General features: G+C 38.6%; 1 protein-coding gene across 1 annotated transcript; it reads left to right on the top strand.

The window, feature by feature from the left end:
* Positions 1-37,329: 37,329 nt before the first annotated feature.
* Positions 37,330-138,844, top strand: ST8SIA4 (ST8 alpha-N-acetyl-neuraminide alpha-2,8-sialyltransferase 4). Its single transcript, XM_068980791.1, has 5 exons — positions 37,330-37,457; positions 44,406-44,537; positions 54,990-55,247; positions 78,911-79,204; positions 138,562-138,844. Exons 1-5 carry the CDS (start codon positions 37,345-37,347, stop codon positions 138,842-138,844), a joined length of 1,080 nt encoding a protein of 359 aa, XP_068836892.1. The 5' UTR covers positions 37,330-37,344.
* Positions 138,845-144,179: the final 5,335 nt, after the last annotated feature.

The following is a 144,179-nucleotide window of genomic DNA, read 5'->3' as shown; positions in this document are numbered from 1 at the left end:
CGTAGAAGCCTGCGGGCGGGACAGGGAGCCGCCATGTTGGCCCCCTGAGAGGAGGTTGGCTGCTGTCTCACAGTGAGTACTTTCACAGGACATTCTACTGCTTCCTTGCCGGGTTTTGTCTGTAAATGGATAAGTACAGCAGGTTTAGTAGGAGAATATCATTGCCTCAGGCGCCTGAGGGCTGAAGGTCTGATCAGGCAGATCTAGCTGAATTGCTGGATGAGAATGGTGGTATAGTCGCTAAGATGTGTCTGACTCTTGCGACTCCATGGACTGCAGCCTGCCAGGCTCCTCTGTCCATGGGATTCTCCAGGCAAGCATACTGGAGTGGGTTGCCATTTCCTTCTCCAGGGGATCTCCTTGACCCAGGAAACGAAGCCAGGTCTCCTGCATTACTGGCAGATTCTTTCCCGACTGAGCTACAAGGGAAGCCTTAGATAAGAATGAGAGGAGTCAGATTGTGTTCAGTTTAGTTCAGTCACTAAGTCATGTCCAACTCTTTGTGATTCCCATGAATCGCAGCACGCCAGGCCTCCCTGTCCATCACCTACTCCTGGAGTTCACTCAAACTCATGTCCATTGAGGCGGTGATGCCATCCAGCCATCTCATCCTCTGTTGTCCCCTTCTCCTCCTGCCCCCAATCCCTCCCAGCATCAGGGTCTTTTCCAATGAGTCAGCGCTTCACATGAGGTTGCCAAAGTGTTGGAGTTTCAGCTTCAACATCAGTCCCTCCAGTGAATACCCAGGACTGATCTCCTTTAGAATGGACTGGTTGGATCTCCTTGCAGTCCAAGGGACTCTCAAGAGTCTTCTCCAACACCACACTTCAAAAGCATCAATTCTTCGGTGCTCAGCTTTCTTCACAGTCCAACTCTCACATCCATACATGACCACTGGAAAAACCGTAGCTTTGACTAGATGGACCTTTGTTGGCAAAGTAATATCTCTGCTTTTCAATATGCTATCTATGTTGGTCATAACTTTCCTTCCAAGGAGTAAGCGTCTTTTAATTTCATGGCTGCAATCACCATCTGCAGGTAATGTCAAATTGCGTAAGATGCTGCAACAGTTGTTCTTAGATAGGGAAACTTTTTAAAAAAAGTAAAAACTTAAAAGATAACTAAAACTATTTTCAAGGAAAAGCTGGAGCATCAAGATGTAGCCTGCAATATTTTTGAATAAACACGAATATTAAACTAAAATATAGAGATAATTAATAATATCCAGATACTTTCTCAATACATCCTGGGATGCCATACAGGTAATAAGAATGAATATAAATAGGCAAATTGCCCAGTCTAGCAAATATATTTGAAGCAACACTGAGGGATTAAGAACAGTTTTATAAATGATATGTTAGTGAATAAAGAAAACACCATTACCCATGGAGGGCAAAACACACATACACAAAAAAGCTCTTTTTTGGTAATATTCCCAGGAAAATCCATTGGTAACAATCAGAGAAAAATTTTATAGGGTTTTCCTGTGTCACAATTTACTGGCATCAGTCTAACTAAAGAGAATGATTAAAACAAGCTAAGACAAATTATCTTTCATTTTCTTGGCCAACATTTCTATAACATGTTACTCTTTCAATTATTTATCAGTGGGGGAAAAAGTAGTATGCAAGCTTTCCATACTAAAATTCAAAACTTTTCTGAAGCTTTGTGTAGAAGTATTAGTGAAATAATTTATCACTGTAAATCATATTTACAATTCGCATACAGGAAGATAATTTTTTTTAAATTAAGGATTGTTTTGGAATTTTAAAAAATCTGAGTCAGATGATCAGCTATGGTCATTATTCAGTGATCTATTTATAAAGCAAAATATGCTATTTTATATCAAATTTAAAGTTTAACCTTGAAAATTGATCCTGCAGTCCTAGTCTCACTTTGTCAGAAGAAATGATGTATGTCATTGATTAGACTTTCTTCATAAAACTATAAATGTAAGTTGTTTAGTCACTAGGTCACATCTGACTCTTGTGACCCATGGACTGCAGCCTGCCAGCTCCTCTGTGTATGGAATTTTCCAGGCAAAAATACTGGAGTGTCTTGCCATTTCCGTCTCCAGGGGATCTTCCCAATCCTAGGGTCTATCCCATATATCCTGCATTGACAGGAGCCACCAGGGAAACCCCAAAATATAAGTTGTAGTATGGATAAAAATAGAATAATGTTATACTAAGAGCACAGACTACAGAACCCAGTTGCCTCAGGTTGAGCCCTGAAGGCTGGTGTTATGGGTACAAGAGTTTCTTTCTTTGGTGGAGGAGGATAAAGTAAAAAAAAAAAAAAAACAAAGGTTAAAGGAAAACAACTTTGTACTAAGAACCAAGGAAGATAAATAATAACGTTTCTCCACTAGCATGTTTGAAATTTTTTTTATTAATGTTTTTTCTCCCCATAATTTTAATGTATTTTTTAATTTATTTATTTTAATTGGAGGCTAATTACTTTACAATATTGTATTGGTTTTGCCATATATTGACATGAATCCACAACGGGTGTACATGTGTCCCCCAGCCTGAACCCCTCTCCGAACCTGGACTGGCGATTCATTTCACATATGTTAATATAAAAGCTGCAGTCTGTTGACACCAATACCACTCTTGAGCCTGAACCAAAGTAATTGCAGCTTTTCCGTCTGAGTTAGACACACTCAGGGCATAGATACCAAGAGAGACAGGGAGAAGATAAATATAGTGTACAGTACAGAACATATATGTAATACAATGTATATTGAGTCCATGTCATTCCTATTAAATATATTCAAAGCTAGAAAATAAAGGAACCTAATAAAAAGCATTTTTTATAATAGAGAAAAAGTTAAAAACAACAGATTTTCACATCTCTTCTCATTTTCTCCAACTATTCTCTCTTTCAATGTACCCAGTGTTTGTTTGAAAATTAATAGATTAAGTTCCTTCTTTGTAGGGAAAATAAAGCCGTAATAGTTATACAACCATTATTTCCATTGTACAGAATTGAAGACGATAGCATTTTTGTCCCCCCTGAGTTAGTACCACTGTAATTCATTATGAGATATAGACTTTGTCATTTAAAGGGAATTCAGTACGTTTCAAATGAATTACTATGCAAAGCACAGCTTCACAGAACACAACAAAGTGAAACAAAACAAAAAATGTGTACGCATAGAGACGTGTCTTGGTGATGCGAGTCTCTATCTGAAAGTCTCAATAGATAATAAAACAATGTCTTAGTAAGGAAGAAATACTAATTCTAATTAAAAAAAAAATTCAGGTTGTAAATTTGATGATTTGGGGCAAATTTGAGGAGACAGTACTTCGAGGAAACAGCAAGACTGAGGGAGAAAACCCCATGGCCATGCACTGACAATCAGGCTGACTTGGAGCCTCAGAGCCAGAAACTGTGGACCCACATGGAGTCCACGGGAGCAGAGCCCTAGCTGATACTCACAGCACTCTCAGATGGATGACTCAGCTCAAAAATTATTTTCTGCTAAAGATCAGAGCCTGAGGGTGAATTTATGGCAATGTGAGGTCATTTTTCCAAGCCCGAAAGAGACGAGAGCTTGCTATGCTGAGGTGAGGCAGAAGATTGAGACTCAAGGTGGATGTTCATCCATAAAGCCGACTGTGTCTCCCTCTGTCCTTTGGGGTGTTTAGGAAAGTTGGTGTCAGGAGATAAACCCATGTAATTTTTAAGGATTCTGGATGAAGATTTTTAAGGATAAGGATGAAGAAAAGGGCTGTCTGTATACCATGTACAACTCGAGGAGATATATAAAAAGCAAATAAAGCAAAACAAAGACATTTTAAAAATTCACTCTCTACACAACACCACCACCTTTTCCTTTTCAATCTGAAATAACATGGAAGAATATTTCCAAGTAGTTTGCATCCACCGGACCGGGGTGGAAGCAGAAAAGTAGGCGTGAAGATGCCCGTCTAATGGGTAAAGGTGGCCGCAGTCACACTGACATGGTGACTGGAGAACAAAGGTGAGACAGTTTAACTGCTGGTATGTATGTTCCCTGCCCACCTCATCAGCTTCCAAGCTAGGAAGAGAGGAGAAAAAGTGAAGGAGGGTGGAAAATACTGAATTGACTGAGTGTCTAACCACTAGACTAGAGTGGGGAGCAGGAAGAGGAAGGCGGAGACAGAGACACAGACAACCTGCTTTTACCTTAAGTGAGCACCAGTGTTTTTCAAAAAAAGTAGAAATGAGGATGAAATACCTACGGGCATTTATGAGAAACAAGTCCTTACTTTGGCAGTTCCTGTTTGCAAACGACAAACTTTGGGCCTGCTCTGCCAGTGAAAACACCTTGATCCAATAATGGTACATTATTGCATATCTTATAGAATATAATGAAATATCTTAGATAATATAAAGTTAGTAGCATTATATCACAGCAGTACTAACAAGTTGTTCCTCATGTTTTAATGTTTGGACAAAATAAACTACTCAGCTGCTGCTGCTGCTAAGTTGCTTCAGTCGTGTCCGACTCTGTGCGACCCCATAGATGGCAGCCCACCAGGCTCCTCTGTCCCTGGGATTCTCCAGGCAAGAACCCTGGAGTGGGTTGCCATTTCCTTCTCCAATGCATGAAAGTGAAAAGTGAAAGTGAAGTCGCTCAGTCATGTCCAACCCTCAGCGACCCCATGGACTGCAGCCTTCCAGGCTCTTCTCTCCACGGGATTTTCCAGGCAAGAGTACTGGAGCGGGGTGCCAGCAAGTATGCCTAAAAGAAGGAGAAGGAGACAAAATTGAAAGTAGTTCGTCAGTATTTAAATATTGGGATAGGGTAACTTAAGAGATGGTGGAAATGGCATCCATGTCAGCTTGAGTAAAAGGAAAAGAAAAAACAAAAAATGTATAGGATAGACCTACCTAGACCTCAGTTGTTAACCTTTTAGAGGGAGAGGGATTAAACCCGGTGATTTTTCAAAGTACAATGTAGGACTGTCATTCTACGGTTCTTTGATGTCAGAATGCAATTCGGAGCTTTTGAAATACATTAGAAAACCCAGTATAACTTGCTGTCTCCTGGGCCACAAGCCGACATGAGTCTTATGAAAGAAAGTATCAAGGATGGCATTCACTAAGGATGCAAAACTCACCCAAAGAAACAGATGAAAGAGGGAATAAGATAGTGAAGGACGTATTAGGAAGTAAACGGTAGAGACATAAGAAGCTCAGGCAGAAACAACCTGAATTAAGACAGTGTATATATAAAGGAGTAGTGCTTATCTGGTTTTATCCAGTTTAGATACCTGAATTTGAATTCATTGACAAGTAGGTTTCAGATATAGAACAGGAAACTATCAAACTGGTCTCTAGAGGAATTTCTTACCAGAGTACTACAAAGAAAGAAGGTTTATTGAGAATATCTGAAATCCTAGAAATAAATTATGTGTATGATAAAATACATCTGGGGACACTGGTATCATTAATCCTTCAGATAAATATTTATGAACACCTGCTGTGAACTAGGCACAAGGCCATATTCTGAAAATAAATTAGTAAACAAGGAAAATACAGTCTTTCTCCTCTCGAGACATACAGTCATTGCCCATCTTATGGATCCCCCTCCTTCCCCGTGCTCTGTGTGCCCCAGTGGGGCTGATGGTCACAGAAAGCATCTCCCCGGCTCTCACATCACCGGGCTCCAGTCCTGGTCCCGCCACAGAGCAGTGCTGGTGGGAGGTGGGAGGGACAGAGCGGCCAGGATAGCCTTTGTGCTCTTTCTGTTACATCTCTTCACTGGTTCCCACTTCTTCCGGGTGGCCACTCTCAACAGGGTCCCATAGGAGACCATGGATTCATGAGCGCTCCTTTCCATGTTTGCAGGTCCCATCTCGTCTTCCTGGATTCTGGGCTCTCAGAGCACTGCGTTGTCCTTTTGTTCATCCACGTTCCAGTTGCTGCTAGTTATCTTGGTTAGCTCTATGTGTCTTCTTAGCTCTCCCCAAATTTCTATAAATTATGTCATGGAGATTGTTTTCCTGACTTGACCCTAACTAATCCACTGCCTAATAGAATAATTAAGATTACAGAAGACCCAGGCTGCTAAGGACACATTTGTCCATGGGGACTGCCATAGTCTTAGGTCTAGGAAATGTCTCTCAAGGCAACTGACATGAATGCTGGGACCTGAAGATCAGTGGGCTTCACGCCACTGAAAGAAAAGGAAGATTTCAGGCCTTGCAGTAATAGCGCCCTCAGAATTACCATTTGTGACTGTGTGTATATGGTGAGAACATATAAATCTACTCGCTGCAAATTTCAGATATATGGTCGATTACTAGCTGTAATTTCCATACTGCACATTAGATTACTAGAACTTACTCCTCTTAAAAGTAAAAATTTGTTTGTTATGGCCCTATTTCCACCAGCCCCTCCCCGCCCCCCGCTGCCCTTGGAAACCGACATTCTTCTCTCTGTTCTTTAAGTTCAGCTTTCTCAGATTCCACATATAAGTAACATCATGTAATATTTGTGAGTTTGGTTTATTTCACTTAGCATCGTGTCCCCCAAGTTCATCCGCATTGTCAGAACTGGCAGTATTTTCTTCTTTTTTAAGGGTGAATAATACTTAAATATGGAATCCCCGGGTGGCTCAGCGGTAAAGAATCTCCCTGCAATGCAGAAGACTTGGGTTCAATTCCTTGGTCCAGAAGATCCCCTGAAAAAGGGAATGGCAACGCACTCCAGTATTCTTGTGTGGAGAATCCCATGGACAGAGGAGCCTGACAGGCTACAGTGCATGGGGTCACAAAAGAGTCAGACATGAACTGAGTGACTAAACCACCACCACCAATGTTTAAATTTAGCTCTCAGGCTTCAGGAATTGTGGGCGTGTAAGACAGGACTGGATGAGTGCTTGATACTATGCAGGTTAAGCAAGGGAAGGGTTTGAACGATGAGAAGTGGGTGAGGAACGGACGGGCAGGGAGCTCTGCGTTTCATCTCACTGTGGAAGTAAAGAGATGTTAACCCACGTTGGTGGTCGTGGTGCTCAGTTGTGACTCTTTGTGACTCTATGCACTGTAGCCCACCAGGCTCCTGTGTCCATGGAATTTTCCAGGCAACAATACTAGAGAGGGTTGCCATCTCCTACTCCAGAGGATCTTTCCAACTTCTCCCCATAAAATATTACATTCTTTTCAAAAATTCATTTTTTCATTTTCTTTCCCCCAGATAACCAGATGCTTTACTCTGTCAACTCGTTCAGGTGTTAACTCAAATATCACCTACTCCTTCCTCCTTCATCTCATTTAAATCCCCAACGCCACCTAGAACTACCTATTTCTTTCCCTGGTTTTGTTTTTCCCCTGCATGTTTAGCATTAGTAATGAAGCAGATTTTTATTTTACTCTATGTGCATTGCTTCTCTGTTCCCAGCATCAGAACAGTGCCAAAAACATGTAGGAAGAGTAAGAATTTGATAAGTACTTCTTTAATTGAATCCAATTAAATTATCTCAACTCTGCTGATCCTTTTCCTTCTGACAATGATTTTATGAGCCATTATCACTAAGTATTTAGCCTTTGAAACAATAAAAGACCAGAGTTCACTTTAAGTAGAATCTGCATCAGTTGATTTCTACAGAGACTTTGCTTCCTTCTGAGATGTTCTGCAATATGCTGACTGACAGTCTGACTTGTTTTCCACAGGAGCAGCGTCTGTCTGGCAGCTTTGGCTGCAGCTCTGTCTGTTCCGAAATTCTCTGCCTACTTCAGGGTTATTTGCTATGTTAAGTGTGAGGGCAAAAGAAAGACACTTCTCTCATGAGGGATTTGAACTGAAAGTGAGTTGTCCTTCTTATATAGGGCCTTACATTTTCCGATAAATATTCCCTGGAAGCAATTTTGTATCATCAAGTTTGCAGACATTGTTTGCAGACAATGTATGCAGACATTGTATTGAGCCATGTTCTAAAGGACAGAATTTGTGAGGGAATGCATGAGGCAGTACTCCTGCCTGGGAAATCCCATAGGCGGAGGAGCCTGGTGGGCTGCAGTCCATGGGGTCACTAAGAGTCGGACACGACTGAGCGACTTCACTTTCACTTTTCACTTTCATGCATTGGAGAAGGAAATGGCAACCCACTCCAGTGTTCTTGCCTGGAGAATCCCAGGGACGGTGGAGCGTGGTGGGCTGCCGTCTATGGAGTCGCACAGAGTCAGACACGACTGAAGTGACTTAGCAGCAGCAGCAGCATGAGACAGAGTTGGGAGGAGAGAAGGGAGGAATTGGATGCAGCTGTTCAGAAGATCCCAGAGGAGATCTGAGATGACAGTGGCCCCTGAGAGAAGCTGGGCATCAAGGCCCAGGGGCCAGCCAAACCCAGCCCCACAGTAGCCATCGCTGGACTCTGCCACTCCAGGAGTCCAGTTCAGTTCAGTTGCTCAGTCCTGTCTGACTCTTTGCGACCCCATGAATCACACCATGCCAGGCCTCCCTGTCCATCACCTACTCCCAGAGTTCACTCAGACTCACGTCCACTGCGTTGGTGATGCCATCCAGCCATCTCGTCCTCTGTCGTCCCTTTCTCCTTCTGCCCCCAATCCCTCCCAGCATCAAGGTCTTTTCCAATGAGTCAACTCTTCACATGAGGTGGCCAAAGTATTGGAGTTTCAGCTTCAACATCAGTCCTTCCAATGAACACCCAGGACTGATCTCCTTTAGGATGGACTGGTTGGATCTCCTTGCAGTCCAAGGGACTCTCAAGAGTCTTATCCAACACCACAGTTCAAAAGCACCCATTCTTTGGCACTCAGCTTTCTTTATAGTCCAACTCTCACATCCATACATGACTACTGGAAAAAACCATAGCTTTAACTAGATGGACCTTTGTTAGCAAGGTAATGTCTCTGCTTTTTAATATGCTGTCCAGGTTGGTCATAACTTTCCTTCCAAGGAGTAAGCGTCTTCTAATTTCATGGCTGCAATCACCATCTGCAGTGATTTTGGAGCCCAAAGAAATAAAGTCTGATACTGTTTCCACTGTTTCCCCATCTATTTCCCATGAAGTGATGGGACTGGATGCCATCCATGATCTTAGTTTTCTGAATGTTGAGCTTTAAGCCAACTTTTTCACTCTCCTCTTTCACTTTCATCAAGAGGCTCTTTAGTTCCTCTTCACTTTCTGCCACTCCAGGAGAGGAATTGTCAAATTTCAGTGCCTCACCTCCCTTCAAAGGCATTTCAGAGGGAACTACTCTGTTGCTGGTCTCCACCATGCAACACTCCTGGATTCTGATGGAATGAGTCTCCTGAGGTGCACCCAACATCCCCTGCAAACTTCATGTGCATTTATGGGAATAACCAGAAAAGATAAGTTAAAAGAAATTAGAGATGCAAGAATGAACAGGATTCTTTCCTTGAAGGTAAACAAAAGAATGAGTATACAATGAATAAGATGGTTCTAGGTGTTATCATAATCATAAGACATAATAGTATCTTATTGCTAGATAGGAGATAAAAATAATTGGTTAATACTTGTGTCTCAGCAAAAACAAAGTCTTTTTTCTGCTGAAATAGGCAGTTATTAGGATAGCATGTATTAATTAATAACTATTTTTACAATCATTAATTGTAATATTTCTCTTGTAGTTATTACTGTCTTACTGTACTGGTCTTATGCATTCACAATGAAAGTTTTAAAAACATTTTAAAAGCTCACAAAGGCAAATAAGAACACAAAACCCCACTACTCAGATGATGCTTGTTGCCATTCAGTTACAATTCTTTCAAGATGTAAGCTAGCAATCTTTTCTCAGTTTCTACACACATTGTTTATATACATATATGCATGCATACAACATTTACCCATGCTATTTTTAACATAAGATACATGTTGTTTTATATCAACTGTATTTTATTTAATAACTTCAGATTTGCTTATACTGTTCTACTGATTGCACATTATTCTTTTACACAGATGCATCTTTATTTCTATATTTCACAGTTACTATAATTCATTTCACTGATGAACTACTGCTTTTGATGTAGACAAATAACACTTTAAACTCTTTCATTTTTCCTTAAGCCTTGGGCAGGTTTTTCTAAAAGCCAGTTACTGCAGAATATGTGACAACATATTTTACACGACATATTTATAATTCTTCAATATGTTCCTCGGCATGCAAGGAGGCTTTGAGGCAGAATATATCTTTGAAGGTAATTAACACTAAACTGTTGAACCACTAAAATACATGATTATTTGTATTGTTTAAATTTTGTTGAATCCAATTTTTCATTATTAAAGTAATTCAGCAGTTGCTATCAAGTTCCCTGAGAGAGAATACACACTGCTTTAATCTTTAATCACATAAGTGAGGCTTATTAGACATAAAGTTACTTTTGCTTAATTTAAATACTTCCTTTAATAAAAATGCACAATATCATTTAAATATTTAATTCTAGTAGCTTCTCTGAACTGTGTATTGCTATTGAAGGTGCATTAACAGGCGGAAATTAAAGACTTGGTAATGCACTAGATAGAAATTTTTAACATTCTTTTACAGTAAACTCATTTTGTATAGTAATAAGCTTTGTCATTGCAAATGAAATGCACCACCTGCCACAATTAGTGTTATGCCTCTTATTTTTTAGTACATCTCAGAGCTCTAGTACAGCGGTATAATTTGCATTGTTATAGCTCAGACAAAATGCTAGAACTTGATTCAGAATATGTCTTCCATACCTGGGTCTGAGGTCATTTAATATATTAGTTACCAGTTAGGTACCATGAAATTTTAAAAGAAAGCACAGGGTTGGTAAAATCAGGGCAAAATTAATATATAAGTAGCTAAATCTTTCAGGAAAGAGTACTTGACTCATGTAATCTAGTGAAAATTGTTGTTGCTTAGTCGTTGAGTCCTGTCCAACTCTTTGCGACCCCATGGACTATAGCCCACCAGGCTCCTCTGTCCATGGGATTTCCCAGACAAGAATACTGGAGTGGATTGCCATTTCCTTCTCCAGAGAATCTTCTTGGCCCAGCAACTGGACCCACAACTCATGCATTGAAAGGCGGATTCTTAACCACTGAGCCACCAGAGAAACCCAGTGAAAATTAGAACCTCATATTAAAATATAAATGTAATACAACTTATCAAGTAAGTGTATTAAACTATATAAAGCTAAAGGTGTAGCAATAATAATATTCAGCCGAAGCATACAAATTACCTTTCCAACATTCTGTGGGAAAATGTCAGGAAACCTAAAAGAAATGTTCTATTGAATGGACCTGATTTTATTAATTATACCTGAGAACAGTTCTTAGTAGGTTGAATATTGCACCATAACCATTAAATTTAAGACAATGATGAGGCCGATAAAACAACTATCAAAAACATAGTAAATTATCTCTCTCGATTTTGAGGAAGGTTATTAACAGTATTTCATTCTCTATCTTGCAAATTCCATTTAAAAATCACTGTGGAACATATATGTAAATGAGAATTAAAAATCACAAAATCTCTAACTTCTAATGATAGAAATAGGAAACATAAGATATATAGATAAATAGAGGTAGAGACAGAGATGTGTGCCGAATTAGAGAAGCCCAACTCTTGGATAGAGCTTTCAAAGTGTGCAGATGGACCCCTTTCAGGAAAAGACGGGGAGATAGGCGATTTTAACTGTTCCCTCTACATTGAGCCCTGGGTAGAGTAGGAAAGGCACTGGAATGGGAGTGCCTTTGCCTTCATTAACAATTGTTCCCTTGTTCACTGTGATCTTGTAGGTTTCATGGACACAAACCTCAGTGAAGGTGGGAGGTGGGAGTTGGGGGTTCCTTCCCAGTTGTATGAGGCTGTACTAGAGGTGGCGTTTATAGCAAGAGTACTTGTTTTTCTTACGAGTACCTGGCAATTATTCTTTCCTCTGATTTTTTTTTTTCTTTGCTGTCATGGAGTTTCACTGTACACATGCAGATTGGTATTCCACCTAAGACCACGAGAGACACATCTATAGATTTCCAGAGCACTTTCTCTATGTAATTCCCTCTTTCTTCCTTTTCCATTTTTTATTGCTGGTTTTGAGGATTTCAGATATTCAATAAATGGCTTTAATTGTCAGTTTCTTGGGAGAGATCACTAGTGTACAGTCATGAACCTGCCCTGGCTATGCAATTAGTGATGCAATCTCTCCATTAAGCAAGCTCTGCTATCTAAGCAGACAGTGTTTAAGAGTCTATTTATACTCAGAGAGAGGTGACATTGTAATCACAGTTAAATTTTTGAAGTATACTTTTACCTAAGTTTGAACGTCCAAGTTTCATATGATACCTGTATTCAGTTCAGTTCAGTTGCTCAGTCATGTCTGACTCTTTGCGACCCAATGAATCACAGCACGCCAGGCCTCCCTGTCCATCACCAACTCCCAGAGTTCACTCAAACTCATGTCCATCGAGTCAGTGATGCCATTCAGCCATCTCATCCTCTGTCGTCCCCTTCTCCTCCTGCCCCCAATCCCTCCCAGTATCAGAGTCTTTTCCAATGAGTCAGCTCTTTGCATGAGGTGGCCAACTTATTGGAGTTTCAGCTTCAGTATCAGTCCTTCCAATGGACACCCAGGACTGATCTCCTTTAGGATGGACTGATTAGATCTCCTTGCAGTCCAAGGGACTCTCAAGAGTCTTCTCCAACACCACAGTTCAAAAGCATCAATTCTTCAGCGCTCAGCTTTCTTCACAGTCCGACTCTCACATCCATACATGACCAGTGGAAAAACCATAGCCTTCACTAGATGGACCTTTGTTGGCAAAGTAATGTCTCTGCTTTTCAACATGCTATCTAGGTTGGTCATAATTTTCCTTCCAAGGAGTAAGTGTCTTTTAATTTCATGGTTGCGATCACCATCTGCAGTCATTTTGGAGCCCCCAAAAATAAACTCAGCCACTGTTTCCACTGTTTCCCCATATATTCCCAATGAAGTCATGGGACCAGATGCCATGATCTTAGTTTTCTGAATGTTGAGCTTTAAGCCAACTTTTTCACTCTCCTCTTTCACTTTTATCAAGAGGCTTTTTAGTTCCTCTTCACTTTCTGCCATAAGGGTGGTGTCATCTGCATATCTGAGGTTATTGATATTTCTCCCAGCAATCTTGATTCTAGCTTGTGCTTCTTCCAGCCCAGCATTTCTCATGATGTACTCTGCATATAAATTAAATAAGCAGGGTGATACCTGTATTAGTCCAGGGTTTTCCAGAAAAACAAAACCAATGAGATATGTTTAGAGCGAGATAGAGGTTATTTAGCTATAAGGAATTGGCTCACACAATTACAGAGGCTGGTGAGTCAAAACTCTGTAGTATGGACCAGCAGGTTCAAGACACAGTAAAGCCAGTGGTGCAGGTGAAGTCCAAAAGTGGTCTGCTAAAGCTTCATTCAGGTCTTCAACTAATTTGAAGGCAATGGCACCCCACTCCAGTACTCCTGCCTTGGAAAATCCCATGGGCAGAGGAACCTGGTAGGCTGCAGTCCATGAGGTCGCTAAGAGTCAGACACGACTGAGCGACTTCACTTTCACTTTTCACTTTCATGCATTGGAGAAGGAAATGGCAACCCACTCCAGTGTTCTTGCCTAGAGAATCCTAGGGACAGAGGAGCCTGGTAGGAGGCCATCTATGGGATCGCACAGAGTCGGTCAGGACTGAAGTGACTTAGCAGTAGCAGCAGCAGGTTATCAAGGGCTATCTGATTCACCCAAAGTTTACTAATTTAAATTCTAATTTCATCCAAAACCCTCCAAGTTGACACATAAAAGCAGCCATCACAATAACATTTAATGTTAATCCCTTAGGCTTATGAAAACACTGAGAAATAGACAACTTACTGTAAAAAATGTTGGATAAGTTAACAAAGACATGCTCATTTTATAGGATGAAATGGCAAGAGTTATTGTGAGGAGAAGCTGTGGGTTAAATAAAATAGAATGGGAAATATTCAAGAGGTTGAGATAAAGGGGGAAATGGTGCATTTGTCATATTCTGTTGTTGAATCTCGATCGAGTACCTACTGTCTGAAAGCCTTACTTGCCAGTGGCACAGAACTGTGAAGCCTTGTGAGCACTAATGACTGCAGATACTGAGTCACATGTGAAAACCCTACAGTTACTGTCTGTGATAATTAATTAGCAGTTTAAGTCACACAAGGGCTAAGAGACTTTTTTAGCCTTAGCTTTTGGTGTAAACATTGCTAAAGAGAAAGCCATATTACGCACAGTGAGAATTAAATAATTAAACTTTGTTAAAGGAGTTCCTAATCTGCCTACTGCTTCCCTGCTGGCTCCGATGATAAAGAATCCTCCAGCCAATGCAGGAGACCCAGGTTTGATCCCTGGGTCAGAAAGATCCCCTGGAGAAGGCGATGGCAGTCCACTCCAGTATTTGTGCCCGGGAAATACCATGGACAGAGGAGCCTGGTGGGCCACAGTCCATGGAGTCGAATAAAGAGTTGGACATGGCCCAGCAACTAAACAATGACAATTCTGCCTCCCAATCCATAGCAATCAGATTTTTTTTTTTTTTGCCTTTTTTTTTTTTTTAATTTCCCTTATCGGTCTTGAGGCAGGAGCCAAAAAATGAATGCATTCCTGACTAATTTGTGAGGAAATTTCCCTGGCTACCTTATTTTCTTTTTTCTCCCAGGATACTTGACTATGTAAAATTTCTGTGCTACTTTGATTCTTATCCTCCACCCTCAAAAATAAGTGCCCTATCTGGTGATTAGGAACATTTCAGTCCAACTCTGCAGTCACACTGTCTGAAATGAGGGATAGAGAACAGGAACTTGTGCCTTTTGTGTCTGCCAGATGCAGTACTCTCCCAGGGAGTCAAGGGTTACTGAGCCACCTCTGTAATCACAAGGTTCTAAACACTCATTCAAACATTCTCTTTAATCTCTGAACATATCATAAAATGGCCCCTAATTCATTTGTCATTTTATTCCTTCATTTTGCATAATAACATGCAGGCTATTCTTATAGCTCTCCTAACACAGTTTTATTTCGATGTTTGGAAACAACACAAAGACATGCGTAAACATTGGAGTGAGTAGATGATGCTACAAAAAATATCAACGAGGTCTATTGTCATTAATCACCCATTCAAATGTGCACTTTCAGGCTTTCTAGATGAAGCTATCTCCCACAATATGAAAACATTTAGGTAAGTGTTGGTGAACGTTATGTGCAGCCGTGTGATAACTCATGAACATTTATATGAATCTTTCATTGCCCATCCAAATAAATGCCACATTGAGCATTCAATATGTTTGAATGTGCAATCTCATACAAAAAGTATCCTCTTTCTTCAAACCATAATGTTACATATTGCCTTACCATCGGGCTTTTAATATCATACTAGAATGTGATTCTGCACATATCATCTTTTGGATTTTGTGCTATGAGCCATGGGATGCTCCTATACACTGCTGTCTGGATCAGTGGACCTGCGCTCTGTTATCCCACTACAAACAGAAGGAAGAACAGAGGTGCTTGTCACTTACATCCGTGGCTCTTACTTTGATTCTTTCAGTTAGTAAATCTCAGTGTCATTAAGGGTGATTTGAAAATTAAACACTGCAAAGCATTTCCAAAATTAACAGTTGGCTGCTTCACACAGCAAGATGAAGAAAATCCACTTCAAACTACACGTGGTGTTTTTTTTTTTTCTTCCCTTCTTTTTATTTTCCTTTAAACCTCCAAGAATTAATTAAACAGCCTATTTTTCTAAAGCCTACCAGAGATACTGGGCTTGCTGAAGTTAGCCATTGTAAGAAGTGTCAGACATAATCTGCCTTTTTTTATTATTAAATCTTGGGTTTCTTGAAAGGAATATATTGTCTTACTCAGAAAAATGTTAAGTAACAAAACTCCAACATTCGTAAGATAATATGGCTATCATGTGTGTCAACATTCATGACAGTACAGAATAAACCTAATGAAACTTGAATCAACTTCATACCCTCAGAAACTACAGTTAAAAACAGGGAAAAATAAAGGTCCTAAAATTCTTATGAATGCAAAATCAAGGAATGACCAAACAGTGCAATGCCATTTTCTATCACTTTCTATAGTAGATGATACAGTGTGCCACCCAGACTCCCCCTGCAAGACTCTGCTGGAGAGGGTGTGAAGAAAAGGGAACCCTCTTACACTGTTGGGGGGAATGCAAACTAGTACAGCCACTATGGAGAACAGTGTGGAGATTCCTTAAAAAACTGGAAATAGAACTGCCTTATGACCCAGCAATTCCACTGCTGTGCATACACACCGAGGAAATCAGAATTGAAAGAGACACGTGTACCCCAAAGTTCATCGCAGCACAGTTTATAATAGCCAGGACATGGAAGCAACCTAGATGTCCATCAGCAGATGCAAGGATAAGAAAGCTGTGGTACATAGACACAATGGAGTATTACTCATCCATTAAAAAGGATACATTTGAATCAGTTCTGACGAGGTGGATGAAACTGGAGCCGATTATACAGAGAGAAGTAAGCCAGAAAGAAAAACACCAATACAGCATACTAACACATATATATGGAATTTAGAAAGATGGTAATGATAAACCTGTATGCACGACAGCAAAAGAGACACAGATGTATAGAACAGTCTTTTGGACTCTGTTGGGGGGGGGGGGAGGAGGGCAGGATGATATAGGAGAATGGCATTGAAACATGTAAATTATCATTTGTGAAACAAATCGCCAGTCCAGTTTCGATGCATGATACAGGATGCTCGGGGCTGGTGCACTGGGATGACCCAGAGGGATAGTATGGGGAGGGAGGTGGGAGGCAGGTTCAGGATGGGGAACACATGTACACCGTGGCGGATTCATGTTGATGTATGGCAAAACCAATACAATATTGTAAAGTGAAAAAATAAATAAAACTGAAAAAAAAAAAAAGACTTGAGACTCTCATTCCTGTACCTTTGGGGAACACCAACAGCTGTGTCCCTCTCCAGAAATTTCCTTCAGCTTAAGTAAGCATCTAAACTCAGGTCGGCCGCCATCCCCAAATGGTCTCAAGGCAATGCCACTCTAAATGACCACCCCAAGTCCAGTGATTCCCATGAAACTATGAGTTTATCTTTGTAACTCACTGAAGTTCAGGTTCTCTCTTTGTCCAGTTCTAGAGTGTTTATATCTAAATATTGGTATTGAGGGCACTGCCCAAGACACCTTTTTTGTTGCTGCTTTTTGCCCCAAACATGTTCCACTTGAAAATCTCCCACTCATGGTCTGTTTTCCAGAGTTCTGACTTAAAACAATGTGTTAGCAGTGGTCCAGGTTAATAGTTCTTAAGATGAGTTGTTGAAGCTGGATGCTCTGGCAGCAAGCTGGCAAGGAAGACTGTCACTGGTTGTAGGCACAGTCCTACAATTATAGCAGTGCATTTGTTAAAACCCTCACCTTTGGTGAACTGGTATACACTCACAGGTACAGTATCTCAGGCTTTTGCGTGGCTGAGGAAAGTTAGAAGGAAATCACACCAGGTGTCTTATATTGCATGACTTTGATGCACCCGAGAAAACCAATAAAAGGCCATGGGGGATTAATCACCAATTGAAGGTGAAGTATAAAATTCAGAGGGCCTCCTTGGCAGATTATAAAGGGACTTTTATCTCCTGCAGCTAGAGACAGGGAAAAAAACTGAGTATTCTGCCCAGGAATTAATTACAATAATAGCAGAGAGCCTTCCAGAGAAGATTGAATTGTCAGTCTTTCCTGCAAAATTTGTGCCAGTGATAGATCCCTGGTTGGAAAGACTGAGATCCTGAGGCTCGAGTTGGGGACATTTGGGTTGATGAACTCTTTATATTAACTCCAGATCCCTTAAATCATTTTGACTTGAAGAAGAGGCCTGCTCCTTCCTAATAAGGGCCTGCGTGCCTCCACTGCTTAAAAATTATTCAGTGATCACGGCCTCACAAGGAAACATAAACACCCCTCAGCACCTGGCTGTTAGCTCTGCTTTTAGATTCCAAGCTGGGGAAGTGCTGGGCAGGTGAAAGGAGGCAGGGAATTATGACCCCCAGGGCACCTCCCAGCAGGCTCCTAGTGGGTCTGCAGGACTTAGTCAGTATACAAGGAAGGGAGCTGGGAGAATCTTACTGAGACTGCATCCTGATGGCCCTATATCAAAACCATTAGAACATGAGATTGGACAACAGTTCCTTAATTTATTAAGAAGGGGAGAACTGTCTTGTGATAAAGGTTTGGCAGCTTGACAAGATCTCCAAGAACAGTGTCGAATCAATGTTAAGATAGGTCTTGGAAGCTTGGAGACAGTGAAAGCCCATAATAAGTAGAGTAGAAACGTCAAAACAGCCATGGCAGACGTGGGCAAAAGGGAATTTTAAAAATTAATAAAAATGGCCAAGCTCCTAGATTATATATATGGCCTGAAAACCCACCAGTTAATCATGTCCTGAGGGAGAGCCTGGGATACTCCTCAGTTACAGAAGCAACAGTGAAGCTCTGGTGCTGAAACACCATTGTCCTTGAGAAGCTCAAGGACAGCTATTGTCTGTTGGCAGGACTCAGGGCAATAAAATACTGTCATAGAACCGTGTTCTCTGCAGATAAGAAGGACGATGGAATCTTGAAAATGCAGAGGTCAAAGGTAGCATCTAACCGTCAGAAGCAGCGTGGGTGCAGCTGCCACGATGAGTAGTGAAACAGGTATGGCTGCCACAGGTGTTGCCTCTCAGAGTGTGTTCCTTCCGACAGCGTGAAATAATGTTAATACTACTGGTATGAGTCTCCCCCAAGCACGTGCTAAGACTGAGACTTGGGACTGGCTCCGTCACTACCCAGCAAGCAGAGGAAATGCAATCCTGAACAGCAAGTGGGACATTGACCTGAGACGTGGCCCAGCCCCTCATATTCACACAGGTAGTGATCTGTGAAAGCAGCCCTGGGGAAGAGAACACCTTTGCAGATGTGATGGGGGCAGAGAGGCGTCAACATGGAATTCGAGTGACCCACTTGGATGCTCCTGTTGCAACTTTCCTCTGAAGTAATTGTGAAGAGACACAAGCAGGAAACCTGTCCTGGGAAGATGATGATCACCAAGAGGTTAGAACCATCATGAATGGAGGTCTGAATGAAACCACTAGGGAAGCCACTGAGACTTTCAAAGGTGCCTGCCGAGGGTGAAACAGGGAGGCGACAGTGAGTACAGGGTACAGCCCCATGACCAACAGCAATAACAGATGCTATTTGTTCAACCATCCACTGCCACAATTCCCCTGCCACCGTCCTGCCAGGACCCCACTTCCTATGAGCTGATCCCAGCCAACGAATGATTATGGCAGAAACACCAATGCCTTCCAGTGGGCTCCTTTGTCTTCAGGATTCTCCATAGCCATGACTGAAACTCTCATAGACTTGTACTGAGGCTGACATTTATTTTCCTACCCAGCCCTCCTTCCTCCCCTCTTTCTTCTAGGGGTAAGCGTTGCATACCAGTCTGATGGAGCCCCCTGCCTCCTGGTATTCCGGTCCCATCCTCCAGTACATCTTTTGTCTAATCCTGTCTTAGCTTCTGCCTCTCAGAGGAAATGGGCTAACACATCTGTGATCCCTAAGAGAAGGGAAATGCTTGAGGTGAGCCTCATGTTCGCACTAGGTGCTGAGTGCATGCCACTTTCTGAATTAAAGTGTAAGGGATTAGAAGTCAAACAGAACACAGTTTGCTGTGACACCAAGTTGAAAAATCTCAAGACCAAGCTAGGAAAGAATATTACTGCATAAGTCCATCCCTAGGGAGCTCAAGCACAAGATAAACAAATGGATAGTGAGATAAATAACAAAGATTCACTGTATATGGTAGATGGAGATTGACTGGAAAGGGGAACAAAAGGCATTTCCAGGATGATGGAAATGTTCTATGCTCTCATCAGAGTGCCAGCTATTGCTTAATTCATCAAATTGTACCCTTCATAATAGTACATTTCACCAAATGTCAAGTATTTTGATATATTTATTGATTCATTGATAATGAAATAAAAATGACCCTTGCCAAAGTCCACAATGGACCATGAGAGTGAATAGCTAACTCATTGTTATGCTTTTATGAATACCTCAATTCTCACATCTAATTGCTCCTTTAAGTAAGTCTTTCTGCCTTGATCAGATAATTACTTAGGGTTGTTGGTTTGATGTTTGAGAGTGTTGAAGTCTATCTTCAAAAGATATAAACATATTAATTTATATTATTATATTTGAAGTGAAGTGAAAGTCTTTCAGTCATGTCTGACTGTTTAGGACCCACTGGAATTCTCCATGGACTTCTCCAGGCCGAAATACTGGAGTGGGTAGCCGTTCCCTTCTCCAGGGGATCTTCCCAATTCCGGGATTGAACCCTGGTGTCCTGCATTACAGGTGGATTCTTTACCAGCTGGGCCACAAGGGAAACCCATTCCTATATATAAATGTTATTAATTTAATGAGGCCATATAGTTAAGGGAAAACTCTCCAAGTTTAAGATTCAGGAAGACATGTATATTATGTGAATTCTCTAGAATTACAGGATAGCTATATAGCTGTGAATTCATTAATGTAACTTAAATGGGATAAGCCTGCTAACTAAGAAATGTGCCAATCAGAAAGGGTCAAGATTACACCAGAAATACTACATAGAAGAAACTTGTAGATAATAGTTTGGTCAGCCAAGGAATAGACTTACAGAAAGAGAGCTTTGGTCATCAGCCTTCAAATACGTTAGCCCACATCCCTATGCTGAGACAAAAGGGAAAAAAAAGCTTTGCTCTTTGACCCATAGAGCTTTTGTGTAGTGATGACAAAATTAATATGTCAGAATCACTAAATTTGGTGGCTAGATGTTGGATCACGAATAATTTACAGTGGAAGAGTTGCCACTTTGTGAAGGATTTAAGGCATGGACTGACAAAACTTTCTTTTCAAATGGTATTATTCCCATTGCTTAACCTGTTTTTATTTTCTGTGATTTTTATAGAAAAAAATATTGCTAACATTTATTCTGTCTTTAAATCTCGTATCCCTTCAGACTCTACAGACTTTGTCAGCTTGGATCTCTATCCATGATAGATGCAACTCTACCTGCCCAGTGTGGATTTATCTCCTGAGTAGTCATCTCTTAATGATTTATTATTAAATCTTATCTTTTGAGTCAGGTATTAGATCAACCGGCGGTAGGTCTTATTTTTCTGCCAAATTTTCACTTTCTTCCTAGTAAGGGTTTTACCCATCCTCATTATGGACACATAGCATGCAGGTAGGCCCCTACAGTACTAACTCATTGATTTGGGTCTTGGCTACAGGAATGTGAAAGAACATAGTGTACAGAAATATCTGAGGGGAAGCTTAGGAGACATCAAGAGTTCCTGCCAGCTGCCTTTCTGAATGTTCCAAATAAGGCCAGCTCCCTGAGACTGGAATCTAGAATGAAAAAACTTGTGGATCAGAACCACAGAACTTGAGCCAGGCCAATGACATCTACCATGAGCAAGACCTAAATATATGTTGTTGTGAGTCACTGTGATTTGGGCGAGGTCACTTGTTTGTAACAAAGCTTACTAATAAAATTCATATGCTGAATTAGGGAATAATCAAACTGAACTCTTGTGGCAGCAAATTGGAACCCATTTTAGCTGAAATATCACATAAGAGTGAAGAACAGGACTTCCCAGGTGCCTCAGTCGGTAAAGAATCCTCCTGCAATGTGGGAAACCTGGGTTCAACCCCTGTGTTGGGAAGATCCCCTGGAGAAGGTAATGGCAAACCACTCCAGTATTCTTGCCTGGAAAATTCCATGGACAGGGGAGCCTGGGGCCTGGCAGGCTACAGTCTGTGGGTTGCAAAGAGTCGGACATGACTGAGCAACTAACATGCACACAAACAAAAATAATAAAGCAATTTAAAATTCACATTGATACAAATAAGAAAAATCTTAACTATGGCAGCAACTACAATCCAAGATTGCTAAAAAATGATTTATTTGTCTTTTGGTTATAATTATTTTAGATTAAGTAACTAGCGTTCTCATCGCTTAATGAACACCTCCAAGCATTTGAAGAGAGGTCTCTCTTTCTCCAACAAGTCCTCACAAATGAAAGCTGTTCTTCCTTGACATGTCATATAAATCATGGACAGTAACAGAAGAAATATCCTTTTTGGTTCCCCATTACATATGCAAAACATCTCTTCATATCCTTTGAGGCTTATGCCATCAATAGTATCCATGTCTACCAACTCTGATGCTGTCATTTACAGAACACAGACTCAATGGACACGAGGCTGAGTAAACTCCAGGAGTTGGTGATGGACAGGAAGGCCTGGTTGCTGCAGTCCATGGGGTCGCAAAGAGTCAACATGGCTGAGCTACTGAACTGACTGAACTGAACAGAACAGCTACTCACTCCCAGTAATTAAAGGCCTGCTCAGCTCACACAGTCCACACTCACTCCTCTTGTCCTCCTCGGTGACTTCAAATAGTCATCTAAGTGATCCATCTGAAACCCTCGCCTTTGCCTTTTGTCTCACCTCTAGCAAAATTTGGTTTCACCTCAATTTAGTCTCCCATCCCATCGATATTCTGTATCTTACACTGCCATTAGCTCATTTTCCCCTGAAATCCATATTGTTAGTATATCACTCTTTGAGTACTGACTCTCACCTTTTGAACTTTCTCCTGTAGCCCTTTAAAATTATTTCAGTTCAGTTCAGTTGCTCAGTCGTGTCCGACTCTTTGCGACCCCATGAATCGCAGTACGCCAGACCTCCCTGTCCATCGCCAACTCCCGGAGTTTACTCAAACTCATGTCCATTGAGTCGGTGATGCCATCCAGCCATCTCATCCTCTGTCGTCCCCTTCTCTTCCCACCCTCAATCTTTCCCAGCATCAAGGTCTTTTCCCATGAGTCAGCTCTTCACATCAGGTGGCCAAAGTATTGGAGTTTCAGCTTCAACATCAGTCCTTCCAGTGAACACCCAGGACTGATCTCCTTTAGGATGGACTGGTTGGATCTCCTTGCAGTCCAAGGAACTCTCAATCTTCTCCAACACCACAGTTCAAAAGCATCCATTTCTAGGCACTCAGCTTTCTTTATAGTCCCAACTCTCATATCCATACATGACCACTAGAAAAGCCATAGCCTTGACTAGACAGACCAGTGTCTTGAAAATACATCCTCTTGGGTAGACTTCACATATCTGTACCTCTTTTTAAAAAATGTTTGGAAATATAGTTGATTGACAGTAGTGTGTGGTACTATTCTGCTTTGATTCCCTTTCTTCCCATATTAGGTTTGGTGGCCCTTTCAACCCTTGTTAATCACTGTCAACTCTCTCCCTTTGCCACTCTTGTCTGGCAAACCTCAACCCTGGGTGAACAAAAGTATATACATATTCTGTGTTTGAAACCTGTATAACTGAGCTCGACTAGAAGTAGGAAGTAGTCATATAAACATACAGACATGTCTTTCCTTAAATTCATGAGCTAAAGCCTCAAATAGATAAGGAGGATTGCCTAAAAATAATACTACATGTCCTAAATAAGTTGGCTTTCACAGGCTTTGAGATATATATATATATATATATATATATATATCTCAGAAATTTGTTTTCCTCAAATACCTTCTTATATGATATCTTCTATTTCACTTAATTTATTGTGCACTGTATAATGACTTCTGGCTGGCCCAACTTCCCTTGCCTTTAGGGGCTTCCCTGGTGGCTCAGACTATAAAGAATCTGCCAGCAATGCAGGAGACCCAGGTTTGATCCCTGGGTTGGGATGATCCCCTGGAGAAGAGAATGGCTACCCACTCCAGTATTCTCACCTAGAGGATTCCCTGGACAGAGGTGGGCTACAGTCCATGGGGTCGCAAAGAGTCAGACATGATTGAGCAACTAACATCTTTACTTCATTTTCATATAATGGCTGCCATTGTATTTGTTATTTATGACATATCTGCCTAGCCATTTTCTGCTTCCTGGCCATTGTATTTGCTATTCTCTTAGCCTATTTTTCTCTTACTGAGTTCTGTGGATTCCTATATCCCTCTCATTCGGCAAGTTCATTTCAACCATTATGTCCTCGGAGAGCCCTTGCCTGACCGTCTTACTCAAAGAAAAACACCTTTATTGCCCTCCGTTCTATTGCCCTGTTGACTGATTCACACACTAATCACAATATGAAATTATCCAATAAATATTTTGGCTAATGAATAAGTGAATTAACACCATCTACAAATCACTTGATAATAGTTTAATTCACTTTACAATCTATGAAATGAAGATGTAATAGTCATTTTTAAAACTTGAAAAGTGAGGGTGTATTAGTACACATAATAGTGTATGGTTTACAAGGTCTCCTGTAGGATTCTAGCCATTTCTTTAATTAATACCTTAACTGTAAGTTGTGAATAACTATCACAGGATTAAGTGGATAGTTGAATGCTAGTTGTACTGGCAGTTTGACATGTCTTTTTATGCTTGTTCTACCAGCTGTTGTCAGAGAGCTATATAAGACTGGTTTTAATGCTTACTATAGGTGACTTCATCTTCAAAGGGATCACAACATCCATGGACAGGAATCAACTGCCCAAATATCTCTGTTCACCTTAACAGACCTATGACAGATATCTCTAATATCAAGGACACACGTTCAAAATCTTCATAGGTCCTAGGTTAGTCTCCCCAGGAATTCTATACATCATAAATGTTATAGTCATAGTCCACTCACGTCAGAGAACTCCCTGTAAGCATACTACTCTGTCGGAAAGACTGTGAGTGGACAAATCCAATCAGTGTTCTTCTTCCTCTCTCTTTCTAAGACATGCAGTGAAAAGGTAAAGAGTTTCACATTTAGGTCACGCAGAAGGGATAAAATCCCCAGATATTTTTGATCTTCCCAGTAGAATTCTAAAACGCATGTGTTTATTTTTCTAAGGATAGGATCACAATTGTAACTAACAAGCTACCACAGTTTGATAAGGTGTGTATTTGTGAGTATGTGGTTAGCCACAATGCCTCCATTATCCACAGCTATTTACACAGAGTTTTCGGGTGTAATGCAGGGATATACGAGAGTGGTGACGCAGTGTGTGTGTGTTCAGTCATGTCTGACTCTTTGTGACCCTATGGACTGTGGTAGCTGGCCAGGCTTCTGTGTCCATGGGATTTTTCAGGCAAGAATACTTGGAGTGGGTTGCCATTTCCTCCTCCAGGGAATCTTTCCAACCAAGGGATCAAACTTGTGTCTCCTGTGTCTCCTGCACTGTCAGGCAGATTATTTACCAATGAGCCGCCTGGGAAGCCTCTAGTAGTAATGTAGAAGACAGATCAATTATTATATTATGAGGCACAGGTCATATGTTACTTAGACTCATTATTTTTCCTTTATTCCCACAGGTGCCCTCTAGGGAATATCTATTGATTCATTCTCCCAGAGCAACTTTCTCTTCTGACAGACATTTATAGACTTGGCATTTAAATTTTGGTTATTAAGAGCTTTATTTTGTTACTTAAAAAAAAGCTGATATTGTCTAAAGTTCAATACTTTAGACAGGTTAGTCATGAAGTATATATCTTTTAAAGGAATCATTTACTTGAAGGACTGCAACTCAAATACCTGCAGGGGCCAAGAAGTTAAAGTATAAATGAATTTTTAAATTGTGGAATAAACACAAACAAGAGAGAGATGAAACAGCTGCTGCTTAACTTCACCTAATTACTATCAGAGTAGATGAATCTGATATTAACAAGTCTTATGATATTTTTAAAAAGAAATTTGAAGTACTGACAACTAATTTTCTGTGTGTGTGTGTGTGTATGTCTGTGTATCTTATTTCAGTCATTTCCCTATTTTGTGGGAAAACAAAATGCCTTTTACAGGCTATGTTGGTCACTAGTTTGCCAGTTAATAATTACCTCAATATTATTTTTCTTTAAAATCTTCAAATGACAAATTAAAAATAATTTGAAATGTCTGTTTCACAAAATTCAATTTACATAGAACTGTTCTGTGTTGTAATATATACATCAAAACAATATTTTCCAGAGATACTTGCTGAATACTATTTTAACTATAAAAGCAATTACTTGAATATAGATATCTGGAAAGAGATAGACTTACACAAATGATTTTTTAGCCTTGAACAATTTTTATTACTATTTCTCTTTTGCTTTTATTGTGATGAATGGAAAGTCATATACAAAGAAGGTGGGCTCCATAAAAGAAGATATTAAGTGGGTGATTAGATTGGGCAATTTTAGGAAATATAGATAATGGAAGAAAAGATAAATTGGGTGAATCAGATACAAGACAAGACTTTTAGAAGGTACAAAAAGATTAAAGAAATCACAACCCCAAACAGTAAATTCCCTAGGTGGTGACACACAAAATTGCCTTTGAAGTGACCACTATTCAATAGCTGAGCAGTTTGAAGTAATATTGAGCCTTATGGTTATTCTTGTCCTGGTAGATAGCTTCTCCCATCACCATTAAGCACAGAAAAACAGCAAACTGAGAACACAAAATGTATCACTAGGTAATAAGGTAGGGCACCTGGAACTTGCCAGAACAGGTATGGGGTGTGTGTCTGTTTATTTTAACATTCCAGAGGGGTGTGCAGTAGGAAATAAAACACCAGGAACTATGTCTAAAGAAATAGCAGTTTGTAAACAATTAAAATGTGAACTGTGAGCAAAAGAAGTGCTTATTTCCAACTGAGATACGTTTGACAAACAGAAGTTAAAAGATGTCAGAGAATATTTCAAATGGATATTACAACTTAAAGAATATTTGACTAATAGTACATAAGAACTGTCTCTTCTAAGGACGTTCATGTTTTGAGATTAAGTATTAAAAGCAAATGATGATGTAAGTGACATGCATCACTTAAATAATGCGTTAAATGATGGGGAAGAACTGAGAATGGCAATGATGGAATTTTTCCTGTTGTTCCAGTTATACTAGATTTATGCTTGAAATGGTACTTAAAGTCAAAACCACCCTTGTGCTATAAGGCTAGAAAATTGGTTACTGTGAATGAAAATAGTAACAAACAGTGAATCTACATATAAAAAATATGTGAAGATTTTATGAATTTTTACATGGGCAAAATGAATTAATATAGAATGAAATTTAAAGACTAGATATTTTGTCCAGAAACAAAGAGGTTGAGTTGCCTATTGGTGAACATCTGAATTTTCTCATTAGTATGCTTCTTGTTCTTATTGACAATTGATTCATGGGTAAAAGGATTTGTTTGAATAATTCTTACTATATTGCTAGGTCATAAATAAGACCTTCAATTAGCTCGTCTGTGAATTTTACAGTTGATTAGGCCGCAACACCCAGATATTTGATCCCAGCACCAGCCTAGATATTGCTGAGATGTGTCCTTTAAATAAGGTCATGGTGGTAGTTGTTCACTTGCTTAGTTGTGTCTAATTCTTTGCAACCACATGGGCTGTAGCCCACCAGGCTCCTCTGTCCATGGAATTCTCCAGGCAAGAATACAGCGGGTTGCCATCTCCTTCTCCAGGGGATCTTCTGACCCAAGTATCGAACCCTTGTCTCTTGTGTCTCCTGCTTGGCAGGCAGATTCTATACCACTGAGCCACCTGGGAAGCCCGTCTTTTAGATGAGAGTAACATTTATACTGGGCATCCCAGGTGGCTCAGTGGTAAAGAATCCACCCGCCAATGCAAGAAGAGGCAAGAGTCGGGAAGATCCCCTTGAGAAAGAAATGGTAACCCCCTCCAGTGTTCTTGCCTGGTACCTTTCATGGGCAGAGGAACCTGGTGGCTATGGTCCACTACTGGCACTACAGCCCACGGGGCCTCAAAGAGTCAGACATGCCTTAACCACTAAATAGCAACAACGTTTAAATCAATAAACTATGAGTAAAGCAAATTACCCTCCATACTGTGGACCTTAGCCAGTAAACTGAAGACTTTAAGGGAAAAACAGACCAAGGTTCCCCCAGAGGGACACCTGCCCCCAGATGATCTGAGAGTTGAGCTGCAATATCAGTTCTTTCCTCTTTCCTGTCTCCAGCCTGGCAGCATGTCCTGCAAAGTTAGAAACTGCCAGCTTCCACAATCGTGTGATCTAGTCCTTAAAATCAATCTCTTTATTTCTGTACATACACACTTTCTATTGTTTCTTTTCCTCTGGAGATTCCTGACTACTACAGCAACATTCTCACTATTAAAATGTCACTGGTACTAGCAAGGAACACTTGGAATTTGAAATGGAAAAAAGGAATATTTATATGAGCATTCAAAAAAAATGAAATACTTGAGTATAAATTTAAATATGTACAAAAGGTATATGGGGAAAACTACTAAATTCTGATGAATCACGAAAGAACTAAATTAAGGAAGAAATGATCCATATTTATGGATAGGAAGACTCAGTATTGCCAAGATGACAGTTCTTCTCTGCTTTCAACAGAATCAACACGATTCCAATCAAAATCCCAGCAAGGTATTTTGAGGATATTGACAAACCAGTTACAAAGTTTATAGTGGAACGAAAAAACCCAGAATAGCCAACACAATATCGAAGAAGAACAAAGTTGGAGAAGTGAAGTTACCAGACTCCAAGGCTCACTGTGAGGCTTTAGTAGTCAAGACAATGTGACACTGGTAAAAGAAGAGACAAAGAGCTCAATGGAACAAATAAAGCACCCACACAAGTGCATTCAACTGATCTTTGATAAAGGAGTAAAGCAGCAACATTCAGAAAAAACAGTCATTTCAAAACAAATAATGCTGAAACACCAGACATCAGCATGCAAGTATACCTTCTGTATGCTTGTCACAAAAATTAACTTAAAATAGACAATAGACCTATGTGTAATTTGGGAAACTATAAAACTTCTAGAAAGTGACACATGAAAAAATCAAGATGAGCTTGGATGTGACTATGATTTTTAGATACAGCATCAATGACATGAGTAAGAAATAGTTGATAAGCTGGCCTTCATCAAAATTAAAAATTTCTACTCTGTGAAAGTCAAGAGAATGAACTGGAAGAAAATATTGCAAAAGACATGTGATGAAGGACTGTTATCTAAAATATACAGGAACTCTTGAACCCAGCAATTAGAAAATGAGCAATGTAATTTTAAAATGGACCAAAGATCTGAACAGCTCTCATCACAGGAGATAAACATGTGGCAAATAGATGTACTGTGTGTTACTGGAGAAATGAAATTTAAATCAACAGTGATACCACTACATACCTAATACATGGCCAAAACCCAAAATGTCAAATGCTGATAAGGATGTGGGCAACACAATCACATTCTTTGCTGATGGAATGGATAATAATCCAGCCACTTGGAAGTCTTATACTTCAGGTTTCTTACAAAGCTAATCATGGTCTTGTTGTCATGTCCAACTCTTTTGCAACCCCATGGACTACAGCCCCCCAGGCTCCTCTGTCCATAGAATTTTCCAGGCAAGAATACTGGAGTGGGTTGCCATTTCCTTCTCCAGGGCATCTTCCTAACCTAGGGACTGAATCTCCATCTCCCGCTTGGCAGGCAGATTCTTTACCCCTGAGCCACCATCAGTCTTACCAGCAACAGCACTCCGTGGTATTTACACAAACGTTTAAAGCATGCCTACACACAAATATAAAAGCTTGTACATGTTTGTAGTAGCTTTATGAGTGCCCAGACTTGGAAGCAACCAAATGCTCTTCACAGGCATTTGGATAAATAAACTGTGGTACATGCAGATAATGGAATGTGTGTGTCTGCTAAGTTGCTTCGGTTGTATCTGACTCTTTGAGACCTATGGACTGTAGCCTGCCAGGCTCCTCTGTCCATGGGATTCTCCAGGCAAGAATACTGGAGTGGATTCCCATGCCCTCCTCCAGGGGCTCTTTCCCAACCCAGGGATCGAACCCTCATCTCTTATGTCTCCTGCATTAGCAAGTGAGTTTTTACCACTAGCACCACCGGGGAAGCCCAGATAATGAAATATTCAGTGTTAAAAATATGAGCTTTCAGGCCATGAAAAAATATGGCAGAATCTTTAAAGCATATTACTAAGTGAAAGAAGCAAAGGGCTGCATGCTTTATCATTCTAACTATATGACTTCTGGGAAAGGCAAACCCATAGATACAATAAAAAGAACAGTGGTTGCCTGGGGAGGGGGCCATGAATGGCCAGAACACAGAGGACTTTTAGAGCAGGGAGTCTACCTGTATGACATTAGAATCGTAGATATTATCCCGTCATTATATTGGTGGATATCATTGTACATTTGTCAAAGCAATTAGATATATAAGCCATAGAATGTACAATTCCAAGAGTCAACTACAGACTATGGGTGACAATGATGGGAACGTGTGCTTTCATTGACTTTAACAAATGTGCTGTGGGATGTTGATAGTCAGTGAGGCTGTGCGTGTTTGGAGGTAAAGGTGTGTGTGGCTGACCCACCTGGACTCCATTGGTCAGCTCCATGTTAGGCCCACAGTCCAAGCCACCCCCGTTTCCTTATGACCGAACATTTGTCTACTCATAAGGAATGCACCTAAGCCAAACGGGTTCCCCATCAGCCTTTACCCTTGCCTTCACCAGATGCAGAAACTGGAAGGATGTCTTTTGCTAATGCAGATGGTTAACAGTCATGACACCTCCAGGGGGAGGGAAAACCCCTGGTTCCAGTCCCTGTTTATATGCGTCTCACTGGGTAGTCAGGTCTGGTTTGTAGAGTTTGTCCCTTTGAACCCCCCGGTACCCCTTTTGTTGGATGGAATGCAGCGGCAAATGTCTCAGGACCCTCTGTTTGTACGTTACCCACAATAAACTTCATAGTTTGCACTCTCTGGAGTTGCCTGCTTTGTGTTTTTGTCTCCAAAGTTCCTTCTCAGTTTGGACGATATTCAGTATCATCTCCACCTCTCAACTGCATATGTGGGCAGTCTATAACTTGCTACTCAATATCTCTGTAAACCTAAAACTGCTCTAAAAAATAGCCTATTAAAAATGTCATGGGCTATTTAAAAACCCCACTATGAGATTCCATGTGTCTATTCATTTCTTTCCAGCTGAAGTTGAGGGCGCAACCAGTAATTAAAACATGATTTACATTAAGTTAAAGGATAAAGTTGCAGTTTGAAACCAACTGCCATTACTTGTATTATTTATTCATAGGGTACTGTGTAATTGCAGATTTGTGCTGAATAAAGACAAATGTGTTCTCTTTATTGAAGAACTTACAGTCCAAAGATAGAAGGGAAATTTAGCAGCAACTTTAATTCTTCAGGATCATCAAAACCAGCATTCTAATGGAGGGCTGTAAGTTCAATAGACACTTGTGTGGATAAGAGTTTTTACCCAACTTACGTATTTATGGCTCTTGTCCCTAATAGCACATTGAGAAGAATCAGACTGTCCTCAATTTGGCCATACTGTTGGTCTCTATGTATTTCTAAACTTGGCAAATGAATGTGGATGCATATTTCATAAATCTAATAAGCTGAAATAATTGACATTAAATTATACTCTCAACACTTAATTGTTCAAATATGGAAAGGAGGAATCTCTTGAATTTCACTGAACCATTATCAACCATTCAGAAGTGTTCACCTCTAAGTAAAAGGTGCTCTGCTTAACAAATTCAGAAACAGCAGCATTATACAATTGGAGAGTTCTTTTTTTCCCCCTGACGTTTGAATTTGTCTTACGTGTTCCCATAACTCGTTGCGGTTTGCTTTAGTTTTGCTGTTGATGGATTTGTTTTGTTTTGTTTGGGTCATGTGAACATTTTCACCAAACTTGAAGCTTAATTCGTGAAATAAACTTACAGTCCTCTTGAAGATTTTCATGTTGTAACTTGCCTGTTAGAGAAAACGGTTTGACATTGTGGAGGTTCAGATTAGTATGATCACACTGAGGACTATATCCCACTGTTTTCCTTTTCCATTTCTTGTTCCAACAGTACTGATCTATTCCAAAGCTCCAGCAATGTATTCCTCCCTGTGTACACATATCTTTCCTGTGCTTGTTGAACCCTCTGGCTGACTTACCTCGTAGCTTTGCAAATTCCATTTATGTGTGCCCTTTCCTAGAAAGCTTACCTTCCTTGCTGCCAAAAACTAAAGCACTCTATGTGCTTCCATCCAGTAGCTTACCTACATATGAGAGACATACTGCAAACCTACTGTTAATTCATGGTGCCTAAATGTAACTTGGGCTTCCCTGGTAGCTCAGCTGATAAGGAATCTGCCTGCAATGCAGGAGACCCTGGTTTCATTCCTGGATCAGGATTACCCCTGAAGAAGGGACAGGCTACCCACTACAGTATTCTTGGGCTTCCCTGGTGGCTCAGCTGGTAAAGAATCCCCCTGTGGTGCAGGAGAACTTGGTTCAATTGTTGGGTTGGGAAGATCCCCAGGAGAAGGGAAAGCTGACCCAATCCAGTATTCTGGCCTGGAGAATTCCACGGACTGTATAGTCCATGGGGTCACAAAAAGTCGGACGCAACTTTCACATTGCAACTTATTTTGATTTCTTTTTCTCAATCTTTCCCCCTCTGAGTGAGTGCTCTTCCTATCTGCTTAGATGCTATATTTTATTCACTACTGTATTTCCAGGTACCTACGCATTATAGGGGACTGGAATGGAAAAGTAGGAAGTCAAGAAACACCTGGAGTAACAGGCAAATTTGGCCTTGGAGTACAGAATGAAGCAGGGCAAAGGCTAATAGAGTGTTGCCAAGAGAACACACTGGTCATAGCAAACACCTTCTTCCAACAACATAAGAGAAGACTCTATACATGGACATCACCAGATGGTCACTATTGAAATCAGATTGATTATATTCTTTGCAGCCAAAGATGGAGAAGCTCTATAGAGTCAGCAAAAACAAGACTGGGAGCTGACTGTGGCTCAGATCATGAACTCCTTATTGCCAAATTCAGACTTAAATTGAAGAAAGTAGGGAAGACCACTAGACCATTCAGGTATGACCTAAATCAAATCCCTTATGATTATACAGTGGAAGTGAGAAATAGATTTAAGGGACTAGATCTGATAGAGTCCCTGATGAACTATGGACAGAGGTTCGTGACATTGTACAGGAGACAGGGAACAAGACCATCCCCATGGAAAAGAAAGGCAGAGAAGCAAAATAGCTGTCTGAGAAGGCCATATAAATACCTGCGAAAAGAAGAGAAGTGAAGAGCAAATGAGAAAAAGAAATATATAACCATCTGAATGTTCCAAATAGCAAGCAGAGATAAGAAAGTCTTCCTCAGTGACCAGTGCAAGGAAATAGACGAAAACAACAGAATGGGCAAGACTAGAGATCTCTTCAAGAAAAGTAGAGATACCAAGGGAATTATTCATGCGAAGATGGACTCGATAAAGGACAGAAATGGTATGGACCTAACAGAGGCAGAAGATATTAAGAAGAGGTGGCAAGAATACACAGAAGAACTGTACAATAAAGATCTTGATAACCCAGATAATCACGATGGTGTGCTCACTAGAACCAGATATCCTGGAATGTGAAGTCAAGTGAGACTTAGAAAACATCACTACGAACAAAGCTAGTGGAGGTGATGGCATTCCAGTTGAGCTATTTCAAATCCTGAAAGATGATGCTGTGAAAGTGCCAGCAAATTTGGAAAACTCAGCAGTGGCCACAGGACTGGAAAAGGTCAGTTTTCATTCCAATTCCAAAGAATGGCAATGCCAAAGAATGCTCAAACTACCACACAATTGCACTCATCTCACACACTAGTAAAGTAATGCTCAAAATTCTCCAAGCCAGGCTTCAGCAATACATGAACCCTTAACTTCCAGATGTTCAAGCTGGTTTTAGAAAAGGCATAGGAACCAGAGATCAAATTGCCAACATCCACTGGATCATGGAAAAAGCAAGAGAGTTCCAGAAAAACATCTATTTCTGCTTTATTGACTATGCCAAAGCCTTTGACTGTGTGGATCACAATAAACTGTGGAAAATTCTGAAAGAGATGGGAATACCAGACCATCTGACCTGCCTCTTGAGAAACCTATATGCAGGCCAGGAAGCAACAGTTAGAACTGGACGTAGAGCAACAGACTGGTTCCAAATAGGAAAAGGAGTACGTCAAGGCTGTATATCGTCACCCTGCTTATTTAACTTCTATGCAGAGTACATCATGAGAAGCGCTGGGCTGGAAGAAGCACAAGCTGGAATCAAGATTGCCTGGAGAAATATCAATAACCTCAGATATGCAGATGACAGCACCCTTATGGCAGAAAGTGAAGAGGAACTAAAAAGCTTCTTGATGAAAGTGAAAGAGGAGAGTGAAAAAGTTGGCTTAAAGTTTAACATTCAGAAGACTAAGATCATGGCATCTGGTCCCATCACTTCATGGAAAATAGATGGGGAAACAGTGGAAACAGTGTCAGACTTTATTTTTTTGGGCTCCAAAATCACTGCAGATGGTGACTGCAGCCATGAAATTAAAAGACGCTTACTTCTTGGAAGGAAAGTTATGACCAACCTAGATAGCATATTGAAAAGCAGAGACGTTACTTTGCCAACAAAGGCCTGTCTAGACAAGGCTATGGTTTTTCCATTGGTCATGTATGGATGTGAGAGTTGGACTGTGAAGAAAGTGGAGCACCGAGGAATGGATGCTTTGGAAGTGTGATGTTGGAGAAGACTCTTGAAAGTCTTGGACTGCAAGGAGATCCAACCAGTCCATCGTAAAGGATATCAGTCCTGGGTGTTCATTGGAAGGAGTGGCGCTGAAGTTGAAACTGCAGTACTTTGGCCATCTCATGCAAAGAGCTGACTAATTGGAAAAGACCTTTATTCTGGGAGGGATTGGGGGCAGGAGGAGAAGGGGTCGACAGAGAATGAGATGGCTGGATGGCATCACCAACTCGATGGACATGAGTTTGGGTAAACTCCAGGTGTTGGCGATGTACAAGGAGGCCTGGTTTGCTGCAATTCATGGGGTTGCAATGAGTTGGACACCACTGAGCTACTGAACTGAACTGAACTGAACTGAACTGAAGGCATTTTCTGGTCCATAGGAATTGCTTAAGAAATGTTGGATGAATTTAATTAAATTATGTATATTACACTGTCAGCAGCAGCAAATAGTGTTTTATTTGGAATTCAGAATATGTTTGTTTACTGCTTAAACATCAAAAGTTAACTTGGCTAGCATCCTAACCATGCATTGCCCAGTTCCTCTGCATCCAGGCACCCTTCTCACTTAAATAAGAAGCTGTTTATTCTTGGAGTTTCTGCTAGTTGAGAAGGAACTGTGATCAAGCTGCATTAATGCAAGCGGGATTTCCCGAGACATCAATAAACTCGAAAGGTTCCCAGTGGGCCACTTGTAGTGTCAATAAAGGTTCATAATTACTTGCTCCTTTGAGCTTTTTAGACCCAACTTCCTTTCACTCTGCTGTGAATAGGAGGCTGGAGATCTGAGTGGTTCTTAACTTTCTACATCTTAGGTGAAGAATGGCAAACATCGCCAGGGATCCCAAGTTTTTAAGCAAAGGTGGTGGCTGTTATCCTTGTTATTTTACGCTGTCAAGGGACTAGAAGTTTTTGTCAGTATTGCTCGCCTCCAGCAGAGGACTGGCAGTGAACCTCACCATTTCTAAGTTCAGGGGGATGGAAGGCCTAGCGGCCAAGGGCAGATGACAGCTGGAGCCATTGCTCAACCTGAAGGAAGAGAAATGGAATTGAGAGAGGCTCAGGGGGAAGGACGAAAAGCAGGGGGTCTGGGTCCTGCTCAGACAGACGGGGGAAGTTCTGGCTTCCAGGCACTGTCTCACTGTAGGACTGACTCCCTCACGCACCTCCACCGTACCCACACCACGCAAAAACCAAACCAAGGCTAACTAAGTTGCAAGCTTCTCTCTGGCTGAGGCTAGGGGACCCAAGACTTGGAGAGGGACTCTAACTAAGACTAGAATCTAGGAAGGAAAAAGTGGTCCCGCCACACAATACAGTAGAAGTCAAACAAACAAACAGGGTGAAAATTAGGCTAAATACAATTTACTAAGACTTTTAGAGAAAAGCTTGCTGTTTTTCCTTTTCCCCCTTCTTCCTCCCTCCCTTCCTTCATTTCTTCTCTCCTCCCTTCTTTCTTCTGGGTGTGTGCATGTGTGCATGCGTGTATAGGTGTGTGTGTGTGTGTAAGTCTACCTGCGTTTTAAAAAGGAGATTCTGCTTTTCTCAGACTCTGATCTCTCCGCAGGAAAGTTAAAGTGGGATTGGAGTTTCCTTGACTTCTGCGTGAGGAGTTTTCAAATGGCAGCGATCGACCCTCCTAAATATCCATCAAGTCCCCGATGACACCTCGGCCATCTCACTGGTTCCTTGCCAGATTCTGAGCTGGGCTGGCCATCCACCACCCAGCCGGAGTGGCAGATCCGCTCTTGCGCGCGTGTTTTTCCTTTCGGGATGGAGCGGCGCCCAGCACATCAAACGTCCTCCCGCCCCCCATTCACTCCCCTCTGGAGGCCCTGCGTTTGGCTTGTGTGCGCGCGCGAGGGTGTATATTTAGCAAAGACGCCTGGAAGCGGCTACCCCTCCTGCTAGCCACCCTCAGCTCTCAGATCGCGTCTCCGATCTGTGTCCCCAGCCGCGGGGTCCTCTCCACGCGGAAGCGGACAAGACTATCTAGGTGCGCCCTGGTCCCCAGATCGAGCTCAAGCTTTACTGTCCCGAGAGGACGAGCTGACTTTTTCCTCGGGCGCCGCTCTCTTCCCACGGTGTGCGAGCACTGGTGCGTGCGTGTGAGTGTGTGTGTCTGTATGTGTGAGCGCGATTGTGTATGTACACGACTGAGCTCGCGAGCTTCCTCTCTACGCACCGCGCAGGCAATGCCGGCGACGTTACTCTGCAAGCAGCAGCCGGAGACCGAAGGCAACAGCAGCCTCCGCCCCCTCGGCGCCGTGATTGGCTGGCTTTGCTCATCATTTCCATGCTAGCAAAAAGGGAAGGGCCAGTGACGCCCCCGAACCCCGCTGCAGAAGCGGCCGCCACCTCCAATGCACAAGGTGTCTCTCCTGCAAAGGAACCGAAGCCCCAGGGAGGAGGCGCTGGACCGACCGGGGCAGAGCTGGAGGGAACCGCGAGAGAGAGCGCCCCGCGCAGCGCTCGGGTACCAGCCGGAGCTCGGCCGCAGAGGACCCTCGAGACCAGCTGGGGAGATTCCGGCTCCACGGTCTCCTCGGCTTTTTCAGATCTTGCCCCCCCCGCCCCGCGACTACCTCTCCCCCGAACGGAATCTTTCTATGAAGAGGAGGTGAGGGAGCTGGGGCCACCAGGAGTTTCCCGGGCACCCAAGATGCGCTCCATCAGGAAGAGGTGGACGATCTGCACGATCAGTCTGCTCCTGATCTTTTATAAGACAAAAGAGATGGCACGGACCGAGGAGCACCAGGAGACGCAACTCATCGGGTAAATGCAAAGCTTCATTCTAGGATCTGACAAAAAGTCCAGCCGCGAATGAGCTGTGAATAGAAGCGGTCGAGTGAGCGTTGGGGTCGTGTTAGCGGTGGGGTCCGCCTGTGAGCGCTTAGTCTCGTGAAGTAAATAACAAAGGATGTTGTTGAGGTGTGTGATTTCTCCACGGCGGGTTCTCAGTAGGAGTTCAACTTGCCCTGCGCGGTGATAGTGACAGTTGCCTTGGTGCCGGGGCTCGCAAGCCAAAGAAGTCCCCGCGGAGTGTCAACAAAGAACGGGCACCCTTGCCCTTTTTAGTCCCAGGGCAGAACTCGGTCCAAATGTCTTTATTGCCCTTCCTTCTTTCTCGGTGCTAGCTCTAAAGGGAGGTACCAGCAGAAACTGGCTTCCTGAAAGGCTGAAGTTAAAGCCCAGAAAGTAGGAAATGCGTCTCCTCTTTACAATTGTGTTGGGTTTTGTTGTTGTTGTTGTTGTTTGGCGTCGAGTAGATCTGTGTATCATCATTTGAGTTAGAAACTCCAGGTCAACCAGTGATACTTGCTTCTTTGCTGTCCGTGGGTCAAATGCATGGGCGTCATGGTTACAGTTTTGGAAACTGGGTTCTACTTCACACAGACTAGATTTCTGCTTTTTCTTTAGTTTGTCTAGATGAGTTCAGAATCTTCCTCCACCCTAGTCAGTTCTCTAAATATCACACTTCCTTCCTCCCTCTCCCCAGCCTCTGTGACTTTGAAGTTTACCCAGGAGGTGGTTGCAACTTTGTGTTGCTTACATAGCTTGGAAACGTTCTTTTTTTTTCTGAGGATGTGACCCCTGGTTGTCAACTCTGCTCGAAGTCCTGTTTCGGAAATCCTGCCTCATCCGGAGGTGTCTGCTGTCGCTATCGGAAACTCCACACTGGCAGAGATGCCAGCCTGGTTTTTCTTTTCCCTAAAGATGAGGACGAAGATAGAACCCTTGCACGCTGGGGCGGGGAGGCGGGGGCACAGGACAGCTAAAACGTGTGTACAGGCGCGCGCGCGCGCACTCACACACACACACACACACACACACACACACACACACACTAAACTTAACGCACTCCATTTCTTAATATTCCTGCTCTTCCCTAAGTAATGAGAATTGAAGTGAACAAAAAGCCGGCTTATCTGTACAGAAGACGCTGTTCTTTGATAGAAAATTAACACAGAAGTACAGTCGAAGGGGACTGGAAGAGAAAGAAAAAGCCAAAGAGGCCTGTGCGGGATGGTTGTTATGCCTCCATAAATCTCCAAATGGGCTATTCGGGGAGGGGGGTCCCCGAACTGTGTGAGGTCCTTAACACTGGGAAGGGGTGGCTTGCACCTTCAGCCTGGCTCGATTGTCAGAGAAGGACTCGGGCGAGAGGGGGCGGGGGTGAATGGGTGGGCATCCCTGGGTAGACCTGGGGCTTTGCTGACGGACAAAGGGGTCTTTCGGGAGGTGGTGAACCGGCGCCCGAGGGGGAGAGGCTGAGGCTGGGCTTGGGGGTGGGGGGTCGAGGCTCTCGGTGATCTTCCGGGTTCGGTGGGCTTCGCAGACGCGCCTTGAGCCCAGACAAAGCGGCCGCGTCCTCGGCCAGGACTCCGAGGGTCGGGGCCTCGGCTGCGGGCCACCCTGCGGGGCGCGAGCGGGAGGAACGGGTGGGGGGCACCCCGGGGGGCCCCCTCCCCAGGCCTCCGTAACCCGCCGACAGGAAGGCGGGGCGCACCCCGAGTCTTGGGATGCTCCCCCTTTCCTGGGCGACATGCCTCCTGTGGCCTCTGCCGGCCGGTGGGCGCAGCCCAGGGCGCCCGGGAGGAGGAGGAAGGGGAGGGGAGTGAAGGCGGGGGGCGAGCAGGCGTCGACCTGGGCTAGAGGGTCGGGCCAGCCCCGCGGGGCTTCTCTCGCACCTTCTCCGGGCCGAGCCCGTCCCTCCGAGGATGCGCGGGGCCGGCGCATCCGGCAGGAAGAGGGGTGTGCGCGGAACGGGGGTTCTCCGGGCCCCCCTCCACGAGAGAGCTGCCCGCCCGGGTGGAGGAACCAGCCTCTATTGCAAGAATCAGGCCCCCTTTACAAATAAAACAATAACTTTTACTGCTCCAGTCGGCCCCCGCGCGCCTCCTCCCTAATTAAAACCCGCAATCACGGCCACGCGGGGCGGCGCGCGCCGCGCATCGCTGAAACCTGGGAGTCGGCGCTGCTCGGGGTTCGGGGTGGGGGGGGCCCACCGGGAGGACAGCTGGTCCCCCCCAGCCCACCCTCGCCCCAGCGCTTTCCCCTCGGCTGAAACGTGCCCCTGAAAAGCTGGGGATAGCAGCTGATTATTTCAACTCCCCCGAGTAGTGCTCCTGGTGGCGGGGTTGACTCATCCCAAACAACGGTTCTTCTCATTGACTCTCTTTCTACCCAAGCCACGTGGAGGGGCTGGTTTCTTTGGAGATGAGTAACCCAGCGCGGCGGTTTGGCCGCCTGAACCCAAGCCAGTTCATCGCCCGAGAGGTAAACAGGAGTCTGACCTTTGGGGGCGCCGCTGCGTACCTTGTGAGCGGGCCGTAGATTCGGTGAAGGGCAATTCCATAGTCCTTGGATCTTAGAACATCCTTCTGGATTCGGATTTAGCGTCCCTGCTTCCATCTGGCAGCAGACAGGTAGTTACTTTCTTTATTCCACCTGCCTGCCTTTTAACACTGGAGGTCCTACCTAGAGTCGATGTGACCTGGTTCTTCTTATATCCAGGATCAAGCAGTCATTCCACACAGAAGGAAAAGCAGGAAGCAGCCGCTCAGCTTCCCACACCAAGCAACCGCATTCACACATCTCCAGAGGAATTCCAGCAGCATGGAATCATTCCATAAGCAAGGATTGAAGGATAGGTCGAGTAATTATTGGATGTTCAGAATTGTTTCTTTCAAAGCTAGCCTATTAATTGCCTGATCTGTTGGCTAGTTAATAAAGTTTAACTGAAAGGGCACTTAGGGATATAAAGGGCTCTGTTCTTAACTGATATTTTTACTTAATGAGGGAAAATGGCATTTGCTCTCAGTTGGCATATTCTTTTACTGACTGTGTTCTTTGGATATAACTAGAAATATGCTAACTTAAAGATCCTACAGATAAAATTATGTGGGTGTACTCATTTAAAGAAATAATGCATTTGGGAAAGTAACAAACTTTAATACCAAATAGACATTTGCTTTGTTACTCCTTAAAACTTGCCACATACTTTTTTAATGGTGGACTTTAAATGGCAGTTTAACTTACTTTTCTTATTATCTAGAGATCTCTTTTTCACTTGACTGTGCACTTTAGATTATCTCCAGTATTAGTTCTGAAATTTAGGATTGACAATGGAGATAAGCATTCATACTTGAGTGTTTTAGCGTTGTCAGCAGTGTTCATTCCAGTTTGTTCTAGAGTAGAATACGCTCTGGTAACTCAGGAAACCAGAATCTGCATGTTACTTCATATGTTATATTTGGAATTCTACTAAAAGCCATATGCTGTAAGTTAAGTTAGCACATTTCATTGTTTTTTAGTTGTTTTACACTTAGGTTATGAAAACACAAAACTGCCTGCTATTTCTGTTGAGGCTTAGTTTGATGCAAGTTCTTTTTGCGTAAATAACTTACATTTTCATTTTAAATAGGAAGTTTAACCTAAGAAAACAGATCCCAAAGCCAAATCAAGAAGAGTTTACAATGAGGTGAATACAGGGCTTTTGGGTACCTAATTTCATGAAACTGAATTAAACCTATGTATTAGGTACTGCAGAATTAATAGAATAAATTATAGCGATGCCTGGCAACTCATATTTCAAAGAGAAAAACATTTATAAAGTCTAGTAACATAACTACTAACTTTATCCCTGGTATTACACGGATGGCCATCTAAGTGGGTGTTTTAGCTGCGTATAAGCAGGAATACTTTATATGTTGCTTCGTTTCTTTTATATGGTGTGTAATTAGCCCTGTAGAAGTACATGTTGAACCTTCCTGTATATAGCCCATGCAAGAAATGTTTTCAGTGCAGCTGTTTGGAAAAGGGATGAGAAGCTAGGAGGGGGTGGCAACATCCTTCATGCCTTGCATTCACAGGAAGGAAAAGGCTTGTCCAAGACCAAGTACTACCAAGGTCACAAGTGAAGAACCCCCTGGGACTCATTTAACTTTATACAAAGAACTTTGCTCCAGAGCCTCAGATTGCTGGAAGCCTGGCCTTCTCACACATGAGCTCCACTGACTTCAAGGAGAAGTGTGACTGGTTGTAGATACTTTCATTCAAAATACTTTCCAGTAATAAAAGTCTGAAGTTTGGCTGATCACCAGTTTACTGAAAAAACAATTCAAAGGGCAGAGTAATGTGGCAGCATTTCGTTAATATATTAATCAAACTGATTTAAACTTTTAAAGCACTTCTTTAAATCTTTGCAGTTCTGAAAAGGCTGCATACCATACTGTGGCAATCATTCTGCTTTATAAAAATGTATCTTTATCTACCTGTCAGGAAAGCAATCTTCCACAGGTATTTAAAACGCCAGCTTACTTCTTCTATAAAAGTTTATTGGTGGCAAAAAGTTATTTTAATTAGAATAGGCAAAAGGAGTCCAAAATGGCGGTGCTAAAAGACAAGGAAGGGAAAAGCCCGCAAAAATAGAACAGAGGAAGGTCAAAGGAAGGTCCGAGGACCGGAGTGAGGACTTCAAGTAGAATAGCATTCCTGACTAAGCCAAATCTGCATACGGCAGGCCCAGGGGGAAGAAAAATAATACTAAAAAGAGGAGCCAAAGGGCTCTCTGTCTCCTGCCCCTGCGCACTGGGGCACTCTTCTCTTCGCATCTTTGGACCGAAGTGCCCTCACGCCTCGAAGATGGATTTTCCTGCTATCTTCTAAATAAAATAGAGCTGTAACACTGAACTGTAACACTGATTTGTCTAAGAGCTATAACACGGTCCGTTCGCGACCTGAGAGCTATAACACGGCCTGTCCAAGACCCCAGAACTGTAACTCACAGAGGGGGCTTTAATGTCCGTCACTCCAAATCTTCGTCGTGAGACAGAAACCGAGGAGCCATACCCTCGCCTGACAGTAGCAATCTGTGTTTAGAAAAAGATGAATTGACAGGCCAAGTATTAACAAGATGAAGACTGGAAAGATACTGACCCCTAGAAATATTTGTGTCCATACCCTTGGAAGTACATCTCCAAAAGTATGAAGGTTAACTCTCTACATCCACATTTTCATTCATATATAGTTATCATGATTAGACACGTAATACAAAAATTGACTCTGGGCCACTGAATAGTAATTGCACCCTGTTTCCTTACATCCTAAATGACCTCTATAAAATGACTATTATTAGCCATGCTTAGGCATGCGAGTGTATCGTTTTCATCAGTAGAACAGTTTAAAATATTAATTTTTATAGACTTCTAAATTTTACAGGGAGTAGTTGCATTTGATGCTTTGAGTTGCTTCAAATTGGAACTACATGTTTCAAAAAGAATGCAAACCAAAATACCAAACTATAAGCCTCCAATTACAGAATTCATCTAGCAGCTGTTGCACAGGCAGTGTTTCCATTGATAGTAGGGGAGGATTGCCTACATAATAAACACAGATTTAGACTTTGTGACTGAGCAAATAGCCATGCTGCTTTTTAACTATGTTCTTGAGATTCTAAAAAAAAAAAAAAAAAAAATTAAGAGGTGACATGTAAAGAAATACAGATTTGAAAGGGCTAGGCCATAGACAGGAGGCTTTTTTTTATTCTCTGAGTCTGGATTTACATCAATAAAACGCCAAGAAATAGTGTACTGAACAATGAACAGTTTCAAGTATAAAGGCCCTAAGGGCCTAAATGCCATCATAGGTATCTGTCACTTACAGTCAGTACCCCTGCTGTTAGTATGCCTCATGATATACTTGCCTCATGCTGTTGATTGGTGGGGGCAGCACAGTTGATTTTTTGATGTAACCGAAAATACCAGTAATAATGGCTACTGAATGAGTATTCCCCCAATTGCAATCTCTTATCTCCCCACCTCAAACAACTATCAGAAAGCACTTCATTGTTGAGATTTTTTGAGACCAATGTTATTTCAGAATTAGCACTTCAGTTGTTTTATAAATTACTTTCATGTGCAGAGTCCCATTTAATCCTCACAAAGTCGAAGCATATTAGTTAATATTTTTGCAGTTTTCAAGGTAAGGTTCAAGCCACCTCATCACAGAGGATGAGATGGCTGGATGGCATCACTGACTGGATGGACATGAGTCTGAGTGAACTCTGGGAGATAGTGATGGACAGGGAGGCCTGGCGTGCTGCGATTCATGGGGTCACAAAGAGTCGGACACGACTGAGCAACTGAACTGAACTGAACTGAACTGAACTGAACTGAACTGAAAGCCACCGTGGCCTGGAAAGAGAATAGGGTCAAAGGATGTAGGCGCTAGCAAGCAACAGAGTCACAAACATGCCTAGATCACTTGATAGCCAGCGTCTTCTTACTCCAAAACAAAAGCTCTTTCCGTTATGTCTCATGGCTCCTGTGGAAATAAAATTACTCTCTTAGGAGTCACAGTTACCCAGATGCAGGGGAACTGGCCAAACATCCTGTCTCTATTGTTAAGCACAGCAGGGAGGGAGGGATTAAAGGGGAGCAGAACTTTGATGAGAATTTTTTCCTTTAAGTACCGCAAAGGTCTTTTCTTTACATGAAACCAGTTTTATTTAAAAAGAGTAAGTGAAATGATAAATGTAGATAATTACCTGATAAAGTCACATTTACCTAATCTTCGTAATACCTTTCCTCTTGCTCATACGTCTTCTAACATATAGAAAATGTTGTATCTGTAAGCTGTCACCATAATCTAAATCAGGTATTATGATATTACACAAAGTGTTTCTTATTTTTACAAAGCTTTTATTGTGTTCTGTTCCAGAGAAGGTGAGCTGTGTTTGAGTCGATCCCTTGTCAATAGTTCGGATAAAATCATTCGGAAGGCTGGTTCTTCAATCTTCCAGCATTCTGTAGAAGGTTGGAAAATCAATTCCTCTTTGGTCCTAGAAATAAGGTGAGTTTCTTTAATAAGGCATAATGAATTTCACATCATGTTCGAGAATACACTGGACTTGGCAAACTTACCTTGAATGCTTGATTTATAATTTAAGTGTGAATACTTCAGTAAGAGTGGACCAGTGCTTAATGTTGCTCACTGAAAGATGTGAAGTCATAAGACTGAAATCACTATACAGTCAGAAATATAAGGATGAATATGAGAGTTTTTAACATACTGTCTTTATACTAATGAAATAAAACATTCAGCAGAACCCTGATATTTAACATAACTTCTGTCTGGATGGACATATATTTTGAGAATTATCTTTAATTTCTCTAAAGTCTTTAATAATCTTGTGTTTTCTCATACTGGATACAAGTAGAGCCTATTCAACTGCTATTTTTGCCAACAGTTATAAATAAACTTTACTTACTCCATGAGTACTTATTCAATAATTATATCCTAAACAGGTAAAAATTAGCAAATAAGGTTTCTAGAATAGAGGTTTATTCTTTGTAAGATTCTGGTATTTTCATGTAGATAAGCTCTTGAAATCAAATACAGCACCTATCTATATTCATTATATCTTGTTTTATTCAGTTATAATTCTATAACTAAGAAGAAAGTTAGGGCCTTCCTATTTATAGAGGAAACAAGATCATTTTCACTATAGTTACTTTGCTGTGTTGGTTGGCATGTTTAAATCAGAGCATTTCAGTAAATCAGAACTCTTAAAAGTTCAAGAGAACAACCATCCTTTACATAATAACACGTTGCATTTTCTAGCATTGGTAAAATGCTAATTACTCAATGACTGAATATTAACATATAGATTTTGTAAGAGTGGTTTAGTGGTTAAGAGGGTAAGCTGGCTGATCTCTTTGGGTTTCTATGTCCTCACTTCTTGCCTCACATCTATATATAATGCAGAATAAGCCACTTGAAGGAAGAATCTACTACCCTCATCTTCACTGTATGCATAGCAATTCATAGAATGCATTGCATCGAAGGCACTCACTACATGTTAAAATATAATTGAAAGAGTGGCTGCAAATTAAAAAGAGATGGGTGCCATGGAAATGCAGGAATTGGTAGACCTCTTTGTTTTAAAACTTTCAGTCTGACTGGAGTGGAAACAGGAATCAAATCTGACACTTGGCAATGTCAAGTGGTGTATGTTTGGTTGTTTCCAGTTGAGGGTGAACTTTGTATATTTGAGGGCAGAGTACAAGAACAGGGAGATGAGTAGCATCTGACTGATGTAGGACAACTCTGACAGTTTATAAATCAATGTCTTCCGGGTAGAATATGTGCAGCAATCAGTGGATAAAAGGAAACTTCAAACAGTTCTAATACATTAGCAGATTCCTTATAAAAGTACAGATTTTCATATTCTCTTGAGAGATTGAAAAATGTATAACTCTGGGCCTGTACTCCTCCTGAGGCTTCCTTGGTTGAAACCAACACTAATCATGGTATCTCCAGTTGGACGGTTTTATACCTTGGCTCCGTTTTCTCATGATACCCACCTAGTGTCATCCTTACTATCTCATACTCCTATGCCCACATTGACATTTAGAAACCCTTTAAGAGATGAGATAATTATGAAGGAAAAGCTACCAGATGTGGAACTAGAAGGGGCCATGAGTACAGTGTGTTTGAGTTTAGAATGGAGTAAGGATTTAATATTTCTTAGAAGTAGATCAGAGAGAGAGACATATGGGTGATTAAAAAGAAAATATATGACCTACAAGAATGGCTAGAAAGAAAACATTTAATTGTGAACGATTTGATGAGAAAGGTGTCAATTATGTAAGGTTCTGTTGGTCAAGTAAAGGAAAGTAATGAAAGAAAATAAAGTAAAATCAGAAATTGAAATACTTTAATATAATTATTATATCTAATAATTAATGTAATGAATGTATCTAACCATGCTGAATAATAAATCAGGTAAAGTCTAATAAATAAAAATACATAATTAACAATAGTTTAATCAATAAATCTGGCCATGTCTTCTTAGTATCTGTGAAAAAATGAATACTACCTAGGGGCATGAGGCTCCATCTATTGCTGTTTTTAAGGTATTCAAGCTAAAAGTATTTAATATAAGTTGACCCAAGCAATTTATTATTACAACTTTACAAATTAATGAGAGTTGCATTCATATCTTTAAGGGTGATTTATTTTCAATTATAATAGCTCATAATGTGAATGAAATGTAAATACTCTTTTCATATGGTTCTCCTTAGCAGGTAAAGAAGTAAACAATTAAACAGTGAGCAAATATTGAATAAGACATACAAAGTTATCACTTCCTTTCAAGGAAATAATAATTTATAAAACCATTACTGCTCAATATACAGTTTATAAAAATTATATAATTGCCTATCACAGTAGTGACTAGTAAGTATCAATTTGACACCTAATATACAAAAATGTAGAATATAAAATAGCTAGTTAGTGGCTTAACTTTCTTTTTAAGTCCAACCTAAAACTAATTTTGGTTATTTTCCTTTGTTTTTCCCCACATCTATAGCATTTATGAAGAACCACATTAAATTTGTGTCAGTGAGTGGGTGTGGGCCTATTTTACAAGTGTTTTCAAAATTCTACTTTGAAGTTTTTGATTAAGACATTACAACTAGTCAATTTTGATCTTACATGATTGAACAGTGCTTACAAATCTTTCTCATTTTTGAAATCTCATTAAACTTATTATGCTCTTGTGACATTCCTAATAAATTATTTATCTATTTACATTAAAATGTGAAACAGTCACTGAAGATAAATTGTTTTCCCCTACTTTTGGAGACATGATTTTCTTTCTTATTACTAATTCTTCCAGCCCTATATACACTCTGCTGCTTGCATATGCACATCAAGAAAGGATTCATATATATTCATCAAACAACTGTACCTCTGGGGAGTTATATGAGAGAGATGATTTCGTATATTTGTTCATTGTACTTTGAAAACTCATCGAGATTGAGGGAAGTTTACGCATCCCACAGCTAACTTCACAATTAAACTAATTAGCTTGGTTAAAGGCTTGATTTTATTGTTAGTAGCTTGTTCTTTCTCTTGCCTGGAGAACCCCAGGGACGGGGGAGCCTGGTGGGCTGCCGTCTAGGGGATCGCACAGAGTCGGACACGACTGAAGCGGCTTAGCAGCAGCAGCAGCAGCAGCAGCTTGTTCTTTATATTGTAAGCTAAGAAATGACACGTTTAAGATGCATCAGATGTTGTCAGTCTATTTGTGAACAATGTACTGAGAAATTGTACTAGTCATGTCCAACATTTGTGACTTGACTTTTTTTTCATCTTTGGGTTGTTTCTTTTTGTTCCCTCATTTTTCATATGTTGAATAGGAATCTAAAGAATTACAATACCAGATATAAATGTGCGGAATTGTATGAGCTCAGCTACTGCTCATCAGGATCAGAATAAGCACATCGTGATTAGTCAGCAAATGTATCTTCAACTGGTAGTGGCATTATATATCAAAGTTCTTCAATGGATGCAGTTTGTAGGTTGACTAACCATAGCAGCAGATTTGCACGTGCTTCAGCTGTCAACAATAACTTGCTGTTGCCGCATTGACTTACTATAGAAAAAGGTCCCCGTACAGTTCCTCTTGTCCAGTAAGTGACCATTTGGGGTCTCACAGTGCATTAGTTCCCTGGTCATCCTTCAAAGCCAGGCCTCTCTGACTGTGCAACCAGAGCCTCTTACTAAGAGATAAATATTTTAGAAGGCTCAAGTTCAATACTAAAAGTGCATACTATTACAATGCATCTTTATGTAAAGTTCACAAGGTGGAGTATTTTTGCTCTAACATAATAAAATATAACAGTATCCATCCAGTATTGCCAAATGCTGAACCAAAAATCAAATGGCTACCTGAGGCATAAATTAAACTAAAACAGGCTTTTCTTCAAGCTTTTTTAAGACAGTTTTGCCTTTTCATTTAGTTGTGTTCAGAATTTTTTTTTTTTTTAATTTTAAACTAACTAGAATATCTTTCCTATAACAGCTAGAACCCTAAGCTCAGAAGCCCTAACAAGCCAGGCTCCTCTGTCCATGGGATTTTCCAGACAATAGTACTGGAGTGGATTGCCATGTCCTTCTCCAACAAGCTATAGGTTATGTTTTTGTTTGTTTGTTTGTTTCAGAGCTTTAAGTCACGTTACCTTACAGAATTAATCTTTTGAGACAAAAAATTGTCTGCTTTTTCTAGGCGTAATGAAATACTTGGCATTTCTTAAACTTTTTTTTTTTTCAGTGAAAACAATTGAATTGATTCAGTGATTTTTGTCTAGAGTCAAAAGTTTGCAAAAACTGATTCCTAATATATGTGTATCACTACCTAATTCGTTTCTCAACGTGTGATGCCTTCCAGCTGTAAGATTCGCCTCACAATACTTACTGATGAAGTCAACAATGTCATTTAGATTAAATTTTAGCTGCCACAGCACGTGTGCTTGCTGTTGACAGGAAACCTACAGAGAAGAAAGAGTGGCACCTGGTGATAGGTTAGCTATATTTAACATTTCACAAGTGAAAACAATGTTTAGTAAATTAATTCCCCAGGACTCTGCAGCTGCTATTTCAAGTGGTGGGTGACGTTGAAAGGGAAGTTGTAGTTGAAAATTCAGTTGAAAAGTTTCTGTATAGCATCTATTCCTGTCAGTTTCACAGTCTAAACCAGTCTTTCAGTTTAAGCCAACATTGCCTAACAAAATAGTATCTTTATGACTAACTTTCTAGTCTTACCCAAAGTGAAAAATATTTTCTGATTCTGTCAGTTAATCTTTATCTTTAAGACAGTTGCTGAATTTAGGTGTTTGCTTTTCGAATAAGGTTTCAGAGGTTACATTATGCTTACAAAGTAACAGTTAAAGACCTGTAAGGTCTTCCCGGCTTCCTCGGTGGCTCAGATGAAACCCTTCCGTTGTGTTGTTTTTTGAAGTCACACACAGACAACACAATTCTCTGCTTTAAAAAGCTGGTAATAACTTGACCACATACTAAGAAAGCTTACACTGGTACAGCCTGCATATTCAGTGTTAGCTTCTGTTGATTCATGCTTCCACGTCCAGAAATTGGAGTTTTCTATCTCTTTCCAAAGTAGGTTTGTTTTGTTTTGTTTTTTTTTAAACGAGCTGCTTTCATTCATGTCGATTTTATCTTTTAAACAAAGCATGTATGTTCCCCTTGGTAATGCTTAACATGTTGTTTCAGTTCAACATAAGTACACGAGCTTTTCAGGCTCCCAATGACGTTCAGTTAATTATATTTAAGCACTAGTTTTCTTCTTTCTGGGGCTTCCCCAGCAGCTCAGCAGTAAGCAATCTCCCTGAAATGCAGGAGACTTGGGTGTGATCCCTGGGTTAGGAAGATCCCCTGGTTCTTGCCTGGAAAATCCCATGGACAGAGGAGGTTCATGGGCTACAGTCCTTGTGGTCACAAAGAGTTGGACACGACTAAGCACCCCCTCAATTTATTTGTTCTGGTTTTTTCTTCAATAGATTTACAGTCTGAACAACAATTAGACTTAGCAAATCCATATAATTTTTATATTACATTAAACCTATAATCTAAAAAATACAACCTACTGGGGAGGAAAAAACAACAACAACCAAATTTTCTTTACTGTTTCCAAACAAATATCAAGCATTTTCATCAATATTTTCACTCGTTGTAATTATTTTGTCTTTATTTCACCCTACACCAAGAATTTTAGCTCAGATAATACTCAAAGCATAGGTTTAAACCCATAGAAATGAAAAGTTTGGTTCAATGTAGGAAAAAGAATAAGCTGGAGGCATTTAAGGTCCACCTCCCCTTTTCAGCTTAAGAAAGCAAATTCTATGGCAACAATTGTTCTGAGTTTTATCTAAGAAGATTACATTTTTATATTTCAATTAGTCTGTGTGAATTGGTGTTTTGTATTCTGTTTTGTAAAGTACTTTTACTATTGTTACTGCTTCCATTAAAAAAAAAAAAAAGCAACACTGTTGAGCCTGTAAGCACTGGAATAATACATACAATAATATCATCTGTACTTAATACTTATTTATCACATTAAGCATTATTTTTTCCTGAACTCTTAGAGTCCACTTTTTAAATACCAATTTTCCCTAAGAATGAACTTATATAAACTCAGAGATTTAGAGACCTGTGTTGGAAAATATTTTTGCTGCTAACTTTTTATAACACAGCAAAGATACTGTGATTGGAAAGTCCCTCTTGCTATCCGTTGACAAGCATTTAAGTGTATGAGTAAGGGGATTTTCCCTTTTGGATTTCCAAGCTAAAGAGTCCTTTTTCAAAGCCGGACCTGTAATCCATTCACCTTTGGCTTGCAAACATACCACAACTCCTGTGTTAAATCTTCAAATACCTACAGCAACTCCTTTAAATTATGTTGAAAGGAAAATGATAATCATCATCTAGTTTGTCAATTCGACCACATCCGTGCAGTCTTTAAAGTCAAGCTTGTCATTTTCACAGGAAATGAAAAAAAAATTTGTTAAAATACAGGTATCAGGCATTAGTTAATTTTTTCACTAGAGAAGTAAGTGGGAGTTAATATGTACAAAAGTTGATTGCTGCTCTTGGCGCTAGTTAACTTTTATGAAGAATCACATGTGCTTAACATAATGAAAGGCTTCTTAATTTTCTGCAGTTCATATGCTCCATAGTTGCTGATTTCAACAGCGATTCTCTTCTGATGTAGTCTGTACTTTGTTAAGATGACTGCCTTATAAGGTTTGTTAATTTTAAATTTTCATTTGTAGGGCATTTATATACATTTTCCTGTATAAATTTTACTCCTTATAAGCCTGATAATCCAAATATTTGATAAAAATTCAAAAAATGTTCTTTTTTTTTTCAGAGCTAATGGGCATATTCCTTGTGTATCAAATCTAGGCAAATAAAATATTCAGTGATCTGGTTTCCTAATTAGATCACACGTTAAAGTGGGATGTGTTTAAAGCAAACCAAAGTAAAACCAAAGGATTACGGTTTTCTCAGGGTATATGCCCAGTAGTGGGACTGCTGAGTCATATTATGGTTTTATTTTAGTTGTTTAAGGAACCTCCAGAGTGGTTGTATCAATTTACATTCTCACCAATAGTGCAAGAGGGTTTCCTTTTCTCCACACCCTCTCCAGCATTTACTGTTTTTGATGGTTTTTTGATGATGACTATTCTGACCAGTGTGAGGGCCATTTGTAGCGATATGGACAATCCTAGATTCTGTCATACAGATTGAAGTAAGTCAGAAAGAGAAAAAGCAAGTACCACGTATTAACACATGCGTATGGACTCTAGAAGAACGGTACTGATGCACCTATTTGCAGGGCAGGAATAGAGAGACAGGCGTGGAGGACATACTTGTGGAGATGGTGGGGGAAGGAGAGAGTGGGACGAATTGAGAGGGTAGCATTGACATTTGCAATGTCAATTACACCTTGACTACCATGTGCAAAAGAGATAGCTGGTGGGAAGCTCTTTTGTACAAGGAGCTCAGCTTGTTGCTCTGTGATGGTCTAGGCAGGTGGGATGGGGGAGGTTGGAGGAAGGCTCAAGACGGAAGGAATATGTGTATATGTATAACTCATTCGTCTTGTAGAGCAGACACTAAAAAATTTGCAAAGCAATTATATTCCAATTAAGAAATGAAAAGGAAAGATTGTTGTTGTTCAGTAGCTGTTATGTCCGATTCTTTGTGACCCCATGCAACTGTAGCATAGTCTCCTCTGTCCTCCACTAACTCTCAGAGTTTGCTCAAATTTATAACCATTGAGTTGGTGATACTATCTAACCATCTCATCCTCTGCTGCCCTCTTCTCCTTCTGTCTTCAATCTTTCTGAGCTTGAGGGTATTTTCAAATGAGCCAGCTCTTCGCATCAGGTGGCCAAAGTGTTGGAGCTTCAGCTTCACCAGCAGTCCTTCCAATGAATATTCAGGGTTGATTTCTTTAGGACTGACAGCTTTGATCTCCTTGCTGTCTCAGGACTCTCAGGAGTCTTCTCTGGTATCACAGTTCTAAAGTGTCAATTCTTCAGCACTCAAGCTTCTTTTTGGTCCAACTCTAACATCTGTACATGACTGCTGGAAAAGGCATAGTTTCGCTCTCTAGATTTGTCATAGTTTTCCTTCCAAGGAGCAAGTGTCTTTAAATTTCATGGCTGCAGTCACCATCCTCAGTGATTTTGGAGCCCAAGAAAATAAAATCTGTCACTGCTTCCACTTTTCCCCTTTCTATTCGCCATGAAGGAAGAGACTAGATGCTATGATCTTAGTTTTTTGAATGTTCACTTTTAAGCCAGCCTTTTCACTCTCCTCTTTCACCTTCATCAAGAGGTTCTTTAGTTCCTCTTTACTTTCTGTCATTAGAGTGGTGATAAGCAAAGATATGAGTTGTTTTACATCCCTCTTTGCTAGTCATGCTTCTGGCTTATAAGTAGGATTTGGGGAATTTCCCTTTTGTTGGAGTGTTAAGAAGAGATCATATTTTTTGCTCAATAATAAAATTTACAAATAGTGATGAAGCTTAAACAGTAGTATCATTAGAGGAAAGTGTATCTATCATATCACGAATATTATAATGATGACATTGTTTTGTGCTTTCTGAAAATTCAAGCTTGAAGTTAAGAGCACGTCAGTAAATAATATCCAACGTCCAACTCAGAAGACTGATTTCTCAGATTTCTTCTAGTGGGTCTCTGTTTGGTAACTTGAGGATCAAGCAGTCTAAGACTTTTGTAAGCTAGGTTCATAGATATTTCTTTGTTAATATATAGTGAAAGTCACTCAGTTGTGTCTGACTCTTGTGACCTCATGAACTGGGGCCTGCCAGGCTCCTCTGTCCATGAGTTACTGGAGACATTTGGGAGGTCCCAATTACTGAACTTTCACACAGTTTAAATTGTAAGCCATTGCTAGACTTACTTCTGTCTATCTCAGCTTGCAACTTGGCTGTTTCGTGTCTGACTTAACCTCTTTTAGTGCCTTGCTGAAAGGGGTAACCAACATAGTTATCCAAGAGCAACAAGCTATTATATGTAGAATATGACTCTCAGGTTATTACAGACCACAGTTTTAGCAGATGCTATCCTGTATCATGCCAGGAGTCACCAGCTTTCCAGGCAGCTGTATCTATTTTCTCATTTTCCATCATTTAACTTAGCATAAATGCATATATTTTTATGTAGCTTCTCACATCTGTTAACCAATTTCTTTAGTAGAGAGGGGATAGGCTAAGCTTCCACAGAAGGGAAACTTTAAAATACAGTGGGTCACAGGGAGCTCACCTTGGTGCTGTGATGACCCAGAGGTGTGGAATGGGTGGACGGGTGCAAGGCAGGTTCAAGAGGGAGGAGATATGCGTGTACTTACAGCTGATTCACGTTGTTGTATAGCAGAAACTACCGCAACATTGTAAAGCAAGTATCCTCTGATTAAAACTTTTAAAAAATTCAGTGGGCTGGTCAAACAAGTTGGAAGCTTATTTCTTTCTCCTATAGGAATATACTTGATCCACTCATATCCTGTTTAAGAAAACTAACTCAGATGACCAAATCCAGCTATACTTGGGTTTGGAAACTTGGACATGTTCTAGTTGAGCATCCATGTCCCCAAGTAAAACCTGGAAGATTCGATTAGGAAAAGAGAGAAGGGAAGAAAGAACACAGAGACAGTGAGTTGTCTCTGCTGTACAAGGTCCAGTATTCTATCTGTCCATGTTTTCCTCTAGGATAGCCATCCTGTTTCCAGGGTTCTTGAGCTTGGAGGGAAACTTTCATAAGTACATATTGCTGTAGCTTTAACATTACTTCAAATAATTATAATATACACATGATTTGGTAAGTGTCAATAATTTTATTGGAACAATCAGTCCTTTAATAGAGCTAACTAAAGTATAATTCCAAACAATTTCAAGTTTCTTCTGTGCACCTTAACTAGACAATACTGAACAAAATAGATGATTATGGATAATTAATGAAGGTTGGCAGAATACTATCAGGCTCGGGAAAGTCAACTCATTTCAATAGTATTTCATTTAATAAACTAATTTTCTGTTTGCTAGATAGGGGGCCTTTTTCACTCCACATATAGGTGTATATAGTGTATATCTACTTACAGAATCATTGAAAAACTATGTGTAAATGACTTTTTAAAAATATATTTTATTTCCTATAGTATCAACTTAATTGGTGGGTTTAATTACCAAATGCGTTTCTTTATAAATGATATTACCTCATTATTGACCAGAGACGCATACATGCATCTTTTGTTTCCTGAACATTATTGCCCAGAGATGTTTCAGTTTCACTTACATAACAAATTGCTTGCCACCGGCATTAATTTCTGTGAAAATCCCCCAGTCAATAACGTGTCACCAGTCCTTGGATGCGTTGTCGTTAATGGGAAACTTTGCTTGTATCTCAAATGCAGGAAGAACATTCTTCGTTTCTTAGATGCCGAACGAGACGTCTCCGTGGTCAAGAGCAGCTTTAAGCCTGGTGACGTCATACACTACGTGCTGGACAGGCGTCGGACACTAAACATTTCTCAGGACCTGCACAGCCTCCTGCCTGAAGTTTCGCCAATGAAAAACCGCAGGTTTAAGACTTGCGCTGTTGTTGGAAACTCGGGCATTCTGCTGGACAGTGAGTGTGGAAAAGAGATCGACAGTCACAATTTTGTAATAAGGTGAGTTTTCTTCTGTTGCTAAAATGTGTAATTTCTTCAAAGACCGTTTACTTAGGACTAGAACGCTGGCAGAAATATGTAAATCTAATATTAATAAAGAATTACTGAAAGCTAAACCTAGCATTCATCGACAGGATCTTTATCTGTGTAGTATCCAAATTTACTTACCCTGAAATGTCAAATTAAAATTATCATATCATTGACAGAAAAGGTGATCTTGTAGCAATAATTCACACCAGCTTGGTTTTTTTATTTTTTTGGCCAAATGATAATTATATTACATATAATACATAGAAAAACTATTTGCTAATAGATGTAATTACTTGTTATAATTTATTTGTTTATTTTTATTACTGAATAGTTCTTCCGTGTATAATTTATAATATATTTATAATTATTCTTTTCTATTAGTGAATGAATTAATTCACTTAATTGCATTTATAAGCCATTTATATTCAATAAATTATTTTACTTATTCACAAAATTATGAACATTACTCTGCAATGATATAACAGATGTAACTTAATTTTACTGTTTTAATAATGATTACTTAGCATATTCTAGGAATAAACTGTAGCAAATTTATATTTGATACCTTGGGCCAAATTGATTTCATCGCTTTTTATATGTAGTATTTGTGAACGTTAGTATATTTTGATTTTTTAGTTTTCTCATGGAATTAAACATAGCTATTTGTTTTTCATTCATGTTCAACAGATATTTGATGAATCATGTGTTTGGTTAGCTTTTGATTAACTGAAAGAAAGACAACCATAGACTTAGGATTATAATAATGACATAGATATTAATTAGCATTTTTTAATTCTGTTATTATTTTTGAATAGAGTTGTTGGTTTTTTATTTCTTCATAAATACTTGCTAAATAAATGAAACATGTATATTGAAATATGAAATACGGCAATATAAAGATAGATAGGAAAGTATGCTGATTTGCCATGTTGACAAATAGCTTGAAGTCTTGAAGCTATGCAGGAATCCTGCTTGTGGTAGTATAGATCTTGAAAAAAAATTTTTTTTGAACTATGGTATTAAAAATAAATGTAATAAATATTAATATAAAGTAGGCCACAGGTTTTTTATAAAGAAATAATAGCCATGAAAAATCATAAGAGAACACTCAGGGAATACAATTTATAACAATGAATATTGCTACGAACATTTTGTATAACTATCTTACTTTGCTCAGTCGCATGAAGTGTTAGTGATTGATTTGACATCAGTTGACCCTTTAAAACCCTGAGCTTTTAAATCAATTGAACTGAGAGCGAAAAACCCTGTGAAAATGTAGGTATACAAACAAAAATGTGTCCAAAGAGGAGACAAATTGTTTGATGAGGGAATGATGGTGGAAATGGAAGCAATGAGCTTAAGACATTGAAGTCTGTATGAAGTATGGTTGGGAAGAAACAGTAAGGCTTCTAGAATTTCTGAAGAGATAAAAATCAGAGCTCAAATAAAATGAGGAAGAAAAGATTTTAGAGTATAGTAGACATTTCAGAAAGTAGATAATTTGTAAAGATGATTAATACTGGAGGGATACAGGATTCGAATGTGTCCTGTATCCTTATTAATAAGGACTGACTCTTTATTCCTACATCTCTTTAAACTTCAGCATTGAGACCTACATAATGCACTGGGTTCAACCTCACCTCTAACTCTGGAATTAAGATTGTAATGTCAGCTAACACCTCAACCAGAGCACATAATTGTCTCTTCTTTTTTGTGGTGAGAATAATTAAGATCTTGTATTTTAGCCACTTTGAAGTGGGTAGTGCGGTGTGGTGACTATAGTCACTGGGCTGAATTAGATCTCTTGAACGTACATGTTTGTTGCAGGTCGCTCACTAACGTTTGAGGGTTCCCCAGGTGCCACTAATGGTAAAGAACCTGCCTGTCAATGCAGGAGACATAAGAGACGTGGGTTCAATCCCTAGGTCGGAAAGATCCCCTAAGGGAAAAAATGGCAACGCACTCCATTCTTCTTGCCTGGAGAGTCCCTTGGACAGAGAAGCCTGGTGGGCTACAGTCCATGGGCACGCAAAGAGTTGGACGTGACTGAGCGGCTTAAGACACCGATGTTTGAGCATTTGCAATTGTAGAGTGTCTTTAGGAACTGAACTTCAGAAGTTCTTTATACTTTCCTCAGCTATGATTATTTTAAAAGCTTATTAACAAGAACACTATATAGTGGTCAATCCTTAGTGTCCCTAAGTGTGTTATGGTCTTACCAAGAAGTATAAAACACTGAGGATAAGCATTTCAATGAAGGCATAAAATTATTGCCATAATTACTTTTTTTTTTCTTTTTGCTCCTATTTTACTAGTTTCTGAAACTAGAAGCTGGAATGTTCTACATTAAAATATGTACTAGGAAAGTGTAGCCTACAGATGGGTTTCTGATTTTCCAAGAAAAATTTCGGCAAGAATACATTTAACATTAGAAACAGGTAATCCCTGCAGCGAAACCTGTTTTTTTGGTCGTAATATCTAGTTTGGAAACCCATTCCTTTGAGTCTCTTGGGCACAAAAGACTTCAATGACACGTTGTTATACCAGACCTCCACCCTTCCTAAAACTGTAATCTTCCCCCTGGCATGTGGCTCGTCATCTGTGTGCATCTTCCTTCCCCAGGTGTATGTGACCTTTTGTTAGTGTACAAGTGTCTGTTCTACTCTAAAACAGCAGAAAGGGTTTTTGCTTTAAAACTCAATCGAAACACCATTCCTTGAAACATTAATAGTTTGCCATCCAGGTCAAACTGGTTAAAGTCACAAATTTTAGTAACAATTTTTAAAAATCTTCCAAATTTCCCATCTTCCCAGAGCTATATGGTGTGTACGTGCATTTGCTTAGGTATATAGTTTTAATTGGTTGTTTGCCTGTATCGCCTATTGCTCCCAGTTTGTTTGTTTCTCTTTTCTTCTTGTTAGATAATAAGTTGGTTATGGGAGAGACAACTTATGTCTGAGCTCTTACCAAGGACACTGTTAGTTCAGTGACCCCTCAAGGATCAGATTCACCCTGGTATTATGTTCAATTTGACCTCTGACATGAAGCAAAGCATTCTTTTTAGATAAAATATTCATTCAACATTAGATTTCAAACTTTATCTGTATTTTTTTGAAGGTGCTTTAGAGAAATGCTGTCTTCTTTGTTTAATGATGTACAGAATGCATTATTACATGCAAACAGGAATCTCTTGCTCCAAGCAGTTGTCCTGTTGAGAAGGAGAGCAAGGTGCATGGCATAACTGGTCTATGAAGTGTATTGGTATTTTGGGAGAATGTTATTTTTAATGTCCCACAATATTTTTAAATAAGCTGCTGAAAACTGCTCATGTTAAGTGCCTGCACGTGTAGTGATAGCTGTGCACAAGAATTGACACACACACACACACATTGTCGTGCATTTCTTCTCTTAGAAGAGATACTCCCTCAGGGGCTATTTGTATTAGAAGTTAATCAATTAAATTAAATGCTGGGTTTGCAGGGATGTTACACAAAATGGGAGTTCGATCAATATCAGGATGCTTAAAGGGGAAAAAATGAGGGTCAGAAAAATCAAAACCTTACTCTGATTCTCTAATTACTAAATATTGAACTGATTTGTAAAATCCAGGTTTTACATGTATCTAAAAAACAGAAAAATGGGCATAAGAGAAATATTTTTATTTCTTAATAAAAATGCCTAAAATCATAATTCAAATATTAGCATTATGTCCACGTGTGCTACCCTTAAGACCCCTAATCTGTAATTCCTCAGTCGGTGAGTACCGTGCTGCAAGAAGGAGGCCAGGACAGAGCACAGGTGGGCAGTCACTCACTCAAATTGAAAATACCTCGCTTTTCTGGACTTGAAATCCTGTCTGAAAGGGAAAGTTCATTAAGGATGACTAAGTTCTTGTGATGTTAAAGATCTTGAAATATAGCTCCAGATAAGCAAAAATTCAATTTAATCTGGCACCAGTGTGTCAGATATAAACCTTTTCTCACCTCGTAAGCATTAGAAATATTGTCCCATTGATATTAAATTCTGTATTTTATATCTGGATGGCCTGACATGCTAAATATTGGAAAGAAAGAGAGAGAAAATCAATGCTTCAAAGGAAGACTATTACCCAACATAGAGTCCAGGATTTCAAGCAGAATTCATTGTCTATGATACTGGATAAAGTTGCATACCTTTCTATACTTTAGTTTTCTAATTTAGAAACTGATATTATTATATGAACTGTTTCTCTGTTCCTGGAGTGTTACACCTAGAGTGATGAATTGTCACTGCACAATGTCAGTGCTAAATTTACCCTATATACTCATCTAAAGGTATGCTGTAAAATTTCAAGAATTTAGAGTTTGGAAGACATGCATCATTTATGTATCAGATTAAGTAAAAGAAAACAGAAGTTCCCTTCATGCAGTCTGTTTAAAAGAATCTTTAAATCCTTTCCTGGGTCTTTTTTTTTTTTTTTTTTTGCTTTGCTTTGTGTTAGGTATAAAGTTATTTCAACAGTTCATATCTTAGACTAAAGAATATACCTCTTTAGTGGTCAAAGTTGGATTTTGCAAAATGATATTTAAACTGCTTTTCAATTGTCCTGCAGTTTTTGAATGTTTTCTCATTTTTTGGATGCTTTAGTCCCATGTATATTTACAAAAAAAAAAGTACATTATAATATTTGTATTGTCTATACTCAAGAATTTCATAGACTTAACAAGAGTAGTTTTCTTCTCTTTTTTTCTGCCACTTTATTCTTTTAACTGAAGGATAATTGCTTTACAGAATTGTGTGGTTTTCTGTCATACATCAGCAAGAATCAGCCATAGGTAGGCCCATATCCCCTTCCTCCCGAACCTTCCTCCCATCTCTCTCCCCATACCACCACCAAGAATGTTTTTTCTAATGAGAACCAGAAAAGTAAGGTATTTCCTAAAACTAACCCTGAAAGGTGCTGAAAGACCATCTTCCCTGGTTCTTCTCTACCCCCATCGTGGTGTGGAAGCGGTCGTGCATTCTTTCCATTTTCTGGGCGTGTGCGGATGGTAGGAAATGGCAAGCATCTGCCAGGGCAGGTTCTTCATAGAAGGACAGCGTCCAGCCTCATCTAAAGTAAACTGAGCCCGCAGTATGCTCTTTGATGCCATATGGGGGACACTGAAGTGAAGTCAAGTGAAAGTTGCTCAGTCGTGTCTGACTCTTTGCGACCCCACGGACTATACAGTCCATGGAATTCTCCAGGCCAGGATACTGGAGTGGGTAGTCTTCCAGGGGATCTTCCCAACCCAGGGATCGAACCCAGGTCTCCCACATTGCAGGTGGATTCTTTACCGGCTGAGCCACAGGGAAGCCCGGAGGACACTGAGGGAGGAGTTAGTAACAGTCATAGTTCGCAGCTGACACGTTTTGACCATCAGCTGCCACTCCTGTCTCCACGCTGTGCTTACACAGAGATGCTAGAAGCAGTGAGTAAGACTTAAGTGATTCGGACATGGTTAGCTAAGAGCCGCAAAACAGTTTGTGGTGTTGTTCTGGCTGCTTGGGATTTCAGTTCATTTTGTTTATTGATTGCTCTCTTTCCACCTTTCATTTACCCATTCTGTCTTGTCCCTGTCTTCCTCTCGGATAGACAACTTTTCTCATTTTTCCTTTGTTAATCATTATTCTCAACTCCTGCCATGTTTGACCAGTTCCTTTCTAATTTCCTTTTCATTGATGTTTTTGTTTCCTAAAAGCACAGGAACAGCAAGGAAAGATCACTTAAAATATCCCTTTAAATGTATACATATTTATATAAAGAAATCTTTGTCATTCAGATTGAGATTCTGAACTAGCAGCCTTGACATCACTTGGAAGCTTGTTGGGAATATAGAATGTCAAAACTTGCAAAAGACCTGCTAAGCCAGAATGTGCATTTGATCACTGTGCCTTGGTGCTTCTTCTGTACATTAAGGTTTGCCATGTACTAGAATTCTCAATATGGCTAAACAGCATGCTCTACAGAAGCTGGCACTACCCAGTAGTCTGGTTTATGTAGCCTGTTATCTTCAAGAACCTAGCACCAAATTTGATACATTGAGGCATGTGCTGTTTATTGAATGAAAGAATTAAGGTAGGATTTGAGAAACTTTTGGTTTGTATTCACATTTTATTGTATTAAATTTATATACTACTGAATTTCAAAGTTAATATGTAAGAAGAGTCATATATAAGGTTATTTATGGTCATTTAAACCTTTACAATTAAAAAGAAAATATAGAAATATGAGTAGTATAATGAAATGTACTAGATGTTGGGAATCAGAAAAGCTGGACTTCTGACAATTACTAGATTCATTATGTTGTACACCTGAAACTAATATAATATTGTATATCAACTATAATTTAATAAAAAATAAAATGGAAAAATAAAGCCAGAAAATTAATATTGCACAAAATATCTTAATTTCTAAACATTATTATTTCCAGTGTCCAGTGGTGATGATAATAATAGACCTATAATTTCAAAGTGATTTTCCAAGTATCAGATGGGAAATATAATAAAGACATGTATAAACTGTAAATCTAAACTGATGATGAATGATATTAAAGCACACCTTGCTTGAGTTAGATGTCATAGTTGAAAGTTAAATTTGTTACTGCATTTTCTAATAGCCATGACCATTGGCTGGAAGTGCAGGTTATCTCTGTCTTTCATAAACAAGAAGTCAGACCTTCCCCAAATTTGTCAGCTTTATCAACCATGTCTACAGTTGATACTGAATGACATATGAGATAATATGAAGACACAGGAACACTACTCAAGAGTGTCTGTAAAATTTGAGTGTATACAATTAGAAATAATTGTAGTGAAGAGATATATTTCTTCAGGAAACCAAATTATAAGGTAAAAATGTTTTACTTTATGATGATCTAGCTTCCTAAGAGAAGGGATGAGATGTTTCACAAAATGAAAAGATGGAAGAACTGACTTACGTTGACTGATCCTAATGTATTTTTATAACTCAATCAGTGTTTCTTTCTCCATTGGTAGATAATTTATGGGGAACTTTAAATCATTCTCTTTGACCTTCTATAAATGCTAACTCTTTTATAGCAAAATAGAATCTTTTCTGAGATGAAAAATTATGCTTGCTTTTCCATGTGTTCACAAAAATGGCCTTATTTTTTTTTCCTTCCACTTTCACTGAGAATGTTTGTCATTAACTCAAGTGTGTTTTAACTGCAAACAACTAATTTCTGGTAGTGAATCTGATACAGGCATTAGAAAGATTTTTTTTTAAATTCTTATTGATTAAGATAACCACATTATATTTTAGAAATAATGTTGATTATTCAGTATGTCATTCATATTTTTGATCTATGAAATTTTATAGTTTTCAAGAAACTACCATTGTTATTTCTATTGATTTAACCATAAAATTCAAATTCTAGGTAGAAATCAGAATTTCTATTTAATTCTAATTAGTTATGGTTTTTAAAATTAACTTAAAACTAAATATGGAATTTTTGTGGATTGTGATGTGAGTTGGGCTTCACTGGTGGCGCAGTCGGTAAAGAATCTGTCTGCAATGCAGGAGACCTGGGTTCGATCCCTGAGTTGGAAAGATCCCCTGGAGGAGGGCATTGTGACCCATTCCAGTATTCTTGCCTGGAGAGTCCCCATGGACAGAGGAGCCTGGTGGACTATAGTCCATGGGATCACAAAGAGTCAGATATGACTAAGTGATTAATAAGCACACGTGATGTGAGATAAGACTCTTTTTTCTTTATAATCATGTGACTGCTTGGATGAAAAGATTTAATCCAGAAGAAAAAAAAAATTAATGGAAGTAACAATGAATTGACAAGCTATTTTTAAGTATTAAAATGCTTATCTCATTTTCTAAAAATGCAGTATTAAATACAGTTTCTTGTCTATCAATCCAACAAGGATATTTAAAATTCTTAATATTCAGCACGAAGTTATGTTGATATTGGGACTCGTATGAAATGCTTTTAAAAATGAAAACTGATACAACTTTTCCAAAACTCAGGTTGACAATGTCCTCCAAGCCTTAAAAATAGTAGATTGCTTTATTTACCATTTCCAGTTCTAGGAATCTACCCAAATGTGGACACCTATTTAAGTATAAATGCATTTTATAACACAGAGCAAGAAAAGGGTGAGTAAACCATAGTACATGTGGATGATACGTCATTCAGCACATGAAAAAGGAATCTCAGGCAGAGATGAGTAAGCACGAAGACAATTGCTTTCAGTGGTCTTAGGAGAAGGCGGTGTTTGGTACTCCTCTGCTCTTAGGTTCTTAATGAGACACGCTGTGGAAGGGGAAATGGCAAGGAATGCTGGCCTTAAATCATCAAGGATTGTTTCACATGAAGGTTTCACATGATATCCTATAGTCCAAAAGACGGCCTTGCCGTTTGTTGGTTTATTTATTTGTTCTTGTTGGGGTTTTGCTCTTCCTATTGTAAGCAGGAGAGGAATATAGAGGTAAAGAAGCATCAGCATATTTGCAAATGAAAAGACCGTGATAATGAATAAATCAAAGATAAGAAAGAAAAAGAGCACTCAGTAAGATACTAGAGGAGGCAGATGTGATGAATTACAAATCACAGGACAGAGTAAGATGATAGACTTTGATGGTAAGAGTCATACTAACGTAAAATATGGTGGGGATCGTCCTTCCCAGACGCCAGAGAAGCATTAGCAAATGGGCAGTTCACAATTTGATAGATTTTCAAAATATAGCTTCAGTTTGGGGGTTAAAGCATTTGCTACTTACCTACCAGCGTTCCAAAAACTGAGATCATAGCATCTGGTCCCATCACTTCATGACAAATAGATGGAGGAAAAAGTAGAAGCAGTGATAGATTTTATTTCTTGGACTCCAAAACCACTGCAGATGGTGCCTGCAGCCGTGAAATTAAAAGATGTTTGCCCCTTGGAAGAAAAGCTATGTCCAACTTGACAGCATATTAAAAAGCAAAGACATCACTTTGCCAACAAAGGTCCACATAGTCCAAGCTATAGTTTTCCCACTAGTCATGTACAGATGTGAGAGTTGAACCATAAAGAAGGGCTAAGTGCCAAAGAACTGTGGGGTGTGTGCTTTGAACTGTGGTGTTGGAGAAGGCTGTTGAGAGTCCCTTGGACCGCAAGGAGATCGAAACAGTCAGTCCTAAAGGAAATCAACCCTGATTACTCATTTGAAGGACTGATGTTGAGCTGAAGCTCCAATACTTTGGCCGCCTGATGCAAAGAACCAACTCATTCGAAAAGACCCTGATGCTGGGAAAGATCGAAGGCAAAAGGAGAAGATGGCAACAGAGGATGAGAAAATACTGAAAATAGTCTAAATATGGAGATAATGAGAGGTAAAGTAGGAGAATGATAGTGGGGATACATGGTAGAAGGCAGTTTAAGAAAACCAAAGAATATATGAATTGTATAATTTATGACTCAATGGACGTGAATTTGAGCAAACTCTGGGAGACAGTCAAGGACAGAAGCCTGGCCTGTGGCTTAGGGTCTGTTACATGGGGTTACATGGGGCCACAAAGAGTCCAATATGACTTAGAGAATGGATAACAACAAATAATTCATGGAAAGGGCAAGTAATAGTGAGCATGAATATGCCATGTTTTAAAACGTAACATATTTTTGGATGGCAGAAAATGGATCTTGAATAATCCAAATTGGTTTCCATTGGTTCCTCTGAGAAAGTTAGGCTTAGGTTCAGTTCAATTCTCTGGCTCAGTCGTGTCCGACTTTTTACCACCCCATGGACCACAGCACAGCAGGCTTCCCTGTTCATCACGGACTCCCGGAGCTTGTACAAACTCATGTCCATGGAGTCGGTGATGCCATGCAACCATCTCATCCTCTGTCGTCCCCTTCTCCTCCCGCCCTCAGTCTTTCCCAACATCAAGGTCTTTTCTAATGAGACTTAGGTTAATATACCACATTTTCTCATAGATCAGAGAGTCTAAATGACTTTCCTGAGTGTACACAGTAAGTTGAAGAAGGAAACAGTAGAACTTTTTCCTCTAATACTCAGAGTCTAATACTTTATTTTTAAATGAAGATTGGAAATGCTTGTCTTTTTGCATATTTGTTTATTTGCTGGCTGCACAAGCCTTAGTTGTGGCACATGGGGTCTTCAGTCTTCGCTGCAGCGTGCAGGTCTTTAGATTACAGCATGCAGACGTTTGGTTGTGGCATGTGGGATTTAGTTTGCTGACCAAGGTTTGACCCCAGACCCCCCTGCACTGGGAGTGCAGTCTTAGCCACTGGACCCCCAGTAAGTCCCTGAAAACATTTATCTTTTTAAATTAGAAATAATCGTGTTGCACTAGAGTGTGAAGTTTTTGGTTGCATGTTTATTCTGAAATGTGGAGACCAGTGAGAAATTATCTTAATGAGGGTATATTTCAAATTTTGATGACTTAACATGAAAAGCAGAAGAGGGAAGGCCATTTTTAATGTCTGACATTTCCTCGAGGCACCAGCAATTCTTCAAAGGCTGGGCTAACAAAGCAAATTGAACAACAAATAAAATCACACACGCAAAAGCTGTGTGGATGGTAGCTATATATGGCGATCATTTTGAAATATGTACAAGTATAAAGTAACCATGTGTGCCTTAAACATATACAATGCTATATGTCAATTATATCTCACTTCCCTGGTGGCTCAGCTGGTAAAGCATCTGCCTACAATGCGGGAGACCCGGGTTCAGTCCCTGAGTTGGGAGGATCCTCTGGAGAAGGAAATGGCAACCCACTCCAGTACTCTTGCCTGGAAAATCCCATGGACGGAGAAGCGTGGTAGGCTACAGTCCATGAGGTCGCAAAGTGTCAGACACGACTGAGAGAGACACTTCACTTCAGTGCTACAAAAAAAAGCAAAAAAGCTTAAATAAACACCAAAGCAACCTTATAATGTTTAGCGTTTTCTCCAGTTGTGGTCTGTGGATCATCCAGTGAGAATTCTTTTCTTTTACTAAGCACTTGCTGTGTGCCAAAAAAAATGTCAAAATATTCTAGAGACAGATCATAGAGGAGGAGACTCATGACCCTTTCTCTCAGATAATCAGATGTGATAAGCCCTTAAATAAGATAAATCTGGTTTCAAGCTCCATCTTTTCCATCCAATTTATTTTCAGTTTTCTAAACCCCAGTTTCTTTATACGTAATATGATGAAAATAATCTCTTTCTTCCCTTTTTCTGTGGGTATAGATAATATGTGTGAAATTGTCTAGAATAAATCCAAATACACATCAGCTATTCAATAGATGTAGATCTTCCTTCCTTTTGATGGTATTAGCATTAACATATTGGTGGGATACTCATGGTGGTAAAATTACATCTGTGACCCAGGTACACAGAAAAGGTAAATATTTGTGCTTAAATGGTTGTTGTAGCTCAGCAGTACATATTCTCTCATGAAGTGCAGTTAAAATAATACTCGTCAGAGAGTTCAGAAACTTGGATCCCCTGGCTGGCATTGCCTCTAAATATAGCCGTGTGACTTTGAACAAATACTGTAAACCATTTGGGGCTTCAGTTTCCTAATATGCCAAATCTAGCCATTGAACTAGATGGACTCATAAATTCCTTTCTGGCTCTAAAAGTCTGTGACTATCTTCTTATGATTCAGTAGACAACTTTGGAACAGAGCCTGTCAACTTGCATTGGGGTTTGAATTTTTTCCCTTCTGGTTGTCATGTTCTGTGAATAAATTTCCTTCTTATCAATCAACTTGTATAAATAGCATTCTCTGCTTAATACTGTGTATCCTCTAATCTGGTTTTCTGTTTCCTCTGGGCCAGGAGTATTGCCTTGTCTCTTGATGTATGCGAGCCAATGTTAAGACCTAAAATCAGGGGAAGGGTTTTACTTCTCAGACAAAGAAAAATAAGACTAAGTTTTTGTTTGTTTCTTTTAAATTTTGATTGAAATAGAGTTGATTTACAGTGCTGTGTTAATTTCAGGTGTATAGCGAAGTGGTTCAACTTTACATACATAACCTTTCCCTGTTGATAACTAGGTACTGTGCTTAGTCGCTCACTCGTGTCTGACACTTTGCTGTCCCATGGACTGCAGCCCTCCGTAAGTTTGTTATTTATGGATCAAGACTAAGTTTTAATGATTTATACAGATTATTCTAAGTGTGATGAGGTCGGGGCCTTGGGAAGTCACCATATGTACAAAATACATGAGGAACTGGTGAATAAAAGCACTATCAAAAGAGAGAGAAATTGTTTCACAGCAGTATCACTTAGTACAGTTTTGGGAAAGGACCCTGACATTTTTCTAGGAGATAGGACCTCCCACTTCTCATATATACTTCACTCAGTTCAGTTTAGTCGCTCAGTCGTGTCCAGCTCCTAACCACCCCATGGACTGCCGGGCCTCCCTGTCCGTCACCAACTCCTGGAATCACTCAAACTCACATCCATGGAGTCGGTGATGCCATCCAACCACCTCATCCTCTGTCATCCCCTTCTCCTCCCACCTTCAGTCTTTCCCAACATTAGGGTCTTTACAAATGAGTCCGTTTTTTGCATCAGGTGGCCAAAAGTATTAGAGTTTCAGCTTCAACATCAGTCCTTCTAATGAACACCCAGGACTGATCTCCTTTAGGATGGACTGATTGCATCTCCTTGCAGTCCAAGGGACTCTCAAGAGTCTTCAACACCACAGTTCAAAAGCATCAATTCTTTGGCGCTCAGCTTTCTTTATAGTCCAACTCTCACATCCATACATGACCACTGGAAAAACCATAGTTTTGACTAGGTGGACCTTTGATGGCAAAGTAATGTCTCTGCCTTTTCATATGCTGCCCAGGTTGGTCGTAACTTGTTTTCCAAGGATCAAGCGTCTTTTAATTTCATGGCTGCAGTCACCATCTGCAGTGATTTTGGAGCCCAGAAAAATAAAGTCAGCCACTGTTTCCACTGTTTCCTCATCTATTTGCCACGAAGTGATGGGACCAGATGTCATGATTTTAGTTTTCTGAATGTTGAGCTTTAAGCCATTTTTTTCACTCTCCTCTTTCACTTTCATCAAGAAGCTTTTTAGTTCCTCTTCACTTTCTGCCATAAGGATAGTGTCATCTGCATATCTGAGGTTATTGATATTTCTCCCAGCAATCTTGATTCCAGCTTGTGCTTCCTCCAGCCCAGCGTTTCTCATGATGTACTCTGCATAGAAGTTAAATAAGCAGGGTGACAATATACAGCCTTGACGTACTCCTTTCCCTGTTTGGAACCAGTGTGTTGTTCCATGTCTAGTTCTATGTGTTGTTTCTTTACCTGCACACAGATTTCTCAGGAGGCAGGTCAGGTGGTATGGTATTCCCATCTCTTTCAGAATTTCCCATCTATTTCACTGGCATCCACCAAGATTCTTGGAACTACAGCTTGATTTATGCCATTAATGGAATCTTTTTTCAGAATATTAGAATTCAATTTGGTACCAAATGTTTATAGTGATGGTCTTGTGGGAAGATTTGCAAGTGTCCTATATTTGAAAAGTAATTTGGCTTCTGTTCTTGTTAGTGTTTGTGTGTGTGCATGTTTTTCCATGTAGTGAATACCAATACTATTTTTAAATTGGAAATGAGAACAATTTTAACTTTGAAAATTATCTTAAAAACCTGAGTTATAGATAAGATGAGTGATAAACAGGGACTGAGGACATTTGGGGTCATGTTATAGCTCTATCACTACCTGAGAAATCTGGAAATGTTTCTTTAAACAAATACATAAAACTGCAACTTATAGATTTTGTAGCCTGTTGCTTTTAGTATGCTGTCTTTAGTGCCAAGTGTAGTGTGTGGGGGCGGGGAGAAAATGAATATGTATTTTAGACAATGACAATCATTTGCATGCAGTATTGTGCAGTAAGTTTTGGATTCATAATGTTTTAGATACAAAATTGGATTTAAATCCCAACTCTGAAGGTTCATAAACTGAAACGATTTTCTTCATTTGTAGAATATGATTACTTACTTGTACTTAATTATTTGGATGTTCTGTAAGTTTGAATAACAGATATGTATAGTATCTGGCATAAGGTAGAATATGATAGCTCTTATTATGTTTAATGAATTATATAAATGATCAGACTGAACAATGTCAGGAGCATGGTGATCCTATAAAGAGGTGAGAGGGACTTTTCTATTGTGATTAATAATTGTTTAGAAAATAAGTCCAGAGTTAGGGTCCACAATTATTTTGTAAGTACGGAAATCACATTTGGCACAAATATATGTCTCCTAAATAACAAGAAGCATTTAGTTGAAGTTTTAAATGGAAGCAGTGACTCCATTAATTTGTAGTCATATCAGCAAGTATTTCTTCATTCAACTAATAATTATCAAGCAGCCACTAGATGACAAGATCTGAGGGGTTTCAGTCGGCATTTGGGATATAGGGATAAATTACATGGTCTATTCTGTTTGAAGTTCACAGTCTGATGGAGGAGACAGTCTGATGGAGAGATGAATAACAAAACAGGACAGTAACAGTAATAATAACAGTACAAATGAAACTAAGAACATAGCATTGCTGCCAGGTAGACAAAAGGAATTAATTATAAAAATGAGTGAAACTGAGTTTTAAGGCTGTTCAACCTGGGACAGGAAAATAGCCCCCCTTTCCAGGAATGTTGTGTTTGTATGAATATTCTTGCCCCTACTATGAATATTCTTGCCCCTACTCTTGGCATACACCATCTTATCAAAGGATTGCATGAATATGCTTTTCATGCTTTTTAACTTCAGCGATGGAGATCGTTAATAAAAACTCTACTTACCTTGTAAACATATAGATACACATGCCTTATCCCTCAGTTTATCTTTTCAACTTTCCCAGGCATGATCTTCTGTGTGTAACTTAAGAAAGCTATTAACATTTGGAATGTATTGTCTGATTCCTTTAATACAAAGATGTTTCCAGTCCATTCTTTAATTATCTGCTGAGATTTCAGAATCTTGGGTAATTTTAATGTATAATAGACTTTTAGGCATATCTCAACATTTTATCTGATGTTTAACAAAGAAACAGAACACTGTCTTGGTTAAAGGATAACTCAAAGTATCAGTTATACAAACCACGGACTGAAACTGTGAGACTTTAATAAAAGGGAGAGGGGACCCCACCAGTCAGTGAATGCTAAGCAGCATAGTTTCTTTTCTCCACCTATCATCCCTGTGTATTCTCTTATGGGTACATTTTGACTTGTGAGTGTTTTTAAATATCAGACTGAAAAATTATTATCGGCCTTTAGAACTCCTCTAGCCTTACCTTGCTTGTTTTGAATAATGATGGCTTGGTACATAGAAAACACACGTCACCTAGAATAGGTGCATGAGTGAAACAGATTGCATTTCTTATTGTAATGTAAATAATTCCAGCTAAAAAGGATGATTGTTTTCCAATTTTTGTGTACTTTAGTTAGCATACCTTCTGACGGTTAAACATTTTATCAGCTTCAGAGTTTTCAGCTTAACACCTGTTTATTAGTATGTTTGGTGTTCCTTAATTCACTTTCCCAAACACACACTGTATCGGCTTTCTAATGAAATGCCTTTAACGTATTTAACAGACCAAACATGTTAAAAGTGAAAATTGAACTGGTTGTACAGAGAATCAGAAGATTTAGTGCAGAGCTCACGAACTGACACCCTTGGGGCACAAACCAAGTGGTAGTTTTGTTTTCTTCGGCATTTATCATCATCAGCCCACGAGAGCCTGTCCCTTTTAAATGGGGAAATAGCCCCGCAAAATTGCCCGTTTTTCAGAGTTATGTTAACCTGTGACCCAGAGGCCTGTGAATTTTCAGGACTTGGTTGAGAGCCTCAGCAGCACTCCTAGAAGACTAAGAGATCAAGTAACCACTGTAAATTAAACAGGTTCTCAATTCACATACACAGAGTAACCGACATTATTATTATTCTTGGCTTAACTAATTGCATTAAAGAAATAGCAGCCCTACACAAGCAACTAAATGTAATGGAGTTCCATACGTGATAGAATAAAGATAAGGTAAATGTTTTAGAGCAGTGCGACAGAAGCAGTCGGTTCTGCCAAAGAAAACATGTAAAGCATTGCAACGGATATTAACCTTTGGGTTTTAGGAAAAGATAGGACGTTTTGAGGTTGGAGGCTAGAGTGTCTTAGAGAGGGAATAATTACAGTCAGAGATGTTCATCATAGATAAAGAGACACAGACAGAGAACTACATGGAGTAGTCTGATGCCATTGGGATACAAGACAGGCAAGCATGTAGAGAGAAAATTCTGGAAAGTAAGGGTAGGGGCAAGTTATGAAAACCCTTGGACTGATGTCACTGAAGGTTTTTGGTTGGGATAGTATTGTGATCAAATATGCTTATTAATCGGAGAAGGTGATGGCATCCCACTCCAGTACTCTTGCCTGGAAAATCCCATGGACGGAGGAGCCTGGTAGGCTGCAGTCCATGGGGTCACAAAGAGTCGGATGCCACTGAATGACTTCACTTTCACTTTTCACTTTCACGCATTGGAGAAGGAAATGGCAACCCACTCCAGTGTTCTGTCCTGGAGAATCCCAGGGATGGCGGAGCCTGGTGAACTGCCATCTATGGGGTCACACAGAGCCAGACACGACTGAAGCGACTTAGCAGCAGCAGCAGCATGCTTATTAATAAGATGATACCATCCTTAAAACAGACAGATCAAGATGGAGTCCGGGTTTTATAGAACTGGTTAGAGCAGTGTTTTTCAGTACTGCTTAATAAATATTACAGCAAGAAATACAACTTACATCATGATATCCTCCTCCTGTTGCTTCCCCAGCTACTGTCATTAATGCTACACACATGCAAACCTGAAATAAATTTCCGTAAGATGGTGTGCATGGAACACTGTCATGTTCTGTTATAATCCATTTTATTTTCCTTCATCTTTAAAAGTAAAAATTGCAGATCAATTCATGATTCATCAGTTGTTATAGCTAAGTAATAATCAATTTGAAAATTATTCCAGTGATAGTTCAAATGCACATGGTGGTGCCTAAGCTTTGAAAATACCGATAAGAATGAAGAAGAGAGAACATACTAAGGAGAGATTTTCTGACATGGATTTTTAGGGCTTTGTGATGAACCAGATACGGAGGATAAAAGAATTGTGGAGATCAAGTCCTTTTAGTCAGTCAGAATGTGACTTTCTGCTAAATGGAGATAAAGACCCACTTAGAATAAATATGATGCAATTAATGTGAGATGGCCTTGGCCTGCCTTGTGATATTAGCAAATGAAACATTCATTTTTATCCATGCATGGTATGATACTTTTCTGAATGCTTGGTGAGCATCAGAATACCTGACTCTTCTGAACATTATATCAACCATCTTTCCAGGACCATGTGTCAAATAGATTATATATACTAAGTAAGAAATCATCTTTTAATCTTGGATTGTACTTTCAAAACAAACGAAAAGAAAAGTACATTTGTAGTTTAGAATGATATTTGTAGTTTAGAATGACAAGTTTTTGTCTTCTTAAACAAGAAAGTTGTGTCAGCATGATATTACTGTGACGAGTTTGCTGGTATCATCACTAAATGTTAGAAAATTCGTGTGTGTTTCCCGCCACCAACGTAACGGTCACGTGGTACTTAGTTTATTAACACTATGAATTGCAAAGATAAAATGTTATTGTTTTTCTGCCTTGGTTTTCTGGCGTGGGTGATTAAAGTATCAGCTATAATATTTCATGAATGCTGTTTCTTTCCTTTTAATGTACAGCATAATTTTTAAGAACATAAATTCCATGCTAAATCAGTTTTTCCCTCTGTAGAAAAAATAGTAACTGCTCAGCAACCACTGATAAATGGAGTAGTTCAGTTCCCTGACTAGGACAAGAGGGCTGAAAAATACATCCTAAGAATCTTGCTTGGTTTTCCTTGTCTTAAATATTTCTAGTAATGAATTTTTACCAGAGAAAAGGAATTCCTCAACAGGAATTTTTTTTTGCCAGAATTTTTCCTTTATACCCCTTTCAGAAAAGTTAAAATGATCCTTCACTTTTAATTGCAAAGGAAGTGTTTAGAATGCCATATGCATTTTCAAGAAACTTACATGTATAATTCAAATAAATATTAGTCTTGCAACTATATACACTTTGTGAAAAAGAAAACAATCACATGCATGGAAATTCATTTGATTTAAGCACAATATGTTCATTCTTTGGCATCCCTTTCCTTCTCCCCACCAGAAAAAAAACTAAGTTTTATTGAATAATATCTGTGCAGTTGTAACAAATTTGCCAAATGGGTGATGCTATTTTGATTTTGACTGAAGTATTGGAATGACGTAATCTAAGATATTTCTTTGTTACGTGGATCGTTGTCTTCTAGAATGAGTTTGATTTTTTTTTTTCAATTCTGTGATTTCCCTAGAAATACTATGACACTGTTTTCCCACCCTTGCCAGTAATAGAAACAAATCTGGGTTTGTGAAAAGAAACCTCTTTTCTACTTAGTCACTTAGTCATTTTCATGATATGTGTCATTTGCATTTATTTCTGTCAACTTGAGGATTTTATTCATTGTTATCAGCAAGCATAGCGCACGATGTGTGTTTTTGTGTTCATCTACCATACTGAAAACTCAAATCTGCAACATGATGCTTCACCTCCAACTCTTACGCTTTGTCTGCTACATAATATTATACCCCGTATACGTCATCTGTTAACCCTAGGCTTCATATTTCAAAAAGTGACATCAGTTAGCTATTTAATCCTTTTACTGGCATTTTAAAAAATCCTTTCTTTCAAGAGACCTGAAGTGTAACTATTGTTTCGCTGTGTTAGATATTTAAAACCCCTTTGTTCAATAACTGCTCAATGTTTGGGGAATGTTGTGACTAAGTGGCCTTGTAGAATATGCTTGAGACCAAATGGTAAGGCATTCTCTTCCTTACAGGAGGGTTGGGGGAAAGATGAACATATAGAGATTTTCACTGATTCTGAAAGAAATCAGTGTGTAAATAGTGTCAATTAAAACTCCTGTCCTGGAGCAATTTTTAAATAGTTATGCTTTTATTTTCTATACACTCTGTCCTTAGACTTGTTTCTTAATCGGCTTTGACCTAGTTCCTCACCCCTAAGTGGAGATAATACCCCTCCTGACCTCAAAGTATTGCAAAAAGTATTGGCTTCAGTTCTACTGACTTCACCTCAGGAAAAGCCAGAGAGGCTGAGAGGTTGCATGCTTCGGCTTCCCCTAGCAGTTTTGAGAGGGTAACCACAAAGCCTAGAACAAAGCCAGGTATTAGAGAGTCACTGTTCTCTTGACTCTTCAAGCTCAAAAACAGGATGGGAGCAGCTAGGAACCATGTGCTTCCTCTCAGGGCAGAAAAGAAAAGAGGTCGTCTCCCGTTTCGTTGCCAGCTGACAGATGTGGTTCCAAGGTTATGATGGTTTGAGTTAAGGGATTTCAGTGTAAGTACAGCAAAATACACAGTGAGATTGGCTAACAGAAAAAAGGATGTGTTTGTAAAATTATGTGATTGGAACTTGTCTGAACATTAATGTGAGAAAGAATAAATAAAGATAAGGCTGTGATCCCCTGAGTTGTTATTAACAGCCTCTTGTATCACAGTGCCTGCTGTTTCTCCTCAGTGTCTCAAATGACTAGTTCTCTAGGTAGCACAAGGGTATATAGCTCACACTGTGGGATACGTAAACATGTGGCTAACTGAGCATTTTCTTATTGCTATTACTAATAATAAATGTCAGGATCATACTTTGGCCAGATTACATCATTGCCAACTAGCACAAAGTGTAAGAGAGCCCGAAAAAAAGAAAACAATTCTGAGCAATGTGTTGTATTTGCACAATGAACTCTTAAGGCATATCTGTTGAACTTTTGAAAGAGGGACCTCCTAGTTGGTTAGACGACTGTTCAGCCATAACTTAAGGGAAATGCAGAGAATATTGACAAGTCTAAAAGATATGTCTTGCTGGAGAATTAGGTGGTCTTGAGCGATTATTGTGAAATAAACACAGCTTTCCTTAAAAATTAAATGAATTAAAATTAAAATGCATGAAAGAATATTTTATATGGCCGTGAGATAAATGAAAGTGCCTTCAATTCTACATAAAAGGACTGTTGAGAGGGCATCACATCTAGCTTGAGGTCACAGAAGAAATTTCAGAGGTCTAGGGTGGAAATGGAGCTGGCGGCATTCCCAAAGGTTTTTAATCAGTCTTGGAAAATAAACACAAACAAATTGAAAATTGGGCAGCTTTGAATAAGCAGTGAATTTGGCCACCATACCTAATTCTTAGATATGGTTTCATGTTTATGATATGTTAAAATAGTTGGTCAGTATAAAAATGTGGGGCTTCCCTGGTAGCTCAGATGATAGAGAATCTGTCTGCGATGCATGAGATCAGGGTTCCATCCCTATGTTGGGAAGATCCTCTGGAAAAGGGAATGGCAACCCACTCCAGTACTCTTGCCTGGGAAATCCCATGGACAGAGGAGCCTGGTGGGCTACAGTCTATGGGGTCGAAAAAGAGTTGGACATGACTGAGCATCTAATACACACACACACAAATTTAACTTGGCTGAAGAAGCGGAACTTGAGTGCATTAAATATTCTTATATACTCAGTAGTTTTGACTCGCAGAAATCCACCATTTAAAAGTCAGGCACTCTTTAATTTTACAAGATTAAGAATAACTTAAATAATGATTCATAAATGCTTGCTACCCATTCTGGCTACTTTTGATTATTGTAATTCCTGAGAAGATTTATTAAAAAGGAAGATGAAGAATGTGTGATTGCAAACCTATTTATAATCTTGCTCAGTCAGCACCATTGCTACTAGTAATGCTGTGAAGTTCACAAGTCTCCTGAATTGCTGGAGTACAACACAGCTGGTTGGTTATTTTGGCTTCCTTAATGCTTGCCCTGATTATATGATTCAGCTAATTATGTGACTACATATCTAATCCAACCGCAGCAAAGTTAATTTGCTGGCCACATGTGGACATGATATTAATCTTTCCTTAGGCATAGGCACTCCAAACAAAAAGAACAAGCAGGCTTATGGAGCCCGCATAGTCTAAATGTTACAGTGTGTCCTTCTGTCGAGCTATTTTCAGTACTTCCATTTCCATCCTTCACAAAGCCTGATTGGCTGTGCTTCGGTCATGGAAACTTTACAGCAAAGCTCAGGTGGACTGATGATTCTTTGATCGCCTGATGCCCTTTCGATTTACATCACGGCCACTTAGCGTTTTTTACCTCCTCAGATACGTTAGTTCCCTCTTAATGACCCCTGTTCTCCAGAAATCTTGTTATTCTGTCAGTTTCCTTTTGTTTCCCAGGTGGAAAGTCCCTGCCTTTCAGCACCCAGCTTTATTGATGCCTACCTTAATAACTCTTCAATAACATCTGGCCAGACAGTCCTGTTTCAGAAACTGAGCTGAGGCTGTTCTAAAGAGTGGGTGTTTGCAAACACGAGATGTGAAGGGGCTTTTAAACATGTGATCAGAAAAAGGAATGAAAAGCATAAACTAAGTCATTTTTTTTTTTTTCCTGAAAAGCTAATTCATTGGGATGTTATCTTGGCTGTCTTGAACAGGGTTGGCTCTGATTACTTGTACAATTATAGAGAAAATGACATTTATAGATATTGTTTTTCATCTGGTAGAATCCTCTGAAAAGGATGGCTGAGGTATCATTACAGCAGAAAGATCTGTCTGAAGCTGTCTCCCCAGACAGGAACATGTTAACTGTCATGCTAGCAAGCGCTGTCTATTTTTTACCTAAGGAAGGGGAAGTGTCTGTACCCATGCTGTTCAGAAGGTATTTCCACAGTTTCCAAATCCATCTTATAATCAGCTTGGTTAGAGTTTTAGACTACTTTTGAAGCTGATGGGGAGTGCATTTTAAGACTTTAAAAATAATCATATCCTTAGTCTTCCGTGAGTTACACTATAAGATGTAGCTGTTCTTTCCCAGGGCAGTCCCATCGCTAGTATTCTTACTGTGAAAGGAATGAGGAATAACTAATCTCCAACAGTGCATGGATCACGGATGGAGACAGATTAATACTCTATCACATAATCTAGTGGGTATAATTAAAGTTATATGACTTGAGATTATTTCTAAATAATATGGTGTGTTAACTTTGTTTTCTCTCAGTAGCTCAGCCTAGATAACAGAGACTCTGCTTAATTGTTTGAGATGAAAGATATTGGTTGTGTTAGGTAAGTGTTGTCAGAGACCTAGGAAGTAATCAGATATATTAATTAAGAGAGATAAGGAACTATATATAAGCCAATAATTTTAATAGAAGAACACACACTTTACTTTCTAATTAAATTTAACTGGTTTGAGAATTTAATTAATGTGGAGAAATGCAGCAGGTAGAGAAATGTGAGAAACTTGCATAATGCAGTCAAACCTGCAAAAATGCAGCAAGAGGAAATTAGTTTATCTTCCCTTCACTTGAAAGGCTGATGTAAACAACCAAAAAGAAAAGAAAACAAAAAAAAAATCTATGCGTGTGAGAGTGTGTTTTCATGAATGGATAGGTTCAAATTATTTTTTTTTCCAAATAACAAACTCTTGTTTGTTAAAAATCTAATTTTTCACTGATCAACTAATTAAAATGTGCCTTTTTTTTAGCAAGTTAAACTATTGTAAAATTTAAAACTTGTTTTTTAAGTTTCATCAAATCCAGAACTCTTTGTGACAGAATCGAAGTATCACAAGTGGAAGACAAATTCCAGGTGCTTTCCAAAGCTTTCTTAACATGTAAAAATCAGGTTACAAGAGTAGAATCAGAATCAGGTACTTGGTGAGGCCCAGGAGCTCGGGTAGTGAGAACAGGGGTCCTCCTCCACAAAGGGCTCATGTCTGATTAGTAGTGAAGGCAGGCATTTTGAGGATGTCCTCAAAAGGGACAGAAAGATATCTGATCCCTTGGTAGAGGATTTTTCTCTGGTAACATCTCAAAAAGGCATATTAAATGCAGTAACTCCATTTTCTTACTTTTCCTCCCCATTTAGGCCTAGGGAAAGCAATTACAAATAGGTTTGTGGAAAATGTTGCAAGGAGTTATATTTTTTCCTTAACCTCAGGGTACCGAAAAACCATCTCCACTTACATATGTTTAGAAACTTGTTGAAGTAACTTAAGCTTGAGAAGTGGTGCAGGTTAGACTATCAGGTCAAGTGTATTTTACTTACTTCTAGAACAACATGTGGCTTAGACTGCCTACTTCATGGCTGAGCTCTTATGAATTTACCATCATAAATTCCCTTATTAGGAATTCATATCATGTGGTTTTATGAAGATAATAGCAATGAGCATTATTCAACACCAGGTTGTGTTAGTATAAATGACAATTTGAGCCCCATTATAATCCTTATTGAAGACAGTACTGTATTCCTGAAAGTGTGTTGACTTGCTGAAAATGTAATTTTACCACGCAGATTATGTTTTTTCCCTACCTGGTTAAAAAAAACTAAAAAACAAAAAACATGCTCATTCTGCTTTTTCTTTTCATGAATGCTATTTTATAAGTGAATGCTTCATACTTACTTTTCATTTATCCGTTAATTTTTTCCCTCTTCAGGTGTAATCTAGCCCCTGTGGTGGAGTTTGCTGCAGATGTGGGAACTAAATCAGATTTTATTACCATGAATCCATCAGTTGTACAAAGAGCGTTTGGAGGCTTTCGGAATGAGAGTGACAGAGAAAAATTTGTGCATAGACTTTCCATGCTGAATGACAGTGTCCTTTGGATCCCTGCTTTCATGGTCAAAGGAGGAGAGAAGCACGTGGAGTGGGTTAATGCGTTAATCCTTAAGAATAAACTGAAAGTGCGGACTGCTTATCCATCACTGAGACTTATTCATGCTGTCAGAGGGTAAGTGTCTGCAAAGGACCAGTCTGTCCTTGGTACAATGGTGCATATACTTACACAGTTTCCCTAGACCAGAAGGAACTTCAGTAATTTATATATACATATATATATATGTGTATATAGAAATAGTTTCCATTGTTTTATAATGGCTACTCTGCTTACCAACATGAATTTTATTTACCGACTACTTCATTTTAGCACTTCTCTTCTTTGAAAAGGCAAACGTATGATATTGGCACTTACTTCTATCTGCTTATGAACAAACGACTGATTTTTATATGTTGCTGCATTAAAGAATAATAAGAATTCATAGTATAATTTGATGAATTTGGGGTAAAAACTATGAACAGAAGTGCTAAATAGCTAGTGGGCAATGTTGTGGAAGCTTAAATGTTAAATGTCTGTAAGAAGTAATTAAATCCCATCTGTAGTTAAGAGGCCAACGAGTGATAAAGCTGGCTGAGATAATATGCCTTAATGCTTCCCCACTAAAGTCACAGATGCCACTTTTATGGATTATGTCAATATTTTCCTTTTATTAATACAAGCTCAACAGAAAGACCTCAGGAGTAGACTCTTGTTTCAAAGTGGCAAATAACCAAAAGGGTAAATTCAGTTGCGCATACATGTGTGTGTAACATGCATAACACAAAGATAAGCAATACTGAATATTTATTAAATATCTACTGAATGTCAGATACTGTAGATTCAAAATTGAAGAGCTGATCACTGCTTTAGAGGAATGCATAGGCTTTCTGGTAGAAATAGAGGCCTGTAAAGTTAGCTAAGGCATAAACAATGATAAGGGGGAATATTGTCTGAAGTGTAGAATTTGTTCCTCATGCTAACAAAGAAGTCCCGAAAATCTAACGTCTGAACTGGACTTTTAATGCAAGAAGTGATTTTTAAGAACTTTAAAGTGATTGTCAGGGGAAAAAAGAAGAAACCAGAAGGAAATGTTATTGCATCATTAGAGCAAACTGAGGCAGGAAAATAATTTAATGAGTTGTAAATGTGTGTAATAATGGAGTCCATTTTGGTGCAATAGGATACAAAATAACTTTTGTGATCTGGTTCGGAAGATAATCAGTTTTATCCTTCATGAAGCATCATTAGATATGTGAATTTAGGAGATTAAATCTTGTAACTGCAGACTGTATTGACAAGGAAAAGTGCTAGAGATACAAAGACCATAGAGGCTTTTGGTTAATTTACTCATAAAATGATAAAAATGTAGAGCAAAGTCAGTGGACATGAAAATGATGGGCGAGTTCAGGGTACCAAGTAAATCCAATGGACAGAAGTCCCAAAAGAAAAATCTTTCCAAACTCAGAGTTTAAAATAGCTTACTTTATACACTGTCATTTGGACTGAGCTAAGGTGTTTTCTGTTTTGTTTTGTTATTGAGATAATTTCCTTCAGGAATTTGTCATTTCTTTGTTTAATTCTTGAGACAGTTTTTTTTTTTTTAATTGTTATTCTGCACACAAGTAGATTGCATTCTTGCAATTAGATCCTGGTTATTCAACTTTCATTCTCTTGACATTTGGCATGAAGTTTTAACAAAGATAAAATACATGCATTCAGAAGATAAGTATTTTTTTTTTAAGTTACTGATTCCTGTAATTACAGATTGAGTCTGGAAAAAAAAAGAGTTCTTAATAGAGAGAAACTTCGTAAAGTGTTGTGCTAGGAACATATCTTTTTAATTTCTTTATTAATAAAGTGTATTGCCAATATTTTTTCCAGTCTGTGGTTTGCTTTCACTCTCTAAATGGTGCCCTTGATGTACGGGAATTTAATTTTAACAAAATCTAATTTGGGCTTCCCTGGTGGCTCAGAGGTTAAAGCGTCTGCCTCCAAAGCGGGAGACCAGGGTTCGATCCCTGGGTTGGGAAGATCGCCTGGAGAAGGAAATGGTAACCCTCTCCAGTATTCTTGCCTGGAGAACCCCAAGGACGGAGGAGCCTGGTAGTCCACGGGGTCGCAAAGAGTCAGACACGACTGAGCAACTTCACTCACTTCACTTAATTTGGTCTATATTTTTTCCTTCATTTAAAAATTGTGATAAAGCACACATACCAGAAAATCTACCATCTCAACCATTTTAAGTGTGCAATTTAGTGGTATGAAGTGCGTTAGTTTTGTTGTACGCCTATCACTACTATCCATATGCAGAACTCTCTTCCTCTCGCAGACTGAAACTCTTCATCGGTTAAACAATGGCTCCCCATCCCCTGGTCCCCCCACTCACGGGCAGTCACCATGCTACTATCTGTTTTTATGATTTGGACAACTGCTGCTGCTAGGTCGCTTCAGTCATGTCTGACTCTTAGCGACCCCATGGACTGCAGCCCACCAGGCTCCTGTGTCCATGGGATTTTCCAGGCAAGAGTACTGGATTGGGGTGCCATCGCCTTCTCCAGGACAACTCAACTAACTTATATACGTGTAGTAATACAGTATTTGTCTTTTTATGACTGGCTTATTTCACTTAGTATAATGTCCTTTATTGTTTCTTGTAATTTTTTTAAGTTAAAATTTGTTTTGTCTGACGTTGGTATAGTCACTCCTGTTCTTATATTACTCTTTTGTTTTTTGGTATTTTGTGTGTCTGTGTGTGTAGTGAAACATTTGAATTTCTTTCTCATTTCCTTTGTGTGTATTCTAGAGCTATTTTCTTTGTGGTTACCATGGGGATTTCATTTGAAATCTTAAAGTTATAACACTTTTATTTGAATTTATACCAGCTGAACTTCAGTAACACACAAAAAGTTTTCTCCCCACTACTTTCCATTGTTGGTGTCACAAAATTATATTTTTATACATAGTGTGTCCCAAAACATAAACTAGTATTTTTAATGCCTTAGTATCCTAAATTATGTAGAAAACAAGATTTAGATATAAACCAAAGTTACAGTAATCCTAGATTTCACACTAATAATTTTTAATGTGTTAATCTCTTAAATCATATAAAAACAGATGACAGTAGTTACAAACCATTGTTAAAATAATACTAACTTTTATAATTGCCTATGAATTTACCTTTAGTGAAATCTTTATTTCTCCACACATCTTCTTTTTTGATGTGTTAAAAATTGAATATCATTGATTCATAGAAAAACAAAGAAGTCACTCTGTCCTGTCTTACACACACACACACACACACACACACACACGCACACACACACACACACACACACACATATACATATATGCTTACATGTACACATCCATATACACATGTGCATACATACACATATACACACTCGGGTTTCCCAGGTGGCAATAGTGGTAAAGAACTGGATGCCTGCCGGGCGACATAACAGACGCGGATTCGATCCTTACGTTGGGTCGAGAAGATCCCCTGGAGGAGGGCATGGCAACCCACTCCAGTATCCTTGCCTGGAGAATTCCATGGACAGAGGAGCCTGGTGGGTCTCAAAGAGGTGCACATGACTGAAGTGACTTAGCATGCACACGTACACACACCAGTGATATCTTAAGATTAAATACAAATATTTTTAAGGATACCTTGATTGTAGGAAACTAATAAGAAAATTCAAGGTTACTGTGAATGAATACTTTTCCAGTAGACTATTCTTAGTGCCATTGTATGTTCACAGAAAAATTGAGAAGATGGTGCAGAGATGTTCCATATAATCCCTGCCCCCACACATGCATGGTCTCCGTGGTCAAAATCTTCCAGTAGAGACCTATATTGTTACAATTAGTGGACCTGACTTTATAGATCATCACCCAAAGTCCATACTTGATACCAGAGTTTACCCTTAATTGTACATTCCATGGTTTTTGACAGATGTTATATGACATGTATCCACCATTATAGTATCATATAAAGTTTCCTTGTCCTAAGAATCATCTGTGCTCAGACTGTTCATCCCTTTCTCCCATTAACCCATAGCAAGCACTGATGTTTTTACTTTCTCCATAGCTTTTTGCCTTTTCCCAAATGTCATATTGTTAGAACCATACAGTATGTAGCCTTTTCATATTGGTTTCTTTCACTTAGTAGTATGCCTTTAAGTTTCTTTCTTATCTTTTTACCACTTGGTACCTCATTCCTTTTTAGGGCTAAATAATGCTTCATTGTTTTGATGTACCAGTTTATTCATTCGTCTATTTCTTCTAAGTTTTAGCAATTATGAATAAAGCTACTAAAAACGTCTGTGTGCAGGTTTTTGAGTGGACATCATTTTCAGCTCATTTGATTGCTGGGTCTTATGCCTGGAGAATCCCATGGAGGGAGGAGCCTGGTGGGCTACAGTCCATGGGATCGTGAAGAGTCGGACACAACTGAGCGACTTCACTTTCACTTTTCAATTTCATGCACTGGAGAAGGAAATGGCACCCCACTCCAGTATTCTTGTCTGGACGGAGAAGCCTGGTGGGCTGCCGTCTATGGGGTCTCACAGAGTTGGACACGACTGCCGCGACTTAGCAGCAGCAACATGATAAGAGTGTTTGGTGTTGTAAGAAACTGATTAACTGTCTTCCAAAGTGACTGTATCATTTTACACTCAAACTAACAATGATTGAGAATTGGTGTTGTTCCACAGCCTTCTCTGCATTTGGTGTTTTCAGTTTATATGTAGGTGATTTTGGTCATCCTAATAGGTATGTAGTACCTTCCCTGGTAGCTCAGTTGGTAAAGAATCTGCCTGCTATGCAGGAGACCCTGGTTCGATTCCTGGGTTAGGAAGATCTGCTTGAGAAGGGATAAGCTACCCACTCCAGTATTCTTGGGCTTCCCTTGTGGTTCAGCTGGTAAAGAATCTGCCTGCAATGCCAGAGACCTGGGTTCGATCCCTGGGTTGGGAAGATCCCCTGGAGAAGGAAAAGGCTATCCACTCCAGTATTCTGGCCGGGAGAACTCCATGGGCTGTAAATGGTGTTGCAAAGAGTCAGACACGACTGAGTGACTTTCACTTTCAATTATTTTAATTTACATTTCTTTTATAACATACGATGTGAAGCATCTTAGAATATGCTTATTTTCCACCTGCATCTCTTCTTTAGTGAGACGTCTGTTGAAATCTTCGGCCCTTTTTTTTTTTTTAGTCAAGTTAGTTTTCTTATTGGAGAGTTTTTGTGTATGTATTTTAGATAATTAGCCTTTATCAGAATTGTCTTTGGAAAATATTTTCTCCCAGACAGTGACTTGTCTTTTCATTCTGTTCCCATTGTCTTAATGAAGTCAAATTTACCAATTATTTTTTCATTGATTGTGCTTTTTGTGTTGTATCTGAAAAGTCATCACCAACCCAAAGTTATTTAGATTGTCTTACGAGTCATCATCTAAGAGCTTTATAGTTTTGCATTCTATGTTTAGATCTATCACCCACTTTTAGTTAATTTTTGTGAAAGGTGTCAAGTTCTTTATCAGGAGTCATTTTTTAATGAGGATGGCCAATAGTTCCAGCACCATTTCTTAAAAAGACTGTCTGCCTTTTTATATTACTTTTGCTTCTTTTTCAAACATTAGTTAACTAAATTTGGGAGGGTCTATTTCTGGGCTCTTTAACTGTTCCATTTGATCTATTTTGTCCATTCTTTGCCAACATTATATTGTCCTGAATACTGAAGCTTTATGGTAAGTCTTTTTTTCCCCTCAGTTTTATTTATTTGTTTTACTTTACAATATTGTATTATCTTGAAGTCAGGTATTGTCAGTCCTCTGACTCTATTCCTCCATCAATATTGTGTTGACTATTTTGGGTTTTTGCATCTCTGCATAAACTTTGGATTTATTACTTTATTCCCTAGGTTCTGGTTTTTCTCTCTCCATTTGCTGAAAACAGCAAAACAATCAGAGGAATGGTTGAAATAGGGCATTTTCAGTAAGTTAGACTCTAGATAGAATTATATATCTTTAACAACAGTAAATTCATATAGCCCCTTTGCATTTATTTTAAACATTTAGTGCAAAACTTTTTACTAATTACTTCATCAGTCCTCTCCTTTTATGTTGTCTTATTCACTTTTCTTCCATAAACGTTATACATATAAAATATCTCACCATTTTCTAAACATTTTATTCCAAAGAACAACAGAGTCAAGCTTCTGACTACTAGTGAAGTCAGTGATACGCTTTCTTTTGATTACTGTACTTTAGGTATTTTTGACAAGACTTATTTTGTATTCTCCAGAAAGAACTTAACTTGCTACTTTCATGCTTACACATCAGCATCTTTCCCCTCAAGGTCAAGTTCTCAACTGTGGCCTAGGGTACAAAAAGTAGCCCTAAATTTACCTTTGACCTTTCAAGTACATTGGAAATTTGTACACATGATGTTTGTCAAAGGTTGTTGCATTTATGGGACTAATGAAATTAACACATTGATTCACGCAAATGTAGCATTTCAACATAATATTTGTACTCTACAAAGTTACTGAGACTCAGAAAGAAAATAAGGAAGTGGGAATACTGATGAAACAAGATTCACATGATGTGAAACCATGAGCAAACTCCCCAAAGATATATTCTTTACGTATTTTTTCACATGTCTCTGAAACCCTGTGGTTAATACAATTCAGGAAAATAGTTTAGAGAGTTTTGTATCCTCTATGGATTATTAGAGTTGTGTCCCATGAGAGGTCTTTCATGCAGTCCATGCATTTTATGGTGCACATCATCACAGTATTAAAATGGAAAGCCTCTTCCAAGTACTACAGTTACAAGTAGAAATTTTAAATGATTTGGAAAGCAAAAAAGTCCTTGAACACCCATGAGAATCATTTAGTTTCCATACTGTCAAGCTTCATGATTTAAATTTTTTCCTCTCTGAAAATTATGATGGCTTACCAACTTTAAGCATCAAATTAATTGTACGTGTTTTAAAGCTCTGAGAATATAACCATCAATTACAGAATTTGATGATGGCGTTTGATGTGTGGTCATTCTTTCCAAGCCATGTTAAGTGAAACAGGAGGGGAAAATATCTTATTTTCTAATTTTGAAACAGTCTTACAAAATAATGAAAGAGTAGTCAAATGGGAAAAAATTTAAAAAAATAAACTATAATTACAAATTAAAGTGAATGCATCAATGTTACACTGGTTTGGGATTGCAAGCTGTTCGTTTGTATTTATTCTGAAGCTTCACATGTCTGATACTCTTATTACTATGTTGTAATTTCCCTTTGAAGAATGCAACAATTTTCCTAAGACTTTAAGAGTGAAGAAGGAATTTTGAAACTTTAAAATGACTTGTTGAAATTTAAAAAATGTGATTACAAAATGTAAAAATCAAGGTTTCTTCTTTCTATATTGAAAACAAACTTATCAATGTATAACCTGAAATCTGAAAAGAATTCAACCCAATAATGTGATTTAATATGCAATTGAATTATTCTATAAGATATATTAAATATATATTTTGCAAAATATATAATGTTAGACAAAAAATTCTAGTTTTATAATTACTATAGTTTGATTCACGATAGTCAAGTGCTATTGTTAATAATGGGATGATTATACTTTTATTTTCTTACTGTTTTTATCATTATGTCAAAGAAAATTAAGCAGTGCATAAAGTAGCTTCTCAGTTCCACTACCAACTACAATGGATAATTTCTTAAGAATTCCAGGCAATAAGTAAATGAGCATATTTTGAAATTATATTTTGTATGCATAAATATATTATATGTAAAGTGTTCTAAATTAGAATCATGTGTACTTTCTGCAATTTCTTTTGAGTTTGTACTTTGAAGAGTTTATTTGTAGTTTTCATCTGTATTCCCTTAGAATATGCTTAACTTTGTTCAGATGTCTCTCTTAAAGAGCTTGTGCATGCTAAATCACTTCATTTGTGTCTGACTCTTTGCAACCCTATGGACCATAGCCCTCCAAGCTTCTCTGTCCGTGGGATACTCCAGACAAGAATACTGGAATGGGCTGCTGTGTCCTCCTCCAGGGGATCTTCCTGACCTAGGTATCGAACCCACATCTCTTATGTCTCCTGCATTGACAAATAGGTTCTTTACCACTAGCACCACCTGGGCAGCCCCTTAAAGAGATTAATTGATTTAAATTTTAGATTTGTTTATATAAATAGTTTTGGAAAAAGTATTCAAACATTTCTATTTGAGTGCTTTGCTTCCTGGCAAATATTATGAACTATTATTGAAGTACTTAAAGCAAAAGTAAAATATCCTCTTTAATTATATTATAAATTTTTATGATCCAGTTTTGTTATTTGAATTCTACCAAAGCAAAAATAAGGCAATTACCCTATTTTGTCACCACATTCTAATTAATAATTTGTTTTAATATAAATGCTATAATAAGGACTATACTCATTACGTTGACAAGCTAATACTTTGTATTAATCAGAATAAATACTAGGATTGATGATTCGCTGGTGATCATTGAGATTGATAAACATGCATAGTGTTCAGTGATGTAAACTTCATAGTTAATAATTCTAAAGTTATCCAACAATTTTGTAAACGAATATCTTCACCAAAATGATTTTTAAGGAAATGATAAATTCAATTCATACAAATTCTTTAATATTTTATATGAATTCTCTTTATGAATTTCTTCCTTAACTTTTAGCTTAGAATATGTATCTACCCTTGTATTTGAGAAAAATTCCAAATGATTTTTTTCTTTGAAAGATAATTTTGCAACTACAAAAGAAATGTGCAAATGTGAGATAAGTTGACTATATGACTGCATTAAATTTGCTTGGAATTAAGAATTTCTATTTGAAATGCTTGGGATAACCCTCATGACCTACAGCAATGTCATTCAAATTGGAGTTCACAGATGTATTTCTTGGGTTCTGAGAAAAAATACTTATTCTCTTTAAAACATGTTTTTATATTGATCCAAACTGAGAACACTGGCTTACAGAATTTTTAAAAATTACTTAGGAGTTTGACCTCTAAAGACAGTCAAAACAAAACCTTCTTATTCTGACCATAGACAAGACTGTTTACAATCTTGAGCCTCAGATTTATATTCTATAAAATGTGGATATTGACATAAATAATCATCGAGATCCTTTGGGCTTTGAATTTCACTGGTTCTATTCTTTAGTTTTCTTACTCACATGAATATTCAAAATGCCACAAACATTTGTACTGAATTTTCATAAATATTCTCAGGAATATCCTCTCTATAATCTTAAGGGAGGCATCATTTAACTTTTGATTTTCACAATAACTGAGGTAACTTTCTAAAATATTCCTGCTTTAAAGTCATTTGTCTAGGAATTTAAATATTCTTCATGTTTTTCAAGACCAGAATTAATTAAGATCCTCATCGGAATGTTACACACACACAAACACGTTCATATACACACATAAATATGTACGTGCATATATGAAGCTATAGACGAGATAATTATATATGTTTGTTATGGGGCCATTTATCTATTGAATTATTATTTCTTTGATTTCTGCAGTTATTGTTAAAAAGCATAGATCTTTCTATAAATGCAAATTAAGGAAAATTATCTCTGGAGAAGTGTTTATTTTTTGCATATGTGAAAAATAAAAGAAATGTTCATATATGCTGTATATACATACTCACAAAATATATTCCTATATAATATAATCTATAATACATTAAAATATATTCAGTTCAGTTCAGTTCAGTAGCCCAGTTGTATCCGACTCTTTGCGACCCCATGAATCGCAGCACGCCAGGCCTCCCTGTCCATCACCAACTCCCAGAGTTCACTCAGGCTCACATCCATCGAGTCAGTGATGCCATCCAGCCATCTGATACTCTGTCATCCCCTTCTCCTCCTGCCCCTAATCCCTCCCAGCATCACAGTCTTCTCCAATGAGTCAACTCTTCGCATGAGGTGGCCAAAGTACTGGAGCTTCAACTTTAGCATCATTCCTTCCAAAGAACACCCAGGGCTGATCCCCTTCAGAATGGACTGGTGGGATCTCCTTGCAGTCCAAGGGACTCTCAAGAGTCTTCTCCAACACCACAGGTCAAAAGCATCCATTCTTCGATGCTCAGCTTTCTTCACAGTCCAACTCTCACATCCATACATGACTACTGGAAAAACCATAGCCTTGACTAGACGGACCTTTGTTGGCAAAGTAATATCTCTGCTTTTCAACATGCTATCTAGGTTGGTCATAACTTTTCTTCCAAGGAGTAAGCGTCTTTTAATTTCATGGCTGCAATCACCATCTGCAGTGATTTTGGAGCCCAAAAAAATAAAGTCTGCCACTGTTTCCACTGTTTCCCCATCTATTTCCCATGAAGTGATGGGACCAGATGCCATGATCTTCATTTTCTGAATGTTGAGCTTTAAGCCAACTTTTTCACTCTCCACTTTCACTTTCATCAAGAGGCTTTTTAGTTCCTCTTCACTTTCTGCCATGAGGGTGGTGTCATCTGCATATCTGAGGTTATTGATATTTCTCCCAGCAATCTTGATTCCAGCTTGTGCTTCTTCCAGCCCAACATTTCTCATGATGTACTCTGCATAGAAGTTAAATAAGCAGGGTGACAATATACAGCCTTGATGTACTCCTTTTCCTATTAGGAACCAGTCTGTTGTTCCATGTCCAGTTCTAACTGTTTCTTCCTGACCTGCATACAGATTTCTCAAGAGGCAGGTCAGGTAGTTGGTATTCCCATCTCTTTCAGAATTTTCTACAGTTTATTGTGACCCACACAGTCAAAGGCATTGGCCTAGTCAATAAAGCAGAAATAGATGTTTTCCTGGAATCTCTTGCTTTCTCCATGATTCAGCGAATGTTGGCAATTTGATCACTGGTTTCTCTGCCTTTTCTAAAACCAGCTTGAACATCTGGAAGTTCACGGTTCACGTATTGCTGAAGCTGGGCTTGGAGAATTTTGAGCATTACTTAATTATCGTGTGAGATGAGTGAAATTGTGTGGTATTTGAGCATTCTTTGCTTTTCTTTGGGATTGGAATGAAAACTGACATTTTCTAGTCCTGTAGCCACTGCTGAATTTTCCAAATGTGCTGGCATATTGAGTGCAGCACTTTCACAGCATCATCTTTCAGGATTTGAAATAGCTCAACTGGAATTCCATCACCTCCACTAGCTTTGTTCGTAGTGATGCTTTCTAAAGCCCACTTGACTTCACATTCCAAGATGTCTGGCTCTAAATGAGTGATCGCATCATCATGATTATCTGGTTCATGAAGATCTTTTTTGTACAGTTCTTCTGTGTATTCTTGCCACCTCTTTTTAATATCTTCTGGTTCTGTTAGGTCCATACCATTTCTGTCCTTTATCGAGCCCATCTTTGCATGAAATATTCCCTTGGTATCTCTAATTTTCTTGAAGCAGTCTCTAGTCTTTCCCATTCTGTTCTTTTCCTCTGTTTCTTTGCATTGATCGCTGAGGAAGGCTTTCTTATCTCTTCTTGCTATTCTTTGGAACTCTTCATTCGGATGCTTGTATCTTTCCTTTTCTCCTTTGTTTTTCACCTCTCTTCTTTTCACAGCTATTTGTAAGGCCTCCCCAGACAGTCATTTTGCTTTTTTGCCTTTCTTTTCCATGGGGATGGTCTTGATCCCTGTGTCTTGTACAATGTCACGAACCTCATTCCATAGTTCATCCGGCACTCTATCTATCAGATCTAGGCCCTTAAATCTATTTCTCACTTCCACTGTATAATCATAAGGAATTTGATTGAGGTCATACCTGAATGGTCTAGTGGTTTTCCCTACTTTCTTCAATTTGCGTCTGAATTTGGCAATAAGGAGTTCATGATCTGAGAAACAGTCAGCTCCCATTCTTGTTTTTGCTGACTGTCTAGAGTTTCTCCATCTTTGGCTGCAAAGAATACAATCAGTCTGATTTCGGTGTTGACCATCTGGTGATGTCCATGTGTAGAGTCTTCTCTTGTGTTGTTGGAAGAGGGTGTTTGCTATGACCAGTGCATTTTCTTGGCAAAACTCTACTAGTCTTTGCCTTTCTTCATTCTGCATTCCAAGGCCAAATTTGCCTGTTACTCCAGGTGTTTCTTGACTTCCTACTTTTGCATCCCAGTCCCCTATAATGAAAAGGACATCTTTTTTGGGTGTTAGTTCTAAAAGGTCTTGTAGGTCATCATAGAACCATTGAACATCAGCTTCTTCAGCATTACTGGTTGGGGCATAGACTTGGATTACCGTGATATTGAATGGTTTGCCTTGGAAATGAACAGAGATCATTCTGTCGTTTTTGAGATTGCATCCAAGTACTGCATTTCGGACTCTTTTGTTGGCCATGATGGCTACTCCATTTCTTCTGAGGGATTCCTGCCCGCAGTAGTAGATATAATGGTCATCTGAGTTAAATTCACCCATTCCAGCCCATTTTAGTTCTCTGATTCCTAGAATGTCGACGTTCACCCTTGCCATCTCCTGTTTGACCACTTCCAATTTGCTTTGATTCATGGACCTGACATTCCAGGTTCCTATGCAATATTGCTCTTTACATCATTGGACCTTGCTTCTATCACCAGTCACATTCACAACTGGGTATTGTTTTTGCTTTGGCTCCATCCCTTCATTCTTTCTGGAGTTATTTCTCCACTGATCTCCAGCAGCATATTGGGCACCTACTGACCTGGGGAGTTCCTCTTCAGTATCCCATCATTTTGCCTTTTCATACTATTCATGGGCTTCTCAAGGTAAGAATACTGAAGTGGTTTGACATTCCCTTCTCCTGTGGTCCACATTGTGTCAGACCTCTCCACCATGACCCGTCCCACACGGCATGGCTTAGTTTCATTGAGTCAGACAAGGCTGTGGTCCTAGTGTGATTAGATTGACTAGTTTTCTGTGAGTATGGTTTCAGTGTGTCTGCCCTCTCACAGCACCTACCATCTTACTTGTGTTTCTGTTACCTTGGACGTGGGGTATCTCTTCACGGCTGCTCCAGCAAAGTGCAGCCACTGCTCCTTACCTTGGATGAGGGGTATATTATTAAAATATATTAATATATTATTAATACCTTATGTATATTTACTGAGTAAATAATGTGTTATACACTGTTTTATATATACATATATAAAATACAGTATACTAATAATACATATATAAGAACTTATTCCATGCAGGTTGCTTTGCTAGACCTTGTGTGTGTCAAATAATACTCAATAATACATTGTCTTACATTGCTTAATATACAGCAGTCTCCCATTCTGTATTTATATTGTTGGCAATTATTGTGCCATCTTGAATTTCTTATTTCTAGTAATTTCATCTTGTGCTGGAGGACTGAGTTTCCTTCTATATTGTTCTGAGTTGGGATCAGCTCAGTTTCTCAGTTGTGTCTGACTCTTTGCAACCCCATGGACTGTAGCACACCAGGCCTCCCTGTCCATCACCAACTCCCGGAGGTTACTCAAACTCATGTCCATTGAGTCGGTGATGCTATCTAACCATTTCATCCTCTGTCTTCCCATTTCCTCCTGCCTTCAACCTTTCCCAGCATCAGGTTCTTTACAGTGAGTCAGTTCTTCATTTTAGGTGACCATATTACTGAAACTTCATCATCAGTCCTTCCAGTGAATATTCAGGACTGATCTCCTTTAGGATGGACTGGTTGGATCTCCTTGCAGTCCAAGGGACTCTCAAGAGTCTTCTCCAACACCACAGTTCAAAAGCATCAATTCTTCGGCACTCAGCTTTCTTTATAGTCCAGCTCTCACATCCATACATGCCTACTAGAAAAACCATAGCCTTGACTAAATGGACCTTTGTTGGCAAAGTAATATCTGTGCTTTTGAATATGCTGTCTAGGTTGGTCATAACTTGTTTTCCAAAGAGCAAGCGTCTTTTAATTTCATGGCTGCAGTCACATCTACAGTGATCTTGGAGCCCGAAAAAATAAAGTCTGACACTGTTTCCATGGTTTCCCCATCTATTTCCCATGAAGAGATGGGACCAGATGCCATGATCTTAGTTTTCTAAATGTTGAGCTTTAAGCCAACTTTTTCACCCTCCTCTTTCACTTTCATCAAGAGGCTCTTCAGTTCTTCTTCACTCTCTGCCATAAGGCTGGTGTCATCTGCATATCTGAGGTTATTGATATTTCTCCCAGCAATCTTGATTCCAGCTTGTGCTTCTTCTACCTTTCTCATGAGGTACTCTGCATAGAAGTTAAGTAAGCAGGGTGACAATATACAGCCTTGAGGTACTCCTTTCCCTATTTGGAGCCAGTCTTTCATTCCATGCCCAGTTCTAATTGCTGCCTTCTGATATGCATACAGATTTCTCAAGAGGCAGGTCAGGTGGTCTGGTATTCCCATCTCTTACAGAATTTTCCAGTTTGTTGTGATCCACACAGTCAAAGCTTTGGCATAGTCAATAAAGCAGAAATAGATGTTTTTCTGCAACACTGTTACTTTTCCAATATTCCAATGGATGTTGGCAATTTGATCTCTGGTTCCTCTGCCTTTTCTAAATCCACCTTGAACATCTGCAAGTTCACGGTTCTTGTACTGTTGAAGCCTGGCTTAGAGAATTTTGAGCATTAATTTGCTAGCATGTGAGATGAGTGCAACCCTGCAGTAATTTGAGCCTCCTTCGGCATTACCTTTCTTTGGGATTGGAATGAATATTGACCTTTTCAAGTCCTGTGGCCACTGCTATGTTTCCCAAATTTATTGGCATATTGAGTGCAGCACTTTCATACCATCATCTTTGAGGATTTGAAATAGCTCCACTAAATTCCATCACCTCCACTAGCTTTGTTCATAGTGTGCCTCCTATGGCCCACTTGACTTTGCATTCCAGGATGCCTGATTCCAGGTGAGTAATCATACCATCATGATTATCTGGGCTGTGAGGATCTTTTTTGTATAGTTCTTCTGTGTATTCTTGCCACCTCTTCTTAATATCTTCTGCTTCTGTTAGGTCCATACCATTTTTGTCCTTTATCGAGCCCATCTTTGCATGAAATGTTCCCTTGATATCTCTAATTTTCTTAAAGCGATCTCTAGTCTTTCCCATTCTATTGGTTTTCTCTATATCTTTGCATTATTTCTATTCTATTATTATTGTAAGCGTTTAAATAACTTGAATTTTTCTTCTTATTCAGGATATAAGATATATTCTAGTTTATCTATTTCATGATCAGTAAACTTATTTCTTCATTTTTATTAAATAATATTATGTTGAACAGTGGGATATCACTTAATATAACCTCCCAAGTTTCTCAGAGTTTTGCTGAATCATTTTATGTTTTCTTTTAGCTTGCAGCCTGTAAACTATTATAGCTGAGTATTTAATTCCCAGTGCAGTGAGCATAGTTGTAATTCCTAGTCTATGGATTTCAATGTAGGAAGGAATGATACACCTTACAGAAATGATATCAAGTGACATCTCTAGCTTACCCCTCATCTGTGTAAGCTCTCTCTCTCTGTTATAAACTACTTCGTTGGTCACGTGTACTTTTCTATTAAAAGAAGCACATATTAGTTCATTTGTTACAGTGTATGATTTTCAATATGGTTCTTACAGGTAAACACATTGTGTTTTCATACATGTTTCAGCATCAATGTCTATTCCAGTAGGACTCAAACAAAAATACTGTATCAAATACCTTATTTTCTGAACTTATCTTTTAGATGTTAAAATCTGTCACTTTTAAATGAGTATAAAGATAAAAGGCTGTATAAAATTAGGTTGATCCTCTGCAGGCTAAATTCATGTGAATGACATGTACTTGAAGAAGAAGTTGAATCAGACCAGGCTTCCAATAGAATCGTCGGTAAAAATATACACTGACCTAGACCAATACTCGGAGAAGGTGATGGCACCCCACTCCAGTACTCTTGCCTGGAAAATCCCATGGACGGAGGAGCCTGGTAGGCTGCAGTCCATGGGGTCGCGAAGAGTAGGACAGGGCTGAGCGACTTCACTTTCACTTTTCACTTTCATGCATTGGAGAAGGAAATGGCAACCCACTTCAGTGTTCTTGCCTGGAGAATCCCAGGGATGGGGGAGCCTGGTGGGCTGCCGTCTATGGGGTCACACAGAGTCGTTCACGACTGAAGTGACTTAGCAGCAGCAGCAGCAGCAGACCAATACTAGACTTCAGGAAACTTGAGTTTACCTCTGTTATACAAGTGGATTATTTTAAAGTATTGAATCAACTCAAAATTGTATAAGGAAAAGCAATTTTAAAAGACAGCTTTGAAAATGGAGACATTCACTCGGAACACTTTCTGAAAATGGCTTACTTGTTTTAAATTTAGTTTTACGCCAAAAACACTTCCATATGGTTTCCATTTTGACTAATGAGCAACACAGCTGTAATACTTCTTTGTAAAACATGTATCCTTCTTTAATGCTTTTGAGCAGCTAGAGACTGCTTAATGGGTATTTTAAACATCATGATATTTCCATGATAGAATATTTCTTCCCTTCCTGGCAACTCTGATATCCACCCTTCCGCATTGCAGGGTTTCTTGATATCTTAATCTAGTTGGCCTTGAGCTGTGGTATTGTGTTCTGGCAGCTTCCATCATTCATATTTTATTGTGGAATGTGACAGTCATAAATAACTTATATCTGAGAGGTCATTCACACGTGTATGGCTCAACAGGACCCTGTGGGATTGCCAGGATGCCCTCAGCCAGCCTGTTTTCCAGTTCTTGATTCTTCTCATTGAGACTTTGCAGGGTATCTAGAGTGCTTTTGGGGGAATAGAGAATCCTTCATAGCACTCACTGATATTGATGTATCCTGGAGCTTCTCCTTGGTAGGCATTTTTTTTCTTTTCTCCACCTAGATCATTCTGCTTCTTCACTTTAAAGGTAAGAGCCAGCTGGACACAATTCCTCACTCTTGTCCCTTTCTCTGAAATTAACCTGGACGTCTTTTCTCTTCAGAAGGGGTGTATATTTCGAATAGAACAATCGTCAGAATGTATGATTACTTTTTATATTGTTCTCTGTCTTTTTATATTGTATATTTCATGAGAGAAAAGGTTGACTTATTCATCCCTTTATATACCTAAGAAAAAGTATGAAAACCCTGTGTTCATTATGTTGGGGCCTGGGGCCTGGGTGCAAGGGGACGGTGAATGGAGTCATGAAAAAGAGCCAAGTTGTGCTGAAAAAAGACTTTGAAGTTTTGTTTAAGGGTTCATTATTTAGAGCAAAGAAGCAAAACAGCAAGCAGAAGGAGGAAATGACTTTTTTTAATATGAATCTGGATACCACTGGGAATCACATTAACCATTCAGCTTATTTTGAAAAAGAAGGAAATCATGGAAATAAGGAAGGCTTGAAACTCAAATAATGCGGTTAAAACTAGAATAACTAGTCTTTCCCACAATTTATTAATTAATCAACGGGTACACATAAAGAACCATCCTGTGCTCAGGATTCACAAAATTGTGAAAGCAATGCTTACTAAATTTTACCTGCCTAAGTTGTTAGAATGAAAATATAAGAATAAGTTCTAACTAAAAAGTAAATAGATCATAATAATGAAGTGTGGCATGGGAACATTCACACTAAACATCTACAAATTCATCCTGGCCACCTGAGGAATATTGTCTTTGTTCCATAATTCAGTAAATTAATGTTTTCTCTTGATTATTGTTTTTCAGACTCTCTTTCTCTGTATATATATACGTATCTATTATTGTTTGATTATGATGCTTTCTGAAAGAAAATGGTTATTTTAAACACGTTAAGGAAGGAAATAAATTTATTTTCATTATTTTAAAAAATGCCTATACTGACACTTAGTATTCAGAGCAAAGGTTTTCTCTGCTATTTTAAGATCTACACAAAATATTCATGAATGTATTTCATGGATTGTATTCATTACTTGCTTTTGGTTCTTTTATTTCCCTTCTACTCTGAAGACCCAATCTTGTAATGAGTGGTAGAAAATACATAAATAACATTAGAAATTCCCTTGTTTCTCTGACCTTTAAAGAAAAAAGAACACTGATCACTATGCAAAATATGTCTTGAATTAATCTGCATAAAGCTATTCTCATTTAAGTTCAAGTGATCTAGCAGTGACTACATTCAGAGACTTCTTATATACATTAAAAAATTAGCTGTGAATTTTAAATAAAAGGCAAATGTATAATAAATTTTTAAGCAGTATGACTATATATTGTCTAAGTTTGCTGAGGAATATAACTGAATCAAGTGTCCCATAAATCTTTTAAAATGTACAGTTTCTTGAAAGTGGTAAAGTGTTAGCTGCTCAGTTGTGTCTGACTTTTTGCCACCCCATGGACTGTAGCCAACCAGGCTCCTCTGTCCATGGAATTCTCAAGCCAAGTATACTGGAGTGGGTCGCCATTCCCTTCTCCAGGGGATTTTCCCAAACCAGGGATCAAACTGGGTCTCCTACATTGCAGGCATATTCTTTACCGTCTAAGCAGTCATTTCCTCCAATTAGTATTGTACTGGGACTCTCACTTCATGGGCCCAAGTGAAGTTAAAATCCTAAGGTATTTTCTCCATTCTTACAAACAGTTTTTATCATATCCTATGAATTTTAGCCATCTAATATGTTATTATTATCCTCATCCATAAATTACAATTCTGCCTGTTTGGTAGAATTTTTGTATATGCCATGAGGATTCCTCATCCCTCAAAAGATTTTACTTCTGTGCAATTTAACAGATTTTTGTCTCAAGGAAAAATAACTACCTAAATTTAAGATATTCAGGAGAGAGCAGCTTAGATAAGCAGTAAGCTATACATAACCGATAAGTAGTTTTTACTTAATGGAAAATAAATTGTTAGAATTAAAGGAACAAGTGAAATTGCTCACTCGCGTCCAACTCTGAGACCCCATGCCTACCATGCTCCTCCATCCGTGGAATCCTCTAGGCAAGAAACTGGAGTGGGTTGCCATTTCCTTCTCCAGGGGATCTTCCTGACACAGAGTCAAACCCAGGTCTCCCACATAACAGGCAGACGCTTTGCTGTCTGAGCCGCCAGGGAAGCCCTAGGGTTAAAGGAAAGTAATCATAAAGGCCCAGTGAACACACATTGGGAGCAGCAGTGCTGATATTTCGTGCTGCAGTGGCCCTTACCCTGTCTGTGTGTCTTTATCCAACTGGATCATGAAGTTAGATCTCAGTTAAGGTTACTACAAAAAACTGTTGGTGACAAGTCACTGCTCTGTATTGGATAAATACCTGCTGCATTCTTGGTTTTATGTGAGTTTTCAGCTCAGGACCTTGTTACCACAGCAATGGTATTATTTAGCTATATTCCCTGATTAAATGTTCCTGGAGACAGTGTCAGTCAAGTACTAGTGTATTAAGAACTCACAATCATTCAGTTCCACCGTGCTTTAACTTTTATCCTGAAACCATCATCCAACGACCATGTTGGTGGTCAAATGAAATATGTTACAGAGATTAGGCTGGCAGTTACTATCTTATCATTAATTCCTTAGTAAACATGTAACAGGTTTTATTTCAGGCAGTATACATTTCCACTATCAACACCAAATTGGTTCACCATAATGGAAGTATGGGTCATATTACTTGTCCTATTCTTTAATTACTCATTTAAAGCAAGCTTTTTGAAGAAATATCACCCTTTGATGTCCTTCTAGAGACAGTAAAGTCAGTGGGAGAATCCATTTCTCCTTCTTTAAAAGATAAGTAAAATGCTAAAGCTGAAGCTCCAGTACTTTGGCCACCTCATGCAAACAGTTGACTCATTGGAAAAGACTCCGATGCTGGGAGGGATTGTGGGCAGGAGGAGAAGGGGACGACCGAGGATGAGATGGCTGGATGGCATCACCGACTCGATGGACGTGAGTCTGAGTGAACTCCGGGAGTTGGTGATGGACAGGGAGGCCTGGCGTGCTGTGATTCATGGGGTCGCAAAGAGTCAGACACGACTGAGCGACTGAACTGACCTGAACTGACTGAATAAGGGAATAGTGTAATAAAGTAACCAGGAATTCTTGGATACTTAGCTTGTATGGGTTCCATTGAATGACTTATATGTACTGACTTTCCTTGGCCTTTGTCATAAAATCAGAGAAATTGGCCAAAATTAATAAAGTTGTAGCACCAAGCAACTGAGTTCAGATTTAGAGCTTCCTTATTTCAGGTACCCCATGATATCTTTTCATTTCACACTTGGATGAAATTAAATAGCTGAAACAATCCTGTGACATCTGGATATTCTTCCATAATTTAAAATGCAAGGGATTCTATATTAATATTTTTTGGTGATTTAGTCTAATAGAATCTAACTTTAGTTTTTCCTTTGATCAGTGAATCTTAAGGCAAAATTATTACAGCTTAAGTCATGATTTTGCATTTTATTGCATTAAATCATCTTACTCAACAGAATTTTTTAAACTTTGTAACAGAAATTACTTTATAGCTATATATAAAATTTTCACAATATGACAACCTGATCTTATATTAAAGTGTCTGTTTTTCAGTAGAGTTTGGGAAAATTGTACAGTCATTATAATTACTTGGCAGTGTCTATTTTAAAATAATAAAAAATTAAAGAAACAGTTGGAGTGGAAAATTGGCAGTTTCCCAAAACTCTCATCTTTGTTTTTGCTTCATGGTAGTCACCATAAAAAAAAAAAAAAAGAAATTAACACTTTGTAGAATTCATAAAGTTGTAGTCATATAACCCATCAGCAGGTCTCTGTTAATAAAAGTCACTAATAGGCAAAGTCAGCACATTTTGTAGTTTATTCAGCTGGAAAATATTTTTTTCTTTTTTCCCTAGAACAGATGCCTACAACAGTATTAACTGTCAGTTTCAAAATTAGTAAGCTGATTATTTTATGGAAAATAATTAACACAAAATATGTTTCAGACAAATATTTTACTACTGTAAAAAGCATGGCATTACTATCAGACTAGACAAGAAATGAAATCAAAAATTTTCATTAAAAAGTTTACATTAAAGTGGAAAAATACTTTAAATCACATAATTCCACATTTGGAAGGTATGAACAGATGCTTTTTGGCATGCTTACCCATTCACCGATTATCAGTTCAGTTCAGTTCGGTCTCTCAGTTGTGTCGACTCTTTGTGACTCCATGAATCGCAGCATTCCAGGAACTCGGCGGGGTCTAAAACTGCAAAGAAAGCAACAGAAGTGTGGGTTTCCTCTAGTGATGGATTCCCCTCCTGCATTATTCAGAGATTCATATAAGGAAGAGACATGGTAATTTGTGAACGTCAGCCCAAGAAATTTGGCAAATGCCTGGAACCTCCAGTGGGATGTATGAGCTGAATGGACTCACTGAGCAGAGATGCACAAAACAGTTTCCAAGCAGGATGAAAGGTTAACTAGAAGAGAATAGACCAGGAATTCACAGGAGTGCCTAATTCACAGGAGTGAATTGTCTAATAGCTAAATACTGCATAATAGTCCTCTTTTGAGAGAAATAAATAGAAAGACTTCAATACGTTATGGCTTGATTTTTAATGAAAGACTATTCATTAGAATCCCAGTTTACAAAAAGCTGCAAGATCCAAACAGTGATTCCACACGCTAAATATTTTTCTAGAAAGGGATGGAAGGTGATAAAAGGAAACAGGTATACAACCTGGTAGCTCAGATGGTGAAGAATCTGCCTGCAATGCAGGATATGAACAGAAAACACATCTGTTCATATCTTCCAAATGTGGAATTATGTGATTTAAAGTATTTTGCCACTTTAATGTAAACTTTGTAATGAAAAGTTTTGTGTTTCACTTTTTGCCCAGTCTGATAGGAATGCCATGCTTTCTGCATTACTAAATGCAAAATCAAACCCAGACCCAGGGTTTGATTCCTGGGTCAGGAAGATCCCCTGGAGATGTGAACAGCTACCCACTCCAGTACTCTTACCTGGAGAATCCCATGGACAGAGGAGCCTGGAGGGCGACAGTCCTTGGGGTCGCAAAGATTCGGACACCACTGAGCGACTAAGCACGCGTACAGCTACTAAAAAGAATAACCTGTTTAGAAATAATTCAAGGTGACAGAACAAAATTATATTCAGATAGATTTATGCATCTCTCTTCTTTCTCCACCGTGATATATGGTGGGCTTGACGTTTCCCTTGCTCTGGTTTTCTCATTTCACTTGGTGTGCATAGGACCTAAGTCCTTGGACTTTTCACAGCATGCCAGACACTAAATATGACAAGAAGACATACTGGGACTGCAAGCATATTACATGGAGGGAAGAGATTTACTGGAAAACAGAAGATGAAGAAACAATTACAAAAAAAAAAAAATAGTGGCACACTGCTATTTTCATTCACTTTATTCTTTTGGATCTAAGTAATAGGAAATCTTTGTAGATTGGTTTTCTTCTATCGTGAAGAAACTTGGTGATAGGGAAATCACAAACACAAACATAGCCTGTCTGGGAAGGAGACTGAAAGCGGACTGAACTGTTCAAAAGTGATGCTGTCCCGGCGGGCCAGGAGATGATGGAGCTGTGCGGTTTCCGTCTCCAGCAGTTAGTGTGCTAGGAAATGACTCTGCATTGCCCAAGCCTATGACTCACAATGCAGTGAACTGTTTGGGGAATTTGACATCCTCACTCAGGGCTCTGGACCTTTTAACACTCAGGTTTGATTGGGGACTTTCTCAACAAGCTGATGGTTGATGATTTTAGGGAACATTTTCATAACTTGTTCTTTATTTTGTTAGAGTAATATATTGAAAACTAGTTTTGTAGTTTCTTTGAAAATCCCCTATATTTTACTCTAAGTTCAGTTCAGTCATTTAGTCATGTCTGACTCTTTGTGACCCCATGAGCTGCAGCACACCAGGCTTCCCTCTCCATCGCCAACTCCCAGAGTTTACTCAAACTCATGTGCATTGAGTCGATGATGCCATCCAACCATCTCATCCTCTGCCCTCCCCTTCTCCTCCCGCCTTCAATCTTTCCCAGCATCAGGGACTTTTCAAATGAGTCAGTTCTTTGCATCAGGTACCCAAAGTATTGGAGTTTCAGCTTCAGCGAAGGTCCTTCTTCTAATGAATATTCAGGACTGATCTGAATATTAGGATGGACAGGTTGGATCTCCTTGCAATCCAAGAGACTCTTAAGAGTATAAAGGAATGACTGAAATTGCCATGTATTTATATACATACATTGAAGCAACTGTATCCTCTGATTTGGGTTTCTTTAAAAATATCACTATAGTCTTCCTTAAAATAAGTAGAAAATATTTTAAAATATTAAAGAAGGTGTGAGGAAATGCATAACTGCTGAGAAAACTTTAACTCACTTGAAAAGCATTTCAGATTGTCATTTCATGCATCAGAAAATTTTGTTGTGTCTCATTGATAAAACCATACATACTAAAAAAAAAGTTCAGGATTAGGAATAATTTAAAAATATTTGAGGTGTGGTAAAAATATTTGAAGGATATAATTTTAAATATAGAGATACTTTCAGTTCAGTTCAGTTCAGTTCAGTTCAGTCGCTCAGTCATGTCTGACTCTTTGCGACCCCATGAATCACAGCACGCCAGGCCTCCCTGTCCATCACTAACTCCCGGAGTTCACTCAAACTCATGTCCATCGAGTTGGTGTTGCCATCCAGCCATCTCATCATCTGTCGTCCCCTTCTTCTCCTGCCCCCAATTCCTCCCAGCATCACAGTCTTTTCCAATGAGTCAACTGTTCGCATGAGGTGGCCAAAGTCCTGGAGTTTCAGCTTCAACATCAGTCCCTCCAATGAACACCCAGGACTGATCTCCTTTAGGATGGACTGGTTGGACCTCCTTGCAGTCCAAGGGACTCTCAAGAGTCTTCTCCAACACCACAGTTCAAAAGCATCAATTCTTCGGCACTCAGCTTTCTTCACAGTCCAACTCTCACATCCATACATGACTACTGGAAAAACCATAGCCGTGACTAGACAGACCTTTGTTGGCAAAGTAATATCTCTGCTTTTCAATATGCCATCTAGGTTGGTCATAACTTTCCTTCCAAGGAGTAAGCGTCTTTTAATGTCATGGCTGCAATCACCACCTGCAGTGATTTTGGAGCCCCAAACAATAGTCTGACGCTGTTTTCACTGTTTCGCCATCTATTTGCCATGAAGTGGTGGGACCAGATGCCATGATCTTCGTTTTCTGAATGTTGAGCTTTAGGCCAACTTTTTTACTCTCCTCTTTTGCTTTCATCAAGAGGCTTTTTAGTTCTTCACTTTCTGCCATAATACATAGGTAATTAGTATATATCTAAGAGGCTGATCCTTAGACACAATTGAGCTATAAACCCCTCATTTTACAGAGCAGACTATTGAGACCCAGTCTGATCCAAGACTGCTTGTAGATATTCAATTAGTGGCAGAGCCCGTATTGCTGATTTCAGCAGCTCACTTTCCAGCAATATCTCTATAGAAGAATGTAGCTTTATATTAGCATGACCATATTTGTGTCCTTTTATCATTCCTTTTGAATGTATGACTTTTGACTATAATAAAAGTATTAATTTATGTAGCTTTGTACTCTTCACTAAAATAATATTCAAAAAGTTAATACATTCCTATTTATATCTTATCACAGATCTTGAGCTGTTTCTGACTTGTGTTTCCTGGCCAGAGATAAAAGAATGTTATTTTCACAGACAAAAAGAGGAAACAACTGAAGAAACTTTGTTTAGCTAAGGATTTATACCGCAAACTTCAGACACAAGTTCCTAAGTAATCCTAAAATTGAATTCCATTTTTTTTCCAACTCTTAAAGAAATTACACAGATCCTATAGCTGGGTTCTGAAGCACTCCATTAAATTGAACTTCATGTATCTACCTAGGCTTTCAGCTGACTTCTGGAGAGCAAAATCAAGATCTCTTCTAGAAAACTGAATGATTTTGTGCATATTATTTATAAACCTCAAACCATGTATATTTGAAATATTTTAAGCAAAATTTGAAACCCATTAAGGACCTTTAAAATTGTTTGTCCAGAGAATCAGTGAAATTTGTATCATAACTAAATAACAAATCTTACATATTCTAAGTTGGTAAAAGGCTATAGGAACAAAAAATAATGTTGTTGTTTTTTTTTAACTTGCTTTGTTCACATGGTTTAAATAATTCTTCTGGGAAGCTTATTGTGCATGACATTGTTTCACAACTGACTGAAAATACCTAGTGACAACTGTGTTTTCTATTATATACATTCATTATTCCATACAGAACAATCATTCATGCAGATATACCTGAGACAATTGTCAGAATATATTCTAAGTAACTGCAATGTTGGTGACTTAGACCTGAGTCTCTGGACTCAAGTCTGTATTTGTTTGAAATTCAGATTAAATTAACTGCATTCTTATAGATAAATAAGCAAATGGCTAGTTACACTGGGACTTCTACTGTAGTGTTTAATTTGGCAGGGTTTTTCTGTAGTGCTCCCAACATAATTTGTTGTTAATGTTTCAACTGGAGTAAGAAAAATATAGTTTATATATTATTTCTGGTCAAAACAGTTTTTTTTTTTATGTATTGTTATGGTGTATATTTGGCACTCATGGTGTCTATTTGGCACTCATCTCTTTGCTAGTAGTATAAATAATATAATGTTAGACTTCCCTGGTGGTGCAGATGGTAAAGAATCTGCTTGCAATGTGGGAGACCTGGGTTTGACACCTGGATTGGGAAGATCCCCTGGAGAAGGGAAGGGATAACTCCAGTATTCTGACATGAAGAATTCCATGGACAGAAGAGCCTGGTAGGCTACAGTCCATGGGGTTGCAAAAAGATGGACACTACTGAGCGACTTTCATACTTCATACTTCACTAAATACCTGCTTTATTTCATTTCTCTTGTAGAAACACCCGATCACTATTTCTGTTCCTCTTCTTGATTGTGGAGTAGGGTTATCAAACTGATGACTAACAATTCGTTTCCAGCCTACTGATCTGTTTAACAACACAGATATTTTCAAATGAAATTTGTTGCCAATATTTAAGATCCTTGAACAATCAAATAAAAATTTTAATCTTTGTTGATTCTTTAGAACATCTGGCAGTGATTGGTCCTTCATTTCTTCAAAATGCCTGTGAGCCAGAACTGAACTTTTGTCTTCTGTGTCTAGCTGTTATCCTGTTATTCATCATTCACACAGCCCTTTGTCACTTCCATCCTGACAGTCAGCCTGATTCACTTATCATAGTTTTCCGCTTTATCCAGCTCTTAACCATTAGTTTCACTCTTCTACTTCTGGGGAGGAGAATGAGGTATAAACATATATGGCAATGATTCAGACGATCTTAGAAATGGAGAAAACTTTTCATATCATCTAACCAACATTCTCATGAAAAGTAGTGACATTTATGCATATTTGGACAGGTTAGGTGACTTACTAAGATTTGCATATAAATAGGTGTTTAGTCTCAAATATCCATCTATTGATACTAAATGTCATGCTCTTTTCACCATCTTAAGAAACTGGTTGTGAGATAGTTGCAGAAAATTACTCAGCGTTTCACCAGTAGAATTTCTTTTCAGGCAGTGTGTGCGAATAAATGTTTAATATCAACTCTCTGGGAAAACAAACCTGGATTATAGCATTTGCTGATAGTGTAAATACTCCCACCATGTTCAATTTCAAGCTACCAATGAGACATCAACCAACTTATAAAAGTCAAGAAAATTTAACAATAGCTATCGTTAATCATTGAGCCACATCCAGCCCTCCAGAATACATGTTGATTCAAGGATCTTGCATATATTAGAGAAATTCAGGTGACTAACATACATGCTTATTAAACAAAATCCTTTCTATTGCACTGGCAACCCTTATCAAAAATGTCTGTCTCACTTATGAGAATATTTTCCTTTTATTTTATCTGTTATCATGGCTTAGATCAGCTAATGGAAATTCACTGACAATACTGATACATATGAAAGAAAAATCAATCACTCTGATATAATTCATCTCTTTGGTTTATTATTCTGACCAAATATAAGCATGCATAATGGACCATTTATATGGTAATTTCTAAAGTGGAGTCTTTGAGTGTTATTGACTAAGGAAAAAGTACTTGAGTTCTTTATCTGCTATTGAGTTTGGCCTGGCTAAGCACTTTGAATGGCATTCAATTTTATTTTGTCAGAAATGGATATGTACTATAAGTTTTTTATTATCTAAATATTGTTCTTCTTTCTAAAATGTAAGAACTCCTAATCTTATTAATGATAGCTATGATATGGCAAAATTCTTATGTTCTAGTTTCTCTATTGTAAATGCTTGAAAGTGTTTTGACAGTAGTCAAAATTTTCCATTTTATCCTGCTTTTTGACATTTATTCTCACAGGTAAGAGAGTTGTTTACCTACATAATTTGAAATTTCTGATTTATTAATGACATAACATGAAAACAAAGATATTATGTAAAAATGGTAACTATCTATCTGAGCAAGTAAAATTGTATTTTCATTTCCTTTAGTCATAACTGAAAAATATAAGAAGATAGTTTTGGGTGAAAATATTATAAAGAAAGCAGAAGTAAGTTTTAATACTTTGTATAATAATACATGATTAAAATATGTATGTGCATGTTACTGTGCTTCTAATTCTATATTAGGTATTGCAGGAGGCTAATGCAGTTTTCTATGGAAATAATTGTTAATACAGATTAAGACTCATTTGAAAATAGAAAAAAAGTTTATGTGTGAAGTAGCAGCTCAGATTTATAAGAAAAATATTTCATTTAATCTATGATTTACTATAACTAGTTATTTATTTGAGAATTTTATGTTAAGTAACTGAAATATTGTTTTCTTCTTATTTCATAATAAAAGCTTCTCAGCAAAGAGAATTATAACCAAACCTTTTCCAATACTTGAAATCATCAGTTCACCATTACTCTCTTTTTAGCGGTTTTCATATTTTAATTGAGGATGGATTTTTGTCGAAAAACTGACTGTATAGAGCTGTACAGGCAAAATAGTGGCTCCCCAGGTGGCTCTAGTGGTAAAGAAACCCACCTGCCAGTGCAGGAGAGGTGAGAGATGTGGGTTGAACTTCTGGGCTGGGAAGATCCCCTGGAGGAGGGCATGGCAACCCACTCCAGTATTCTTGCCTGGAGAATCCCATGGACAGAGGAGCCTAGCAGGCTACAGTCCATGGGGTCACATAGCGTCAGACAACGACTGAAGCAACTTAGCAAGCACGCACAGGCAAAATAATATAGTGGGTGTTTTATCTAAAAACCTCTTAAATTCACTCAAATGTCATTCCATTGTAACCACTGCATCTCCAACATTTTGCTCCTACTTTCTGGAGATGGATTGCTCAATGCCATAGAACCAGTAAATGTTATAGACATCAAATATGTTCCATTTGTTCCATTAACTGTTTTTACCCTGATGAAGAAGCAGTAAGAAGCGACAGACATAGTGTTTGATTTAGGGAAAGCAGGAAACAGTATTTGGAGATGAGCAAGTAAGTCCTAGTGAAAGGTTCCTGATGCTTACAGGACCTGTGGACACCATTTATTTTATATTTTCTGTGGAGAACACTGACAAAATGGAAAAACGTGTGTGTGCAGGTGTTTATGTGTGTGTGCACGCATGGTGGTGTATGTTGTGCTGCTGGAAGAATCACTTGGCACGGTTGGTGACCTCTACCTTCTCCTGTTATTTATAGTTCTTCACTTATCACATAAAGTAAATAATTTCTTTTGCTTAACACACATGTACACACACACATTGGAGAGGGTTAGTATTCTGAGTTTGGGGTGAACAATATATGAAAGGAAAATACATAAAAGTAAAATGGCCTGTGCTTTAATATTTTAGAATTATCTTCAAGACAGAATTTGGATACATAAGACTAAGATACAAATTGGCTTATGACTGTGTTTTATGTGCTCTCCCCAAATTTGGAGAAAATATTGAAAATAAAGCTGCCGGACTCTGCCTATCTATTTATCATCTACCTATTAAACTGTCTGTCTAACTATCTTATACTTGCCCTTTTTTTTTCCTTTGTAAACCAATTCAGCCTTGACTCCCGAAGTACCTCTAACATGATGACTTGGATTTTACAAGTGAAAGCAGAGCTAATAATCAGAATGACCTCTTATTTCCCTCAGGTATAATGGGTGTGTTTATGTGTATGTGTGTGTGTGTTAGCGCTAATGACAAAATTCCCTAAACTTCCATTAGAGCTCCTGTGAGTAAAGTCAATAGTGATAATAACTGACATGGGAGTGTTTCTGCCTGGAAATTGGAGAGTCAGCCTCCAAAGTACTCCATTTCAATGTCAGCACAGAACAGTGGCAGTTTTCTCTGATGGATTTTATTCTTTTCCAAATATCAATGTTATTGCTGCCAAATTTAAGTAAAAATAAAATCCAGAGATGATAAAATACTTCCTAGAATTGTTTTTCTAATTATGCATAATTCAAGTTTATTGTTTATTTTTAGTCCTAAAATTATGTGTCCCCCTCAGAGATAGAGCATAATAACCTTGACAAGTATAAAGTAAACTTGGAATTTAACATTTGCCATAGAAAAGTGAAAGTTTTTAAATTCTAGGTTATACTTAATAAGAGTGCCATATATTTAACCAAGAAAAGCACATTGACCTATTTTTCTATGTTAGATTTTAGAAGTATTCTTACTTCTCTGCATTTTATAAGTTAATGTAACATACCTACTAACTAATCTCAGAATAATATTCACAAAAGTTCTAACATGGAGTGAATATAGGATTCTCAGACACGTTTTACTTTTTAGTAATTTTTAAATTTCCAGTTGAATTGATGTAATGCCAGTTAAAAATGGCTTGGCCAAGTTAATAGCTTTACTAAGATTCAGCTCAACCTAGTTTCTAGGGCACAAACTCTGAAAGGAGATTGTTATTTCCCAGTACCCAGTACTTGCTCACTCTTTGGGCCTATTCTTCATGCTCGTCTATGCTTCAGGTTTCAAAGCTGTAAAATGGGGCTATTAAGAATGTCTACTTCATAACATTGCTGAGAGGACCGTTTGAGTTCTATATAAAGCATAGAGATTAGTGCCTGACACATTGTCAGTACTAAACAAGGCTTGGCTCTAACTAACAGATCCCTGAAAAACAGGTTCAATAAATTACCCTTTGGGTAATTAAGAAAAGTTTTTTTTTTCTTGTTTTATTAAAGTATAGTTGATTTACAATGTGCTGTTAATTTCTGCTGTACAGGAAAGTGATTCCATTATATATATATATTCCATTTTTTATATATATATATACACGCATATATATGTGTGTATATATGTATATATATAATATTTATATGAATTCAATTATATATGTTTATATATAAATACATGTTATATATGTGTGTGTGTGTACACATTGTTTTTTTCTATTCTTTTCCATTGTGGTTTATCAGAGGATGCTGAATGTGTCCTCTGTGCCACCCAGGGAGACCTCGTTGTTTATTCACTCTATCAGTAATAGTTACACCTGCTCAGCCCAGTCCCCATCTCCGTTCCTGCCCCACCATCTTCCCCTTGGCAACCACAAGTCTGTTCTGTATTTCCATGAGTCTATTTCTGTTTTGTAAGTGGGTTCATTTCTGTCATAGTTTAGATTCCACATATAAGCAATATCAAACGGTATTTGTCTTCCTCATTCTGACTCACTTCACTTGGTATGATAATGGCTAGTTGCCCCCATGTTGCTACAAATGGCGTTATTTTGTGCTTTTCATGGCCGAGGAGTATTCCATTGTATGTGTGCACTGCTTCTTTGTTCATTCATCTGTCGATGGACATCTAGGTTGTCTCCATGTCTTAGCTACTACAGATAGTGCTGCTTTGAACATAAGGGTGCATGCGTCTTTTTGGATTAGTTTTGTGGGGATACGTGCCCAAGAAAGGGATTGCTGGATCATATGGTAATTCTGTTAGTTTTTGGAGGAACCATAATGGCTGTACCAATCTGCATTCCCACCAACAGTGTGGGAGAGTACCTTTTTCTGTATATCTTTCCAGCATTTCTCATCTGTAAAGTTTTTAATGATAGTCATCTGACTGGCATGAGGTGGTACTTCATTGCACTTTTGATTTGCATTTCTCTAATAATTAGTGATGTTGAGCATCTTTTATTTGTCTATTGTCTGTGTGTGTTTCTTTGGAGAAATGTCTATTTAGATCATTCTGCCTACTTTTCAGTTGGATTATTTTTGTTCCTGAGCTGTATGAGCTGTTTGTATACAGATTTTGGAAAGTAAGCCCTTGTTGGTTGCATCTTTTGAGAATGAAGTGAAGTCGCTCAGTTGTGTCCAATTCTTCGCGACCCCCGTGGACTGTAGCCTATCAGGCTCCTCCGTCCATGGGATTCTCCAGACAAGAATACGGAGTGGGTTGCCATTTCCTTGTCCAGGGGATCTTCCCGACCCAGGGATCGAACCAAGGTCTCCCACATTGCAGGCAGACGCTTTAACCTTTGAGGCACCAGGGAACTCCTCTTTTGAGAATATTTTCTCCAATTCTGTAAGTTCTTATTTCATTTTGTTTATGGCTTCCTTTGCTGTAAAAAAAAAAAAAAAAAAAAGCTTATTTCTCTCTTCAGATATCCCTCTCTTTGCTGCCAACCTCTTCTTTCTGCTGATTTATTTAAATTAATAGCAGGTACTTCTAATAAAATATATTGAAATAAATGAAAATCTTTAGCTAAAATAATAGGAGACGCTGTAATTGTTAATAGATCTTATGCCTCACCCTAATACCAGAATGTACGCTGCTCCAGATGTCCGTGCTTAGATTCCTCTTCACTTCTATGACTCCCTCAATTTGGTTTGAAGTTAACTGATGTTTATCTTTCCATTCTGGTGACTATTAATAATGGATGAATATGTCTATTGCATACTAAGAGAGGAAATATGTCTATTCTAAACGTGGCAGGTGAAACAGGTCTGCATTTGTTGTTGAGAAATCTCTCTCATCTTTTCTGTGTTATTTCTGAAATACTGTTTGGCAACCACAGCATCCATAATGTCTTTTTCCATTTTAAACTTCATGTTAGACCTTTCACGTGAGTGACAAGTACAACTTCTGATGCAACATTTAGTAAGAATAAGAACGAAACATCCTTCAACTGCTAGTAATTTCGATACTGCATGAAACACATTGTCCAGAGTTTACCTTCTGTAACATCAGACATGTTCCGATTTCAGCTGGCCACTTAGGTTGTGACCGAAAAACATTTTTTTCAAAGTTAATGATTTTCCCGTGTATTTTCTATTTCTTCACCCACATAATCACATTATGTTGGGGAATACGGTAACATCATTCAAAATAAATAAGAGAATCAGGCTTGGCTGTCAGAATATCCAACATTTCTGTAAACAATTGACTAACTCCCTGCACAGTAAACTCTGGAGTGCTTTCTGATACCAATGACCAGTTCTCTAATTCCTTGGACAACAAGTATACGTCCAACAATTGAATCCACTTTTGATAAAATCTATGCAGAGTTATCATAGGATGCAAAATTGCTATAGCTATACGTGAAAGAATATAAATTGAAAGACTTCTTCCCATTTTTCTTTGTTTTATGCCTTTAAAAAACTAATTTAAGAAGGATAGGTCAATTTCATTAAGAGTCATCACTTGAGAATGAGAAAAATAAAATTTAAGCATTCAGAAATTCAAAGCCATCAAAGTAAAGTAAGTCACAATAATTCCTTCCAGCAAATATGTGTTAATGCCCCCATTCAGTTCAGTTCAGTCACTGAGTCGTGTCCAATTCTTTACGACCCCATGGACTGCAGCACGCCAGGCCTCCCTGTCCATCAACAACTACCAGAGCTTGTTCAAACTCATGTCCATCAAGTCGGTGATGCCATCCAACCATCTCATCCTATGTCGTCCCTTTCTCCTCCCACCTTCAACCTTTCCTAGCATCAGGGTATTTTCCAATGAGTCATTTCTTCTCGTCAGGTGGCCAGAGTATTGGAGCTTCAGCTTCAACATCAGTCCTTCCAATGAATATTCAGATTGAATTCCTCTAGGATGGACTGCTTGGATCTCCTTGCAGTCCAAGGGACTCTCAAGATATCTTTTCCAACATCACAGTCCAAAAGCATCAATTCCTCAGTGCTCAGCACATCCATACATGACTACTGGAAAAACCATAGCTTTGACTAGACAGACCTTTTTGGTAAAGTAATGTCTTTGCTTTTTAATATGCTGTTGAGGTTGTTCATAGCTTTTCTTTCAAGGAGCAAGCGTCATTTAATTTCATGGCTGCGGTCACCATCTACAGTGATTTTGGAGCCCAAGAAAATAAAGTCTGTCACTGTTTCCATTGTTTCTCCATCTATTTGTCATGAAGTGATGAGGCCAGGTGTCATGATCTTAGTTTTTTGAATGTTGAGTTTTAAGCCTGCTTTTTTACTCTCCTCTTTAACTTTCAAGAGGCTCTTTAGTTCCTCTTTGCTTTCTGCCATAATGGTGGTGTCATCTGCATATCTGAAGTTATTGATATTTCTCCTGGCAATCTTGATTCCAGCTTGTGCTTCATCCAGCCCAGCATTTCTCATGATGTATTCTGCATATAAGTTAAATAAGCAGGGCGACAGTATACAGCCTTGATGTATTCCTTTCCCAATTTTGAACCAAGATCCATGTCCACTTCTAACAGTTGCCTCTTGACCTGCATCCAGATTTCTCTAGGAGGCAGGTAAGGTGATGTGGTATTCCCTTCACTTTAAGAATTTTCTACAGTTTGTTGTGAAATGTCCCCATTAGATACCAAATTACAGGCATTGTCAAGTTTAAGCACATTTCTCTTTTATGTGAGATAGACAACCATGAGGTTGCTTTGTTTAATATCCAAGTAAAGTTTTAAGAAATGCTGCATCCTAAGCTGATCTATTCTCTCTGCATGTGTTGCTAGCTTCCTTCAGTTGTGTCCAACTATTTGCAACCCTTGGACTGTAGCCCAGCAGGTTCCTCTATCCACTGGGTTTTTCAGGCAAGAATACTGGAGTAGGTTGCCATGCCCTCCTCCAGGGAATCTTCCTGACCCAGGGCTCGGACCCAGGTCTCCTGCAGCTGCTGCACTGCAGGCAGGTTCTTTACAAACTGAGTCAGCAGGGAAGTCCCACTACTCTTTCTACGCCCCACAAATTTAACAGTTGCTCCTTTTGTCACTGTAGGATTTCATGCTTCATTTCTATTTATTATCGTTTCCTTTGTTGAATCTTGTAATTCTGTTAAAAGTGGACATCAATATTATATTCACCTGCGCATTTTGTACGTGTCTATATATTTAGATTGCATCTTATACTAATACCCCTTATTATTATATTAGTACTTACTAAGATGATTTCCTAAACTTTAACTTTCTTTTCTACTTTCACCTATTCATTCAGTTTTTTTATTGAACATAAGCTCTATGCCAGGTAGTTTGCTTGGTCTAGGATTCCAACTTGGACTAAAGAAATACAGTTTCTCCTCTTCATGATTATATTAGTACCAGCTAATTATAGTGAAGTCGCTTAGTCGTGTCTGACTCTTTGCAACCCCATGGACTGTAGCCCACCAGACTCTTCCATCCATGGGATTCTCCAGGCAAGAATCCTGGAATGGGTTGCCATTTCCTTCTCCAGGGGATCTTCCCGACCCAGGGATCGAACCCAGGTCTCCCACACTGCAGGCAGATGCTTTAACCTATGAGCCATCAGGGAAGCCCAAGGGCAGTGTAACAAGAGCTATGACAAGGGGAGGTAAGGACTCTGTGGGAGGATCACTTCTAAAAGAAATGAGAACGGGAGCTTGACAACAAGAGAAAGACCTGGTGGAGAATTCGGTGCTTCATTTATTTATCAGTGAATTAATGATTCATTTCTTTTTGCCGTGCTGGGTTTTCACTGCTGTGTGGGCCTTTCTCCAGCTGTGAGAAGCAGAGGCTACTCTCTAGTTGTGGAGCACAGGTTCTCATTGCAGTGGCTTCTCTTGTATGTTGCAAGGGCCCTAGGGCACAGGGGATTCAGCAGTCGTGGCTCATGGGCTCAGCAGTTGCCTCTTCCGGACTCTAGAACACAAGCTCCATAGTTGTGGCACAAGGGATCTTAGTTGCTCCTCAGCATGTGGGATCTTCCCAGATCAGGGATCCAGCTTGTGTCTCCTGCATTTGCAGGCTGATTCTTGACCACTGAGCCTCCAGGGAAGCCCCGAAGTTGGTGGGTTAATGCAAGGAATGGGGAGGGAAGTGTTTCAGGCAGAGAAAATGACATATGTAAAGACAGATGCCTTGTTGCAGTTATTTCACTGTATAATATTAGAACACTCATGTAACACTATGTACCAGTCACTATTACAAGTGATTTTTACACCATGTAAACAATCCACTAAGCTAATTCTGTTGTTTCTTTCATTTTCCAAATAAGGAAACAGAGAAAGTAAGAAGTTAGCTCAAGTTTACGCAACTACTCGAAGGCAGAGCCAGAACGCAAGTTGGGCAGCTTGTTCTCATCATCTGCACTCTTCAGTGCCTGTTACACTGGAAAGGCATTCAAATTCAGCCTTAATTTAGAATGCTAGGTATTCACTTTGGAGTCTAATAAAACCAGTACGATTATTTTAGAGACCAATTCACCATAGCTAAAATAATACAAATCACCAAAAAGTCTGTGTGTCATTTATCGTGAATCAGAAGTCAGAACAGAACAAGCACTCACTTCCCTTCCGCAAAGACCTGCTGTCTTCCTCCACACGCAGTGTTCTCTGCTAGGACCTAGGGACAGCAATTCATATAATCTCTGCTCTCCAGGGATTCTCAGTTCTGCCCAGGAAAGTGAGATGGTAACCAAAAACAGTGTGTCAGACTTACAACAAATGCAACCAAATAGATGCCTGTGTGATATGAGGGCAGAGAATCTGTCGTATTCACTTCTGAATTCGCCACACAGTGCCTAGCATCTGATTAGACACAGAATGGTTGAATGATTATAACAATGTGTTATGAAGGAAGAATTACTTTCATCGGTGTGGATCATGAACTACTTAATTAAAAGGGAACATTTTGAGCTCTGAAGTATGGATTAGATTTCCCTAATCTAAGATGGTTAGATCAACCTCTAAAAAATGTAAAAAAAAAAAAAAAAAAACTTGCTTGACATAGGAGATGAACAAAATCATTAGGGTAAAAAATAACTAAGAACAGTGGAGAATAATTAAGAGAGTGAGACAATGTACAAAAGAGTTTGACTGGAGTAAGTTTCTAGAAAGCTTCAAATCCTGTAGCAAAGAACTTTATTCTTTTGAAAGTTAGAGAATCAGCAGAGGTTTGTGAGCAAGAACTGATCAGATCAGAGCAGTATTTTCATAAAATTAGTCTTGTTTTGGGTAACCAGAGCCTATAAGAATATTTTAAAGGCTAATTTGTTAAACTGTGTGCAAATTTCTCATAGTCTAAAGAAGGCCAATAAATATGAGAAGGAAACAGATGTGAAACTTAGCTAAGGGTGTATTGAATTTTTAGAACACTGCGATATGGTTCAAGGCATTAACCTGTATTATCTGAAAGAGAGTGAGTCACACTGAAAATAAGAACAATTTCCTTCACTTCATTGATGAGAAGAGCAAATCTTTCCTCTTGTTATAGTTGCTGTGGTCCAAAGCATGTTTGAAAATGAAACATCTGTGATACGGGAATATCTTCAATATTTTTTAAGAATTGGGAAGGCTTCCCTCAGGCATATGTCCCAGATATACAGTAGCACATTTGAGGTCTAATTGCAAAACTGTGGTGGGCCCACAGAGCCTAGAAGGAAAAACTAGTTCATGTTAAATTAACTTTAAAAAAAGAAAGGAAGCTGAAACCCGAAGTGTGGACTGATTTCTATCAGAGCTCTTGTTTGAAGTGTGAATGAACACAGCACATTTAACTTATCTAGATATGAAGTCTCCACTATTGATGACTGGTATCTGTGTAGACCATTATGAGGTGTTGTTTTTAAGCAAAATTAGTTGCTGTTTAGAGCTCAAAGATAAATTCTGAGTGTTTTGAGGAATCAACATTTTAAACAGAATTTTGGCTCTAGATCCTGAGAGTGTACTCAAATATTTTTCGCTTGCATATATACTTTCCTACTATGTCTCAACTCCTATGTCACCCATCTACCCCACTCAAAAAAGTGTAGGAAATTTACACTGAAGCAGATGAACATTTTTTAAGTAAAATGATTTTTTTGGCTCGTCCCCTCAGAAATGGTCACATCTCATCATGTAGGAGCACTCTCAGTTCAGTTCAGTTCAGTCGCTCAGTCGTGTCCGACTCTTTGTGACCCCATGGACTGCAGGACACCAGGCCTCCCTGTCCATCACCAGCTCCTGGAGTTTACTCAAACTCATGTCCCTTGAGTCGGTGATGCCATCCAGCCATCTCATCCTCTGTCGTCCCCTTCTCCTCCTGCCTTCAATCTTTCCCTGCATCTTTTCCAATGAGTCAGCTCTTCGCATGAAGTGGCCAAGTATTGGAGTTTCAGCTTCAGCATCAGTCCTTCCAATGAACACCCAGGACTGATCTCCTTTAGGATGGACTGGTTGGATCTCCTTGCAGTCTACCTAGCTAACGACTGGACTCCACCTCTAGTGGAAGGTTAGGTAACAGAGTAGCAGAGAAGGAAGGAAAAATTGATACAATGAACCAGGTTGGAGATGGGAAAATATGCTGGAGAAGAGCTGTGTGTCTCTGCATGGGAAGAACAGTCATAAGAACTGTTTATTGAACATTTATTTTCTCATTTAATCCTCATAATAGGATAATAGATGGATTTATAAGTCTCCTTTTAGGATAAGAGCACACCTTGTTCTATACTTGCTCCCCAGCAGAGTACCTGGAAGATAGTAGACCGTCAGAGCTAAGTGGTCACTTAAGGACTGGAGCATAAATGCAAAAAAAGAGAAATATTTCCAAAAGTAATTTATAATGTTAAAAATATAATGATCCACTAGTAAAATCAGCAACTTCAATTTCAGTTTATATTATTAAAGAGAGTTGTCAGTGTACACTCAAAGTCAGTCCTATCTGTATTTACAGTAAGATTTATTTTGAGAAACAGTGGGTCTAAATTTTAAGAACTAATGTTCCTAATGGCCTTACTATATTTTAGCATTTTGTTCTTGAAACACTACTTATATAGTTACAACCTAAGCAAATGTAATAAAAAAATAATACTTAGATTTGAGGTCATAGGCAGGTATGGTTATATAAATACATATGACTGCGTACTTAATCCTCAGTAGAAATCATGTCTGTATCTCTTTTAAAAATTAATTTTAATTAATCAAAAACTAGTTTTAATCAGAAATCAGTTTTAATTTCCATTTGTGTCTATATTTTTGTGCTCAATAGTAAATACAGCATAAATAATAGATAGGATCTTATAAATCTTTATCTTTTTGAATTGCACTTTAGAAAGATTAGTTTTGCCTAAAAGAGAATATGTTGCTAGATAGAAACATTGTGGTAATTCCGAAAAGTATGCTCAAGCATTTTAGAGGTCAAGAGCATAAGTGATTTATTATGTCCATTTTCTGTTTAACTTATGACTTTCCTTTCCCTATTATAGATCTATCACTGTCCATAGCTTTTGCTTTTCAACCTTTTCTTTATTACTCTAAAATAGAATTAAGGCAAGGAAAAGCTTCAAGTAAATGAAAAGATTTATCAAAGCATTTAGGCAGTAGCTAGGAGGAGTTAAGAAAAATGGATAAAACAGGATATATGTGCTTGTTTGAAAAAAGACTAAGGTTTAATTTATAATCCAGGAGAGGGGAAAAAAAGACGGGAGAGGGCATCAAGCCTTAAGATAATGGCTTTGAAGGGGGAAAAGAGACAGTGCTGGGCAAGAACTCTTGGTTCATAAGCTCTCATCTTTTGCTCAGTTAGGGAGTGGTGTGAACTAAGGGGCTTCCCTGGTGGGTCAGACGGTAAAGAATTTGCCTGCAGTGCAGGAGACCCAGGTTCATTCCCTGGGTTGGAAAGATCTCTTGGAGAAGGAAATGGCAACCCACTCCAATATTCTTGCCTGGAGAAATCCATGGACAGAGGAGCCTGGCAGGCTGCAGTCCCTGGGATCGCAAAGAACTCAACACAAATCAGCTAACTTTCACTTTTTCACGTGAGCTGAAGCCCTTTACCTCTGCTGACTTGAATTGACACCTATAGACTAAGCATCTTTCACGCCCCATGCAAATTGCTCATCCTCTCTATTACTATATTGGCGCCATCTACCTAAAGCTGCCACAGGCAAATTGCAGGTTTAATCATGAAATATGGCCTTAGATGTCTCTGGAGTCCCTCAAGTGAGAAAAACTAGGACCCAGGCTAGACTTTTGACCCAAAAGGAGTTTTATCGCAAAGATGTGCTTCAAAATCTGAAATTCAACCTATGTCCCCCTCTAACATAGAATTTTTTTTTTTTTCCTTACAAGCCTCTTTCAGAAAGGTCTTCAAAGAGGGTAGCTGACTTTCAGGCACAAAGTGGGGATGGAAAAGCTGAGAGTCATACTTCTTTCTTCCGTGTGTTTTGAATATGTCGGCACATTAGGGTCTTGCATAGTGGTTAGTTTATGCAGTCCACATTTGGTAAGGAACTCCAGCAGTGAAGGAAGCAATAACTCACGTAGTTCTTTCCCGTGAATGGGGAGCACCCATGTTTTGTTATTAAAATCAGATTTGCTCTGGTTGGCAAGGTGTCTCAGAACTAAATTAAGATGATTTTTTTTTTAATTGCACTTTGTACCTCTGTATAGACTGAAATAAATGGATGTGAGGCACAGACTTCAGTTTGAAACTTGAATCACTTAACCAGTGTCTCCCAACAGTGTGTGTGGTATCAGGAAAAAGCTCTACAGTGGGACACCGGAAATCTGTGTCCCACTGCTAAGAAGGACGTCCCAGTGCAAAGACGCTTATCAGGCTCTCACAGAGCCGCGGGAATTGCTGCTGTGAATGTCCCTGCTATTTAGGGAGTGGGAAACGGACATCTTGAACTTCTCAGACTGGCCTGTAGCCACACGTGCAACTTTGTCACAGAAGCTGGGGAGGGCTTGGTTAAAGCCAGGGCCGACCCACTGCGAGAAAACTCTCTGGTATCCCAGCTGCCATTCAGAATGTGAAATCCAGGATATGACCTGTCGAGATGAGCCACTTCAGCATATTGTGGCAATGCAGCTGTCACGGAGATACATAAGTCTCCAGAGAAAAGCCTTCGAACTGTTTCCATGGTGGAATGAATACAAATGCAGGGCTCCGTCACATTTGAATGTGATTTTTTTTTTTTTTTCTAACAGGATGGTCTGCACTAAATATGCAGATGGGTGAAAGTGACCCCAGTGCCTCTTATCATCTTTGATTGCTGAGCGTTTTCTGGAGGCAGATTTGTTCAGTATTTCTCTCCATCTATATTTGAGAGGGTTAGGCAGTGTTTGGAAACCAGACGGATTTAGAATACATATTGGTATCCTTCTCTTTCTTCAATGAAGACAAAATTGCTAGATTCCCCCAAGGTGTTTTAAAGAAATGTTTGCAGAACAGATGATTCCATAACCCAGATTTTAAAGAATTATTTCATATTTATTCCTTGATATGGAACTTATTCTAATCAACGTTTTTACCAACTTATAGCACTAAAACCAAAACTTATAATAGGGTTTGAAAACTTCTCACTTGTACCATTAATGTCAAGAGAAGTTCAGGGAGTAAGATGAGTGATTATATGAGCATTTTATTAATAGAGAATTAACATACATGGTCCCTCAAGTGTGTCCAAATAGATGACAGTAAATCAATTTTAGAGCAAATTTCTTTTCTTTTAATTTCATTTTTAAAGCTTCTAGAAAGTAGGAAATAGAGTCATTTTCTTGATAAAACTGCTGAAATGAGTCTCATAACAAAAATGCCAGAGTTTTATCAGGAATTATGCAGATCTACATTGTCAGCTAACAAACTTCATTCTAATAGCAAAAAGGAAATGAGAGAAATATTTGATGCAACTAATACTAGAGTTCAAAAATCTTGCTGTCTCAAACTGTTTTTTGATTTTAAGGCAATGTTGTCACCTACATATTCTGATATTTAATGTACCTATGAGATATCTGTGGGCTTCCTAGGTGGCACTGTCTGGCAGGGCAGGAGACATAAGAGATGTGAGTTCGATCTCTGGGTCGGGAAGATCCCCTGGAGGAGGGCACAGCAACCCACTCCAGTATTCTTGCCTGAAAAATCCCGTGGACAGAGGAGCCTGGCGGGCTATGGTCCATAGGGTAACAAAGAATCAGACACAACTGAAGTAATTTAGCATGCACACATGTGAGATACTTGTATGTATACATCTTTTCATAGCAAACTAGTGATGCATATTACACATATTCGTGTATATATGTTTATTTACATGTGGATTCCTAGGTATTAATGTATAATTGTACTTTAAGTGTGCTACTAAGTCACTTCAGTCGTGTCTGACTCTGTGCGACCCCAGAGATGGCAGCCCACCAGGCTCCCCCGTCCCTGGGATTCTCCAGGCAAGAACACTGGAGTGGGTTGCCATTTCCTTCTCCAATGCATGAAAATGAAAAGTGAAAGGGAAGTCGCTCAATCGTGTCCAACTTTTAGAGACCCCATGGACTGCAGCCCACCAGGCTCCTCCATCCATGGGATTTTCCAGGCAAGAGTACTAGAGTGGGGTGCCATTGCCTTCTCCAATGCACCATATAACTATATGTATGTGTATATATATATATATATATATATATACACACACATGTATATATGTATATATATATAATGGCCATACTTAAAAGTATACTTGTAGGGAGATTCACATTTATTAATTATAGTAAAATGTCCTATTTCCCAATCATAACCTCTGTTAATTTGTTTCACTCATTTATTTCTTGCTTTCAAGAGCTCATTTTATTTAACAAATATGTCCTTGCTTACTGTGTAAAATTGTTGAATAGATAAATATTTTGTGGTGTGTGTATATAAATTCAGAACTTGTCTATTCCAAAATACCTGAACGCCATCACTGAACTATGAAGTAACCTTAAGACCTTCACACATGTCATTTCTTCATTGTGCTGTGACAGATTTGTTTCCCCCCAAGTACCCATCATATTCCCCAGATGGCTTAGCCATCATCACTGGCAGATTATGAATAATGTTTTAGGTTGAAGAGATATAAGCAATTTATAATTTTTCCCCTTTCTGAACCAGCTTAGTTTTGATAAGTCAACTGGAAATTAAAATTTAAAGTAGAACTTCATTTTTGAAAAGGAATAGTGTTTTCCCACATTAGAATACGTAGTCAGCTCCTAAATATGGACAAGAGATAGTCAACAGGGAAACTGGTCAGAGTATGTGACTAAAATCTGGAAGATCACCACTTAGCATTGCATCAGAGTTCCAGTTTCTTTCGTCTGTAGAACCACATGTAAAAAGTAGTTTTGGGTCATTCCAAACTAACCACACTTCTATTACATCTACTGGATGCTTGGGGCTGGTGGACTGGGACGACCCAGAGGGATGGCATGGGGAGGGAGGAGGGAGGGGGTTCAGGATGGGGAACATGTGTATACCTGTGGCGGATACATGTTGATGTATGGCAAAACCAATACAATATTGTAAAGTAATTAACTTCCAATTAAAATTTTAAAAAAGACGGTTTTTAGCTAGTGTAAAAATTGCCTGTTTTTCTCTTTGGTTAAAATACCCTTCAAAGAACTAGAGTTCTGGAAATGCAGAAAGTGCTGATGAAATGTTAAGAGAAAAGGAAATGAACTATCCTTCTGGCAAGGATTTGATTTATTGTGCCAAATTATGTTTTAAGGAAACTATACAAATTAAAATTATATTTTGACTTTAATATAGTCAACTTAAATTGAGACTTACTGGCAATCCAGTTTCAGGAAAAGCTATTAACAAACTATAAATTGAATATACTTTTGTAAAAAAAAATAATTAAAAAAATCTACCTATTAAGACAGGTCTTAATTCTATAGCTATAAAATACATATGTATCTATACATTGATCATCCATTTGCAAACAATATAATGTCTTTTTCTTACTGTAGTCAGTTGCTGGGCCTAAAAAGCCCTTTTAATGTCTAAATTCATTCACTGTCCTGTGCTTCCAGAGCTTGTCTCTGACCTGATAGTTCTTGCCATAAGAAGAAAAATTATAATGAATGTTTTTAAATTTCTTTAAGGTTTTTGAGACTAAATTAATTACAAAGTGGTCTAGGTTGGAGAATTAAGAATACTTAAATGCTTAAGAACTTGGGAGCTCCAATTATCAAAGACAGTTATCCATACATATTTTGTGTCTGTACTTATTACTACATTTCGAAATCATTTAGGAAGCTTAATGTTAATATAGTAAAATATTTTAGGTAGAATGTGTAGACAATCCTCAAAGCATTTTTAAATGTTGTCCCCTTTTAAAACCCACAAAATCTCATACCCTTTAATTATATTTGCAATTTCAAAATAAATGATATGACTTAAACCATCAGTCAAAACAACTCTAACATTTATTAATTTTTTCACTTCACTCCCAAAATGTGCCTGTTTCCCCTTCTTCCGTGAATAATCACTGGTTCTAATGAAGCGGGTTAAAGATCTTATTTACTGAGTCTCTCATGTAGGCAGACATTTCCAAGAACTCATTAGGTATATTTTCTTACTTAATTGAGGGACTGTCCAGAATGCCCTACGTTGGCTCCTTTTGTTCTCTTGGAGCCGATAATTTAGTGTTCTTCAGATGTGCTGCTCCGTCCCTGAGTTCCTGAGTTTGCTTCCATATACCGTTGTTAGACCAAAGATGAAAAGGCTTGTGCTCATGCCTTTACAAAATGAAGGACCCTCTGGCCAGCTCTTACAACAGAGTCGCCACGAATTTTAATGATTTGCAGCCTTTCTGGGATTGTGTTTCATTTATCTCCCATATTTGAAAGGATGAATAGTAAGATAGCAACTGAGACATTTCAGGGATGTTTTATTTGTTAAGCAAAACCATAGAGATTCAGTGTGAGATTTCTCAATATTTTCAGCCTGATCACTCTTATTCCAGAATGTAAATGTAATTTATTCTCCAGAAGTGCCTACTCCCTTTCTGAACCTGTATATTCCCCAGATTCATCTCTTGCTTTCTGTACTCTACGTGTGTGTCATGAATTAATGAAGTTTAGAAATGCAGCTTAGGTCAGCCTACAAAACAATATTACATGAATGTGTTAACACAAAGAGAAGCAGATGGTCAGGAATACTATATACATGCTTGGTAAGCCAACTCCCACAAATTGCTTATCTTGAGACTTTTTTTTTCCCCAAAGTAGAATCAATCATCAGAGAAGTGATTTGAGATTCTTTATTATGGAAATATTCCTCTTGAACAACAACAACAACAAAAAGGCATTTCAGTTACATTTTCATTTTAAAGAGAGTTATGTTTCACCCTCTTGATAAGTTTATTGTTATGAAGTCTGAGGTAATTATCTCCATCAACTTACATTCTTGTTTAAAGTGTGAAAAGAAAGTTTTGTGACTGTCATTTCTGAATTTCTATTATATCGATATGGCTAAAAGAAAACAAATCTTGGAAAATAAATGTTTGTCTTATAGGCAGTGCCTCTAAATTTATGTGAATTTCATGATTGCTATATTCAGTTGAATTGCATAGCTCGTATTCTGGATGGAAACCTAATGATTACTTCTTCCTGCCTCTTAAAATTTATCAAGTTTAAAGAAAGTAACTATTGGGTTTTTTGTTTGTTTTATTTTGTTTTGCTAGATGGTTTTTGAGCCCTAGTTGTATAATGCAGGCAATAATTCAACAAGTTCTTTAAACAAAGTAAACTAAACTGAACTCAAATTGAGTGTTACTTAGGTGTGTGCACAGGTAATTTTACTGATCTTACCTAATACAATCACATCAATAGAATAAGACTTCTTGGGTAGATCCAAGGTAAAGAAACTGCCTGTCAGTGCAAGAGATGTAAGTTTGATCCCTGGGTAGGAAAGATCCCCTGGAGGAGGAAATGGCAACCCACTCCAACACTGTTGCCTGAACAATCCCATGGAGAGAGGAGCCTGGTGGGCTACAGTCCATAGTGTTGCAGAAAGTTGGACACAGCTGAGCACAAATGCAATATCCTAAAATTTATTTGTGTATGAATTCACAGTGGACACTTATTTGTATATATGCAATTTCTCCAATATTCCCAGAAGGTAAGGTGTTCTAGTTCAAATTTATAGAACAGGAAACAGAAACAGACATGACAAGGAGCAGCTGAATCTCACAAAGCAGATTCCGATTTGAGCAGAGCACACTGATAGCTGACTCTATTTTAAGTCCTAGGATTTTCCATAGTACCAAAGCCGCATAGTTGTACAACACAATAAGATCAGTTTCATAGTCGCTTCTGAACTGTTCCATTTCTTGTTTTGAGATAGATGATGTGCTTACGAGCTCAGTCATGGAGGGCTCTTTGCAACCCCATGGATTATAGCCTGCCAGGCGCCTCTATTCATGGGATTCTCCAGGCAAAAGGATTTGAATAGGTTGCTATTTTCTCCTCCAAGGGATCTTCCCGACCCAAGGATCAAACCAGCATCTCCTGTGTCTCCTGCAAACAGAAGGGTTTTTTGTTTGTTTGTTTTTACTACTAACACCACCTGGGAAGCCCAAATAGAGGATAGATATTGTAATTTTAAATTATTTGTTATTTAGGTCCTGTAGGCTTATAGTTCTCTACCCTTTAATTTTTTGAGTTGTGAATTTATATTAACATTAAAGGAAAGTAATTTTTGACTTAGGACCTTATCTCCTTCCCAATATAAGGTATAGATGTTCATTATTACATTTTTTAAATATAACAGCTGTATTGCTACTTAATTTACATACAAGATAATTCAGTCTTTAAATTCTATAATTAAATCACTGTAATGACAGATTTGGGCAACTATTATCACAATCAATTTGGGGACCTTTTCTTCACTCCAGAACAGTCAATGCTTATTCTCCCCGAAATCCCCAACTACAGCCCTTGGCAATCACTCATCCACATCCATGTAGCATGTCTTAGTATTTCATTTTGTCTGTCATGTAATATTCCATTGTATGCATAGATCCACATTTTACTTATCTGTTTATCAGTTGATGAAAATGTGGGTTGTTTTCACTTTTTGGCTATAATGAATAATACTACTATAAATATCTGTCTGCAAGTTTTTATATGATCAAATGTTTTCTGTTCTCTTGATAATTATGAAAGAGAAACTGAGCCAGACAGACTCTGGCCAAAATGATAACAGATTTTATTCAGAAACTATTTCCATAAGGGAAAAGAGACTTCAGAATCAAACTGAGCTTAGTTCTGAATACAGCAGAAAAAAAAAAAAAAGGTAGAAATTTATGGACATTGTACAGAGTATGGGTTGGGAAATTCTAAGAGAAGACGGGGTTCAGGGAGGTAATTCTTACTTAATAGGCTTAATGAGACTCTTCTAAAGTTAGGCCAAGAACTTGGACATCAAAGTTGGGGTATGAGAAATTTGGTCAGATATCAGTGGTGGTCAAATAGCAGTGGTAGAGAGATTCTCACTAAACTACCTGGGCAGGATTTTTGCTAAAACTGGCCTCAGCAAAGATGGCTACAGAAGGCCAAAAAGTAGAGGCCTAATTGAGAGAAGGGCAGTTGCTGCATGATAAGATGACTCCATGTTAACCTTTGGAGGAACTTGCAGACAGTTGGCAAAGAAGCTGCCTCATTTTCCTCTCAGACACAGTCACTAGCAATTTATGATGGTTCCAGTTGTTCACATCTTCACCAATAATTATCATCATTTGTCTTTTTTATCGTAACCATCTAGTAGCTGCAAAATTCTCTCACATTTCGCTAATGGATGGTGATATATATTGCCTTTTCATGCGAAGGTTGACCATTTGTATGTCTTCTTTGGAAAAACGGCTATCCCTTTAAGTACTTTTAAAACCGAGTTTTTTTGTCTTTTTATGATTGAGTTGTAGAAGTTATTTATGTGTTTTAGATACAAGCCTCTCAGCAGTTATATGATTTGCAAATATTTTCTTCCATTCTGTGGGGTTTTTTCTAACTTTCATGGCCTCATTTGAGGCATAAAAAATTTTTAATTTTGATGAGGTTTAATCGGTTTTATCTTTTGTAGCTTGAGCATTTTGTATTGTACCTGAGAAGGATTTTCCTAAGGTCATGGCATTTTCCTTCTGTATTTCTTCTAAGAGTTTTAGAAATTTGGGTCTATGACCCATTTTGAGTTATTTCCTGCATGTAATATGATGGAGGGGTCCAGCTTGGGTTTTTCAGCGTTGTACTTTAACTGAATGTTATGACAAGCATTATAATGAGGGGAAATCCTAGGCAAGGTATAATTTGTTACACAGCAGCCTGCTTTTGTAGTGCTTTTTCACTTTTGTACTTTTCCATTGCAAAGAATAATATTTACATAATGTAATTGTGTTTACAGCTGAGTTTTTGATTATTTTATTTCCTCAGAAGAACATTATCTTTTTGAGATCTACTAATGGTCTTCTATTCAGCAACTATTTAATACATGTGATTTATAAGTTGAGTGATTCTGCCTATAAATATGTTGAAGGAATCAGCATTAAGTGAGACTAAAAAAGAAAAGATAGGAAAATTAGCATTGATTTCATTAGGTTAGACTTTCAACTGCACACTGACATCTGGAGGGAGTGAAATTCCCAAATATTTATTAGTATTTGGCATGATGAAAAATATTATTTATCACCCTATTGCCTTCAAACTTTTAAAGATGAAAATTTTACATTATCCCCTAATTAAACTTGTGGAACAGAATTACAGCAATAGTATTTCTAGTGACAGGTAGCTTTAGCATATTGGTCTTCCCTGGGTGACTCAATAGTAAAAAAATCCACCTCAGTAGTAAAGAATCTTCCAAGTAAAGAATCAAACTTGGGTTAGATCCCTGGGTTGGAAAGATTCCCCTGGAGAAGGGAATGGCTATCCACTCCAGTATTCCTGCCTGAAAAATCCCATGGAGAGAGGAGCCTTGCAGGCTACAGTCCATGGGGGTCGCAAGAGTCGGACATCGACACGACTTAGGGACTAAACCACCACCGCAACCACAGGTCATAAACCCTGCTTTGCTGGAATTGTCTCAGCAATATTCCTTCATGGGACTCTTCTCTCAGCCAGAAACCCTTTTCTAAGCTTACATGCTCATAGAAAGCTCTTTATTGAGTGACAATGCCATGCCAAGGACAAGGTTGCTTTCTAAATGGTCCGTCTCTTCAGCGTCACGCACTTTATGACAGGAATAACAATAGAGAATACTGATCTATATTTGACTACCCTCCCCAAATGTTATTGTTTTTATACTTGCTGAGAAAGCTTGAAAGAAGTACTTTGAACTTACTTAGGACTGTCTTGCTTCTGATTCTCACTGGGTTTTGAGAACACTGATCTTCGGCTGATGTTTAGTTTGTACACTTTGGTAGTAAGCATTTTTCATTATTTAGTGGATTATAGATCACATTATTATTGAATGGATTATAGATTGCATTTGCTGCTCCTTACTCGTCTTAAAATAGATTTGAGCACCAGACCTACCTGGAAGGTTACTGTAGCCTGACTTACTGATGTAAACTGGGCATCTCCATTTGTAACTAGTCTGAATGAAGCTAAAATAACATCATCAGGCCATTAGAAGAGTTGTTTACGTTTTGTTACTGGAGTCAAGTAAAATGGACTTCTGTTGAGAAACTGTGCTTATGTTGGCTGGGGAATGTGGAAGTATAATCTCTAAGTGCCTCCTTAGAATAAATGTTTATGTAAAGGGGAAAATCTCATGGATAAATCACTGCTATCATTTTCACCTGCCAGTATCTAAGCCATTTTTGAGAAGTGTTAGGATTACCTACTCTACTTACTCTTAATTCCTCTTTCTTTTCTCGTAAGACTCCCTGTCTCATGATAAAGGACTTCACTGCTTCCTTTTAATTTTAGGAGGAGAAATATAAAGTTTCTGTAATTTTTCATTTTCAGAAAGTCGCCTGCTCCCTCATGAAAAAGACCATTCACAAAGCACTTTAGCGTTAACCTCATTTAATTCCTTCATCATACTTCAAAAGACTGTCCCCCTTCTACATTGCCAATATTTCACCTTTTGGGCATCACCACTTCCTCACTCTGGGAGTTTAGATGATACATTCAGTTGTCTTTCAGAGTTCGGTTGGGAAACTGAACTCAGAATTCAGTTCAGAAACTCATTAAAGCCTGTAGCATTATGTCCACGTTACTATTATTTTTTTTTTTTTTACCATAGTGTCCATGTGCCAGTTCAAGATTTTAAGCACTAATGCTTAAAATTGTGATGGATGATTTTATAATTTTTAGATAACAAGTATCATTTTACTGTGATTTGGAGAGTAAATAAAATCATCTGCTCTCCCATTACAACTATTACAGGAAACTAGAATTGTTGTTTTTTCAGCAAGGATGACTTTGATAAAAGAGCTATGTAATATTGTTGAAGGAGGAGGCCGCATGTCTGTCATATGACACATTATCAAAGTCAGAATAATTTATGGTTAATAGCAAGACATAAACATTGGACTGCTGCTACTAGTGGATAAACACTCATGTTCCTCAGGCAGAATTCAGGTATCATTTGTGACCTTTTATAAATGAGAGCTTTAAGTGTAGGAGAAGCCATATGTAGAATCTCATTTTACTGATAAGTAAGCCAAGGCTGAATAAGTTTAAGTAGTTTGCCCAAGACCACATAGTTTGCTGAAGCCATAACAACAAGACGCCAACATTTGCTGCACTTTCCCACTGTTGACCGTTGTCACTTGGAGACGGCCAAGGCATGCGTATGCTCCATCTCATTAACACTACAGATCTGTAAGGTGCCAGAAATAATACATTAAGTAAGCACTAACTAAGTACTCAGTGTTTATGCAGCACTGAGTTAAATATAAGTGAAAGTGAAGTCGCTCAGTCGTGTCCGACTCTTTGCTAATCCCATGGACTGTAGCCCACCAGGCTCCTCCATCCATGGGATTCTCCAGGCAAGAATACTGGAGCAGGTTGCCATTTCCTTTTCCAGGGGATCTTCCTGACCCAGGGATCGAACCCAGGTCCCCTGCATTGCAGGCAGATGCTTTAACCTCTGAGCCACCAGGGAAGCCACCAGAGTTAAATATAATGTGATAAAAATAGAAAGAGAGCACTGTGCTTTATATAATAAAGTTAAGCTTCCCTCTTAGGATATAGTGAAGTTATCTTTACAAAGATACACATTATACCTCCATCTTCTCTCTTTAATCCCTACCTGGGAATCTTCCTAAGGGAAGGTTCTTTAGTGTTGAATTTTATTGTGCAAACGGAATGAGATCATGGGTCAAGAGGACTATTTTCCGTCTCTTTTCTACCGCCAGTAGTGTGGTGAAGCTGGCTTGTACTACCTTGCAAGAGCTGATTTTGCCATCCCTCCTCCAGCTCAGTGCTCACTGATGTCAGCTTCAGTTCAGTTCAGCCACTCAGTCGTGTCTGACTCTTTGTGACCCCACAGACTGCAGCAGCCTCACTGTCCATCACAACTCTCGGAATTTACCCAAACTCTTGTCCATTGAGTCGGTGATGCAACCCAACCATCTCATCCTCTGTTGTCCCCTTCTCCTCCCGCCTTCAATCTTTCCCAACATCAGGGTCTTTTACAAAGAGTCAGTTCTTCTCATCAGGTGGCCAAAGTATTGGAGCTTCAGCTTCAGCATCAGTCCTTCTAATGAATATTCAGGACTGATTTCCTTTAGGATGGACTTGTTAAATCTCCTTGCAATCCAAGGGACTCTCAAGAGTTTTCTCCAACACCACAGTTCAAAAGTATCAATTCTTTGGTGCTCAGCTTTCTTTATTGTCCAAGCTCTCACATCCATACATGACCATTGGAAAAACCATAGCTTTGACTAGACTGACCCTACAGTATGATGTCGGCTTAGTCAGTTGCAATTAGCCCTGATGGGAATATTTACACCACAGAAATTGACAGGCGCTACAGAAATGCAACTCTCTCTCTCCCCTAGCCAGTATCTGCGTTAAAACATTTACCAGCAGGTCAGTGTACAACACCAGCATTCATTGGGCAGAACTGGACGAGTTATTTTTACTACTTGAGCTATTAACTGCACCTTATGTGAAACAGGGATAGTAATATATCCTATAGCATATATCACAGAATTTTAAGAGGAACATGTGAGAGTACTTTGAAAATGTATGAAGTGAAATCAGTAACATCACAATGATAAGTTGTATATTCAGTGATAAAACATGAGACTCTTGGCAAAGCCAATAGAGTGTAAGTGGATCTAGACTTTCTTACCCTATATCTACGCTCAACCTGACAGTGTATCTGGTCAGATGAAAAGAAAAGTGAATTCAGAGTCAAAGTATCAGGCAAAACACTGGTTTCTATAGTATACATCAAGTAACAGATAGGTACCCTGTACAATGTAGATTATTAGCCCCAAATTGTAACCCTATTCCTTTTCATAAGCTCTGCGCTCTCTATGCCTCTGATGAATTAGGCTTATGAAGGTGGATAAAATATTTTCTGTATGTATACTATGAAGGGCCTCAGCAGAAAGAATTTTGTCTTCTTTTTATCACCTATTCAGTACAGAGCTCTGCATATAAAGGACACACAGAAAAAATTACTGATAAATTTGACCTCTTGAGGCTGCAAATTCCTGCTTTCATTTTAATGACACTTCAAAATACTTTAAGAAGACTTATTCAAATCTGCATGAAAATCCCTACCCTTTGATTCAGTGTCACTGCCTTTGGCATTTTCAATGTGGTTAAATAAGTTACATATTGAAACTATGAAATCATCTTCTGACTTCAAACGCTTTTGAGAGTGCTTATGTGGAAAAGTGGGTGCTTTATACTGGTCAGCTCTTATTTACCTTTGAAAAAAAAAAGATAGCCAAGAAAGTTGCCTCCATAAAACCCATCACTATTGATGCTGGACTGTCAATCACCAAAACACCATACAGTTGTTTATTTTTCCTGATGTGAACTGTGTGTTGCAGATTGTCCTGAGGACTTGCTGTTCCAAGATGAAGGCTTTGTAGAAGCTAAGGAATCCTATTCTTTTTTAGCTGAAATTGAAATCATCATAGCCAGATACATGTGAGCTTGTCATTCTCAAATTCCACGACCTTAATCTGGTTATTTAACCTCCCCAAGCCTTGATGTCCTCATCTGTGAAATACATGTACAGGTTTGTGGTGAGGATTAAAGGAAGAAGGCTACATATATGGAACTCTTAACACTGTCTCTGCACATTATAAATAATACATTATTATTACTGTCACTACCTTTTAATAAATTGCTTACTCCTGGGTTTACTTCCTATCTTGCCAAATCACATTAAATATGCTACTCTGTCCTTTTGTTTCCTCACATAAGAATTAGGTATAAGATCTACCACTTTTTGCTTCTCTGGAATAATAGAATTAATTCATGGTGGACTAAAGTATTCTCAGTGAGTACAGTGAGAACTCAGTGAAGTTCTTTTTTTAAAAAAAAAATATCACCAACCCTAGTTTTGTGACAAGCCAAGCTATCTCAACAATCCTAAAAGGTATCATGAAGGTTACCACAAGATTTTTATGAAAAAAATAAGTTTTGTGCACTTTTAAAATCGAATCGTGTTACATAGGATGCTGCAGACTGGGAATACAATGAAAGGACAATTTGAATAGTTGAAAATAAAACAGCAGTGATATTCCATTTCAGAATGCCCAGGGATGATTGCTTTGAAGTCTTAAACTTTATAATCTGAACACACATACTCCTCCTAACAAACTTAAATAATGAACTTAAATAATGACAAGCATGGAAGACACAATTCCAGAATACAATATTCAGATATTATAAAAGAATTAGTTTAGGGGAGTGGAGTATAGAATTGGTAAGATGCAAACATTTTCTGCAAAGATGATGAAAACGAATTCTTTTATAACGCCTGAAATTTCTGCAGACATTGTATAGCCAGAAGCCATGCTGTTTACCTTTAACAGAATCTTCCTCTGGAGCCAAGCTCAAAGCTCGGTTGTAGAAGGGTAAGCATGAGTGGAGAGATACAGAAGATTCATTGGAACTCAGAATGCACAGGCACAGTGGGCTGTGTACTCCACCTCCCATCCCAGAGAAAATAATTTCTGGACTCTTGAATGGATATTTTGCTTATAATATAATATTAAAATAAAACTGTTGGCACAGTGGGGATTCATTCTCTCTGTTCAAATTCTTCTAGAAATTTCCTTGGTTGATTTCAGGAAGAATAATACTTTAAGAGGAAAAAATATATTACTTCTAAACTTTTTGGCTTCTTTGTTTAAATATAAATACAAATTAATATTCCTTGTTTGCCAGTGTGTTGAGTTTGAGCTATCATTAGTATGTTAAATACTACTTTGAATTTAACATTTTTTTGCTTTTATTTCAAAAACATGGGTTTCTGAAAACAATCATGTATGTTGGCTCCTGACTATTATCTAATTGATTATGAGATAAAATGTAACCTGTTGCAGGCTTTAAAATCAAGAAGCATCTATTAAGTATGTTAGGCAGGATTTTAGAAACAGAGACCTAATTGAAATAAAAAGGTGTTTATTTGGAGTTTGTTAGGAGACATATATTTGCCCAGGAGACATATATTCAAGAAACACTTGAACTGTGTACCACAGAACTGTACAAGGAAAGGAGGCTTATAAAGGAAAAAAATCTCAAGGTTGCAGTTAGTTACATGAGTGGCGGTGGTTTAGTGACTAAGTCGTGTCCGACTCTTGTGACCCCATGGACTGTAGCCCACCAGGCTCCTCTGTCCATGGGGATTTTCAGGCAAGAATACTGGAGTGGGTTGCCATTCCCTTCTCCAGGGGATCTTCCTGACCCAGAGATTGAACCTGGATTTCCTGCATTGCAGGCAGATTCTTTACCAACTGAGCTACAAGGGAAGCCCCTAGTTACATGAGTTGTGTATCAATCATTAGAATCGGACCTGGAAAAAAGTAAGGGTGCTTGTTAAGTAAAGCGTGGTTGGAATCCGAAATGGTTGCATAGTCACAGGGAGAGACCTTGAGAGCTGGATGCTGCAGCTGGCAGGTGCTGTTCGGAACACAGCTGGTGGTGAGCTCGGGCCTGGTACAGTTCAAAGACAGTTGGTGTTTTCAGTGGTGCAGAGATGTGTCTGAGACCTGAGCCTCAGTGACCTCTCAACTCCGTACTTTAAGCTTGTGATTACCCATTATAATATCGATTGGTCATCAAATGCATTTGCTGTGAATGTATTAAACACTAAAGCAGGTAAAGGGAACAGAATGGGGAGGAGGAAGCTAGAGCTGGAACAGGAGTTTCACGTGGCTTCAGGGAGCATGCAGTTTCACTGAGAGAGAAGATTTGAAACAGTAATCGAATCTTAGAAACAGAGGAAACCCTAAAGCCATACGGTCAGATGGTTTTGTTTCTCAGCTAAGGAAACGCACCACTGAGATGAAATGACACGTCCAACCCATTTGTAGTTTCAGATGTTGCTGGGAGAGAGTAGGCTGTGGGCGCGGAATTGAAGAATGGGTTTTGTGGGCTACATGGAAGTTCAACTACTGTTACTCACTGTATGTCGATTCCTGGGTTGGAAAGATCCGCTGGAGGAGAGCGTGGCAACCCACTTGAGTATTCTTGCCTGGAGAATCCCATCGACAGAGGAGCCTGGCGGGCTACAATCCACAGGATCGCAAGAGTAGAACATGACTTAGTGACTGAACCCCTCCACCACTGCGTGTCAAGCTTTATGCTATGTTCTTATGTCCTTACTACCTCTTTTACTTAATCCTAACAATGTTGTGTTCGTCACTGAGTCCGACTCTTTGCAACCCCATGGTCCATAGCCCACCAGGCTCCTCTGTCTGTGGAACTCTCCAGGCTAGAGTACTGGAGTGGGTAGACCTTCCCTTCAGGAGAAGGCAATGGCACCCCACTCCACTACTCTTGCCTGGAGAATCCCGTGGACAGAGGAGCCTGGTAGGCTGCAGTCCATGGGGTCGCTAAGAGTCAGACCTGACTGAGCAACTTCACTTTCACTTTTCCCTTTCATGCATTGGAGGAGGAAATGGCAACCCACTTCAGTGTTCTTGCCTGGACAATCCCAGGGATGTGGGAGCCTGGTGGGCTGCTGTCTATGGGGTCGCACAGAGTCAGACACGGCTGAAGCGACTTAGCAGCAGCAGCAGACCTTCCCATCTCCAGGGGACCTTCCTGGCTCGAGGATAGAACCCAGATCTGCTGCGTTGCAGTTATTACCATCTGAGCTATAAAAATGTTATATGTTAAATATTATTAACCAAAGTCTGAAGAAGTAAAGTAGTTTTCCCAAGGACTCATAAGCATTATATTACGGATTCACACCCATAACTTCTGACAATAAATTTGGCCTTCTAGCACACCAATGTGGTGAGTAAAAGCATTTCAAATTGCATTTGTTTGAAATAAGAAATGGGACTGATATTTGGAGGAAAAGAAGATAAGATACCTTGCTGAGAAGCAGAAATAACTGTGGAAAGTTTTATATCTATAGAAAGTTACATGGCAAATCCAAGGTGAGCTTGTTTCATACAAGACAGAGTATTAGAATATTTAAGTAGAAAGGAAGGGAGGGAGAGGGGGATTAATAGTCTTTGAAATAAAACTGAGCCTAGCTGATAGAAAATACCCTATGTATGTCTATGAATGGTTGTAATATATATTGATTCAAAACAGCTAGGGAAACAAAAGGATTCAGCACCTTGTAGCAGTAATTATCAATTTGTGTTTGGATTATAGGTAATATTTTTCTTCTGCAATCATTTCAAAGAAATAGATATGTGGAAACTAGATTATTTGCTGAATTGAAAACACTGCTGAATTTTAAACCATAATAGATAAGAATTTGAAATAAAAATTAGGACAACATGTACTAAATTGGAGTATGAATAGCTCATTATTTTATCAGTTAATTGCTTTCCATCTTTTTTCCTAATTAGAGTTAAAAACTTAACAGTCTATTTTGATGAACTGTTCACAAGAAATTTGTAGTTTTTAAATGCCAGCGTGTATATAAGTAGATACTCACAGATTCTTTAAAATTGTACTGTGTTCCTGGACAAATACTGAATCTTTATAGTTTAGGTTGGTCTAGCTTCCCTGGTGGCTTAGAGGTTAAAGCGTCTGCCTGCAATGCGGGAGACCTGGGTTCAATCCCTGGATCAGGAAGATCCCCTGGAGAAGGAAATGGCAACCCACTCCAGTATTCTTGCCTGGAAAATCCCATGGACAGAGGAGCCTGGTGGGGAGCCTGGTGGGCTACAGTCCATGGGGTTGCAAAGAGTAGGACACGACTGAGCAAGTGACAACTAACTTAAACAATTTCAAGCATAACATTAGAGTTATATTAAACACTCAGTAAACTTTTACTGATTGTGTTTGGTTTGTCTCCTTATTTATTTTTTTTTAATTTCACAGAATGTTACAGTGATAATTATGACTTTAGTTCTCCACCTGCTTTAGATGATTTTGTTTCAATTTATCTGTTACATATTGATGCCATTTATTAAGGCCTTTTTTCCTGTGATTTCTTTCTGGAAATCAATAAGATGTTATTTATTTTCATTATTTCTCAAAAAATGTCAGTTTTTTAAAATTATTCACGTTGTTATAAACCAAACATCACAAAGGTTATTTATGATATGATCTTGTAATTACGCATAATGTGACTTTGATGTCCCATACAAATGCTATAGTGTTACATTTTCTTCTCCTATCTATTTTTCTCCCACTTCAGAAATAAGATAATTCAGCATGACCAATATACTGCCAAGTGTTAGCCACTCAGTCATGTCTGACTCTGTGACCCCTTGGACTGTAGCCTGCCAGCCTCCTCTGTCCATGAAATTCTCCAGGCAGGAATATTGGAGTGGATTGACATTCCTTTCTCCAAGGGGATCTTCCTGACCCAGGGATTGAACCTGGGTCTCCCAAATCGCAGGCAGATTCTTTACAGTCTGAGGCACCAGGGAAGCCCATATATGGCCAAACTATTTCCAGTAATTGACATTCCCTGATGGAAATGATCTTTTTTTTTTTCTTCTAAACTTATTCACTCACTTTGCACTTTTTAAACTAACCAACTGCCTCAGCTGACATTTGAAACCACACACAAATCATGCTCACAGAACTTTCCTGTAATAACCATTTCATCTTAAAAACACCTGCTTTCTCAGAGCGGAGAGAGCTGCAGGCTGTATCAAAGTTTCTTCAAAGCCTCCAGGCTGTAGTTTATGCTCCTTCCACGAAATCCGTCTGAGGTTTCTTCGTGATGTTAACAGTATATGTGCTGCGGGTTTTGCTCATGCCTTTGGGTTTTGAGAAAATTCTTAGATGTTCTTCTCTAAAAATCCCTTAATAACCTTTACTGAGAATATGCTTTCTCAAAACACTTACGTTAACAGAAAGTTCATAACGCATTTCACGTTGCTCACAATATTCAGCACGTGCCCTTTACCCAACAAGAAAGATAAAAATGTGAAAGGTCGATACTAGTTCAAAGAAAGGGGGGAAAGAAGGAAAAAAAATAAGAAAAACAGGAATAATAACGGCTAAGTATATTTTCCCTGTTTTAAATGTTTGTAGTGAGGTTTGAAAGTCCACTATTTCCTTAACCAAATTAAATGAAACAAAATTTGGGTTTTTGTATTCATTAGTGTAGATGTATTTGATCTGGCCAGGAAAACTTCATAAATTACTTTTTAGAAAAAAAAAGAAAACAATATTATGTAAAATCCAAGGAAAGGATTTAAGCACAGCAGTGACCAGAATCGAACAATCTTACCCTCATATTTGGATGGCCAGTTATATATTTCCTTGAATAGAAAATGATAATAAAAACAAAAATAAGAAAACAAAATCTATTAAATTCATTTGTAACTAGACAACTTTGATCTTGTGAGTTTCTACCTTGTTCCTTCATTTGCACTATATTTCTGTCTTGTCTTTCTTTTCCCCCTAACTTGTTCCATTTGAAGTCTCCTTTTCCCAGGCCCTAGGGTTGTATTCCTTCTTTCTTTTGATTTCTGCCCTCGGTGGGTAAGGTTGGTCCAGTGGGTTGTGTTGGCTTCGTGTTGGGGGTTACTTGTGCCCACAATCTAGTGAGAGGAGGTGAGTTTTCCTTTTTCCCCTGCAATGGACAGGACTGTGTGAGGTGGTATGATCTGGGGTGTCTGTGGGACTCCCGTCTGCTGATGGCTGGTTTTGTGGTGTTTTCTTGCTTCTTGTTTGGGAGAGGCGTCCTGCACTGGGTGCCATTGGCAGCTGGGTGCTGCTGAGCTTTGTATGCAGGTATAGTCCTTCCTGGAAGTTCTCACTAATTAATAGTCCCTGGGATTAGGAGTTCTCTGGCAGTGTAACTAGACAACTTTTTATATCAAAGAAAATCCACATTCTTCCTTAACTTTAGCTGATCACATATAAGATCATGACTGTGGTGAGAAGGCTGGGCCGCCTCCTTTCCTGTTTGAGGTGCTGATTAACCTGTGAGTGTGCATGCTGTTCAGGTGAACAAAGCTTGGCCGCAAAGGTGGATCAAACATTTTGGAGCATTTTATTGCCTTTTTAAAAGAATAGTGTAAAATACTTCGAAAAATATTTTTCTATCGAATTTTAAACAGCATATAAGCAGTGAACAATTTACAAATATTTATTACTTGTGGTATGTTTTTGCTCTTCTGTGGGTTGAGGCAGTATTCTTAATTAGCTTTAGTAACATGTGACTTAGAAATTGGAGTTGAATAAGTCAGTATAGTACAGGCAAAGCATTTATGTTTGGATTTTTAATTGAAATATGAAAGATTTTAGAAACCTGTAGGCATAGTTTCAAATCCTCTTTTTCTGAGAAAATTGCTTAATCACTGCCCAATTACTGTGCCTTTTGCAGCCATATTTAACCCTTTCTGAGAAAATTCTACTTTGCAGGTTCTATGAATGTTTTCTTCTAGTTCTTTTTAATACAAGATTCCACAGTAATACTTACTCACGTTCTAGGTCCCTTGTCTAATCACATGACCTCAAAATAAGCAAAAAAATAAAAGATAAGAAAGATAAAATAACTGCATTCAATTTTCTAAATGCATGAGAAATACTTTATTTCCTCAGCAATCTTTTTAATGTCCCTTATACAGTTACTTTTCACATTTCATTTACTTTATACATAGTATGCTTGCTATAGCTTATATTGAATGCTTCTCTAAATTCTTCTCTTGTGTGTATGTTTTTTCTTCCCAGTTACTGGCTGACAAACAAAGTTCCCATCAAAAGACCCAGCACAGGTCTACTCATGTATACACTTGCCACGAGATTCTGTGATGAGATTCACCTGTATGGATTCTGGCCATTCCCCAAGGATTTGAATGGGAAAGCTGTCAAATATCATTACTATGATGACTTAAAATATAGGTACTTTTCCAATGCAAGTCCTCATAGAATGCCGTTAGAATTCAAAACATTAAATGTGCTACATAATAGAGGAGCTCTGAAATTGACAACGGGAAAGTGCGTAAAGCAATAAAGCACACCTGAAACACACAAGCAGACTGAATATGCACTTCTTTTCTGAAGATGCTTCCTAAGATTTGAAAAACAGGATCCAGCGCAAGACTGGGTTGCAGCATCCACCACTTACCGGAAAGGTGATTAAAGGACACCCATGAGAAATCTACTACCAGCTGATGAAATACCTGCAAAGTGCTCTAAAAATTAAGTATTTTGACTTCAAGGGTCCTAGTAAGTGCCACTTCCACTCAGAACACAGTTTGAATGTATAATCAGTAGTGTTTACAAGATCCAACAATGCACTCGTCATTAGTTAACGAAGCAAAAATGTTCATCACTGTTGGGTTGCCACTGCAACGCCAAGCACATGAGAAGAGGAACCCAGGAACACAACTCAGCCCTTGGGGAAACTGAACTGTCCTGTCAGCAGAAATCAAGATGGAAACAGTTTGAGCAGTGAAATCCGTAAGGTTAAACAACTCAAGTAAATGCCTTCAGTCAGGACTCTGAGTCTGATCATGATGAACTTTATGTTTTGTTTCTGTTCTTGGTTGCCTTCTGGAGTCTCTTTTTGTTTGGGTATCGGGGTGCTTTGAAATCCTTAAATATGAATGAGATAAATGACCTTTAAGTGATTGTTTTTAAAGTTCTTATATTTTTTAAAGTTATCACACAATAACTTTGTAAAAAAACTTTTATTTTGCACAACTGTAAACCTCCCAATTTTTTCCCAGTGGTGTAGAAGGTACCAGCTAAACTGTTTCACTTAGTAATCTCGAGCCATTCTAAAGGAGAGACAAACTCTGTGTCATCTGAGATGGTAAAATTAGCAGGAAAAAAAAAATTACTTTTGGTACCAAAGATTATACTGATGTGTCTACACGAGAAACTAGTCTCCTTTCATGAAAATAACATATTAGTATATTACGATGCTACTGCTACTAATGTGAAAATTGTCTCTAGATATTTTAAATTTTCCAAACTCAACCTTCATTTTTGTTTGAAGGAAGATTCCATGGCTTTTACATTTCATAATGATTTTGTGGAAGCATTTTGCCCGTTAGAGTAAATGTTTGACTGGTAGGGCTGAAATGTGACTTCCAGTTCTTTGATATCCCACTTGTTAATTCAGATAGAAACATTGACTTGCTCTGTAGATGACTGTTAAAATTTCTCAGTGCAGAAATAATATGATTAATAGAGTGCTGTTTTCATCACAGAGATAATTTTAAGAGGTTTAACAATGAAACGGTATGTCAGTATTTTGAACTTCAGATTAATTAAATTGACCAATATTTTTTGTATAGTTAAATTTATTCACATTATCACATTAATGTGTTTCTAGAGAAGCACATGAAATTATTAATAAAGTGATTTTTGAAAATTTTAACATATAACAGAATTGACCAACAGGCCAATTTCTGGTAATTACTACGCTGGTAGGTAATTCTGACGGTAAATTGTTCTTTAGAAAGCAGAAGTGCTACGTACCCACTTCTACTCTTGGCCTGAAACAACATAGATTACTTCTTGTTTCTTAGGGAAGGCAATCTGCGAAAAGAAGAAATAGCATGAGGAATATATATGTTTTGTTTCTTGGCAAAGAAGGCCTGAAAAAGAATAAATAGCATAAAGAATATACATATATACATATATATGTTATCAAGAAAAAGGATATTCATAGTAATACAGTTCTCAGTATATTAATAATATGTGGTATTCTTTTTAGAAATATGATAGAACCTTGGGATAAGAAGACTATATTTTCTGAGAATTTATGTGTCTCAAAACAAAATAGAATCCACAAAGGAGATACATAGCCAAAAATGGATAGAATATGATGTACTTTTATCACTGAACTTCTTCTTATTGGGAAGTTTTTAAAGGATTAGGTCCATATTTTGAATGTAAACTTGCAAAGTCTGATTTACCCAACCAATCCAAAGTCGGCAATTTCTTAATTTGGACTTGCAGACAAGCTGTTTGAGTAGTCTTTAATTTAAATTCAATAAACATTTTGAAATCACAAGTCAATTCTTACAGATAAGATACATCTCAGAACTCATTGAAGGTAAAAAGCGGCATCAAGGTACCTTGCCATCTTGACTGCGCTTTCAACAAATGTGTTTAGACAATTTTAAGGCCACAGCAAAAGCATCCCAGACATTCACTGTTCCGTGCATTGATGTTCATCTCATAAATGCATTGAGTAGTGCCTTTTTAGCTTCACATTGCTTTGTTACCCTATGCTTTATGTTCTCTAAATACATTGCCCAGTTCTGAAAATTCTCAGCATCTAAAAAGGGCTTCAGTATCGACTGAGACTACTTTTGTTCATCTCAGGGAACTTTCAATACTCAAGAATGAATTCAATTAAAGGCGTTTAGTGTTCAGAGAAAACAAACTGTACAAGACCAATCCATTCCCTATTGTAGTGCTTTCCATCTCCTCTCCCCCTTCACCATCCACTATGGCCTTCTTACAGGGGTGGGGCAGGGAGATTACTGAAGGCTAACAGCAAGAATAAGAAAAAGTATTCAGATCTAACCAATCAGGGGGCAAAAGCGACCACAGTGAAATCAAATTATGAGTACATACTTGAAATATTTGTGTTTGCTTTTTTTCTTCTGAGAATATGTTCGCAGCTTTAATATTTTATTTCCTTTTCATGATTTAAACCTTTACCTGGCAATACTCAGGCAGCTGAGTGTGAAACACTCCTGTCCCTTCGAGAACATGGTTGTTAACTGTGCTGTTGACATGAAGAGGCCATGGAAACATTTCGTCATTATGACCCAGCCTGTTCTATACTTAATATTAAGTTGCTGGAATAAAAAATAATAAATCAGTAACAGATTTTTCTGGGCAGATCTGATGATTGAGCCCACAGGACTGATGAAATGACTAAAAGTTTTTCTATCTGAAAGAAGGTGCTGGGCATTCAAATGTGTTTATGTATTATATATCATATGAAATGTATATCAGTTGCTAATGGGAATTTCTACATATATGCTTACAGAAGCAATTTATTTAAATAATGCTGTAGGTAGTGTACATACCAACTAGTTGTTAAGCTACTACGCAGGAAGAGGGTGAACAAAGTAATTTATTTCTGATTGAGCCAGTTAGTCATGATACACACAGTGTGGTGTTTGGTTCATAAAAGAGTTGTTTTATGTGGTTATTGTAGGGAGTATCCATAACTGTGGAAGGGGTGTAGGAAGAGTTATGTGTAGTTAGTTGTGACCTCGACCAATTTGAGAGTTTCCCCATCAGACATGATCAATATACCAATGTTTGACAAGTTGAGTGAGAGAGGGTTATCGTTCCTATTTGATGAAAGAAAATCCAAATAAAGCCCACCTAGAAATAGATATTTTATTATATATGTGCTATAGATATAGCTACATAGTACAAATAGACGTGTGATGCATATATACAATGTTATATATGTGTGTCTGTGTGTATACACACTGAGTCTGTAATATACACACACGAGATTTGTGTTATGCTCATGTCTTCAGGGTTTGCGCTGTGAAACACTCTGGAGATAAGACCTCTTTAGAATAAAGAAGTTCTTTTGAAACTTCAGTTGCTAACCTGCTTTAAAGGGATCTACTTTGTAACTGAATTCTATGTTGTTCATACCTAGAGTTACAGTGAGGGACTAGTATATCCAAATCTTTAAAAAAATTAAAAATTATTAAAAAAAAAAAAGTCTTCAAGCTGGCAATGTATTTGAATAGCAGTTTTCAGATGGTGGCTCCAGAACCATTGTCTCCCCATTTAAGTAGCACCTTTTAATAATTACTGTTTCTTTGTGTAGGCAAAAGCACAAGAGTTTCAAATGTATATAGCAGGGGAAAAAAAAAAGAGTTTACAGAGATAGTATTGCTGCACAGAATAATTGCTACTGAGTGTTTCTTATATCATTTGTGGAATTGAAAGATGACATTTATTCTGTCAAGTTCATTCTCTTCAACACTGTTTCCCTTTTGTTTATGTATAGCAATCAGGTGTTATTGTTTTATCATTTGTAAAACTGTAAAATAAATTAAACCCCATTTTTTTTTCATTTTTCTCTTATCTCTTATATCTACGAAATCTGTTCCACTTTGCACGTCAACATAAGGTGGGTGATACCATCTTTAACAAGCTTTACCCAGGGTTCCTGTTTTCCCTCCTCGTCAGCCCCAGCTATTTGCCATTTAGCCAGTCATTTCTTTAAAGTGTATACAGAGCAATATGGACAATATCGAAACTCTCATGGACATCTGGGAATCCTGAACAGTTTGTGTGTGTGTGTGGTGCATTGTGTTTGTAGTTGAGGGAATAGAGTGTTACATAAGCTACAGTCATTTATATCCAATTTGTATTCCCAGTGACTGTTGTCAGTGAGTCACTCCAGCTTCATGGCTGAAGAAGCCAGTGGCTCCTTATACGTTCTTATGGCTGCCCTGTGACTTGTGATTGCAAATGCTATTACACCCACTTGCTCTTGTTTGCAGTTCATCTTCCAAAGGATGATCCTAAAAACCGCATTGTTAAAGCTTTCATGGCTTTCTAGAACTAACTAGTCTGTTTTCAGACTGCATTATTTTCTCCAGAAATTATTAACTTTAGTTTCTTGAGGTCACTTTTTACCTTCTATAATTTTAAAATATATGGTAGAGACCCACTGAACCATGAACAAAGGTTGGTGAATATCAATCTTGTTTGTATTTGTGTAATTTATTTCTTTCAAAGATCCACATACAGTGGGCAACCCCTGTTTATCCTTGGGACATAATCAGACCTCAGCATGAGCCCATGAGATGCAAGCTGCAATATCCCGTTTTTATAGATGTGAGATTATGTGATTCGCTAAAGGTCACAAAGCCCAGAAATGAGAAAACGAGGATTTGAATTCAAGTGGTCTGTCTGACTTCAGTGTACACTTTCTTAACCATCAGGTTTTGATGCCAATACTGATGGCAATACTTGCCAATAACTGGCAAGAAGTTCCCTTGGAAACTTAGTCTGCAAGTAAGTCGTTATTCAGTGAGCATAGATTAAAAGCTGAGGTAAGTCTATCAGTTCAGTTCAGTCACTTGGTCATGCCCGACTCTTCGTGGCCTGTAGGCAGGGTCATATGGGCAGTGTCATAATTTAGACTTGGGAGCAGTCTAATAAGTGAAAAAGGAATGATCATCTCTAATGACAGAGCTGTACCTTCCAGGGCAGTGTCTCTTGTATGGTTCTCCATAAATACTGTTAATTCTTGCTTCCTATATTTTTTCATGGAAGCTGGATTACTCTTATGTAGAATGACTTTATGTATCACAAAATATATTGCACTGCATTTAAAGTCT

The sequence above is a fragment of the Capricornis sumatraensis genome, chromosome 9 (assembly GCF_032405125.1).
Source record: "Capricornis sumatraensis isolate serow.1 chromosome 9, serow.2, whole genome shotgun sequence".
Taxonomy (NCBI): Eukaryota; Metazoa; Chordata; class Mammalia; order Artiodactyla; family Bovidae; genus Capricornis; species Capricornis sumatraensis.
The sequence above is the reverse complement of the archived record's forward strand: the minus strand, read 5'-3'. Positions and strand labels throughout refer to the sequence as shown.

What these genes read in the sequence shown, in the direction of transcription:
- ST8SIA4 (XM_068980791.1), top strand. Translation starts at nt 37,345, where the DNA reads ATGCGCTCCATCAGGAAGAGGTGGACGATCTGCACGATCAGTCTGCTC. An exon ending in CAGGAGACGCAACTCATCGG is followed by an intron (nt 37,458 to 44,405) that starts GTAAATGCAAAG and finishes GTTCTGTTCCAG; the next exon opens with AGAAGGTGAGCTGTGTTTGA. An exon ending in CTTATTCATGCTGTCAGAGG is followed by an intron (nt 79,205 to 138,561) that starts GTAAGTGTCTGC and finishes TTTTCTTCCCAG; the next exon opens with TTACTGGCTGACAAACAAAG.